The sequence below is a fragment of the Gallinula chloropus genome (genome assembly GCF_964237585.1).
Source record: "Gallinula chloropus genome assembly, chromosome: 1".
Classification (NCBI taxonomy): Eukaryota; Metazoa; Chordata; class Aves; order Gruiformes; family Rallidae; genus Gallinula; species Gallinula chloropus.
Window position 1 is genome coordinate 73,767,145 of NC_140085.1, and position 144,179 is coordinate 73,911,323.

General features: G+C 41.1%; 3 protein-coding genes across 3 annotated transcripts in view; all 3 read left to right on the forward strand.

The window, feature by feature from the left end:
• TTLL1 (TTL family tubulin polyglutamylase complex subunit L1) overlaps positions 1–4,288 on the forward strand; it is a gene marked incomplete at both ends in the record, with an annotated part of 13,974 nt that extends 9,686 nt beyond the window's left edge. Inside the window, 3 exons of the mRNA XM_084265219.1 lie at positions 1,423–1,509; positions 2,640–2,803; positions 4,159–4,288. Of these exons, the coding sequence (XP_084121345.1) occupies positions 1,423–1,509; positions 2,640–2,803; positions 4,159–4,288 (381 nt within the window). The remainder of the gene's footprint in view (positions 1–1,422; positions 1,510–2,639; positions 2,804–4,158) is intronic.
• Positions 4,289–14,179: 9,891 nt separating this feature from the next.
• PACSIN2 (protein kinase C and casein kinase substrate in neurons 2) lies at positions 14,180–78,444 on the forward strand. Its single transcript, XM_084266292.1, has 11 exons — positions 14,180–14,278; positions 49,186–49,296; positions 60,761–60,917; positions 61,630–61,865; positions 62,539–62,694; positions 63,732–63,907; positions 66,085–66,205; positions 68,318–68,442; positions 69,106–69,222; positions 70,192–70,388; positions 77,514–78,444. The coding sequence occupies exons 2-11, from the start codon at positions 49,237–49,239 to the stop codon at positions 77,624–77,626; spliced, it is 1,458 nt and encodes a 485-aa protein (XP_084122418.1). The 5' UTR covers positions 14,180–14,278; positions 49,186–49,236; the 3' UTR covers positions 77,627–78,444.
• An 11,885-nt stretch (positions 78,445–90,329) lies between these two features.
• On the forward strand, positions 90,330–128,689 carry ARFGAP3 (ARF GTPase activating protein 3; the record flags this gene model as incomplete). Its single annotated transcript, XM_084272255.1, has 16 exons — positions 90,330–90,398; positions 96,515–96,633; positions 97,695–97,767; positions 100,613–100,744; positions 103,625–103,708; positions 105,762–105,843; positions 106,226–106,282; positions 108,012–108,058; positions 110,758–110,903; positions 114,160–114,285; positions 114,888–115,010; positions 119,471–119,608; positions 120,894–121,017; positions 122,759–122,849; positions 127,265–127,386; positions 128,490–128,689. The coding sequence occupies 16 exons, from the start codon at positions 90,330–90,332 to the stop codon at positions 128,505–128,507; spliced, it is 1,551 nt and encodes a 516-aa protein (XP_084128381.1). The 3' UTR covers positions 128,508–128,689.
• Between the last annotated feature and the right edge of the window lie 15,490 nt (positions 128,690–144,179).

The following is a 144,179-nucleotide window of genomic DNA, read 5'->3' on the forward strand; positions in this document are numbered from 1 at the left end:
AAGGCTATTAGTTCAGCAGAGTTACATAACTTACTTTCACCTCTTTTATACACAAGTCATGCAGTTATCATGAACTCTTATTTAAAAAGAAAAAGTAGAAACCAGTCCTCTGCTTGGGTGCCTTTGTAGTGTTTGGGCAATATCCCACTGCATTAGAGAGCAGATATTGCTCTGTCACTCAGCTGGGGTAACTGAATAATTAACTGGTGCCACAGACTGTCCTGTTACCAAGTGTGTGGCCCTGTCATGGATTGGTCCTGGCACCACCGTGAGCTGAATCAGCTCATTTGCCCAACTGACAATTACTGTCTTGTTTTACCCATGGGTTAGTATTCTGCCCATGTAAAAAGCTGAATCACCTCTCTGAAGAACCAGATGAACCCCAGAGTCAGCACGAGAAGAGGGACGAGGTCGTGAAGCTAGGATCAGTGGGAGGTGGGGAACTGTAGCTCAGCTTAGCCTCTTCTGTGCAGCCATGTTGGAAACCAGATGTGACAAGGAAAGGGATTCAATCCAAATGTTAGCAGAACCTTAAAAGAGAAGAGAAAAAGTGCTGAGATTTATCTAGCATGAAATGTTTTGGTCCTCTGTCTTTCTGACGATAGCAAATGTAATGAGATGCTTGTTCCTCTTCCCCTCCCTTTCCACTCCCTGAAGAACTGAAAAGCTGTCATTATTACTCAGATGAAAACATCTCACCAGCTTGTTACAAAGGTTTCCTTAAAAGATCTAGTGAGATTTGCATAGAAGAAGAGTCTTGCCATGTATGCTGCAAATGTTTAGCAGATGCAGGGAAACCACTGATTCTTTGGGGCATGTGCATCTAAGCAGAACTTGATCCTAGGTCCCTCTTGGCTTTTGGGATCATAGTTGGCTTGAGTTAATTATAATTTTCTAATTATAACTTTTCTATAATTATAATTATCTAGTAACTGACCTCAAATTTCTGCATAGTTGCAGCAGCATAATAAAATAAATGTGTTTGAATAAGTCTTCTTTTTCTGAAGTTTAAAGAATTCACAATTATGTGAAGCTGTGTTACATAAATTGTAAAACTTCCTGATTTCTCCTGATGCAGGCAGGCTTCGAATATTGTTATTACTTGTGAAAAATATGAAAACACTTTTATTTTCACTCTGGCAACATAATGGAAAATTAGTGTAATATACTACTTGACATTAAGGCAGACATTAATATTGAAATATTTACTTACAACTTGGAAAAAGGCAATATTGAAGTTAGGATTTAGTAAACTTATATTGGATTTAGAACACTTAAACTCTAATAGAAGATTTCATAATGTAATGTAATTCATAATGTAATGTAATTCATAATGCAATTGCATGTGATTTCTACCAAAGTGTGTTATCAAGTTACTGAATTGTTGATTTTAATACATACTGATATCTTTTTTTCTTATAGCCTGTAATGAATAATGATAAGCACTGCTTTGAGTGTTATGGCTATGACATTATCATTGATGACAAGCTGAAACCATGGCTAATTGAGGTAAAGTTATATAAAAAACAGGAAAAACACTTCCTTCTCTTTTCACAGAACAAAACTAAGTAGATTTCAGTGTAGTCTTTCCCCTTTTCAAAAGGTATCTTTTCTTCCTCAGGTAAGTAGATAAAGAAAAGTGTTGAAAAGTACAATAGGCTGTGTGCTTTTGTTTCCTATTTGTTTGGTGGCTTTATTTGTTGGTGGCTTTCTGTTTTGCCTTTTCAATCCAGTGCATCCATACAATTGGACTGCAGAGGCAGAACTGTTAGATACCATATGGTTAGCTGGAAACTTGTCATTGACTTGATGGAGTATAACATCAAACTTTAGTTTTAAATGCTGTCATGGCCTTAATGTTGCAGGTTGAGAGGAAAGATAAGGGGCACACAAAGGATAATTGAGGTATTTGTAAGGTTGGAGTCACACACACACCCCCGCCCAATTTTTCTTTAGCGTATTCACTTTGGATCTGTATGTTCAACATAAGTTTTATCTATCCTTCTTGTGAAAGATCAAAGGTAAATGGACTTTATAAAAATAAAATATTAAACAATCTGTTTATTGTTCTGATACCACTTCTCCATAATAAATGTGGAACACAAGAGCTATGTTAAATGAACCCCAGTTCTAAATAAAGCAAGGTGCGCTGTAGTGCTTTAAATTGAGGGCACGTATGTGTGTCTCCAGCTCACCATTTACCAGGGGAGAACTCAGATAGAGAATGTAAATAAAAGCCATTTACCTGGAAGAAATCCACGGATTCCTGTATGTAACAGCTGTTGAAGTGAACCAGGCAAAGGGTAAGCACTGGAAATTCTGGGGTTTACATCTGTGTAAGCTTAGAAAATAAAACACAAATCTGTGTCTTGCCTGACTAACCCTGGTGAACCTAGTCTCAACAAAAATCTTCAGGCTGACGCTGCAGACACTTAGTGGTTTGGTGCTTTTGTCTTTAAGTAATAAATGAAATGCCCGGTGGGGGGATTCCTTCCCATGTCTGAGGAACTGAAAGATGTGCTTTGAGACGCTCTTAATTTCCCAAATAGTACATATAGTCATATATGCTTTTTTGGAGAACTATATACCACTGAAAAAAATGATGCTGACCCTTTTTTTTTTTCTTTCCCCTTTTTTAGGTTAATGCTTCCCCTTCTCTTACTTCTAGTACTGCTAATGATCGTATCTTGAAGTATAATCTTATAAATGACACACTTAACATTGCTGTGCCTAATGGGGAAATTCCAGACTGTAAATGGAATAAATCTCCACCGAAAGAGGTTCTTGGCAATTATGAAGTCTTGTAAGTTTTATCAGAGTTCTGTGTAAATGTACATATTTTTTAGGCACCTCACTCTTTTAATGCCTAACATAGCCCACAGAGATAAGATGAGCTTCATTCTGATGTGAAAAATGGACACAAAGTACCGCTTCATTTTTTTGGAGCTGCAATAGCAGCACTGGAGGTGGGAGTGCGTTAAAGAAGGGTTGTCTCACCTGGTCTCTAGAGGGAATGTTAGTTGTCTGATAAGCCTCTGCTTGCACCTTTTGAGCTTCCAGCAGCTGGATTTGACAGATGAAGGTGAAGAGAGCGTTTGTCTTAAACGTGTAAAACTTCAGTTGTATTGAGTGTAATATGTCAATGGCATTTAAATACATATAATAGCTTTTTTGATAGAAATTTTCACTCAGCTCCTAGAAACGACACCACTTGACTCCTGTAATTCATGGGTGTAATTATAATGAATTGTTAGATATTTATTAAATTCCCCAATTTGTATTGCAAAGGGAGAAATTGAGGAAACAGGGATATTTATGTTGGAGTGTCTGAAGGATTCATTTACAATTGATAGGTAGAGGAAGACTGATTTAAATACCATTTTGATGATACTCTTTCTTGCATTTTGAGAGAAAATGTTCAGATAGGTTCTCTAGCATTACGTGGTACAATTGTTCAGCATGTCAGGAATGTGATGATGTGCATAGCTGATTCACTAGTTCACACTGATCTTAAATACTCTTTCTATATGCGAGTAGAGATAGTGTAACAAAGTATATATTATGACTGTTGTGCAAAATATTGTAGTGTTATCTTTTGATAATTACACATCTATAGCCAGTTTCTGCTTGGAGTTCGCATAGCAGCTGAGAGGTAAGTTTATACTGAGGTGATCTGAGGCCATAATGGGCTTAGATATTTAAAGAACTACTTGTCGCTGTGGTTAAGTGTTACAAAACGCGTGTCATTGAATGCATTTCATCTAAGCACACTGTTGTTTGACCACCTCATTCTTTGCTTACTTGCTCTCTGATGCAACATTGGAGTGTTTTAACACTGCAGCTAACAATTCTCTAAAGCAATAGCCTAAGACTTCCAATGCCAGCAGCCTGATGCTCCTGCTTAGCCACAGACCCACGCAGAGAGGAGAAATACAGAAGTACATCTGAAATTTCACAACTGTAAAATTTCACAAACTTGGGACTTTAACCAAAGCTGCCAGATGATTTGCTCCAGTGATGCATGTGTAAACCTGTGTGTAGAACAGCTTGTATTACATTTCAGTGCTAGGTATTAAGTAAAACAGAATAGAGAGGACTCGCTCTTGTTTGTGTAGTGAATAGCAGGACGAGGCACTGAACACCTTATCTTCTTTTTAGGTATGATGAAGAGATGGCGCAGGGTGATGGGCCAGATCGTGACTTGCGCGGTCGCCCTGGGCAATCTACTGGGGTGAAAGGAAACCGGGCAAGAGATTCGGGGAAGCCTGTACTAACCACCTGGAAGTGACAACGGACGAAGCAGCTGCGCTCTGGGTAGGATGACAGCGTGAACAAAAATGCTGGTTTTGAACAGATTCCTCCATTCTTCTGCATTGCATGTGGGAAATACTAAAAGAGGACAATACAGGCTTTGAAAAGAAATGAAGCAAACACTCTAAACTCAGAACTGTACTAGACATACACTGACTTGATGATTATTACAATAATATATATATAGTGTGTATATATAATTGTTTTATATATACACACACATATATATTTTGTATGAACTCATAATCTCTCAGTAATGATTAAGAACTTATTAAATAAAAATTCCAGTTCAGAATATGCATTCTGAAAGAAACCCCTTGCTGTTCTGGATAGGATTTATGTCCTATAGTAACCTGTCCCTAAGTCCCTATAAGATATGGGGGGTGGGTTCTGTAAAATGGTGGTAGTAATGAGTGTTAATATTGTCACAATGATGGTTCACATGCTTGCCAGTAAAAGAAGGGTAACTAGAAGAAATAGAATACATGGAGTTGAGGCTGTAGTCACTTAATGCAGCTAGTGATTTATAACCAGTATTAAGAAATTGAAAAGCAACTCTTTATATGCTGAGGGTTTGTTTGTTGTGTTTGGGTTTTTCTTTTCTTATTTCCTTTAAGTGTTTTGAGCTTCTAACTCTTTAAAGAGAGAAAGTTTCATGGACTGAGGGAGTGTTTCAAATGCTCTGTAGATGCATTATTTCACGAGCTATTTATTTTTCTTTCAAGAAAATGCATGTCTGTGGAAACAGACAGAACAATTACATACTGTAATAAATCTCAGTCCTTGAAGCCAATGATAAATTCTTAATTTGCACCAGAATCTCTTTATTTATTTCTGCATGTATATAAGTACAGTATCTATATATTTTTGTATATTATGTGCACGGTAAGAAAAATATTGTTGCACGTGGTAAGCCATTTCTGGTAGCTCTGATAGCAAAAGTTGTGATGATTAGCTACCAAAATGTATAGAGCAAAAGTTAAAAATAGGTATTTCAGTCTTCTAACAGCGCCGCATATAAATAAACTGGTTGGGTTTGTGATTGGCTGTTGCTCCCACTTGCATTTCCACTAGTTATTGGAGGTTATTTATAAATGTCAATGTGGAGCTCTGATTATCTTTATTTCCCTTTCTCCTCCCGCCCCCCTTTTTTTTTTTTTTTTGGATGGTGGGGAATCATGGAGACAAAGGCAGAGGGGGCTGAGAGTTGCACATGTCCATGTAAACGTAACATGCTCTGACCTGGATGCTGCTAGCACAGTGATACTCACCCTCTGCCTGCCACAGCGGGCTACCTGTTTTGCCCTCTGATGTGGCAGGCCACTAAAGCACATACAAAGAAAACTTAACCTCTCCCAAATGTTTTGAGTTTCTTGAACACATAAAGCAGCCCACTTGTACCACAGAAAATGTCAGTCCTTTTCCTGCTTTTGAACGTCCTCCTAGATGAGGGCAGCTGCTTGGAAACTGCTTTTTTGGGGGAGAGTTGGTGCTGATGACTTTGCAGTCTGAATGCAATCTGGCAAGAGCAGTTTGGGCTGGGGAGGGAGGGCAGATATGGGCTGGGCTGACCAATATCCTTACATGTGATCTGGGATTCATCCTTGGAGTAAAGGATGAAATATGTAGACTGAATGAGTCACTCCAAGTGTAATCCTCATCTTGATCAATCTTGGACGTTCCATTAAAATAAAGACCAAGATCCAATTGATTCTCTGGAAATCAGGCCTTAATACAAAAGCATATTCAAGTTGGCTCTTGAAATAAGGCTGAGAAAAGATGATTACTGCATCATAGTAAAGCTCATCTAAATTCCTGGTCTTACAGTTTTGGGGGTTGAAGTTTTATGTTTGGTGTGTTGTTTTGTGGGGTTTTTTTAGTTCCTAAGCGTGAGTCTTGCTTGTATGTTTGAACCATGATGGGTGAGCTACTCTTAACTAGATATGTGGTCAGATATTAAGTATTGTTTTAATGATGTGATATTTAGTGGGCAGATGTTTCCGGCCCCAACTGCCTGTTAGTAGGAAGTATGTGACAGCCTTAGGAACCATGAGGCTGTAGTAAATAGTACTTTGTTGTGTGGCTATATTTCTTATAGACAGACAACACAACAAGGATACTCTGATAGAAGGAAAATTGAGCTTTCTCTCATTTTAGTTTCTGCTGCTTGTGATTAATTTCTTTAGAGCTTGGACAAAGGATGTTGTTGTAGTCTTGTAGTCTATCGTAACAATAGCATTAGCAAGGATGAGTACAACATAATGATTACTCCTTCCCTATATCTTCTTTCCTGTTCCTGTAGCCTACATTAGTGGGATTTCATAGGGAAGAGGTATATGCTAATTCTAGTAAAGATTCAACTTCACACTGTTACTTTTTGAGTATGTAGAAGTCATGACATACTAACTGACCTGTAGTGACTTTCAGTCTCCATCGTGGGAAAGCTTACTGTGAAAGCAAAACCATGCCTGGCTTATTAGGATTTATTGCTGTTGGTGGCTTTGGAGACTTAATCCAGGTAATACTTTTCAGGTGTAATTTCACAATGAATCAAAACAGACAGTACCATCTACATCAGTTCTTCCAAACTTGTTTGGAAGGTGGTACTCTGTGTTGGCGATGGTGGCTTTACAGCTAGGCAGCGAATTGAATCAGGGCTTGCAGAACACAAGAGACACTGACAAGACAGAAAAGGAATAGCACTACCTATAATATTACTAATTAAATATTCTTATTTGTTTGGGGGGTTCTAATGGCTTGGAAAGGGTCAACTCATTTGAGTTCCCACTCTTACGATAATGCATCTCTTCCAGTTCTGACTTCTGAAAAGTTGTCATCGTGTTAAATTGGTAAATGTCTTACTATTGCCTTCAAAGAATGAGAATTTCTGCCCCAATGTGTAGCAGATCTGTTTCATTCATGTATAGTATTTGCAGAGCAGTATTTTATTTGGAAAATAGTTTCATAGAGCTATCAATTTGGAACGATCAAATCCTTCTCTCACCATGGTAATACTGGGAAAGCATATGCCAAACACTTTACTTGAGGCTGAAATATCTCTGTAAAATACCTAGTAAATCATCGTTACTACTACAAAACCAAAACATTAACCTATTACTAAATGGGGGATAAAGGAAGCTCTGATAGGAATATTTTGCCATGTAGTACTTAATCCCATAACTAGCATTTTGATTTCGAATGTGGGTGTCACATTTTACAAGGTTAAATCTCCAACCAGTGTATTGCTAGCAATTTATCCTGCTGACTCAAACATTAATTCAGTCATGCAATGTTCTTCTTTGAAGAGCAAGAAGACCAAGAGACTACAGGTACAGTGACCATCTCTTCTTGATCCCATTCCACTTTATTTCTAAAAACAATGTGCTGGTGATTAGATCCGTCAGGCTGCTTTCTCCTCACTTCCTTGTCCAAAAGGGTTTTTGCAGAGGATGAAGCTTGGAGGCCTCACTATATTTTCACTTCTAATACTTGAAAAGCCTATGTATGTAAAGGGAGTTTTAAGGAACAAAACTGAAATATCATGAAATTCTAGATAACTAAGATTGGCTTTCTGATTATCAGTAAAAAGCCAACTCCCCAAAAAAACTGTAAGCAAACACAAAATACTCCTTTTCTATGAGGAACTTGAGGCCTCATATCCCTAAGTGAAATGTTCTTGAGAAACTCAAAATTAGGAACACCCATTGCTATGTAATATTTATTTTTTCTGTGCAAGACCTGTTGAAAAATACAGTGCTGGTTTGAAGGAATTTAAATCAGGAACGGGTCATGTTCTGCATTAGCTGGAATGAGAGTTCGCTCTGTGCATGACACAGCTTGTCCATAGACTCAGGAGGATGACAAGGGAACAAAAGCAGTTACAGCTAATAGTTGTAAAGGGGACTAATATAGGTGAGGAGGAAGGCAGTATGTGGCTGCTATCGCCCTGTGAGATGCATGTTTGTACATGGCCTTGAATGGTAAAGGTGAAAATGTGGTGAGGAGGAAGAGAAACTGCAAATTAAAACTTTAATTGCCTACTCAGCAATAAAAATCTTAAACCTTTTACTCCTGTGTCCTTAACTAAATCTATTGCTGTAGTAGGACAGAACTAATGGTACTAAGTGGTGTACAAACTGATAACAGCCTGGGGCACACCCTGCTATCAGCTGGAGCTGAAGAATTGACTAAAGGTGTGATGATAACATGTGTTATAAAAGATGTTAAACCTTGTGTGGATGCTCTCATTCAAAGGTAAAGTAGCTTGTTTTTCCAGAGCCTAATTCTCTGAAATATTGAAGACTCCTTAACCTCTGACTTGAGAGAGTTTAAGTGGGTTTAAATCTGAGTGAGTGAAAGCAGACGACCTCTTATTTCTGAGTAACTAACTGTGGCCCTAGGCTAATCATCTTCCAAATGTGTCTAACAGGAGGATAAAGAAACTGTTTTGGCTTTCAGTGGAGCAAAATAAATTAGAACTAACAGTTCTTAAAAGTTCTGACTTAAGCTATTGTAATAACTTGCCAGGCAGAGCTAAAATAAATGTGCCCCTCAGTCCTAAAATACTGTTCTTCATATGCTCAAGTGATCACTGGCATAACGACAGTATTGTATAAAGAATTAAATAGACAAGCTCTGAACAGCTACGGGAATTGTTATAATGACATCAGTGTAGAAGGAGCTTATTGCTAGAGTTGAATAGTGGGGCTTGCTTCCTGGGCACTAACCTTTCTCCCTATTAATTCTTGAAATGGAAGGAATTAATAAGATTCCCAGAGAATAACTTCTTTATATGGCTTTAGGAACTTAATTAGAATAAAAGAAACAGTATTATCCCTAAAGCTACTTTGTTGCTGTTTGCTTTACAATAGAACTTCTGCCTAAAATGTCCCTGTCTTCTGATTCACTTCCTGCTATAAACTTAGCAAAACAATAGACATTTCACAGAAGATATATAGTCCTGCATTTCAGCAGCAGAACATGTCAGGCAGAGCTCATTTATCTGTAGTAAAGGAAGGACTTTGTCATTATAAACTGGTGCTGTTTCTGAAGTAGTTACTGTTCAGTTTTCTTAGGTAGAAGAAACAGGAGGCAACTTAGGTTTTGTGCCTGCTGTATTAAAATAGCTCGCAGGAGCCTTCAGGTCAGTGGGAAGGACTCTGTGCCATCTGGTGCATATATCAAAATGTAACACTGGTGTCCATAGCTAGTTATGCTAACACATAGGGTTCCCTAACAAAACAAAATTATTCCTGTATTCTCTGCAGAAAAAAACTCAACAGGCATAGCTGGGAAAACCTGGCTTTAGCCACAATCCTGTTAAAAATGTATTATTAAGAGGAAATAGGAACATAAATTAGTATCTTGGAAAAACTGATTGTTTTTACTGAATAGTAGGAAGTTGTTTGTGCTACACTGTTGGTTTTTTTCCCACTTTAAGCTGCCATCAAAGCTTAGGCAAGCTTAAAAAAGCCTCTCTGTACTTGAAGCAGTCCCTAGCCAGAACTTTCCCATTCATTATAATGACATAGGGTTATCTTTACCATTGACAGAGTTTTCCATGCCTTAATTATTGTCAAAGTTTGTACTTATTAAAAGCATATCATTCACGTCTTAGATAATCATAGGCAGGTGTGAAATTAAAAAAGCTTGGACTGTGTGAAATACTATCTCCTTGTGTTTCACATTATTTTTGATTAATGAAGGATATTTCAGTCAAGAACATTTTTTATATATAAAAAGCTCTTTCCTAGTGACTGCCGGGCAATGAAATTGTAAAATTCATTGATTTGCATGGAATTAAATTAATATTCTGAATTTCTGTGTCAGTGGTTGGCATATATGATCCCTTTACATGTCCATTCAAAATATGGTTCACGATTTAAATTTAGATTTAAAATGTAGATAGATTTATATAACACTTGGGCTCTCTTAGAACCTTCCAAAGAGAATGCTGAAATGTTATTGCAAGAGTCAACAAACACCAGTGTTGTCACTGAGTGAAGCCAAGAGGCAGCATTTCTTTACAGAGAGAGTATTAGTGCTTAAAAGGACACATGGAATTTCTGAGGACAGCAGAAGACACAAGAAGCATATTTAAAAATAGATTGTGATAAAAATAAAAATAACCGTGGGATACTTATCTAAAATGAGAGAGGATTTTTTTTTTTCTTTTACATTTTTTCCCGAGAAACTTCCTGTCCTGTTCCTAACAGTCTAAATCAAATGCTCACCAGCACGGCTTTGTAGACTGTTGGCCTTTCCTCTAAGAAAAAAGATTGACATATTCCTTCTTAGGATGCCATATTCTGAGTATAACTGAAAACGTTCAGAGGACAACCAAATATTTAGGAAGAAAAAATTAGTTAAATCCAAATTATTAATATGTCAAAGTATAATTCACTATATCAGTAAATTATTTATGGCATCATAATAGTGTCATCATGCTGTGAGGTTGCATGACTGATGATAGATATAATTAGATCATTAATCTCTTTTAATTCATGGCAGGAAAAATGTTGTGTTTGAATATGCATTAACATAATTTACGTTTTATAAATTTTAAAAATAGTGCTTTGTTAACCACAGAGGTATATTTCTCCAAGCAGTTTTTCAAGTGCATATATGTATTTATTCAGTGCATATGGCCTCAAGCCTCTATATATTTATACATACATTAAACTGTGTTACTATAAATACTTAAGTCAAATTAAGCACCAGCATGTCTATTAACCCCAGTGCAGACAAATTCTGCTTTTGCCTATTGTGGTAATTCACAGGAAGATTGATAGCATTGATCCAAAAGGTAGACTAAGATGACTTCAGCAATGTTGCTCCTGAACTGTTTCAAACTATACACTTGGAAAGGGGGCAAAAACTTTACAATCAAATATGTATTTTTAACATTTTGATAGCTGTTTTTGTCTTGCTGTCTTCCAAAGGAGTCTAAGCATTTTTAATCTAAATGTAAAAAGCATAGGAAACAACCAGAAAAGAATATTCAGCAGCTTGAAGATACTGTTCCCTAAAGTGGCGCATCGAGGAACCTCCAAATATTAAATTAAAATGTTAATATAAGTTGTCTTTTGGTGAACTTTATTTTTTCCATTGAAGTCCTGCCTTTACTTTTTATGTTTAAGATGTCATAGCATCTATAAAGATGTTTAAGTGACAAGCTGGAAAACACGATTACTGTTTCTCGAGTTGTTTAAAAATCTGAATCCAGTTGTTAGGAAGAAAAGGGTGTGTTAAGTACACATTTCTGATCGCCCTCCGTTCCCTTGGAAGAACCAGCTCAAGTTCCACATGAAGAGGAATCCCAAAACAACACCATTGCCTTTGCACTGTGACATGAGGGCTAAATTTACTATACCTATATACATTTTTAAAAATGTGTAGTAAGTAAATATATATGCAAATAGTGTAATAAAATATATACACCATATAAACACACATATTTTAATATACATCATATGTATAAAATGCATATAAAATGTACAAGCAGTAGTAAAGCAAAGTCCATGCACGGGAATTGCTGGTTGGAAGAATAAGGCATGACTTTCCTCAGGGTTAAAAGACTGACAGTTTTTGCAACCATGCCAGGAGCCTGAACACACACCTCTCACTCCTTCTACAGTCGTTGCCCCATCCCGGCCTAATATAAGACCTGAGTCCTGAGTTTCACAGGCGGTAGCACTGGATTTGTGCATGGTGATAGTGATTTTTACCCCAAGATGGTATTCAATCAACTCTCTGTGAAATAGCTGGGGGTTTTTTTTGTGTGTCAGACTGCCACAGGCTGCAGGTTGAACTTCTGTCCTCTGCCAAAATGGAATTCCTTTTCATCACAGTATGACCTTAGTTCTAGCAGGGAGCGCTATGATTTACACTGAATTCCTGTTCTGTTTCTTCAATCTTCGAACAAGTTTGAGCATTATTTGACCATACAAAGAGATGAATGACTGTTTTGATGTTGAGGTTGAAGAAAGTCTAAGTGTTCTGGCAGGGAGGATTTCCAGCTTTGACAATGCTCTAGGCGAAACGGAAGCTTGATTCGTGTCCATACAGAAAGAGCTGTATTTACGATTATATATATAACTTGTAATCTCTAAAGAGAGCTGGTTTACGCAAGGCTTGAGGTCATATTTAATGAGACACACTGTATGGAAAACTAAAGCCTATCTATGGTCAGAAGTGAGAGAAGAAACAATAAACATCAAGATTCCTCCTCTCAGATGTGACTTCTGACTTTCAACACAGGAGAGAGAAGGGAGAAATAGTGTTAAATCCTACAAAACTTAGCAACCTGTCCAAATTTTGCAGTAAACTTAATTGCAATTAACTCAAATCAACTTTTAAAGGACATCATTGCTTCAGAAGGTAACATTTACCCCGGTGCCATGGTCTCATAGCTCTACTGAGCTAATCTAAATTCCCAGTGAACTTAAAACTCCTGAAGTTAATGAGTCACACACTTAGTGAAAGAGTACAGGAAGACTCGGCGTCTATGCTGATTATATGCAAACTTGCGTAAGAAACACGGCCAAGAGGAAAGTGCTCCTAGGACTGTTTGGCAGCCTTACCCAATCATCCAGAGCTCTCGCTGTCCTCAAACCAGGCTGTCCTCTGGGACAACGCTGGAGGCAGTTGGTGAGTGATGAGAAGGGCAGATGTGAGGGAAACGCTGAAATTGGTAGAGGAGAAGGCAAAGGCTAAAGGGACGAAATAAGGTTACCGCGGTGGCTGCTGCTGGGGACTTGACATAATCGTCTGTCTAAAGTAAATAAGCCTAAAAGATAGGCAAGGGCGGGAGTAACAGTTCTGCCTGCGATACCGCTCAGGTACCGCGCACGTCCCCGCACGGAGGTTGCACCACATCAGCGTCGCTGTTGTAAAGGTGGCCCCGTCCTTGAGCTACCCGCTCCTGAAAGGCGGCTGACAGACGAGCCCGCGAAGTCCCGCGCTGTCTCCTCCGGCAAAAGGCGGCTTCAGCTGACAGACAGGGGCCAGAAGCGCAATAAATGCAGCACCGGCGTTGCCGCATTGTGCTGTTAGAGGGCACTGCGCTGCGCGGCGGGATCAGAAGGGGAGTTAAAGCCTTCGCCACTGCCGGGCGTTGAAAAGACCCCGTCGCTTTGCAGGATCTACCGGCTCGGACAAACTCCGCTCCGGGAAGCGAAAGCTTCTGCTCCTTCACGGCTGCCTCCCCCCCTCTCCCCCCCCCCCCCCCCCCCAGTGGAAACGGGACATAAGCGTTTATTCACGCCGCAGCTTGCCGGTGTTGCACAGCGTTACCGCCAGCGATTTCCGACCACGTAGATACCTATCTACACCTATATGCACAGCGGCTGCCCTCTCGGCCAGCCCGTCGGGGCGGGCAGGCTGCCCGGCTGGGGCGGGGTGGCCGCGGCTGGCACCACCGAACGTACCCCCGCCGCCCTCTCATGAAGCGCACACAGCTCCTCGCACGCCTATCGCCCCCTGAGCCGGGGGCTCGGCCCGCGGGACCAGCGGGGGGACGGGCCTCGAGCCACCCGGGGGCGGGATAGGTGCTAACGGCCCCCTGCAACCGTTAGGGAGCTCCCGCCGGCCGCGGAGACGCGCGCGCCCCCGCCCAACTCTCGCCCCCGCTGGTACCGTCCACCCAGTACCTTTGCCCCCTCCAGCCATCAACTAGGAAGCGGCGTTAACTGGCAGGCGGGAAGAGCCAATGGGCAGCGGCGAGGCGGGAGTATACCCTTCGCTCTTACCCAATCGAGAGGTGCCTGGGCGTTCGCCAATTGGAGGGGCGGGGGAGGAGGCGGGCGTAGCCGGGCGCGGGGGGTGGCGGCGGCAGTAGTCAGTGCGGCGGGGAGCGGGGTGCAGCGCTGCGGTTTCTCTCTCGGTCCTCCGCGCTCTCTCGCCGTCTCATTAGCCCTTCACACTCCTTCGCCGGCGGGCACAGGGGGCGGCCAGTTCCCGGCTTCAGGTGAGGGCGGCGCCTTGGGCCCTAGCCTCAGGGAGAGGCTTGAGGCGGAGGCCGGGCTTTAGACGCCCGTCGGAGCCTTTGCGGGGTGGCGGGCGGCGGGGGTCCCGCTGGCGGGCGCGGGGAGGGGGGCTTGGTTCTGCCGTCGCGCCTCGCCTCAGCACGGCTGGTGCCCCGCGGCGTGGTCAGGCTTCTCGGGGTGGGGCGGGCGGTGTGCTGTGAAGGCCCCGTTGGGTGCCGGTGGGGCTCTGCGCCCCTGCGGCGCGGCGGTGGTGCGGGGCGGGGAGGAGCGGAGCGGGGACCGGGACGGGAGTGATAGTGCCGAGGCGTCACGGCGAGGCGGAGGGGCAGCGCGCGCCTTGGGGAGGGGGCCAGGGGTGCTTGGGGAAAGGGGGGGTGGGGGGGGGCAGGTCGCAGGCCCGCGAGCCCCGCGGCGGTGCCGGGGCTTCCTCTCGGGCGGGCGCGGGGAAGGTGAAGCTCTCCTTGCAGGGCGCCTGGCGGGGAAGGGCAGGGCTGGGGCTCGCCGGGGATGACGCCACGGGCTTGTGGGGAGGCTCGGTTCCTGTCGGAGGGAAGAGCTCGCTGCTCGGGGAAGTTTAGCGACCCGCTCGGCGGCGACGGCTTTGGTTTTGGGAGGGGAGGAAAAGAGGGCCGAGGAGGGACACCGATGGGTAGCTGGGGTTTCTTTTTATTTCCCTCACGGGTGTGAAATCCCGGCGTCCTGGATGCTGGCAGGTAGCGATGCCGACTCGGTGGGAGGAGGTGTTTCTGCGGGGGAGAGCGAGGTTTTTAAGCGGCTCACGGCCTCCTGAGCGCCGGTAACGACCCAGCCAAGTCAGGCTTCTCGGTCTGCCCATTGCCGCCTTCTCTCTTGGCTTTCCCTTTTTTGGCTTGCGGAAAGAATCACCCCATCTCCCGAAGTCTAACGTACGCGTGAGAGACAGAAGCCTCTTTATGTGTATCGAGGCTACCTGGTTAGAGAGCGACTGGGTGTCCACAGCGCCTGCCTGGCTTGCTGTATCCATCTTTCCCAGCTGCTTGGCCGGCTCTGGTTGTAATGACTCAGAAGCTGATAGACTCAAGTCTTCTGAGGGAGGCTTCGTCCTTTTCCCCCAGCTGTAAGGGAAGCCAGAAGGGTGTGAGTGACGTACGCTGTCCTTTGTAAAGTGAATATTTGGACACGGAATGCAATCTTGCAGTTTTACGTCTTCAGCTTTCTCTGTAGCTGTTCTTGTTTAAGACCGTAGTTTAGTTAGGATGATTTAAAATGACTATGGCACTGCTCATATTTCCTGTACCTGTTTTAGCAAGTTTGATAATTTGTACATGACCTAGACTGGGGTAAAAAAATGAGCTTCACAATGAATTAGACACTTTTGTTTTCTTCTGTTGCACTCCATGACCTCAAAACAGACTGCTTGAACGGGTTACCGTAAGACTGTTTTCTCTTGCTGCAGGGGGGATTTTTTTCCTCCCTCCTAATTTGGATTTAATTCCAGAGTTTGTTCAGCCTTTTGCTAAAGATAGAACCCTTTAACTACTTTGAAAAGGTAAAAACACTTAGCAGCATTACTGTAGTAGTCATAGTGGACTACATTATGTAAGCAACTGACTTTTTCCATTCTGGTGTAACAAAAAGATCATTCTTGTACAGCTTTGATGAGACCAATATAAAAACATTGCTTCATTGCTCCTTTTTTTTTTTGGGGGGGGGGGGGGGGGGGAGAGAAGGGAAGACTTGTATTTCTGCCTAAAGGAAAGAAGTAAGTAAAACAGCTTGCCAGCTGTATTTCAGATGGGCAAAACTGCTTAATTGTGTTTGTAACTGTTGATGTTATTAGCACCAAGGGCTGATGTGCTTGCTGTTTCAGACCTGTACCTGCCTGAAATTATATTTTGTCAAAGTTGCTATGTGCCTTCAAAGATAGTAGATTATGTTCTGCCAATTATGACTGAATCAGCTTGAATAGTAGTGTGTGTGTTAGCGCACAGGGCATGTCTAATTAGCACAACGCAGCATCGTTTTAGAGATCTCTGATCGTACTCTACCCCAGCTAAGGTATGGCAAGCAGGAAGGAGTGCAGATGCTGCTCTGTCCTCAGTAGCATTAACCTTGGCATGGCTGTTCAGTGTTCAAGTACTCCAAACTCCCCTCCGTGCATAGTTTACAGTTCTAGAGTCAGTTTTTCTGGCTCAGGATCTGTGTGCTGTGCAGTGCCATACTCGAATAAACATTAAAAACTGCCCTGGGGGTTAAACTGCATACCACACATCCAAGCAACAGTATCAGCGTTAAAGGGAAGATACAGAGCACAGTTGTAGTTAGTGATGAAATAGTTGGTTGCTAGGCAAAGCTCTTTTTGAGTTACTATCTTTTTTTACTGTATGTTTTTACTCTCATTTTGAAGAGGGTGTGCTGCAAATAGATGCAGTAGTTAATATCAAGCTGACAAATTAGATGGCATTTATGATTGCTGGGCTGTGCTGTTAGCTGTATGTGTCTTTGTCTGGCCTTAGGTGTTCCTAAACTTCTTCTTTTAAACTGTTTATGAGAGAGTCTCTATATTCCACAAGTCCTTTCTGTAACAAAACCAATTTTAGCTTGTAGCATATATTTAATTGTGTTTTTAATACTTTTTTATTCCTTTAGTGTTTGGAATACTACTATAGTAACATGACTTTCTTACTCCACAGTGGTATTTTGAGGAACGTTTTGATCTATGCTTATTTGTAATTAATATTTTCAGAAAATACCTAGAGTATAAATTTTTCTAATTGGTAGATGTCTGCTTTTTTTTTTGTAGTGTCAGGACATATGAATGTTGGTCTGAAAATCAACATTGTCAACCTGTTATTTGTACCATGTGATATATTTTGGCGATTTGCATCAAGCATGAGAAATTTTATTCTCATGGTCTGTTTATATGGTACCCTTCCCTTCTCTAGAGCCAAGTGATCTATGTGCTTTAAGATGTCCTTATGTCAGTTCTGTGCTTCCTTGCTTGTGGCTGAAATGAGCCTAAAGGTTACAGTGACTTGAGTCAGTAGCCTGCAAGCGCAGGATAAGAGATTTCTGCACTTGTCACAGCGATGGCAAGGGATAAAATGTTTTGTGGTGGTGCTCCTTGTCAGGAATTCCCTGTGCTTGTACGAATCCATGGGAGTAATACGGGTTAGCTGAAAGGTAGCTTTCTGCTTCTGGGACAGTCCATGGTTTTCTTGATGTGGGAGTAGCAGGTTGTAGAAAATGTTGCATCCTCTCATGCAGTAAAGCCAGGAGACTGACTGGTAGATGCAGATGGAAGTGTTGGGTTTGTGGGGTTTTGTTTTTCTTGTTTTAGTGGATCTGTTTAAACATGCTCACAAATTAATACATTGGAGTATTGTTCTGTTCGTTCTTGGGATCTCTGCTTTTTAAAAGAAATTGTAAGATTTAATGACTTGTTGCCTGAGACCTGGAATGAAGTCTCTAGTTCTTGAATTGAAGATTAGTCTGAGAGATGAACAACTTTTTTGTAACATAGGATTTAACTTAAGTTCTGCCTTAATCCATAAAGCTTCAAGAAGTGGCATTGTTCCTTTCAACTAAATCTAGTTGCGGGTTTTTGGCTTGACTTAATGTAGCAACGAATTGTTCTCAGGACATGAAAAGGAAGAAAGCAGGAAATAGCAGTGATGTAACTGTACCGACATAAACCAAGCTGAGTGTGTGGTTGAATAGAATGGTGCACTTATTCTGAATGTTACCTGGCCAGTTGGCTCACTGGGCTTGGGAAGAATAACCTGAAGTCAATAGTAAAAAGGCTGTTGTATCCAGGGATGGTTCCCTGTATACAGTTATAGTTGAATCTGTCACAAGACTTGAATGTCATTCGTTTACGTGTTGTCCTGCAAGGTTCCTTGCCTGGGGCCAGGGAACTGTCAAAATTTCTCTAATGGTGTTGATCTGGAATCCACCTTGATGTGTGCTTCTTGGAGTGTGAGTGATTCCGCTCGAGGCGCTGTGAACTGGTGTGCATTGGTAGAGTCCTGTGAATCTTGGTGGACAGGATGTGTCAATATTTGAGAAGGCACCCAGCCCTAATTAGTAAATAGGGATAGAGCTAGCATGGTTATTGTAACGCTGCACAGTAATGAGCTCTGAAGCAAAAAGAAAATGTCTCTAAGGCTCTAAGTGATGTGGTTTGGTTCAACTTTTAGAATATGCAAATATTTAAAAACTGTTTTGGCTTACACAACATGTTGTGTAAATATTTTGACAGCGTTGGAAACCTGCATCTTGCAGTTTGGGTTTTTTTGGGCTGATGCATGTTATTAACCCTTTTTGCTTGTGTTGGACTATGCTAAAGTTAAGGATTAATTGTAAGGCATTTACAGACTGGAAACTTTTAAACAAGCTGCTTTACCTTTTGTCATACACTCCAAACCAGTGAAGGACAAAATAGATTATGATATAATGGCAAAAATAACAAGATTAAGAGCAGTCTGTCAAATCTTATTATTAAATATGTTTCAAACAGTTTTGAAGCCCAAAGGCCTGGATTTTATGTAATCTGCTGACATAAATTTAGAGATGGGACACAGTAGCCGCCCTGAGAATAGGTGCCACGCAGGTTTTAAGTGACAGTGGGCTCAGAGGAGGTCACAAGTATGTGTGTTAAATATCTTCTGCCTGTTGCGATTTATGTATCACGGAATCGTGATATACTTGTAAACTCTTAGCTTTTGACTATAAAGCAGCGGGTTGTTTACTAAAACTGAATGACTGTGGTGCTACTGTAATCTTCATTGTGAAGTATCTTTCTGCAGAAGTGTGATATTCTTTCTGTCTTGCTAATATTATTGTGTCTCTAGCACAAACAGGACTCATAAATCTGATTTTTATCACATACCAACTGGTGTTTGTAACAACAAAAGGTATGTATTGACTGAGCTCTGAAAGGACTAGCAGAGTTCTTGTACGTGGCCTGTCATGCTCTGCTGTCTGAGCATAGCCAAGGGTTCTGTGTTCCAAAACCAACTTACATAGAACTTCTTACTTAGCACAGTAGTGGTAGGAGAATATTGAAATAAGAATTTTATTTGAAAGCAATACCAAATTGTGCAGGAGTGTCGATCTGCTGGAATGCTTCACAGGGGGTTTGGGGCAGGCTGGGCCAGTGGGCCAAGGCAAATTGTATGAGGTTCAACAAGGCTCAGTGCTGGGTCCTTCACTTGGGTCACAACAACCTCAAGCGGTGCTACAGGCTGGGAGAAGAGTGGGTGGAAAGCTGTCAGGAAGAAAAAGACCTGGAGGTGTTGGTCAACAGCTGGCTGAATGTGAGCTGGCAGTGTACCCTGGGTTGTGTCAGAAATGGTGTGGCCAGCAGGTCCAGGGAAGTGATTGTCCTACTGTACTTGGCACTGGTAAGGCTGCACCATGAGTCCTGTGTTCAGTTTTGGGCCCCTCACTACAAAAAAGACATTGAAGTGCTGAAGTGTCCAGAGAAGAGCAATGGAGCTGGTGAAGGGTCTAGAGCACAAGTCTTACGAGGACTGGGGTTGTTTAGGCTGGAGAAAAGGAGGCTGAGGGGAGGCCTTACTGCTCTTACCTGAAAGGAGGTTGTAGCCAGGTGGGCGTTTAGATGAGGTTAGGGTGCCAGGGGACGTTTAGACTGGATGTTAGGAAAAAACATTTACCAAAATGATTGTCAGTGATTGGAACAGGCTGCCCGGGGAAGTGGTTGAGTCACCATCCCTGGAGGTACTTGAAAGACGTGTGGATGTGGTGCTTGGGGACATGGTTTAGCGGTGGACTTGGCAGCACTAGGTTAATGGTTGTATTTTATCATCTTAAAGGTCTCTTCTAACCAAAATGATTCTGTGAATTGGAACTACAAATATGCAGCATCAACTTTTAGGCACACTTCTACAGCCCTTGAATAATGCTTTTTTAAAGCTTTTTCCCCCAAACTCTTCAGATTCTCTCTTTTCCTTAATAGTTACAAATAAAAGCTTAAAAGCTTGCTTTTTTTTTTTGTTATTTATGTGAAATAATCTAACCAATCTAAGTAATGTAATATCTAGTGAACATAGAATTATGCCTCACTTGTAGGAACCACTTGGCTCCTGAACTGCTTGGTTAAGCTCTGGGGTGAATTTAACTGAATGGAGTTATTCCCAAGTTCTTTCTGGGTTGTGGTGATGATTCCATTCCAAAATGTGAGTGCTGTTTCGTGTGTGAGAACTGAAACTGGATAACCATTTCCTTTAAGCAACTTTTCTTTAATTTTCCTGTGTTAGGAGAGAACTTTGTGAGGAATGCTGTCAGTCTTGTGTTGCTCAAATGCAGTGAGAAATAAATCGAGTAATTAGCTACTCCTCTTTTAGAAACTCTTATGCCCCAAGCTGAGATAATTGCCATCTCACTGATTAATTGTATTGGTCCAGTATTATGGCAGCCACTAGTGTTTCTATTGGTTGACACCATGTTAAATGTATTTTATTGCTGTTCTGTTCTGTGTTAGCTGGGTGGTTGTTTTTTGGGGTTTGTTTGCGGTTTTTTTGGCCCAGGGAGCTTTTAGGGCTGTGGGCTGCTCTTACTTTGAGTTGAGGTTTTGGTCTCTTTTGGAAGCTGGTTCAATTGAAAGTATGAACAACCAGCATATACAGATAAAGTATCATCAGCCAATAACTTGTGATTCATAGTGCAACTTCCCAAAGCAATCTTTTGTGCTGTCTTAAGCAAACAGAGCCCTCATGGGAAGAGAAGTGAAACAAGTTGTTTATTGTTACTGTGTCATTGATGGCTTGTGGTGAGTAGTCCCTGGCTGGACACTGGGTGCCCACCAAAGTTGCTATATCACTCTCCTCAACTGGACAGAGAGAAGATGTAACGAAAGGCTCATGGGTCAAGACGCAGACAGGGAGAGATCATTCAGCATTTACTGTCACAGGCAAAACAGACACTTTAGGAAATGAAATTTAATGTATTGCCAGCCAAATAAGTGTTGGATATTGAGAAGTAAAACCAAATCCTAAAAATGTTTGCCCCACCCCTCCATTCTTCCCAAGCTTAACTTCACTCCTGATTTTTCTACCTCCTCTGCCCACAAGAGGCATGGGGAATGATGGTTGCAGTCAGTTCATCACATATTGTCCCTGCTGCTCCTTCTTCCTCACAGGGAGGAGTTCTTTCACTCTTCCCCTGCTCCAATGTAGGGTCCCCCCCAAGGGCAACAGTCCTCCATGAACTTCTCCAACGCAGGCCCTTCTATGGGCTGCAGTTCTTAATGAACTGCTCCAGTGTCAGTCCAGTTCTACAGGGACCTGACTGCTCCAGCATGGATCCCCAGCATGGGTCCTGCCAGCAAACCTGCTCCAGCCTGGGCTCTTCTCATGGCAACAGGTCCTGCCAGGAGCCTGCTACAGTGGGGGCTTCTCATGTGGTCACAGCCTCCTTCAGGTGCCTCCACTTGCTCTGGTCTGGGGTCCTCCATGGGCTGCAGGGGAGGCTGCTTGCCTTCTCCACAGGCTGCAGGGGAATTTCTGTCTTGGTGCCTGAAGCCTCTCCTCTCCCAACTTCATTGACCTTGGTGTCTGCAGAGTTGTTCCTCTCCCATCATCTCACTCCTCCTTTTGGTTGTTAAGGCTGCTATTAGGCTTTTTTCTCCCCCCTTCTTAAATACGTTATCACAGAGGTGCTACTATCATGGGCTTGGCCTTGGCCTGCGGCAGGTCCATCTTGGAGCCAGCTGATGTTGACTCTGTCAGATATGGTGGAAGATTCTAGCAGCTTCCCAGAGAGGCTACCCTGTAGCTCCCTCCTGCCAAACCTTGCCATGTAAACCCAATATGTGGCCTAGCAAATCTGATGGCAGTTGTATTACACCAGAAGTTAGGCCTTTTTGTTTAATACATGCCATGGATGGAGGTTTTTTAAAGGATGGATGTTCCTATTAGTCGCCCAGTTGGCTAATAAATCCTGCTTTCTGAAACAGGGTATTCTGATGTATAGTTAGATAAATATATCTTTCTAGCTGCCTGCCTCATAGCACTTTGTTTACATCCTACAATTAGTTGAGCCCATTCAGCTGAGTATTCCTGAGAATTTGAGAATTCTTCAAACTTGATGCTTGAAATACTAGGTCATCTTTATGAGATAGAAATTAAACTTTGTCTTGGTATAGCCCAATGTGAATTCCAGATCAGCATCTTTAGCTCCTGCTCATTTGAGCAAACAATTCAAGTGGGTTTATCAACATTGCGTTCTGTTACTTACTATTTCCTCAGGCTTTTTCTTAAATAGGCTGTGCAGTAGCTCAGTCATGGTTCCTGATCTTTTTTTGAAGTCAATGATAATAATGGCAAATAGTTTAGCAGTAGCTCAGTGCACACATCCTGCTTTGTAATATTTATTGACTGTATTTTGAGAGCTTAAAATAAATATTGTATCAGACTGAGCTTGTATAATTCTGTACCTAATCCAAATACCTTGGGGTAGCAAGGTGAATGCTGTCTTGAAACTTACGTCCTCAGCATAGTCATTACCACTCAGGATGGTGATAAAAAGAGCATGCTGTTAAGAAGTTGGTTGCATTGATTTTTCTTCTTACCTATGTATTAATAATTATCATCTTGTTATGCTCATGTGGAATCCTATTTGTTCCGTTCTAACTGGCTTGTCTTTCGTAAACTGCCGTGTTGCTTTTGAAATGCTTATGTGACATCAGTTTTTCTTATGGAATTTCCCCGTTATTAGAACTTAAAAGTTCATGACTTAAAGCCTTTCAAATGATATTTTAAGGTTCTCGAACAAAACCTAATTTGGCAATGCTTGTTTGGACTACTGAGCCCTCTTGTTTTCTAATCTGAAGGCTAATAATCGGATCACTCAGATAAAATTATTTGACAGCATTCATAGATCATCTGCCTCTCATTACATAAAAATGTTGATACCTTATGAATGATAGCATTGTTCTTAAGGTTGTTATAATAAGGACAATGGAGGAGTTAAAAATATATTTGAAGTCTATCACTGCAACTATTTCTCTGTTCCTTCTGCTGTCTTTCATTGTGGGTAGCTTTTGTTATGCTTGTTACCATGAACCCCCTTTTCCACTTCAGGTCTAACTATTCCTGTAGCTACTTCGTTTTCTTTTTCTAACCTGGTTTTAGGGACAGCTGTTAAAATCGTCTTGTCTGATTCTCATGTGATAGAATAATACAACTTTATTAGATTGCCAAATCTGAGTCTTCTCAGTTATCCTTCTCTTGACTCACAAGCCTTCTGTTACATCTTCGCTCCTGGGTCCAGTTGAGGAGTGGGAGTGATACAGCTGCTTTGGTGGACGTCTGGCCTCCAGCCAGGGTCACACCACCATGGTGGCATTCTCCTTCACTCTGCAGCTTGCTGCAGAGGAGTTGGTTGCCCTGTGTGGCTTAGTGTGCTTTAGTGGTCTTGAGTAGGCATTGGTTAGAGCCCATATGGTGCGTGAATTATTGGAGGATATTGTGGAATATATGTGGATTGGTAGCATTCTTTAAAGTTAATAATTCAAATGAGTAATGAGTGTTATTGCAGAAGTGTCACCGCTTAACCCTCTCTACCTACATTATAACCACTTACAGACTGTTCAGACATGTGACAGTACAGTTTGTGATGTCAAATGGGCTTGATTTAGGTTCCCAAATGCAAAAATCTAGGTGGTTTTGTGTGCATACCACCTGCACATAAACAATGAAAGTACCTTTTTGCTGTCTCACAGGGTCTCAGACTTTCTGAACAGTGTCTTTTGTGTGGTGTGTGTACTTGCTTATTCCTTTTGTTAGCATAACATAACTTGTTAAACTAGCTCAGAAGCTTGTTGCTACTTCTGCTTGCCGTGATAAGGCAAGTAACTTCAAAACCAGTGACTGTGTTGCTACTATTACAGCATAATCAAGTTCTTTCCCTGGTGCCTGGCAATTTGTTCTTGCTATCTGCTCTGTGTTGGCCCTGTTTATGTGGCTGTACTGTAACCAGTTAATTCCCTTGACCAGCAAAGAACTTCTCTTTTGGCTTAGTAATTTTTCAATGGATAAAGCTTAGCACTTGGCTTCCTGAGTAGAATTGATGGCATAGGGATAGGTTGGGAGGAGTGACTGTGGGCGTGGGAGAAGACCAGATCAATCTTTATCAGTGAAACAAATTCACGTCGTAATAAAGCAACCAAGCTGGGTACTGAGATGAGCAATGCAGTGATTAATTTCCACAAAGTTAACCTGTAAAGTGAATGTTGGATGTGAACAAGTCTTTATATAAGTGCTTTTATAATGCCATGTGTCCCAAAGATGGTTAGGATGTAATAAAGTCAGGAAAATGGAGTGTGTATAAATGCAGCAGTGTTGCTCATCCTCGCAGCTGAAGCTGTGCTGCACGAGGTGCTGAAATACAACTGAGTGAGATTTTACAGTGGCTGCCTGGAGACTCTACGCTTAAACTATTTATAGTGAAGGGAATTGAATATGCACTTATGCTTCTTGATTTTTATTTTTCTAACCAATTTTAAGTGCATGGCTGAATAGGTAATGTTTCAATTGATCTTGAATTTATACATTTAAAGTAAGCTCACTGTTTTTCCTTGAACTTTTGCTTAAAATATTTTAGTGTGAAAGAACTAGAAGACAGAATTTAAATACTTTTCAGAATTGAATAAGTTCAAAGATAAGCTTTTGCCTTTTGACTTCTAAAATATTTTAAAGGAACTTATATGTTTCTAATCTGTAACATATACTATGTAATGCAACGCTGTATTTATAAAAATGAGTGTTAAATAATTTTGACTCCTAGAAGATTATTTATATAAATCTGTTTTAACACTTTATTGCTAAAACAGGTTTTAAAGAACTAGCTTTGAATTCCAACTCAATATTTAATTTGCAAAATTGAGTCAAACTTGTGAAAATAATCAAAGGGGGGGAAGAGCTAGAATGGCCACCTTGATGGGTTTTTTGTTGCTTGTGTGGGTCTTTTCTTTCTACAAGCAAAAGTCTAGGTATACACAGAAACCATTCTAGTTCTCCTATTTCCTAGATTGGAAAAATCACTTCTCTACCTTTATTATGACCTGTTCTGCTTGGTGGGAGTTTTTGAGGTTTTTTATCTGGTTTTTTTGGATCCTCCTGTTACTTTTGTTTTGTGATACTGCCCCATCTGCTTTATTAGCTATTCTCAGCAAATAACAGTTCTACCTAGTATTTTTTTTGAGGAAGGTACACAGATTGGCTAGAAGAGAGTATCTTTCCAAGGAAGCAGGTTGAGCAGTTTTGCAGGCTACTTTGTGCTCTTCCTTGTTTAATTTTTCACTGCACTGGGAGAGGTGAAAGTTCATTCACTGGATGTCATGAATGTGTTGTCTGTTTATTGAGGTGGGACCAAATCTGTTATTTATGTTGCTAAAAACAAATCTGAGGAGATTTGAAACTATATGGATAGTCCTTTAAGGACTTGTAGGCGAACCTTAAAATTGGTTTGAGTTTAAGAAATCTTTTGTCCAAAGTAGCATATAAGCAGCTCCTTCTGCTTTTGCTTGTAGTATCCCTGTATCAGAGAATAATGTGTGAGTCTCGCTTCTATCTAATTACTGTATTTTTAGCACTTGGTTTAGATGAGACTATGACATAGTTTCTGGTGGAATATGAATCCTATGAGTTACATGGGTATCATGAGTAAAATCTGCACTGTGCAGCTTTAATCATTGTCAAGTAAGTAGCAGTTCAGTAATTGATAAATATAAATTCTTGATTTATTTTAGGATTATGCAAGATAGCTTCTTTGCTCTAGACTTTGATCGGCCTAATAAAATGTGAAATAGTGTAACTTTCTCTAGGGATCCAATTAGTTGGGGTTTTTTTACTAGTCCTGTAGAGAAACTGAACCTGTAATTGGAGATCTTTGGATCTTTCTGCCCCTTTTGCCCTCTTCCCTTTTCCTGCAAAACAGGCTAGATAGGAAGTAACTTTACTTCTACACATTAAGTATTGCAGAAACACCTTTCTTTGTGTAATTAAGGAGAAACGCTGCTAAATTTAGCGTGTAATGCTGACCAGTTTATCACTGAACAAAATTACTGGTTCTACAGTATTCTTCAGGGTTTCCTTGCTATGCAATGAGATCTCTTGGAAACACCATAAAAACTGCTAAAGAAAGAAATAGGCTTTGATGCCTACGTGTGCATCTAAGAGTACGTTCATTGCTCTTGTTGTTGTGTATTTTTGGCATTTGTGGGGTTTATTTCATGTTTCATACATATGGGTAAAACACTATTTTTTGAATGAATAATGCTGTACTAGTACATATTTCAGGACTATGAATTGTGAATGATGTTAACTAAACTGAAGGTTATAAAGTTTCTTTGAGACTATTAATATTCAGGGATGTCTAAAGTATTTAATTTGGCTGGAATACTCACTGAAATGTAATTTATTAGATAGGAAAAAATAGCATGAAAAGCTGTTGTACAAATTGGCTCTTAAAAACTGAAGATTTTATAAACATGCTTCTCAATGTGTTTTGAATTTGTCAAGGAAAACCATATCATGTGAATCTTTGAATTAAATTTGAGCTGCTTTCTCTAGTTATGCAGCTATGCTGGCCCATGAGACTCACTGGAATGTGCAAAGAGTGGCATATTGCACCTAGGCATTTACACCAGAATCAGCATGGGTGTTTAAATTTGGAGTGCTGTGAAAGATACCAATCTGGCTTTCGTATCTGCCCTAAACAAGGAAAGAATGCAAGTCATGTTTTTTGTGTGTTTCACCATCACCCAACTTCAAGTGCTTAACTGCTTTATGTGGCTATAAATACCAAAAGGGATGATGGAAATCTAACTACATAAGCTTAAAAAGACATTTTAAAATCTTGTTTCACAGGTGGCTAACTTTCTTTATTAATTTTTTTTTCTGTTTTAAGAAGAAAAAAATTCTTCATCTGGGTGAAAGACAAGTACAAGTAGGGATTTGGCATACATATATCAAACGCATAAAATGAAAATGGAACAGCTTTAAAGTTGTGTCTAGAGCTAGCCTTCAGAAACTTAAACATTGAAGCAAGCAAGAACTTACCTTCTTGAAAATCTATTTAATTTGCTATTTGATTATTTCTGATTTTGTCTGGAACTACAAACTTGATACAGAGTTACTGGTTATCTGTGTTGAAGTGAGTGAATTCAGATGGTAACTTGAAATCCTGAAAATGTTGAATAAATTCTTGGAATATTAATGTTGAAATACCCTAACTAGAAGGCTGCAAAAGATGAGTTTAGAGATTTTTCTGAATTTGCATAAGCTTTCAGCACTGGATTTGTAGTTGGATATCAACCTTGAGACAGAATTTTTACTTCCTATAGTACTAAATTCTGATTGTTTTGTCAGTGATATTAGTGTGCCTTTTTTCTTCCTTTCTACGTATCCTCCTTCTGTTACTTGGTGATGGCTTCCACTGACTCTTGCCTCTCCTAGACACTAGAAAATGAACAGTGGTGTTGCATTGGAGTCTCCATTTCTGGAGATATTCAAGACCCGTCTGGACGCCTATCTGAGTGATATGTCCTAGGGAGCTGCTTTGGCAGGGGGGTTGGACCCGATGATCTCTCGAGGTCCCTTCCAACCCCTACGATTCTGTGATTTTGATTTATGACTCTCAGCTGGAAGCATGTCAGGTTAGTAACACTAATTTTAATAATCATTTTTCCTGGGACTTAGTCAAAGCTGTGACTTGGCACTAAACCTGTTCAAATGGCCTTCTTTGCTGCACTATTTTTAAGTTGAAAAGGCTATCTTTAGAAACTTCCTTACTTGATAAATACTGTAGGGATATAGTTCATCATATGTTCTATATAAGCAACTAGGGAGAATTTAGAGCTCTTCTGGTTTCACATAACACTTCTGTTGCAAATCTAGATTACTCCAGTTAGTACCAGGCATTACTATTTGGAGCTTCAGAATGAAGACCAACAGAAGAGTTTTGCTACTTTTATGAAAAGCACTCAAAGCTGGATACTGTATTTTAACAAAATGTTGGCTAGGCTTAGACTGGTTTGGTGTCATTAGAGTTCTTCAGTTTACATAGAAATAAGAACAATCACGTAAACATTTCTGGAAGAATAGTTGCCTGTCTTGGAAGGAATTTTAGGTGCCAGTGGTAAAAATGCAAGAGACTGCAATATTTTTGGGTTTAGGGCTTTATCTTTTTGGGGCAATATAGTCTGGCATTGGTCATTACTGACATTTTTCACATTCTTGTGACTTGTGTTCCAAACTGTAGTAGCAGATTGCCTGTGCTCTCAGAGCAGCGTAAGCACAAGATCAGATTATTCAATGCTTAGTAATTGTCTGAACATAATAGGAGGTAAGCAAACGCTGGGTGGGAAGGGGGTTAGTAAAGATAACAAACCCCATGCCAATGGATATTACAATAAAACATATTAATATAATAAGAAACAGTTATACCAGTACATAAACAGCCCAGGACAAAGACTATTTCGTTGATTATATGTCTACCAAATGAGTGGGGTTTTTTTGAAACTATTAGCTATTTATGTATTTTCAATTTATGTTATGCAAAATGGACTATAATTGAAAGCCCGTATAATGAAATAAGTACAGATTATTTTTTCTGGTTTGCACCAGAAAAAAATATGATAGTGCTATGAACTCTTTCTTCAGGTATTCGAATTCGTAGTTAAAGGATTAGTTAATGGCTTTGGCTGCAAGATTCAACTGCATAGGCTTCCACTTTAGCATAAGAAAAAAAGAAAAATGGACTGCAGTTGTGTGTGCGTGTATAGGAGGTAAACAAGCAAATGAAATGTAACTGGATGTGAGAATGGTGCTCTTATGACTGTGATCTAGTTCTTTTGGAAGTTGAATGATTGAAGAGGTCTTGTGGATTGATGGATACTGGTTCTAAAGACACCATCACTAGAGCTTTTCAAGATATGACTGGACAGGGTGCTAGACAATCTCATCTAGGTTTCATTTCCCCACAGAGGATTGGACTAGGTCATCTTTGGAGGTCCCTTCCAGCCTGGGTTGTTCTGTGATTCTGTGATCACTGTAAAACAACTGATATTCCACTGAAACAGTTCTTACAGCATCTGATTATTGTAGCAAAGTGGGGCTATTAAACACTCTTTCAAGAACTATTTGACACACAGGGCAGTCCAGCCTCATCAATTCCAAGGACTTGATCTTGTTTTCATGATCCTTCTGACTGTCACTATAATCTTCATTTTTTGCCAATCTAAACTATTGCACTGACTTCCTGTAACATCTAGCATTAGAAATGTGACTCGATCTTTCTGTTGATTTTTCTGGGAGGCTGAAAGGGAAAGGATTTCTTTCCTGTTAAGAACAGTCTGGCAGACTGTCCTCTGTCAGAGTTAACTAGCTTATTGTTCTGTTTGACTTGAGCTAGCAGTGTTTTCCAGTGCTAAAGTGTTACCAGTCAGTGAAGGGATCAATAAACATTAGCTGCTTTTGTTTTCAGATTGGCATTTTGGGTTGGGATTATGGCAACAGGCTTTTTAAATTGTTACTGCAAATGCAAACTAAGTAATAAAACTTTTTCTGTTCGTATGAAACATAGTGTATATTTAAATTCCTTGTGGCAGTTGTGAAGGGAAAAGATAGGCAACTTGTTTGAAGGTGTTAAACAATTTCATTTTCAGTTTCATAAATGGCAAGGTACAGAATTAATGCACATTTTCTAAGGAATCAATCTAAGGTCATTAAGTTCTTGAATAATTTATATAGCACATTCTTTACTAATGCTGGTTTTTCAGATGTAAAATACAATTTAATTTTAAGTGGAATACCCGCTTGGTTTTTTTTTAGTATCTCTGATACATCAAATACACAGAATTTTTGCCTCATTGAAGCAGGTGTTACAAGCAGCTGTACAAGTTCTTTTGGTTCTGAATTTCAAGTTAAACAGAACTACCAGTATTTCTACTTTTACTGTGAGGATAGCCACCTCCCTTACAAAAAGAAACAAACCTTGCTACAGGAGTATAGGGGGAGTGTGTGTGTGTGTGTGTGTGTGTGTGTGTAGCCTTTGGACAGTTGTACGAGAGGTTAATAATACTCAAAGGCAAGAAAAATCTTACAGCTAGACTTGTCTCTTTCATGCTTTTAGTGTTTGGATTGTTGGGGTTTTTTTAAATTATACATATGTCTGAAACACTTTTGCATGTTGTGAAGTAATCTTAGTAAACCAACGTATACATCCCCCAAAGTATTTTTCTTCAATATTTCAAGTATCTTTTATTCTTTTGAGCACTTTGTACCCTTGAGCTTCAGGACTAAGGACATTTGAGTGCTCTTTAAATTCACCTGAGACCTGACTCGATTGTGGAAGGTTACTTGTGATCACGGCTCTTCAGCTATTGAGCTAGCTGCTATTGGAGGGATCCTCTTAGTGTGTTAGAAAAACTTAGGGCCTTCCTAAAAAAACTTACAGTGAATGACTGAGGAGTTACAATGTCTACTGTGTATTGGTAGAGCCCATGTCGGCTTTGTGGGTCTAATTGGGCTATTGTCAATCAAAAGCCTCCTGGATTTGGTATGCTTTGCTGTTTGGGCAGGTCATGGTTTTCTACTGATTTACATTAGGAGCTAAGGGGAGAATGAATGGCTGTCCCTACAGTCAAGCACCTGCATTTGAAGTCATGAAAATAAAAAAATGGTTTGCTGAAACAAGAGGAAGAGGTTTTAGCAGACTTTCTAGATGCAGGCTTATTTTTTCTAATGCTGTTTATATTAGATGATTACATTGAGGATTTAAGGCTTCAGAACCAGAAGTGGAAAATGCCAGTAATGAAGTTTCACAGGTGTTCTCAGCTGAAATGTTCTTGACTTGACCTGTGACATTAAAGAGTTTGATTATGAAAAAGATCGTTATATTTTATTTGTAAAAATGGTAAATAGTATATTCTGTATATAAATTTTAATCACACTTTCTTTGTTGTCTTTGTCCCAGCTTTTTTCCTGCAATTGTTTTAAAATCTTATATGCATCTTTTATTCTTCCCACTGCCATATGGTAAAGATAGTTAAATGTGAAGTTTATTATTCATTGAATAAGCATGTGGCTTTGTTTTCTTATTCTTGGGGAATATTTGGTCAGCAGTGTTAGATTCAGTGACACCTTTAAGGCATTTCTGCATAACTGAAGCTTTCAATTTACAGCTGTTGAACCATTCGATCTTTTTTTTTTCCTTTGCTGCTCAACCTCTTAACCGATGAGCCATATGGAGATAGGGCTCTGTAACTAGTCATATGTAGACAGGTGACTCATTTCAGTAACCACAAACTATTCTAGAACAGTTGCTGTGATATTAGTGTGACGGTGACACAGAGCCCTGCCTTTATCGTGTCACGGTGCAGTTCTGTTTCCACGTCACTGTCCCACATGTCTGCTTGGAAGTAAGCATGGTGATACCATCCTAGCTGTCAGCTCGAATACTGTGTGTTCAAATCTCAGAGGACAAACTCAGTACTCCACAAGGAAATATGGTGCATAATCTGTTCAGACATTCAAGCTGAATTCATAAGCACAAGATCACTAGCTAGTTAGCAAAATTTTAAGTTGGAGGTGGGCCCTGCTAGCACCTTTTATAACACATTGGGAATTTTCAGCAGTCTTAAACATAGCTTTAGGCTAATGGTAGAAAAACTATGTAGTGCTGGGGAGAATTTATTCTCCATTCCTGGCTGGTTTTATATGTGTATATAAGTCAAATATATACACAGTTTATGCAGAAAGTACGTTATAGAAATTTGGCTTAAGCTGTTCCTTTTGAACATGTGCAAGTTTGATATTTTAAGTCCAGTATTGTATTCCATGATACTAACCTTTCCTAGTCTGATTACTTCATGTTACTGTGCGTCATGCAAAAATACCAATTGAATTCTATTTTAATTTAAAATGGAATGTTGCATTTCAATGTAAGGGCTCCAGACTTTCTGGAGTCAAACGTTTTGCAGTTTGTCAGTTTGATTACAACGTGTAGAATGATTTGCAGTAAACTAAATAGCTTATGAAATTTGATCATTTTATTCTGAAGTTATTTGTGTCTGCTCTTCCCAGCTGCTGTGACTTACACTGCTGTTTTATGAATGTAGAGGATACCGACGTATGGATTTAGATTAAGCAAAGAAGATGTATGAATCTGCTTCTTTTTGGGAGACTCATTATGGAACCATTTAAAATGCTGAAGTGTTTTAGCAGTAGTATGCATGATGAACAAGAGTAGTTGTTCACGTACTTACTGAATTACTAGTACTTTGCTTTGACACTTGGATCCACTTTGGATCCTGGACCATGTATATTTGAGAAGTAGACTTTAAATGCTAAAGTTTCTCAGGCTCTAATCTTGAAAGAGCACTAGATTGAACTTTGTATTATTTACCTCTCTATCATTTAATTGTTGCTGAGATGCAGGTTAAAGGCTGCAGTTTAAATGCTCCAGTCAGTGATGGCACAACCTTATTAATTGAAAAAACACAATGGTAATTGCACATGCAAGAACTGGTAGCTTAACAGGGCCTCTTGTCCCAGTTTCCTTGAACTTCAGTCCAATTTACAATCTAGGGTAGATGGCTGACCTACTTGTACTTTAGTCAAGCATTAATTGAAAACAGCATAAAAAGCTTTCCTTTTCCTGAAAAGCGGGAGAAGGGTAGAAAAGACTAGTCTTTCTGAGATTAGTTCACCAAATTAAAGATTCATTTCACATCACTGCATTTGAGGATTCTATCTTTTGAGTAGTTTTTTTGTGATTTGAGAGTAATTTAAGGACAAATAACATGTATCCAGATCTCTGAAAATCATAAAGAAGACTCGGATACCTTGGTGTTGGGTGTGTTTTCCTAAACACTTAATAAGATTAGTGAAACCTTGAGACCTGAAGAAAACCTTCTATCACTGTCTAACCTTGATCTCATATGCCTGTATGAAAGCAGCACCTTGTTCTGTATACTGAAAACTTCAGCTTTTCAGTTTACTTAGAGTTAAAAATAGATGTGTACTGCATGTGACTTCAAAAGAAAAAAGACAAAAGACAAAAAAAACCACACAAAAAGACAGAAAAAGCCCACAAAAAGACAAACCCACCACACACAAAAAACCCTAAACTTACTTCTCAGTTTGTCAAACTATATATACAAGGAAAGCCATAAAATGAGATCTGTGACCTTAATATTTGAGAGTGATATTTCTAGGTAGCTTAGACCAATGACTTTAGTACATGGTAAGGAGACAGTTTATTATGTGTATTAAAAAAAGATTGGGATATTTAATTCTACTAGGTCAGCAGCCCATGTTGTACAGGTTACTGAGTAGTAAGGAAAGGTTTTCTGTCCTTGAAGTAATTACCGTTTCAGGGCCAGAAAATTAAATTGCTTGGAAACATGAAGAGTCCTTGCTAAAGTTTACCTCAGGTTTACTGAACTGAAAATCTGTTTAAGCAGAATTCAAGAGTTTCTTTTTCAGTGGCCATGTTAATGAAGGCAAGTATTAAGCAACCTTTTCCCTGCCTTAGTGCAAGCAAACAATTTAAATGCTCCTTAGCTGGATTCAGTTTGCTTTAAAATCTGAATTAATCTTACTTAATCTGAAATATGAAACACTGTCACATGCTTGTACTGTTACAGTATAGCAGTGGTTTTGAAACGCTTGAACAGATCTTTTATTGTTCCCAAAAGAATAATTGGTTAATTAACTTACTGGAGAGAAAAATAGTGGAAGCTATGTCTGCCTGTTGTTGTTTTCTTTCTACATTTATGAATTGTATGCTACAGTTTGATACATTCCTTGTCAGTTTCAGAAATGACACTGCTGAAGTGATGTATAAAGTTCATCTGACACTGATCAGAGCCTCCCAACTTAAGCAACATTTTGAGCTATCTTCATTAGTGATGGCGTTTTCCCCAAATACTAAACCACCCTTGAATGTGGTTTGAGAATTGAGCAATGCTGCATGGTGACTTGACCTGTTTTTTGTCAGCAGGGCTATGATAGTGAGGGCATAATGACTGCCAAAAGAATTGGTAATAACTGAAACTACTGTTTGAAGTAGAACATAATTGTCGAACTAAGCCAACAATTATGGGGTGGTTATTTAATTTCTGCTTTAGCAAATGTCCTGGGGTACAGTTCTAAGTTACACTGGTCCTTTGAACAAAAGCTGTGCTAGCAAGCCACTTCTGACGTTATAGGATATTTCTCTTGCTGTATGTGTTAAGTAGCTGTCCCAGAAAGCTGGTGGGTTTGTGTAGTAGGGAATAATCCATTTGGCTGTAAGGAGTTCTGAATGGAAACACGATGCCTCTGCACTGCTTTCAATTACGTATGAGTGCATTGTGGTCTGAGAAATGGAGTTATTTTACTAGGGCTTGGAGTCTTTTCCTCTGTCATCCTCAATAACATCTTTCCAAGACACTACATAGGAAGGCCTGCTTTTTCGTTCGTCCTTTCTCTTACTTTCTCCCTGGTAAGGAAGTCATCACTTCCCATTTTCCTTTTTTGATTTTTATTTACATCTCAAAAAAGCGACAGAGGAATTGACTGGTACTTGAGGAGAGCATGAGTTTGTCTGGGTCCACCTGTGCAGCTGGCTTCCTGTGTACCAATCAGTCTTACTAGTTTCTGCCAAGTATTAATCACCTGTATCTCCCCAAGAATAGTAGAAGGTAGAGTATGCTGACATGTTGTGAATGCATGTATTTACAGTATTTACAGTTTCTAACAGTCTTTGGAAATGCACACATCTGTTAGAGACACTCAGGGCTGCTAGATCCAGCTCAAATGAGGTCTCTGAAATGAGGTCTCCTAAAATAAAGGACAGTAGTTGCTTAATGTAACCCTTAGCTTCAGGAAGACTAGCTTGTTTCACCTTTAATTTAAGGGGTTTGACGTGCTTCTATTTAGTGTACATCAGTATTTCATTAATTAATAATTACATACTCATATTTCCTGAGATGGGGAAAATACAGCTTTTGACTGTAAAACTCCAAAAGTGAAATACCGAGGTATTTAAGTGCACTGTTCTCCATCAAAGACAGTAGTATAATTAGAAATACCTTCCTGTAATATGGGCAACCTATGGTCTTTCCTATAGATTACAGTAAACCTGAATAGTCAACTTCACAGCTAAACAGAACCATTAGAAATGTGTGTGAGTGAAAACCTTGTGTTTGGTTTGGGTGCTGCAGTGGAAGGGGGAAAGACCTTAGCTTAAATTGCAATCAGCCCACAGGAAATGAAGTAGTACACTGAGAATTCTGTGAGTGAAATCAGAGGTCAGGCAGAGCTGCGCAGGTACTGTGGCTAGCTGTGCAGTTGTGTGGGGAAAAAACCACAAGTGAATTAAGGCATGGGGGTTTTTTAAGGTATTGTGCAAACAGTGTATTGAATGACTCCCTGAACATCTCTAACAGTTGCTGTTTTCCTGCCAAAAAATTGCTGTGTCGTAGCTGATATGAAAGTATTTTTGGCCAAGTGAATTTGATTACTTTGTAGGAAGAGGGTGTGTTTGATCATGATGAAATAAAGGTTGTGGGCTCAAACGGTCTGCTAAAACATACATCTCTTTTTCTACATCTGTTAATTGTATTACTTCTTATTTATATACTTATGTGGCATCTTCCATTTTCAAGTACAGTGGTGTCCATGTTTTGTGGCACTTGTGTGCCATGGCACCTTTTAGCTTAAAGTTTTGATGTCTGAGGCAGTGCTGCTTGTAATGTTTTATTGTGCTTCCTAATGATATGCGATTTTAGAACAATTGTATAAATGTCACTTTTTCTAGCAGCTACTTTGTTAGTGCAGCTGTAAATGCTGCTTCATGTTTCTCTGCTGGAGAATACATCAGCCCTATTCTTTCACACTGTCCTTATTACACCTTGTAAAATTCTACTTAAAGCATACAGGCTTAAATATTAGTTCAAGTATGTCCCTTAATAATTTGCTAAATTGTTTTTGTTATGTGTATATAATTGTCTGATACCACTAACTGAAGGGTTATTTTATTTTAGCATTTGAGCACTTTAAAGATGCCTTGCTAAGTCAGTGCTACCCGTGTGTAATTAGTAGGATGAAGGCCTTTGGTTTTGTGCCCCCTTCTTGCTTCTTTGAAAGGAACCTAAAGACATATTTATGTCAATTTTATTTATATGGGAAATGTGCCAAAGTATTATGGTTTATTTCACTTTAGGATTCTTTGACAGGACATATAAATTAGTGGGTGATGTCACAGGAATTGCAACAGTGAGGATTAGAAAAGGGTGAACACTTTTAATTTAACTGATGCTTTTCCTGCATTCTAACACTTTGCTCAAACCTAAATAATGGAACCATCTGATTTTTTTTAAAAAACATTCTTCAGTCTTACTAGATAGTCCTGAGTTCTTCAGGTGTTTTTCTGGAAAAATTTACTCAAAACCAATTTTGATGTGCTTTTTTCTGCAGTGAAGAAAATGTTAATGTGTGTTCTTCCTTGGATCAGAAAGACGTGAGACTCCCAAAGAAACAAGTCTTAAAGATTCTTTTAGAGGACAACTACTTAATGTTATACTAGACGGTGTAATACCTAGGTCTTAAGGGTGTAGGTAACGTACAGTTCTTTCCTGGATCTAAAATGCAAGAAGTATGTCTTTGGGGAATTTCTTCTGTAATAAAGTGTTGCAGAGTTTAAGGTCTAAACCACAAGTGTGTTGTGACCACAGAGTCTACTATGAAATTGTACTCTTTGGCGCATCTCAACTGAAATGGGAATAGTTTTCCTTGGTTTACTGTTTGAGGTTAGATTCTGTACCTCATGTCAGTGAAGGATACTACCCATGAGTACTTTTTCCTGTATTTACCTTTGTTGCCTGAAGAATCTGCAGGTCACACTCTGTACTCAACAGGACAGCACCCCCCTCTGAGGTATCGATTAAAGCCAGGATCAGTTAGTCTGTGTGCATTACAACTTAATACACTCTTCATCTTATTCTAAATCAATCTGTTGGGATTCGTTTTTAAAAAAATGGGTCTTAGTCTAATGACAGTACTCTAATTTAAAATTCCATTATTTTTACAATGGAATCTTATGTTTTCAAGATCAGTCAATATAGCAATCAGTCTGAATATTTGGAGAGAGAATTTGGGGAACAGTTGTCTCCAATAGTTATGGATAAATATACAATGAGTTGGTGTTAAGATAGGTATTGTACAACTTCCAGGAGTAAAGACATAATGTTTATGGATTGAGGTTTTTCATGTGATTTAGCAGCTGCTTTTTTTTTTTTTTCTTGTATTAAGGTCACCTTGATTTCAGATGCATTACTAATTTTCTTTCTTCTAGGGATGAATCCTGAAGGAAATGTTTCTAACGATTTCAATAGGGAGAATTAATTTGCCAACACATACTGTTGATCCAGAAAACAAGATACAATTCTGTATATTGTATCAAAACTACTTTAATTGAAGTTACTAACTTTTAGAGTATAGAGTACAAAAAGATGAGGTGTTTTTATCCTCCAGTGGGATGAAATGAAATAGCTGAGCTTTTGGCTCCACCTAATTCCTGTAGAGAGTTCAGTTTTCTCCTAATCTTAATTTAAAAAAACCCTAATAGTAATGCAAGAGTTCAGGAGCCTGTGATGAATACTTCAGCCTAAAACCCAAATGCTAACTAAGAGTTAAATCAGATCCTTTATCAAACAAATTATGTCTGCTTAATACATATAAATTGCATAGCTCCTTTTATGCCATATATGGAGCAAATAAATTATTGAGGGAAATTGTAAAAGAAAATTAAGCTTTTTGGTGGCAAGATGCTCTAGATAAATTTGTTCAGTACCCCTAACAGCAATCTTGCAGGTTAATTTCAGTTCAGCTTGGCATGACCATTTGGGTTTTTTAAAAGAAAATTAAAGCTGACCTCTACATCAGAGGTTTTTCTATCCTTTGAAAACTTGAGCAGGTGCATTAAGAAAGGTACACTTCAATAACATTTTAGCAGACTTGTTTTTGAATTCTTAATTATGGTGGTCTTCTAGTCCTTTTCTGGACGTAAATGCTAATGCTATCGAGTTTTAAAGAAGTTGTTGAAATTAGTTGCTTTCAGTGAGAAGAAACACTTAAGCATTATCACTTCAAAATTCAAATACTAGGCAAGATCATAAAAGCTTATCTTTAATGAGTATCTGTTGGTTTTGGAAGTACTAGGAGCAGAATACATTTCATAGAACATTAATTTTGTATTACATATCCTTCTCATACTTTTAACACATGGCAACTATGTACACACTATCATAATGATTTCATTGCACTTTTCTAGCACTGTGCAGATGTTTGAGTTTGCATGATTTTCAAGTCCGTAAAAGCTAAAATGCTCTCTGACACTGCTTGTTCTAAAGGATCTCTCAAAATGTGAGAATTATATTTTACAATAGATTCTGAGCGGCAGGAAATTATTTGGAAGGTGTTTCAGAGGCTTCAACATTTTGTAGGCAGTCTGTCTGCTTAACTACTTTGCTAACTGTATTTCTTGCGCTGACAACCCCCATTCCTGACATGTCTGCGCTCAGAAGCATATTTGAGGAAACTGGATATTCTCAAAAGATAATCCTCAAATTATCATGCTGTTTCTTTTCATGAAGTAGTAGGGACTGGTTCCTTATTTATGTATCCTTTCTTAATTTAGGATAGTGTTCAAAAATATTACAGGCTCCATTTTTGAAGATGATAAAATAACTGTACTTAACCTTTCCATAGTTTATAAAACTTGTAATGAAAATGTGCCTGTATTGGGGAACCTCTTTTCTGTTCATCTGTGTTCTGGGCTCTGTTTTGGCCTTTGGCGTAGGCCTAACAGAGATGTCTTCCTTCTTAAGGACACAGGAAGTATAATTTTGTATTCAGACAGTATCTCATATTTGAAATTGAGACCTCTTTCAAAAAGTAAAAGAAAACACACAGTGTTTAGTCCAGAGTACATAAAAAATGTGTCATTGTTGAAATGCTTTCCTTTTAGTAACGTGTAAATTCATGGAGCTGTTTTTTAGCAACAAGCATAACATCAATACCAGGTTGGAAACGCAAAAGATGGCTCCTTGCCTTTGGTTAGAACTCCATGTAATCTCTACAGGCATTTTTCTGTCATTTGTATGATGCTTAATACTCCCTAACCTGAAGTTCATTGGCCATTACAGAGAAGAAAGAAGGAGGAGGGGCTCTATTAAATGCTCATAGTGTTAAGTCTGTAGTTTGAAATCTCTCCTGCAGGTTTTACTCAGTGGTAGGCTGCTGGAGTTAAAAATTATTTATCATGAAAAAGAGAAAAAATTTCAGTGACAAAAAGGGTGCAATAATAATTTTGAGAGCTCTGAATTTTATCTTCACAAGTCTGCCTGAATAAAGCTGAAGATAGATGTTTGGATTTTTCTCGGTATGAATCATGATGGCTTAAACTTCTCTAACTTCTCCTTTCCTGACTTTCAAGGCACAGAAGAAATTATCAGAACACTTTCATGGGAGTCAACTTCAGATTGAACCACTTTAACACTGTGTAGGGGTGGTCATTTAAAAAAAATAATCAAACTTTCCTGATTAATTACCACAAAAACATAGTAAACAATGAAATATTTTAATAACTTTGGATAGTTTAAAACTCAAATCTAGTGATGAGGTAGTTTCTGTGCAGATTGGTGTTAGGGATTCACAGTAAAATCTGGCAGTGTTGGCATGCCCTGGTCATATATTTGATTGGCATACAGCAGGAGTATTTGAACAGTGCTATCCAGCTTTGAGCAGTGTGTTGTAAATGAAGGTGCAGGCTGTATCTGCAGAACTGGATTCTTTTTTTCCTGGCATGGTTTATTCTATTTACTAAATCATCGCACATACCTCTGAGAAGTATAATCTGAGCACATTAATTTTAAGTGTATCCAGATACTTGGAAGCTCCTTGCACAGCTGTGTCTCACCTTTATGTCCTTAGCTGCTATAGCTATGCCATTTGAAGTGTGTAGTTTACAGTGTTTATAATTTCCTATGGTCAGGATCCATTTAACTGAAACTTGGAAACCTCTGCGAAGCCTCTGAAGGTGATTGATTAACTCTACTGGTTAAAAGAAAAAAAAAAAAGCACAATTAAAATACCCATTCAGAGACTGACCTACCAGGTAGAGAATAAAAAGATAGTTTTCTCCAAAGTCAGTATTTGGCTATTAAAGGCATTTCCTGGTTAATAGGAAAAATGAAGAGGAAGGCTACACTGTCAGTGTGTAGGAGCTTGTAAGGACAGCTAGGTCTCGAATCTGGGAAAACCCCAGCATGTCTATTAGTAAATTAAGGGGAAGAAGGATAGGACATGAGCTACATCTCTCTGCCATTGCAACTCATGCCTGCAGTAAAGACATGCAGTTCTGAGAGAGATCCCCAGGAGGCTTGAAGGGTTCAGTTCTGTTGTCGCAGAGTATAAAGCCAGATAGAAACAGTGGCTCATAACTTGGGCCTATTTTCTCTTGAGTGTGAGAGTGAGATAATGCTTGTACAGATATGAAATGTAACAAGAGGATAAGAGCCTCACAGTCTTTGGATCATTGACTCGCTCTTCAGAGGTGCATTTCTGTGCTTCATGTCTTATTCAAAGATGATTAACCTTAATTGGTAATTTTGTTTCATTTATTTAATAAAACATTCAAACTGTACTTTATAAAATGTAATTATGAAGATAGCTTTACTTATTTCTTGTATTATGGATTGTGAAACTTAGATGTTGTAAAGTTTCAGTCATGCAATGTTGATGTGCCTGGAGACTTTATTTTGAAATACTGCCTTCTCACTATAGTTGTATGGGTTCTTTGCACGTAGGAAATATCAGGGAAATTTGAACTGCTTTAGCGTGTCTTGAATGGGTGTTACTTGCTTGCATATTCAGGCAGTGTATGCATGCTAATTTCACTGTTAAATGCTGTATGTGTAGTATGCAATAGAAAAACAAACATGAGTATGGACTAATATAATCCAATAGCAAGGAAGTTGTTGGGATCTGAGCAGCCTCGACTTAGGAGGCTTACTGAAGTGGCATTTCGTATTTCTGACTGACTAGGGAGGGGATGTGACCTAGAAGCAATTGCACACATGCAGAAGCCCTTTTACACTGCTGTTCTCTGACTGGGCTGAAGCCAGGCAGCTCCTTTCCCCAGATTGCACCATCATCCCTCATGCCCTGGCAGCTCCCATGCCCTTCCTCAGTGGTTCCTACCAGCTTCTGGCCACCTCTTGCTCCTTTTCCTGCTGCCACACAAGTGTAAGAAATCTCTTGTTACTCTTAGTTATGACTGCTACAGACTAGTAGCTTCTTACTATTTAATGTTACTATGTTATTTGATAACAGCAAAATGTCTAGGTGGCAAAATACTCAGCTATTCAAACTAGAAAATGTCAGAATAAATGTTGCTTCCAGTCTGAGGAACATTCATAATAGGAAATATGCTTATACTGTGTAATGGTGTGTATTTCATAGATTCCTTGCATTGGTTCTTGGGATATAGAGCATACCAAATGGGTTGCTGTCAACTTTTATTAAAAAAATCATTTGTTGTATGGCTCTGCTAACTTTAACACACAAGCTATGAAAGTAATGATTCAGTTTCCTTTTATGGACTTTTTTTCTGGTATTTGATACTGTAATTGTTTTCTTGGCAAAGACTAAGGGGTTTTCTTAAACCTCTGTCAAAGTGGGTGCTATTCTTCGTATTTGATAGACTATCCTGATTTTTATTCTTCAGAGTTACTGATTTGAGACTCTACCTTCAGAAGTCTAAAGTCTGACTTCCCTTAAAAACATGCACTCCTATCTACTGGTTGTGATTAGCTATCCCAGCACTCGTGGTCTGATGCGCTTGTTCCCTACACCCAGGGAGCTAGAATTCCTTAGTGTCACTCTAGGAAAAAAGGTCGCTCTTGTTGACACATTATAGTTACTTATTCATTAATTTATGGAGCTGTCTGTGTCAATAGCTGTGATTCTTAACAGGTTTGAATGCATGATTTCACAATATTTGTAAAAAAGTTATGTCACTTTTTTTCTGCCCATGTATAAAGTAAACAAATTGCAACTCTGAAGAAACTGGCAACTCTTATAGAGCAAGTTCTTTGGGCAGAATAGAAACTGAAGCAATGTCTAAATTGCTTTATTTAACCAGGGAATATGAAATGTATCATATTCATGGTAGCTCCACTCAGTAGCAAACCGCAGTGGTTTGCACAGGACATGTCTGTTTCTGTATAATGAAGTCTCATTTTCTTGCTGGTCTGTTTGGAACAAACCCTTAGCCTTTAGTGAGGAATAAGTAAAAATACTATAGCTGCAAGTTTTTTATGAGCAGCTAATCCAGGTTCAGTGGTGTCTTTCATGTATAACTATTTCGCTCCCCAGTCATGAATCTTGGAATCCTGCTGAGCCAGGAATCTTGGAATCCTGCTGAGCCAGGTCCATAGTGACAAGACTTGTCGCTTAAAAAAAAAGTTTAGAAAGTAATGTGACCAGGTGCTTTTCCCTTCTGGAGGCTTGTAGGCTGGCTGGCTGAACTTGCTCTGTAGTGTCCTTAGAGAAAACACAAGGATGATATCAATGGCCAAAGAGACCATTTGGTTTTCTAAATGTGGATCAATTTGTTTTCCTGTCTCTCATCTTGAGGACAGTTAAAACACAGAGAGGTTATGCAGCCTCCATCCCTGGAGGTTTTCAAGACCTGACTATATAAAGCTCTGAGCAACCTGGGCTGACTCTGCAGGATGATTCTGTCATTCTCTGATTTTTAGATTGTGGGCCAGTTTGTCACTTAGAACCCGCAGTGCTAGTGATTGCCTTGCTTTAAAGCAGCCATGAGAGAATAATTGGAAGAGAGAAGTATTACATCATGTTGGCACTAAGAACTTCTGTCAGTTCTTTCTGTTCTAGAAACTGAAGTTCTGGAAGTAAGGCACAGGAGTCACGTCTCCTGTTTGTCATCTGGATTGTACATATTGGGAAATGATGGTGAGGTCTGAGGACAAGGCTATGTGGTTTTTGCCTTCAGGTTTCAAGTATTTGAAAAAAAGTGCTTTGACTACAGATACAGTAATCTATTCTTCCTCACCATTGGATTCATTAAGCCAGCACTGAGACCTTAATTAGATTTTTTTTTTCTTTTTAATACTTTGTATGTTGAATTATTATGAAGTTTATTTTGATAAGATACTTCATCTTTCAGGGGGATTGTGGAGTCTCCTTCTCTGAAGATACTCAAGACCTGTCTGGACATGTACCTGTGCAATATGTCCTAGGGAAACTGCTTTGGCTTGGGGTTTGGACCTGATGATCTCTCAAGGTCCCTTCCAACCCCTGCAATTTTTGTGATCTTCCAAGTGAGCTCAGAACAAACAGCCCTACCTGTTTCACTGCAAGAGTTCATCAAATAATCTGTTGTTGGGGATAAGATGAAGGGTTTATTCAAACTGCTTTTCCCCTTCCTGTTAGAAAACACCTTAAGAGAAGCTTTGGGATTTGCTGATTAATTTTAGCATCTTCAAAGTCTGCATTTGTTGCGCAGATTTTTGCAAGTTGTGTGTTGTGCTAATCTCTACCACCTGACACAGGAAGAAAAAGGGAGTAAAAAAGCATTTAATAGATGGTGAAATATTTTTCTAAATTGTTTTCAAGGTAACAGAATCACAGCCAATTTCTTGAGAGCAGAGGCAGCATATTCTATTCTGATGTTTTTGTGTGCAGTGCCTGAAGGTCTGCTTACTCAGTATTGGTTAATATTTTCTAAAATCCTCATGTGTTAAGCCTTCTGGATATTTATAGCAATGCTTTTCAAATCGTAGGGCACTAGCACTAGAGAAGAAATTCAAGGTCTTTAGCGTATAGCATTTCTAGAATTTTCCCATAGGTGAAGTTTTAAAAAGTTTAATTTATTTATGGGTTGTGTCGAAGACCCATAAATTCTAACTCAAAAGAATTGCTTAAAAATCACTGTCAAACTCGAGTATTGTTTGTTTGTACATTCTCTGAGCTATTATGTATGTACTATCTAGTATATGGTTACTTTTTTCCAGTTGGATTTCATAGCTTATTTTTAGCCTATATAAATGCTCTTAGCTAATGTGTGCTGGGACTTTTCCATGACAAAAGGCAACAAGGGTTCTGAACTGGTAAGGCTTTCTCTATGCTGCTTCGTCTCTGGTGGTTTATGTGTCCATGGTGACAAAGATGAAAACTTATTTTAAGACCTTTGGACTTGGTGATTAATAAAATATTGAGATTTTGGGTTTTTTAATGGAAATTCCAAAGTTCTTTGGCATAGGGGAAGAAAATATCTTGAGAAGTATGAAAGTTATGAGATTTCCTTTGCGTTGGCCAAGAACATGTTGAGGAAAAGGCACAGCGCATGATCCAGATTTAGTTTCTATTCAGTGAAGATCTTGAATCCATCTTCTGAGGAGAAGAGGCTTATCCCTCTGCCATCTTTAACTTCCTGCTTCCATAACTATTGAATCAATGGCCAGTTTCAGACAAATTTGAGATACACATTTCATATAAAATTTGTGAAAATTGGCAGTTGGATGGAAGAAACCTGAACTGATGTACCTGCTCACCTGTTTGGTGAACTGATTTACTAGTTGTCGTGAAAAGAAGAGTGGCTGAGGGAGCTGGGCTTGTTCATCCTGGAGTAGAGAAGGCTGCAGGGAGACCTCATTCTAAGTACCTGAAGGGAGCGTACAAACAGGAGGGGAATCAACTTTTTAAAAGGGTAGATAATGGCAGGACATGGGGGAATGGATTAAAGATAAAGGAGGGTTCGGATTAGATAATGGGGGAAGCTCTTTACACAGAGAGTGGTGAGGTGCTGGAAGAGGCTGCGCAGAGAAGTGGTGGATGCCCCATCCCTAGAGGTGTTCAAGGCCAGGTTGGAAGGGTCTCTGGGGAACCTTTTGTATATCCAGGCCTGGAAGTTGGTGACCCTGCCTGTGGCAGCAGGGTTGGAATTATATGAGCCTTGGGGTCCCTTCCAACCCAGGCCATTCTATGATTCTGTGTTGGATGGAAACTCATAGGAAACTGTGCTGTTACTTGCTCAGCAAGTAGTTGAGGAACCAGAAAAAGGCAGTGTGTAGGTGCTCTAAGAGTTGGGCCTGATGACATAGAATCAGAAGATAAAGGCTGGAATGGATCAACCTAAATTTTGAGAATATAGGAACTGGGTGTGTGCTCTCTTCTTGTCTATGAAGTTACTCGTTTTGCTGCTTACAGTCTAGCTGACCAAAAAACCTAACTTTGTGAGATGCAGGTGATCACTTGTCTCTTGATTTGATCTAAATTTCCCAGGCTTCATACCAACAGCCTTAGTTGTTCACAGATTTAATTTCTAGAGTGAAATGGAAGACCCTGCAAATGAAAGTGCAATAAACTTTCATTGTGAAACCTCTGCAAATTCACTTGAAGGATGGGAGGACCAAACCCTAACAAAAAATGTGCTAAAGGACTGGCTGCTGTAATAATTCTATTTCATGAGGGTAGCATGACTCATGCTGCTTAATGTTCCTATCTCAATATTCCGTTTATTTTTAAGTAATGCTGTACAAATAGTGTTTTTCTGTGCCAGCTGTTGCTATGACTTCATAATATTTCCCTAAATACGCTTGCTCATACTTTCTCACAGTGTAGTATTTGGCATGTGAAAACCTTAAATTCATCAGAATTTCCTGAGTGCTGATCATTTTCATGCTTTTATGGAAAAAAGAAAGGATAGCTCTGTATTCAGTTTTAGTTGAGGAAGAATAAAAGTATTTGGTTTGGGGTTTGTTGTTTTGTTGGTGTTTGGGTTTTTTAAGGGAAAAAAGGCCCCACAACCTGTTCCCTCAATTAAGAAAATGTTCCTCTGTTTCAACTTTTCCCATTTTCCATGTAGCTTTTCAGAGTAAACTTCCAGCACCAGTATAGTTCAGGCAAATTTGTTAAAATTAAGTGGACGCTGTATTACTTCAGAACACTTTTATTGTCTTTTCCTTTTGTAAGTGGAGGGGAAAAATACTTGTGTGCTTTTGAGGGGTGGGATGGGTGACTTGTTAAAATTTTACTTTGGGTTTATACTTTTGCCTGAGATGCTGAACTCTACCGTTGTCTGCCTGATCTCTTGCAAATGGCAGTAAACACACTGGTTGCAGATCTTGGTGTACTATAGGAAAACAACTATAGAACCCTTCCTGAGAACCTTTGGTACGTGCGTGGCATGCTTGGGTCACGTGCTTGCTTCAGGCCCTTGTTTGGTTGTGTTAGTGCTGCTCACATAGAGAGGGAGGAAAGCAAGAGGCCGTGAGCAGTTAACATAGTCTAGCTGGCAGTGTTTATTGATCTAACAAGTTGACTTTAAACTCTAGGTCTCCCTTTGACCAGATAAAATTACTCCAGAAATTATGGTTACAGATACCACTGCATAACTGTGATTTTGTGGTGAAAACTTGAAACCAAACTCTTAGAAAAAGCCGTTTAATGTCATGTTAGTCTTTTGAGTTTGCCCAACTGATTGCAAGTTTATTGCACTCTTGTTTCATCCTGGTGATGTTTTTGTCTATCTAAGAAAGACTATCAAGTAATATAAACACAAAGGTGATCTCTGCTTACCTTGATGTTTTGTAAGAATTACAAGGGCTAAAATTTACCTGGAAAGAATTCATTTCATGTGTGAATGAGTTTCTCAGCAGCACACTGAGAAACTGATGATTGAATAGTCTTTTAACATGCTTTTCCCTCTTGCTTTAATGAAAGCACAGGTGGAAAAGCAGGTTTTGGAGTTTTTTGGTCTGGTTTTATTTTTGTAATTACTAATAAGTTGAAGATTGTTACACTGAGATGTAAAAATACTTTTGTCTCGATACACTATCTTCCTTTATAGCAGTTGCCATTTCACAGAACCCTTCCTGTATTTTTGACTGTCTTTTCAAAACAAAAATCTAACAATTGATGGCCCTGTTTTCAGTTGTGTATTCAGTGCTAAGGTTATTTAAGCTCTCTGTGTATTGGATGAAAAACTGTTCAAGAGAAACAGCTTGTCTTACCAGCTAGAGCAGTTCTTTGTTCTGTTCGGGCTGCGACTGTCCAAACAACTGTGGTGTTTCAGTAGCTAGTTTTTCTTACAAACAAGCGGTGTGTGCCTATTCTTAGGGCACAGTTATTTTCAGAGCATCCAAGAAATGGGAAGTTAGTGTTGGATTCTCCTTGGCGGTGGAGGCTTTCCACTTGGTTTCTCTGAGCAGTGTGTCATAACCACATGGTTGCAAGGTAGGCCAGGCTTGCAGGTGTTTTCTTCTCTCCCTTTTGAAGTGGCCCCACTGCGTTAAGGGAAGAATATTCATGGGGCAAAAGAGAAGGGGAGCTTCATCCTATAGTCTGCTGATAAAGATATTTATCCCAGCAGGTGTGGTAAAATCTGTTTACCTGCATATAGCCCTGGCAGTAGGTGTAGGCAAACTTGATAGGAGAAAGCTGAACGGGAGAACTTGATGAAGTACCTGTAGAGATTAGGTAGGGATTTGCATATGTGTGTTGTGGGAGGGAGCAGTTTCCTTCATCTCCTACCTCTTGGTCTCCACCCCACAAACTGCAGCTGTGGATGTAAGTGCCTGAATTTTTGCCTCAGTACTGTTTCTGATACTTACTTTAAATGTTAGCTTAAGGTAACCCTATCATTTTTTCCTCAGTATGCTGAGCTTTATAAACAGTCATCTCCTTCATGTTTTCCTTCCATGTAGCTGTGTCAGAATGCCTGAATTGTTGAAGTAACGAGTGACTTTTAGTAAAAAGATGAGAATTTGGAGTTGATATTTTTGCTTAGTTTTCTAAAAGAAAACAATGGAATAGTATGGTAATGTCACAAATAAAATGCAGGAAAACTAGGTGTGGGAGTTTCAACTAACAGGGAAAGTAATCATCAGCTTCAAGGAGACCTTCTGTCATAGAGCCTATAATTTTTACTTGGTGCATGTGCAATGGTAGATATCTGCATCATAACATCATTTATAATCTACCATCCCCTTTAAAATGCACAAGTGGGCTGGCAAGAAGATAACAAGTAGCCCAAGTACTTACTAGCCCCATAAGAGATCTGGTCAGAGATGGTTGAGTGTGGTAACTGAGGCTGTCTGAGTATCATAAACTGTGCTGAGACTTTCAGGAAGATGTCTGGTCTCATGTTCTGTGCTTGATTTATGTAGCTGCAATGCTCTTCACCTGGTTCTTGCTTTACATTCTTGCTGAGGAAGCTCTTGTTTTGATTTGTGGATGCCTTTTAGATTCCAAGTACATGATTTCAGTCTAAAATTTTTGCAGAAATAAAACCTCTTCCCTCTAAAAAGAATATTGATTTATTTTTCTTTACATCAGCAAACATTTTTGGCCTTAAATATTTACAGTGGGTTTCATTATCTACCAGTTTTCCATTGGGAAAGGAATAGGCCGTGGTGCAGGTTGTTGTAGCAGTAGCAAAGGACGGTTGGTTGGCTCCTATGGAATGATTTGAAGCAGAATACTTACCAAGTAAGCATCGCTCTGCCTGATCTTCTGGTTGTAATAGGAAAATTTATGACAAAATAAATTCAAGAGTTTGGTGACATTTGATATAAGATGATGGATTTCTGGACAACAAATGTCATGGTAAGAGCCAACAACTGTGTGCAGTAGAGCAGTGTTCTGTTGCACAATGCGCTTATTTACATGCCCTGAAGGGGTTACCTCTTGTTTTTATCTGAAATAAATATAAAAAGAATTGAAGGATGTTACCTAACCTCATTCTTCTTTTGATAACTGTTTTCCATTATTAATGTTGTTAAATAATTTCTTGTATCTTTTTACAGATTCTGAAGGTGTTTAAGCTCTGAATACTTACAAGATCTTCACGCATAGAAATGTCTGGCTCATATGATGATTCTGTTGGAGTAGAAGTTTCTAGTGATAGCTTCTGGGAGGTAAATGTTTATCACAATGTTTTGATTTTATTTTTTACACTGATTACAGAAAACTTGATTTTTGTACATTTGCAAAATGGGAGAGAGCTGCAGTACATGACACCTTTGGTTATTGTGATCTTCAGAAATAGCCGTCAGGGTAGAAATGACCTTTTAAATTTTGGCCTAGTTCTGTCAAGTGTTTTTAACTGGCACAAGCTTGAGGATCATGCATTTGGATAATGTGTGCAACTCAGACTTGAACCTTTGTTGATTTCTATTGACAAGAGGGATGTGGCTGGGTAGCTTTAAAAATTATCAAGGCAGTTGAATGTCTAAATGACTGTTAAAGGCTACTGTAAGTATATATAAGTTACAAATGTAAGACTGTGTGAATGTACTGCATGTCTCCTGTTTTTATCTAGATAGAAACTTTTTGAGAGGAATTCTTATGCTTATCTCAGTGCAAAAATATACATGAAGATAGTGCATTGTAATATGAGTAATGTGTGCTGCCCCAATCTGAAGAAGGCTTTCAGATGTTATGATGATTTGATTAAGCTTTAAAGAGAGCAAACTTCAGGGAGCAGAAAACATTTTACAAAACCAACAAATTTATTGCAAGAAAAAGAAAGGTTTTGACACAGTTAATACTGACATAACGGGAGGTAAGTACACTATCCAGATGAACTGTATTCAGTAGAACAGATTTCTATCATGTGACTGGGAGCTCTTTTGAGTTTGAACTGTAGCAAACATGAAAATAGTTAAAATATTAACCCCTTCTGTTGTAGCAGTACTCTGTAGAGTGACTGCAGAGAGACTGTAGGACCTCTACTCTGATATGGCAGCTGGATGTGGTCCTGAGCTATCAGGCCAGCTTGGACTGGGGGTTGGACTAGATGATCTCCAGAGGTTTCTTCCAACCTCAATTATTCTGTGGGATTTTTATTTTATGCTGAGGCAACTTTCTGGACAAGCTTCCTTGGTAGAAATGTTTCAAAATAAGGAGGCAGTCCTTATTTGTATGTGTAGGGCATCCTATACTTGGCAGGAGAACATGGTCTGTGGCTGGCTATATAGTACCAAGCTGTTGTCTTCCATTGTGTAATCATGTCTGGAAGTATAAAAGATGAATAAATAAGAAGGGGAACTTTGTAAACTAGTATGATTATGTTTGGACAGATGTGAACTCTGGTAATTAATAGTAAGGGATGATAGTAGGAAATAGCTATTAGCTTAAGCTAAGACCTTTGCAAAGTACAGCTTAAATGTATTTGATGCTAATTATGGGTGGGTTAGAGGTATTGTTTGTGTTTATGCTATTGATGACTTAGATAATTTGTAAATACTATTTCTTAATCTGTTTCTTTGGACTTTTCTATGTATTCCTTCCAAAAGGTCAGAACTGGTCTGTTTCATAAGCAATGAAAAGTAATGTACTACACCAGTGCGTTTATCCTTGGATTAAAAAAAAGTTAGACTTCAGTATTGCAATCAGCTTCTTTCCTTACAGGCTTAATTCTTTTCTCTGCTTTTCTTTTTTGGTGTATAGCCAGAAAACATTGTTATGTTAATGTGGTCAAGAAGAAAAATTTCAGATGAATAATTTATATACTTTTCTGAAACTTCGAGTACATTGGGCTGAAAAAGGATTGTGTTTTGAGAGTTGACATATTGGTATGCAAGTTGCTCAAAGGGGAAAGCTAGCATTTACAATCAGTTAAAAGTAATCCCCAGAACTGAGGATGCAATTCTTGTGGAATGGGTTTGGCTTAATAAAAGTTCTAGAGAACGTGTTCACACTTTCAGGGGGTGAAACACAGATTTAGCTGCAGTAAAAAAATGCATTTCAGTGATAATTCAATGGCTTTGTTACTGAAGTGACTTTAAGGATGTTTGAAGTATTAACAGTTTTTCTGAAAGTAAAATAGGACTTCCAATGCAATTGATTACTATATTAAAAAATAACAATTCCTGGTTTTCTTTGTACTAAGCTTTTGACAGTTTAGCGATATAAAGGGAACACTTCAATGAATTTTGGTGTTTTAAGTATTGAATTATGTAGGCTTTACTATGTGTTTTGCTGTTTCTCTGCTTTGTGCTGAGGAGACAAATGGAGGGTTTGTGGCTACAAAAACCGATTCTTTAAAAAAACCATTAATAGAGATGGTTGGTTTTTGTACTGAGGTAAAGGCTTGTCATTATTTTTAGGCAAGTGACCAAAGGCTTGACATTTCAGTAAGTTAAAGCTATTTGTGTATTTGAGTGAAGCAGGGGAGGCTGTGAAAGTTTTTCAGTTGGTGCTGAAAACACATTTGTGTTGTGGTTTAAAATAAAAAGCAAAACCAAACAAATAAGTTAGAGCCTTAAGAATATATAGCAGGTTATCATAAAGTGTTGTATGTATAGCTGAAAGACTACAGTGGGTATATCTAAATGTTTATGTAACTGGATAATTGAAGAATGTGTGGTATGACATCTCTGGTATTCTGCAGAGTTTGAGCTTTTATGGATTCTGAAATACCTTGAACCAAGCATGAAAAAGAGTGATCTGATATAGATAATTGATTTTATATTGATGCTGAAATATTAACAGGAAGGATTGACATTGCAGTGAATTGTGACCTTCATGCATGCTGTCCTTGGTAAATTTACAGTCTCTGTAGCTTCAGACTTGTTTACAAAGCATTCTTAAGCATGTATATAAACTCCAAATGGAAATAGCTGAGATAATTTAAGCAAGGAAACTGCTGTTTCTTTGCACTTTGCTGCTTATCATAGGGTGACTTCTTACTGGGTGTTAAACTACTCAGAAGACCAATATAGTCGTGGCAATACCCCATTATAATGAGAAATGTGATTAATGTAAAACTTATCTTTTGGTTGACAGCCTTTGTAGTTGTGTGTAGCATCACATGACAGGGAAGGTGGTGCTTTTTCTAAATCCGAACAGTGAACAAAATGATTGGACTAAAGTATAACATGAGGGAAAGTGGTTAAAGCTGTGCTCTACACTGCATTGTAGCCTTGATACAGGATATTTTGAGTAATTGCTTTCATCCAGAAATAGTTTTCCTGTCACCTCTGCGCTCTACGCTTCTTCATTTCTGTTAGGGTAATTGCATTTTGACATGTGTGCCTGATGCTGGCCTGGAATGTATTTTGGTTTGTATGTACTTCTGATTAGGTATGAGTGAACAATTATGGTATCCGGCAGTTTGCTTAGGCCAGGTGATCCCTTGGCAGAATGTACCATTTGACTTTAAAGCATGCCTTTCTAGAGAAGCCTGCAAGAACAGCAAGGCAGGAATTATCCTTCTGATCAAGAGTTAAGAGGTGGGAGGAGGTTTGCTGTTGGTAAAACATAAGCCTAAAGTAAAGGAAAGCCTGTGCAAGTCTTAATAGATTTAACTGAAGAATAACTCTGCAATTTTGTGACATACAGAAAGCAAAAGCAAACCTCAAACTTAATTACCAAACTCTTGTTTAAATACCTCTGGTTTGAGCCATGTTTCCAAACTAAATTTGACAGAATTTTAGTCTGAAACTTGTCCATTTTTTTGTGTGTTCTGAATGAGTTCTTTCTGAAGATTGCAGCTTTGAATATAGTCTTAATCTCTCTCAAAATGGATAACTGCTTTTATCAATGTTTTGTCTGACTTAAGTAGAAAAGATTCAGTGTCTCCAGAATGCTCACCTTAGTACTTTATGCTTCAGATAACAAGTAAAGAACTCTTAGTGAATTTGGAACCTGTATCCTTCCAGCCGAATTGTCGTTTGCACCCTTTCCTTAGAGGTTTTTAAGGTATTTTACACGAATAGGGTTTTTTGTTTGTTTTTAGAGACAGCCTGCAGTTGCTTAAAAGCCACCTTGCTGTTTTCCTGCCACAGCTGAAAGCACTGAATGGATTTAATCTTGGCTATGCACAGAAGAGGCGGTCTGGCAGGGTGAGCTTTTGAGTTTGTTCACTCACACTCCAAAATAGCTCAGATTTATTTACCTTTGGAGTGTGCTGCAAAGCACATCTTTTTCTTGAAAGACATTTAGGAAAGAGTGAGGTGGCTGGGTGTGGGACCTATCTGAAGAACTTACTGTGGAAACTGTTTCTTGCTCACTGTTATCTTTGAAACTAAACCACTTGTATTTCTTGAATGTTGATGTTGAACTAGTAATAAAAACTCAACTTAACAAAATGTTGATAAACTGGCTTCAAAGCTTTTTCCCATTGCTGTTGACAGAAATCTTGTACAAAGTTGTCTTTAGGAAATAAAACACTTTGTTCTTAATTACTCTTCTGGCTCTTAGACTGTTTGCTTTCTTTTGGAGCTGTCGTTGCGTTTGCCTAGGGTTCCTTATCACAGAGATGATTACTAACAGTTTGGCATTTAAAAATGTGATCTATAGTATGTGGCCGCATGGTACTGAATTTAACTGCTTTAAGCGTGTCTGGTTCATTATGCTCAGATTGCCCATGGAGCAATGCAATGCAGGTTACTTTACCTATGATACTATTTTTTTATTAGGCTATTTCAGTGCTCTTCATGGAAACTCAGTTCTGGCATTGAGAGTCAGGCTCAGTGCCTGAAATCCAATACAAATAGGGTTTTTTTTCCTTTAACGGCTCATATTTTATTACTACTCAGATACTGTTATCAGGTTCAGATTTGTGGTTGTGAAATAGTTGTCTTGTTGAAAAGGAACTGGAGAAATTGCTGCTTGGATTTCTGTTCATGTTGACAACACGGTATCAGTCAAAACGTGGATAGGATAAGGCTTAGGCATCTTGTATCAAAACAGCTGGTATAAGTGGAAAATTAGGCTTTCAGAAACATACATCATTCTTTGCATGAAATAGAAATAGCAGCAACTTTCACAATTAAATTAAAGATTTTTATCATTATTTAATTAACCCAAGCTACTACTTAGAAGGGTTTTGTTTTCTATCAGGATGATAAACCCTTTTCAGTAGAACAGATACTTTCCTCTAATTTGTCTGGGTGTTTACCAAATAGAAGTACTTCAGGAGACAGAGTACATGTTCTCCTATAAGCTTGCTTATTTTGCAATGCCTTGCTTTCTAGTAATAAGAGATATTCTGAAAGATATTGCTACAAAATAATGACAGAGGATTTAATCGGTGCTTCAGTTGTAGCAATGCCTTAAATTACTTGAGCAATGGAAGCTTCTTTTTCATTAGTCATCTTTCTAACAAGTCTTTTTGTACTTGGTGTCTGGTTAAGCTCATGACATTCTCCCGGTGCAGAAATTTTCTAAGACAGAGGAATCTTGTTGATATGCTCCAAGAACAAATTCCTTTCTCTCTGTTACTTAGCTGACAGGGGTGGTGTGCTTTGGGTAGTCTTAAGGTTGTTGCTGATAACCTGGAACTGGATGGCAGTACCTTTTCTAAGGGAAAGTGGAAAATTTAGAGCCTGAAGGGCCTTTGTATTTCTTTCTTATCTGTCATATGAACTCTCAGCATTTGCATGACTGCTGTAAATACAACTTGGTTTGTCATAATCATTTGTGCCACTTTCTTGCATCCAAAAATAGACTGTGGCAGAACTGGTTGGTTCTGACATTCCTGTAAAACATGAGAAATGGACAACCCTCTTGACCCTGTTGTACTGAAGTAGTTTTGAAATGCATGTGAAAGAATGTAGTATATTAATAATAAATGGAAGGCTAACTTTTGTGATCTGTTTTTTTAATTAAGCTCCAGCCTTATGCTTACTAATCACCATCATGGTCATAATAAAAGAAAAATGCCTTGAGCAAACTGAGACCAATGCTATTGTTCACTTAAATACCTGCAAAGGCAAGAAAGACGATGAGTAAGCATTCCTAGAGATCAAAGTAGAAGTGTGTTCATATCTTGCTAGGTAAGACATCAAAAGGAAAAGCTACTCTTCCTGTGGAGGTATTTATTTTTAATGAGCGATGTGGCCCTCACAGGCTACATGCTACTTAGACACTAGTTGTGAGGCCTTACGCCCTCTTATTTTCTGCTGGCATCAGCACTACAGAGCCCTTTCTACTTAGTGCAGGAGTGGTTAACTGCCCTGTGAAACCACCTACTCATCCAAAAAAAAAAATTTGTTCTAAACAGCTGCTAAACCAGCAGCTGGCATTAGGCCTGTGAACTTAGGCCTGTGACTGGATTCCTTGGAAGGACAGGACAGGGTCTTCATTTTGAAGTGCTCGGCATATGGCTTGCATTGCATATTAAAGTATTTGTTGAGAGATCCACTAGTAAGAGAAGGTTTTCAATTTATTCAGAAAGGGGAAGTCAATCCTCTGTGTAGTATGGGTGAAATTTGGCCACCATACGCATTCCCCATTCCAAATGCCCAACCCAAAGCAAGGCCCAAACCCAACACTGAATAGCAGAGGCAGCTGTTGTGGGACATCTCCCACAAACTATATTATAAACTGCCTGCACAGTTGGCCTTGGTCCTGCCCATTTGGTATTCCTCATAGCTGTACTTCATGCCTACTGTACTGTCAGCTGCTGTCTATGCGAGTTGTCTGTTGAGGGGGTGTGAGTTGGATGCAGGGAGAAACTTCCAAAACTCACTCTTGACTATTGAAGAGCTCTTCCTATGTTGAGAGATTCCAGTTACTTGACAATTAATGCTTTTTGACGATGAAGCCGACTGTTTTGTGGTGGGGTTTTTTTCCTTTTAAAAAAATACTTGGACTCTGCGATAGTAGATTCTCCTATGTGCTTTTTTTCCAGCTGATGTTGAGCAACATAAAATTCACCATTTGTATTGCCAGGTGTTTGCTTTACTGGCATGCTTGGCTTTTGATTTTGTGGGTTTAAGAGCTTCCTCAGGATTTTTTTTTTTTGCAATCAGTGGTAAATGTATATAAGTGAACTTAGAAAATTCATATACACAGAGCTAGTGTTTGTATTTGGACTGTGTATGTGCTAATTATGCACTTTGCTAATTCTTTTTATTTGCACACCCTCCTCCCTCTCAGTATTATGGATGTTAATTCTGGTTGAAATGTTTGGAAACTTCTTGTTGGATGTAGCTGGAAAGAAATTGTACGCATGGTTAAATGGAATGTCAGAAATAATAGCAAGCATTGTCCCCATATTGGCCATCACTATCTGTGGGTTTGACTATGAGCCTTCAAAGCTCGTTATTTTGTTTCCTGTCTGTGGATATTTGTCCATTAAAAAATCCTATGTTGTGGTGACTTTTCCTTTGAATGGTTCCAGCTCGTAAAGGCTGACTAGTTCTGAATAAGCTCAACAAGCTTGGAAAAAGAGTAGTTATAAAATCTTACTTGAGGCATTTGAAACTGCTGAAATATTTGTGGTTACAATAATTATCATGATATACTAGAATTAAGTGACTCGAGTTTAGTAATAGCTGAACTTTTGCCACTTTCTGGGCCACTAATAAATTAGAATACCAATCTGTTTTATTCAGTGTACCAGAAAAAACTGCTAAGCATGTTTAACTCTCTAGAGGCTTTTATCCTGCTCTATGAATATGCTAAAAATATATGTATGTATATTCTATTACTTGAGGTAAAGAAGCCTAGGTGATTTAAGACTCTCCCTTTGCGTTTAGTGCTGTGAAATTGTAAAATAATGAAGTTGTAAGTTCTTAAATGTTCCACTAAAGATCATATTAATGACAGTGCTTGGCTGCTATTACACTGGTGGTTGCAGAGGAGACATGGCTGGACTGCAAACTATACAGCACTAAATGCCTCATCACAGCATATTTATGTGGCTTTTCTCTGGCTATTTGAGATTTTCTAAATCATCTATTTGACAAAGGATTTGAGGTGATTTTACTGTGTTCGTGCATGAGAAGAAATATCAAAATGAGAAGAAATGTTTTCTTGAATAAGCAAAACAAGGATCTGAAGGCATTTATGATGCCTGTAAGATAAATGGGGCAAAACAGGATCAGCTGGGGCTACTTAGCAGCAAAGGGAAACTGGTGGTTAGCTTAACTTAGAAAAGGGGGAGGTGGTGTGACACAAAACTGTGAATTACAGTTTTCACAGAATTCACTGATTGCATCAAGAAAGTGACCATTGTAGCTGTATTTTGAACAAATAAACTCTTGGTGTTTCCTTTTCAAGTATTTCTGGCAACTGAGGTTAAATAGCAGCTGAATGTGGTATCATGTAATAAAATGTCTCTTTCAGATGGGTAAAGAGTTAATGCTGAAATGAAAGCAGGATAGAGTTTTTAAATCTCTCTCATTTTTCTTGCAACTGTAAGAAAGCTTATAATTTTACAATTTACCTTCCTGAAACAAATGTTCCATTTGTAAGACAGAGAAACTAATAACTTTGTGTTGGTTGTCTGCCACCTGTTTAACAGGGAATAATAGCCCAATGACCTGAATGATCAGAAAGTTTTTCTAACTAACAAAATCAAATGTTCATGGACAGAACAGTGCTAATTGAAGTCTGAAAATTGTAAGACATCATGTAAGTGTGGCTCTGAATGAAACAAAGAAACACTGTACTTTAAAAAAAAATAATAATTTATTTTGTCCAATGGTCAGTTGCTACCAATAAAAGAACATCTTTTTTGTTTTGGCTCAAATACTTCTTGGGAAGGGAGAAGTCTTGTAGCATGTTTGCAGTCTACCTCAAGAACTGGAGAAAATAGTCTTGTCCAAAATGCTGTATTAAGTCATGTTTTCATTTCAAAAATTCAGGGTATCTTTAATGTGCTTATAGGATTTTTTTAGAATTAAATTCTTTAATTTGACTCTTAACTTAGTAGTTCCTTGGCTGCATAAAGACTGGGTTCTTTTCCCTTCACTTGGCTCTGTGGTTTAAAAACCTTGTGCTTTCATACCTCTGAGCCTGTCTCTGTCTCGCACACTGCACATGCCACCTCTCAAAAAAATTTGTTATTGTGGTGTCCATAACTTAAAATGCAGTTTTTAAAGTAAACACTAACAATTAAAAATGTTAAATGTCAAGTTTATAAATTATGTTGTGTGTCATGAAACACAGAAAAATGCTTTATTTCCAAAATTCCAGCATTCCCCATAGACTTAATATTCAAATTTCATGCCCTAACACACTGTAAGCTACAGTTTCATAAATCAAATGAACTTTTTTTTTCCCTTGAAAATATTTTTATTCCAAAGAAAGCTTTTTATATTAGATTGTTGTTTTCTAGTATTGTGGGCCTGGTGGCTGGTTATATAGGTTCCAGACTATGATGCTAGTTCATTCATTCTTCCTGTGGAGAAGGAGGTAGCATGGGTGAGTTATCTTACATCTGCATGCAGCTCTTCAAGGGTTGCCTTATCCAGTAATAGTGAGTGGACCAGAATAGGTGAGGTAAATTAATCTCTGAATACTTGCCTGAGATTTGGCAGCTGCCAGATATTACCATGAGATTAGAATTTGTTCAGACAACACAAAATGAAAGCAATAAAAAAATACCATGAGGCAGCCAGCTCCCATTCAATATTAGTATTTAAAATGCTAATTTAGTAGTGAAAACTTATGAAAGGAAGTGTTCATGCTCAAGACTTAAATCCCATGGCACATAACTGGAGACACAAATTGATGCTAATATAAAGCTTCAGTAGTTGTGCCAAGCTAGCATAACCTGCTTTAACTATCTGCTTGGCTGTGAACCTACAGCTGGAGTAATTTTGAGCAGATGATTTTACCCTTCCATTCCAAAGGTTTTATAAAGTATTCTTTGAGGTACTTAATTTTCTTAATGCTTTGATTTCATATGTATATTATATTTGCTAGAGTACAGTGTTAGTTTGAAACTGCCTGCTTCTCAGTTTCTCCTGAAAAGAAGAGGTTATTTTTCAAACTTTATTCGTAACAGATGAAATCTGTTTGGATGTGGATGGACTGACTATCTTGATTTTTGGTGTCTGCTTCATCATGATGCTGGTAGATTCTTATCTTCACTTATATTGTGACTTACGTTTAAAGGGGTGTGTGTGGGGGTGTGTGTGTGTGTGTGTACTTTTTTATAGAGTTTGGACAACTCAGTGACTGCCAACTGATGGTTTTCCTAGATGCTACCTGAATTTTTTTTGTCTTTTGAAATGAGTCTAGCCAAAACCCAAAAACTATGCACAAATGAATGCTTTCAGGATCCTGTCTAAAGGGATTGGGTTTGTCCTGCCATTGATGGTTTCAATTATTTCCCTCCAGCATTGAGGAGTCCTAACATATGTCTATATTTATCAGCATAGTCACTTATTTTTTCCAGCACGTAATACAACTTGCTTTCCTCTTTTAAGAGTGTTTCCTTATGTACTTCGAGTAGTATGTACATCCACAAGCAGATGGCTTGCATGTATACCTGCTGACAAAATTCTAAATAAATGCAAACCTAAAAGTTGGATTATTTCCTGTATTTAGGGTGTGAATTAGGTATGATTTAGATGTAAAAATTACAAACATGCTTTAGGAATTTGAATGTTTAATCTGCTGCTTGACTGCTAATCTTTATTTTTCAGTCAGGTGGTTAGGGCAGATAAGAAACTGTCTGTGATATTTAATAGACTGTGCAAATTCTGTTAACAGAGTTCTTATGTATTGTTTAATGTTTACAAAAGCCAACCTGAGTGACCTTGAAATCAGTGGAAATATTACACTGAGAGCAGTACCAGGGTTCTGGGTTTTCTTGGGTTTCTTTTCTCCTTCAGTCGTGTAAGTGGGTGATTCCAGGTTGGTGTGTGTGCAAAAATGAAAGGGGAATGTTCATTATATAATGGATTTTCATTAGTAGTGTACATTTTTACCTATGTCATTCTGTAGCCTGTACGTTGAGTAACTATGGGTTTTTTTCTTTAGAATTCACACGTTAATTCTAACTCCATGTCATTGCTGTTGGTGTCTTCTGACGTTAAATTGTACAGCGTCCTTTTGGAAGAGCTGCTGTCTAGTTTATCAGCAGCAAAGCTCAGACGTAACGAGGGCACAGCCAGTCTCTGCTGAATATACAGTGGCTGTGCTTTTTCCACACTGCATCCTGGAAAAGAAACCCACCCTGTTGTTATGTTTGACAGAGGTGTTGCAATACTCCTTTGCATGCCTGAAATTTTTTAATCCTGAAAGATTAAATGCAGCATAAAATTAAGGCATTAGGTATTTAAGCATGAAAGAGTGAATACTGCATTGTGTTTAAATATGTTGATTATCTAAAGCATTATCAAACTATAATAATGCAGAACAGTTGTGATGACTGCCCATAATTACATTGCAGGACTAATAAAATATAATAAAGCTTTCACTTTAAAATTAGTAACATTTTTAACAGGAGAGCTTGTGGCCTTAGCGGTGGTTTTGCAGTTCAGCTTTAAGGTTACTTGAAAAAACTTCATGCTATAATTTATTAACTGTTGCTAGTAGATTATCTTCCTCCTAGGTAACAGTATTTGTGTTAATTAGAGATTTATCTTGTTTTCAGAGCTTTGAAGCAGGAATTGTTGAGTATTTTTCTCTTTATAGGTTGGAAATTACAAGCGGACGGTAAAACGAATCGATGATGGTCACAGACTTTGCAACGATCTTATGAATTGTATTCATGAGCGGGCACGAATAGAGAAGGTCTATGCTCAGCAGCTTACAGAATGGGCAAAAAGGTGGAAACAGCTTGTAGAAAAAGGTAATGCATTCTGATTTTTGTACTCTGAAAACTTTCTCAAATGGAAAAAATGTTTTTGTATATCTTTTGGTAAGTACAAAGTAGGAATGTACTTTTTAGCTTGTAATGGAGTCTGCAAAAGGCTCAGTAGTGTAACAAACAAAAGTCTTGTGATTAAAAACAAAGCCCTGCTCTTTTGCAGGCTTGCTTGTTTTGTACTGCAGCACATGTATCTTGCCTCCAGTGTTAAAGTATCCACATAGATTCAGTTCTAGAGTACTGTCTGGTATCAGGTAACTAATGGTATAAAACACAACTTGAAAAGTGTATCTGAATAATAAGGGAGCAGTGGTTGTGGGGGAAAGACAGAGCTAGGCATTGCTCTAATGGAAGACTAATGTGGTACTACTTGAATATATTCTGAAATGATTTTGTCCTTTCCTAGTTATCCTATGTTGAGAAATTGAAGGCAGTTCAAAGAGGAGCTAATAGGTGGAATATTGAGGGTCACAGTACTGAATGAAGGAGGCCAGACTGAATGAATATTATTTCTTCTAGTGTAAAAAAAAAAAAGTAATAGATTTTTCTGAAGATAAACTGTTCCATTTTCTAGGTTTGCATCAATATTGCTGTTTACAAATGAATATAAGTAAATAGACTCAGGTAGTTTCTTGGCAATATAAGTTCCATGTGGGTGATGGTTATTGAGAATGACACTTTCTGTTGTGTTTAGGCCCACAGTATGGAACAGTAGAAAGGGCTTGGTGTGCTTTTATGTCAGAAGCTGAAAAAGTGAGTGAACTACATCTAGAAGTAAAAGGTTCACTGATGAATGAAGACTTTGAAAAAATCAAGAACTGGCAGAAGGAAGCCTTTCATAAGCAAATGATGGGAGGATTTAAGGAAACCAAAGAAGCAGAAGATGGATTTAGGAAAGCTCAGAAACCCTGGGCAAAAAAGCTGAAAGAGGTACAGCAGTAGATTATATATTAGATATCCTGTGTTACAATATATTAATGTCTCAAATCTCTATAAGGGAGTAAACTCCCTATTCTCTCTGCTGGACCCTCCTTTCTCAAAAAGATCTCTTGCTTTCTGTCCTCTTCTGAAAATAAGTATTTTTCTCTTGGTCTCTTTAATCTTGGTGACTTCAGTGAAAATCTGACAATAGTGGAATGCAAACTATCACTTTAACATTATCTTATTCCATTAATTTGAAAGTTATGACTTGCTCAAATGACTGAGCAGGGGAAAAGTGTGTGTGGAATTTTTTTTTTTTCCTGTAATGTAACAACATTATACTTAAATGACAGGTTTGTAGAAGGGGAACAGGAGAAAATGGACGTGAGGAAAAAATGTTCTATCGGGCACTTTCTGTAAACCTTTTCTTAAGTCTGTTCCACATTTCTCTAAGCTGTGTGAGTGACATTTCTTGTGTGGTGAGAGTTCCAATTAATAAGTACTGCCATTATGATGATTTTTATTTATTCATTGGCTTAAATGAAAAAAAATTAAAGAAAAAGAACAACCTGAACCAAAACCTGACACCTTCTTCGTTGCAACATGATCAGAAGGCTAAAAATGCAGTTGATGGTTGTTGTATGAACTGTGCCAGATGCAAATGCTCAAATCTACTTTGTAGGTGGAAGCTGCAAAGAAAGCATACCATGCAGCCTGCAAAGAGGAGAAACTGGCTATATCCAGAGAAACAAACAGTAAAGCTGATCCAGCGCTAAATCCTGAACAGCTGAAGAAATTGCAAGACAAAGTGGAGAGAAGCAAGCAGGACGTGTTAAAGGTATACTGTGTGCTAAGGTGCTGTTTGTATGCAGTCTTGTTAACCTAGAGCTTGTGTACGTTTAAGCTTTTTTTTTCTTTCAGAACATGACACAGACTGCAGTGCAGCACACTTTCAGTTAGTCCTATACAAAAGCTTATTAGAGTTTTCTGCCATGCATGTGTTCCTGCCAAGTTCTTCCCTGAGGAATCACTAACACGTTGCCTCTATTTCACATAAGTACTCTCAGCAGGGAATGAAGCAGGATAAGGCAGCGAACTTCTAGGACAGTTTTACTTGGTAGTGAATGTTGAGGTATCTTTATTTGAGAGGCTGAGAGATGGGCTCTTAAAACTTGCTGACAGTATCTGGACTTGAATTCATAATCCTTTAAATAAAAGTAAATACTTTTCTGGAAATGCCATTCTGTTGCCTAGTTTGGTTTATCTCTTTAGCAAACTGCTACCAAGAAGCTTTTCTTGTGTGACTTTCTCCAGGGATGTCTCTTCCCTTTGAGAATGCTGTTCCGTGATCTGGAAGGCTGATGTTACATTGGGTGGGATCTTTTTAATTCCTGTCTGTGGACTACTACTGTAAATTAGTCTATAGTCTGAGATTTTCTCTTAACTGCACTCGCAGTGTTTGCAATTCATGTTGCAGGGATGCATACCATGTTTGGGGTTTTGCTTATAACTCTCAGTGGATGATGAAGATAACTGAAGAAGAAGACAGCACTTTGAAAATATTTTGAGGTCTTTTAAATAAGAGACCTGTAACCCAAAAAAGACTGCCTGCTCTGATTTGTTCTCTGGCTCCTTTGGCTTTTATATCTGTAGTATCCCATTAGCAATCACCACTGCTTCTGTTAAAAAGCCAGTGGAGAGGCTTGGAACTTTTTTGTGCTATTTTGTTAGATAAGTCTCATGGTGACCTAATGTAGGTACAGTGGTCAGAAAAAGAGAATGCAGTTTGGCAACTTCTGGTCTAAATATTGGCCGTTGCTACTCTGTAGGGTAGTAATAAAATATGTTGCCAACGGTTTGTTTTTCCTTCCCCAGACAAAAGAAAAGTATGAAAAATCACTGAAAGAATTAGACAATGCTACTCCTCAATATATGGAAAATATGGAGCAGGTATTTGAACAGTGTCAGCAGTTTGAGGAAAAACGCTTACGCTTCTTTCGTGAAGTGTTGCTGGAAGTTCAGAAACACCTCGACTTGTCCAATGCTGCAAGGTAAAACTCTAAGGCTTCAAAATTAATGCTTAATACTTTTAGGTGAAAAGTAGTCCGTGCTTGCAGTAGATCAGATTTGGAATCTGATTTGTTTCTAATGTGTTGCTTCAGTTTGTTTAAATAAAATTGGTTTGCTTTGTCTAAGATCGTATTATCCCTAATATTTGCCAGCTTTATTTAAGAGTGTTAAACGAACCAAAAAATTCTCATTCGCTTTGTATTTTTGTAATCAAATGTGTGCCAATTAGAAATGATTCAGAGCTTAGAGTCAAAAAAATGCTTGATCAGAGATTGGGAAAGGAAGGGCTCGGTGTGTTATGTGTCTTGTGTGTTTATTGGAGAACAAATTAGAATTTCTTAGTGCAAGACAGCATGAACTTTGTAGTTCTATTCTTAAAATATTAGAAGAAATTACTTTAGCTAGGGGATAAATGTTAAAGATCCGTTGGTTGACTGTTGCTGAACTCTCGTACATGTTGACTTCAAAGTCTGCTCTTTATACTGTAAGCAGCACATATAAATCATGTCTTGTACTTTGTTCTTTCTGCCTGGACCCTCCTTGCTACATTCCAGGAAGTCTAAACTTCTGCTAGGGAACTCAAACCAGAGCTCATGCAGCTTGTTTTGTTAGGCCATGGTGCATGTCATCAACCACTACAAGCCATTTTGATACAAAGCCACTTTGGTATGTCAGCAGGGCAGTGGTTATAATGTTGGGGGGTTTTCTCTTGCATTTGAGAAGACAGGCACTGGAATACTTGCAGCAAATGTTGTGACATGAGTGGAATTTTGCATCTGCTTGTAACAGCAAAGTTTCTTGTGTGCTCTGGCTCTTTGGTTGAGAGGAGGAAAGCGTGTTCCTGGCTAGCTGCTCATTTCTGTTCCCTCTTCTGCTAATGACCAAAGTGTTACCGTATTCCAGCCAGTGGAATTAAGGAGCTGTTCAAGGTAACACAGCACAGGAAGAATCTTGACTTGGTTTTAACCTTGATCAGTGTTCCAAATTGGCTGGCTATGCAGTCACACAAATGTTATTGCTGGCATAAGCAAAAGCGGTAATACAGGAGCAAGAACAAATACAGAGCAAATCATAGGTAAGGGCACAATTACCTATATTAATTTCATTGTCACTTTGAGTTGCTTCAAAGTTCTTTTGAACTGCTGTGGAAAACATATTCTATTTCCTTGGAAAGCAAAAAGATAGGGTTGTTGCCCATTTGAATTGAGTTAAATTGGGTTGAAATAAACTACAGATCCAAAATAAATTTTTAATAGTTGATTTAAAGGGCAAGGTTGCGGGAAGGTTACAGAAGATAAGCATGTGAAGAGTCAATGATTTCCTTTTAAGATACTTAAGAGGTTCAGGAGTGGCATCTTATGGTACATTAATAAGATGTAAATGAAGAAAATAACTATTAGGGCAAAGAAATTGTAGTTGTTTATCTATTTCCTTATCCCTACCTCTTTGAATACACAGAGATAAAACATGTAGAGTAAAACCCAAAAGGAAGTCCAATTTTTAACCTTAAGACTCATAATGCTCAGCTGCACAGTCTAGAAAATAGCCCTGCCCTGTTTTCTACAGATGGGGATAATAAACCTCCAGTTTATTGTTAATTTAACTGATAGCTAGTGAGTCATTCAAAAACTATTTATCCCCTTTTTCAAAATACATGCCTTTCTATTGCTTAAATCCATTCAAAGACCCACTGACGTGGGGAAAACCACACTGCATATATGTTAAAGCAGTCAAGTAATATATAGAAATTAAGAAACTTAAAAGCATATTTTTGAGAAAGTTTGACTCATCGACAATGTAGCATTAACAAATTCTAATTTTAAATTTTATGTGACTTGGTCTGGAAGGGATTCCCAAATTTCTCTCTAGCTTGAATACGGAGTAGCATTTCTGTGTCTCATGTTTTAAGCCTTGTGGCTGTTGGGTTAAGAGCTCTTTATACTCCATATTGCACCATATTGGCCTTTTTTGTTTAAAACAATTGTATTTATAGTCATAGTCTGTAGGGCAAATATAATGTGTACATGGCCTAGGATCAGGGGATCAGTCGTATCTCTTTGTGGTCTTTGAAATACTGTTGGGGTTTTTTTAATCTGACTAGGGGATTTGCCATGTTTCTAAACGTTTCACTGAATTTAAAGACAAATACATTTTGCAGTTACAAAAACATCTACCGTGAACTGGAACAGAACATCAAAACAGCAGATGCTGTTGAAGACTTGCGGTGGTTTAGAGCTAATCAGGGTCCAGGGATGTCAATGAACTGGCCTCAGTTTGAGGTAAGATCAAAGTACTTAAAAACCCATATTTGTTTAATCTAATGTCTTTTGCTCTTGCTTTTTATCATACTCCTTTCTGATGTAACTTAAATTCATGCTTTTAGCAGTGATATTTTTTGTCTATTTTGTTTTTAAAGGTCATAGTAGTTTTCTAGTTTTGTTTTCTTAATCTCTATTGGATTCTCTTTATCTCCCAGCTTTTGGAGATGATTATATCAGGCACTTATTTAAATAAAAAAGGGCTAAACCAGAAAACTTTAGTGACTTGTTTTTTAAGCTAAAGTTATTACTGAATTCACTAATTAGTAAGCCATGGTTTACTTGGTACATCTCTGACACCTGTTTATGTTATCCTGTGTATTTTACTTCTCCCCTTTGGTGTCAGACTTCAGTTTCAATCTTGTTGCTGCTGGCAGGTAATTATAGTGTAGGTAGCAAAGACTTTGAAATTTTCAGTTCAAACTTCTTCAGTCAGTCCTGAAATTTGGTATTTGTAAGTGTCAACTACGCTTTTTTCAACAGTGTTACATTAAAGATGCTCCAGCTTTAAACAGTTGGTAATTTTATTGCTGAATGACAACTTCAAAAGAAAGGAGATTTTTTTAAGCAGTGTTCTGCTAACAGAGCCTACAAAAAACAAGTATCAGTGTAGATCAAGCTACCAGAATATCAAATAGCTGGATTTGGCCTGGTTTTGATCAGAGTAATGGATTTAGTTGAAATAATTTCTAGGCATTAAATTAATGGAGTGGAACATCAACACCGGAGTGTTCACTGTTCCCTTACTAACCATAAATGAAAATATCACTTATTTTTAAAATACTGTGTAACTTTTAATTAGAAGGTTTGATGAAGAAAACTCGTAGTATCGCTGCATTTCTTTGCCTGAAACGCTGATCTAAAGTTACTTCTCTGTGTGGAAATAACCATCCTTTTTCATAAGCATTATAATTAACAGCTTAAATACTACTCTTGTTGTTCTTCTAATTAAGTTTTTTCTCATTTGCATGCTACAAGGATGACGTAAGTAAAAAAAAAAAAAAAGTCATGATCAAATGAATATGAAATTGCATTGTAAACTGCAGATATGCTTAGGTCAGTGGTCTTTAATCTGTGGTAACTTAGAAATCCTGTATGTTATTTCTACAAAGTTAAAATAACGAGGCATCTGTGAAAGCTTGGCCAGAAGTTACTTAAGACTGTGCTACACACAAACCATAGTAACTCCAAATATTCAGATCCTGTTAAAACTACTTCTCAAATGCTATCTTCTGTATAGCAAGTTACCTCCTGGCTCTCTTGTTTTACCCCTCACGCTTCTGAGATGGAACATGTCTCAGTGTAGGATATTTGCTTGTGTCCAGTTTGTTCTCCGTTAGTTCCTGCTTTACATTAATACGCAGTTCAGTTAGACTCCGAGTAGGTCTCGTTGTGCCTGTGTATCTGCTTTCTCAAACATCTGAATTAGTTGAAAACATCAAGGAGAGGATACTTTACAAATGGCATCGTGACTCTTGTCAACAGCTGTGTTGATTTGAGCCTTAACTCTTGTGGATGGCTTTTAAGGACAATAAATTTCATTAAATATAAAGCAAAGAATCTCAAAGACTCGAGTCTTAGGGACAGGAGAAGTGGTATAGAATGAATTTTAAAATGAGCTTCTCCCTAGGTCATTCTTGGAGCACTTCTTGAGAAATAAGCCCTGTTTTAGATTAGATTATAATACGTATTTTAATAAAATGTGAAGTTTACCTTTTAAAGCCAGATGTCTTGGCAGTATTTGAAACAGTGAGCCCTCTCAGTACAACGTTTAAAGAGCTGCACTAGCCAAGTCCTTTGATTTCTGCAGTTGTCTGCCAGATGTCTGGTGTTTTAAATCAAGGTGTTCAGAATGCAAAGCGGGGAAGTACGTGTGACCTTGGGAATTAGTGAGTAGCACAGATACCTGTTTGCACTGCTAGGGTAGGAACTAGATGAGAACTGTAACTGAAACAGAGTAACTTACTATTACTTACACTGTTGTATGAATAGATGTGTATACTGTAACTGTGAATATTAAATGTGATAATTCTTGAATTAAATTTCTCAATCACATTTTGCATTCATTGATAGGAGTGGTCTGCAGATCTGAATCGCACTCTCAGTAGAAGAGAAAAGAAGAAGGCTTCTGATGGAGTGACTCTGACTGGTATTAATCAAACAGGAGATCAAGTTTCACAGCCTAACAAACATAGCAGGTATTTTTATTTTTTTTTATGCCTAAAAAGCATAAAAAGGCTACCTGGAAAAGACTTTCTTCAAGTACAGTAAAGCGCTACAGGATCAAAAAGTCACTGTCCAACCAAACGTTAATTTATCTGGAGCGTTTCTAGTGATGTGTTTCTGAAGCTTACAAAATATTTTAGGAATTGTTCTCTTGCCATTGGGAATCAAACCAAACTTCATGAGAAACTGAATTTTCTGTAGCTAATCTGGTAGCTAGTCTGCTGCTGTCTTCCTATCTCTAGAAATGACAATTATGCCTTGAGACTTTAGCTTGCAAAATGTCTAGTTGCTTCGGAATTCTGGATTCAGTTAATACAAAACTGTTAACATCAGCTGCTTCAGAAAGGGATGAAACTGGTCGGAAAAATTGCACTGCCTTTCACTGCAGGCAGTAAAAAAAATAAGGTTCACAAAGGACATGATAATTCTGGAGGATTGTGACACCAAGCTTTTGGGTGTTACACTACATTTGATATAAGTTTGGGGTTTTGGTTGGTTGGTTGCTTTTGCTTGTTTTGGTGGTTGTGTTTTTTCTTGAAGGGGTCTGCTAAGAAACTGCTTAGTGGGACACCAATGACAGTGTTCTGCTCTTAAGCAGATAGGGTCACCATAATGCTCTTTCTTTTCCAAATTAGCAGTCTTAGTGTCCAGAGTAACACAGTGCAGTCAGTACAATCAAGTTACAATCCCTTTGAAGATGAAGAAGATACTGGGAGTACTGTCAGTGAAAAGGAGGACAATAAGATCAAAAAGTTGGTGAAATGTTGTTTTTTTAATTGTTTTCACACTTGCACTTTCTCTATCCAGGTTTTTCTATTTTTGGTTTCTGTAACACTGTGCCAGTCAGTGCATGTCTAAGCGGTTATGTGAGCAACACTGTAACCTAACTTGTCTTTCCTAACAGATGCCATATATCTGTTGCCTTGATCTCTGGCTTGAAACTACAGGGGTTATCGGCAGTTGCTAACAGAACTGCTGCTGCTTTTACCCTTCCTTTACCAGTCCTGTAAGATGTTGAACCTGGTGCCTTTTCCTAGTGAAACTGCTTCTGGAGCTGTACTGCTCTGTGTGTTCTTGCTGAATAAATCTGCTTTTATGATTGCTTTCTTTTTTGTTTAGGACCTTCTCAAACAGCTGCCTGTTACTTCAGTACGCACACTAGGGGGGTCGTAGCACTCTCTTAAATGGCATGTGCATGCTCCACAGTGAACTTTTCTTTAAACAATTGAGTTGTTGCAGTATAATAAAGCTCCTTTGTTGGTGGATTGCAACATACAAAAAGTGTCGGAACCTATTGTAGAGATGCACAGGGGTTTGGGAGGAAGGTTCTGCAAAACAGCTTGAATGTCTTATCCTAAACCAGATAATTCCTCATATCTACTACCAGCATACCTTTTACCTTTCTAGAGGAAATAATCCCATGCATTATATATATTTCTTCATAGAGACGTTTCTGGAATTTTTTGGGAGCTTGTCTTTGATACCTTTTTTTTTCTTTTGCCTTTTTCCAACTTTGTAAATGTTTTGCAAGAATGCTTTTTGTTTGTTTGTTTTGAATGAGGCATTGTCAGCTAAAGATAGGTGAGAAGATACCAGAAATAATATTTTAGAGCTGAGCATTAGAGCAAAGTTTTAAGTGTTCTTAGGGGAACTGGTATCTTAGTGGTATTTCTGGTTGTTTATTTTTAAAAGCAGAAAAGAATTTTAAACTTTGTTTTCAGTGTTAGCAGCTATGAGAAAAACCAAAGCTACCCTACGGATTGGTCTGATGAAGAGTCCAACAATCCCTTCTCCTCTACTGATGCAAACGGAGACACTAATCCATTTGATGAAGACTCCTCTCCTGCAATGGAGGTGAGAGTACGTGCACTCTATGACTATGAGGGCCAAGAGCAAGATGAACTCAGCTTTAAAGCTGGTAAGTTTACTGCATTCACTTAAAATATTTATCAAAAGGAGAAAGCGGGGAGAGGAGTCTTTTTTTCTTCAGTTCTTACTTTCTGAAATCACCTGTTTCTCTGAATGTACAACTTCCCTTACAGGATTCTGTCTCTCTCACACCCACATCCACCCCCTGATAGCATTTCTTGGTACCCCCTGTTTGGAAGCATTGACTTCTCATCAGTTTGGAATGTGTTGGGATGCATCTGTTTAGGGTATTCCTAAACAAAATGAGCTGCAGAGCTGATAATCCGATCTCCTCTCTCTCTTAGTTGGTGACAGTAACAGCTGCTGCTCTTAGCTGTGTAGAAATGCCAAGCCCACAGGTTGTCATCTTTCAAAGGATAATACTAGAGCAACTAATCTTAAAACAGTATCTAATCAACTGCTAGCTTTTTTTTGTTGTTTGAACTGGACACATCCCTCTCTTGCCCTCCAACTTCCTACAGTGCTAACTCTTAAAGATTGAGAATTCAGATGTAGACAGATTTTTTTTTCCCCCTTTCTCTTTCCATGCCCCTTCATGTTAAGCACCGTACCCTTTACCTGTTTTTTCCATCCTGCATTATGCTAGGATGCTGCATGCTTCCCCTCTTAGGTTGTCATATTTCCCTTGAGCCACAAACTGTTCCTTTTTTACCTTGCTGCTGTGGGAGTTGGGAGAACAGAAAAGAGGCAGTTGAATTGACAGGAGAGACCCGTGCCACGGTATGTTTCCACACGTACGAAGTTTGCACAGGGGCACGATGGCTGCACGCCGTGGATGCTGCTGTCTCCAGTTTGTCTGGGCTGAATCTACCAGCCATAGGGGCTGAGCAAGTGCCTGGGCTGTTTACTCAGCCCGGGGGTAGGCGATGTAGTTTTCCATAACCCGGCCAGCCCGGAGGCAGCACCCTCTAGTGATGAAAAGGGAAATCTACACCCTGTCCCCTGCCTGTCAAGCTCCAGTTTCAGACAATTGTTCTACTGTCTCGACCAGAATTGTACACGAAAGGTTTTAGCAGCTAGGAGTTCCAGAACAAGATGGCATCAGTAGTTTAGAGAAAGCACACAGAACTTCAGTTTGTTAGAACGAGATGGGCGATCTTCTTGATCTTGTCTCTTTTTTCCTGTTTGGTGGTCACTTACTCCCTTCTCCTGTAATGACTGACCTAATTGTAGATGAAAAAACAGGACTCCAGTGTTGAAGGAAAGTTCAGGACTTTTGGCTCTACTTATGTTTCAACTGAGGTTTGTAAGCTGTGTACTACTAGACCATCTACAATAGGTCTCAGATGGGTATTATAATTTGTAAGTTAATATAGTAAACAAGTTAATGGAGTGGCTAACCAAAGAGCTGCTAGACTTCCATTCTGCTTATGGAGAATGGTGGTGCTCAGAACAGTGTATTTCTAAAGTGTTTTTTAAAATGGCCCAAGACTTAGGTGGTGGTTCTCCTACCTTTCACTTGCTTCTCTCCTTTTTTTTTTCATAGACTCACAGACTGGTTTGGATTGGAAGGGATCTAAAAACCCATCTAGTTCCCACCCCCTGCCATGGGCAGGGACATCCTCCACTAGACCAGTCTGCCCAAAGCCCCATCCAGCCTGGCCTTGAGCACTGCCAGGGAGGAGCAGCCACAGCTTCTGTGGGCAACCTGTGCCAGGGCCTCACTGCCCGCACAGGGAAGAATTTGTTCATAATATCCAGTTGAAATTTGCCCTCCTTTAAGTCGAAGGACACTACCCCATGTCCTGTCACTCCATGCCCTTGTAAACAGTCTCTCTCCAGCTTTTTTGTAGGCCCCCTTTATGTACCAGAAGGCTACAATAAGGTCTCCCTGGAGCCTTCTCCAGGCTTAACAAGCCCACCTCTCTCAGCCTGCCTTCATAGGAGGGGTCTCCAGCCCCACCTCTCCAGCCTGTCAGTGTCCCTCTGGATGGCATCCCTTCCCTGCAGCATGTTGACTGTACCACACAGCTTGGTGTTGTCAACAGATTTGCTGAGCGTGTGCTCAATCCCACTGTCCAAGTTGCTGACAAAGATGAACAGTGCTGGTGCCAGTACCAACCCCTGAGAAACACCACTTGTGACTGATCTCCATTTGGATGTTGAGCCATTGACTACAGCTCTTGAGTGTGACCATCCAGCCAATTCCTTATCCACTGACCAGTCGGTCCATCCATCAAATCCATGTGCTCCAATTTAGAGACAAGGGTGTTGTGCAGGACAGTGTCACATACTTTGCAAAAGCCCAGGTAGATGTACTGTACTTCTTCCCTTATCCACCAGGGCTGTAACCCCATTGTAAGCCACCAGATTTGTTCGGCATGATTTACCCTTAGTGAAGCCATGTTGGCTGTCACTGGTCACCTTCTTAATTTCTGTGTGCCAGAGCATAGTATTCAGGAGGATCTGCTCTATGATCTTGCCAGGCAGAGAGGTGAGCCTGTCTGGCTTAGAGTTTCCTGGGTCTTCCTTTTTTGGTTTTTAAAAATGGTGGTTGTGTTTCCCCTTTTTCCAGTCAGTGGGAACTTCACAGCACTGCCAGGACTTCTCAAATAGGATGGAGAGTGCCTTTGGAACTTCACCTGCCAGTTCCCTCAGGACCCACAGATACACCTCATCAGGTCCCATAGAAAGCAGTGTAGGTGGGAGGGACCTGGAGGTCCTGGTGGACAGCAGGATGACCATGAGCCAGCAATGTCCCCTTGTGGCTAAGAAGGCCAATGGGGTGTATTGGAAGGGGTGTGGTTAGTAGGTTGAGAGGTCCTTCTTCCCTTCCACTCTGCCCTGGTGAGATGGCACCTGGAATATTTTGTGCAGTTCTGGGCCTCTCAGTTCAAGGAGGACAGAGAACTACTTGAAAGAGCCCAGCACAGGGCCACCAAGGGGATTAAGGGAGTGGAACACCTTCCTCATGAGGAAAGGCTGAGGGAGCTGGGCTCCCTAGCTTGGAGAAGAGGAGACTAAGGTGTGACCTTTTCAACATTTATAAATATGTAAAGGGTGAGAGTCAGGAGGACAGAGCCAGGCTCTTCTCAGTGATGGCCATCAATGGGACAAGGGGCAGCAGGTACAAGCTGGAGCACAGGAAGTTCCATGTGAATATAAGGAGAAACTTTTTCACTGTGAGGGTGACAGAGCACTGGAACAGACTGCCCAGAGAGGTTGTGGAGTCTCCTTCTCTGGAGACATTCAAAACCTGCCTGGAGGAGTTCCTGTGTGATTTAATCTAGGTGATCCTGCTCTGGCAGGGGGGTTGGATTAGATGATTTTTCGAAGTCCCTTCCAACTCCTAATGTTCTGTGATTCTGTGAGTTGTGTACTTCCATGTTCCTTAGCTGGTCTCAAACCTCATCTCCTCCTACAGTGGGTAGTTCTTCATTCTCCCAGTCCCTGTCTTTTGTCTTCTGTGACTCAGGCGGTGTGGCTAGAGCACTTCTTTGTAAAGGCTGAGGTGAAAAATTCATTGACTACTTAAGCCTTCTCTGTGTCCTGGGTAAGCAGGTCTTTTGTTTCCTTCTAGAGGAAACCCACATTTCATCTTCCTTTTATTGCTGATGTACCTATAGAAGCTTTTCTTGTTGCCCTCGGTGTTCTTGGGCCTCTCTTCCCTCCAAGGCACTGTCGCACGTTACTGTACCAAGCAGATCACTGAAGAGGCCAAATCTCCTCTCCTGAAGTCCAGGGTAAGGAGTTTGCTATACGCCCTCCTCGCTACCCTGGGGACCTCGAGCTCCACCATTTCATTGCCACCTCAGATAAAGTGGTCCTGGAGCTTTGCATTCCACAACAGCCCCTCCATGTTGGTGAGAAAAAGGTCAAGTGTGGCACTTCTCCTTGTTGGCCTTTCTATCACTTGGAAAAGGAAGTTGTTATTGATGCAGTCGACTTCCTGGATTACTTGTGCCCTGCTGTGTTGTCCATCCAACAGACATCAGGAAGGTCAAAGTCCCTAATGAAGATCAGGGCTTGTGAATGTGAAACTATCCCTGCCTGTCTATAGAAGGCTTCATTTGCTCAGGTGTCCTGTAGCAGACCTCCACTGTTGTGCCCTTGTCCCTGTGCTCCTTTTAATCCTGACCCATAAACTTTTGGTCAGCTCTTCATCCATCCCCAGACAGAGCTCCATGCACTCCAGCTGATCACTGATAAAGTGACACTTCTTCCTCACCTCCCCTGCCTGTCCTTCCTAAAGAGCATGTATATTCCCATTCCAACCCTCCAGCCCTAGGAGCCATGCCACCACATCCCTACGATGCCAATAAGGTCATAGCCCTGCAGGCATGTGCACGTCTCTAACTCCTTGTTTATTCCCCATGCTACGTGTGTTTGCATCAAGGCATTTCAGTTGATGTAGTAGTAGCAAAACTTTGTATATCTGACTGAGTCTCTTTCTAAACAAGCATAGCAGGGTTCCAGAGAGGAGGAATGAGTTGGCTTGTCCATTAACTTTTCTGAGTTGTGCCCTGACAGAAGGACAGTAGTAACAAAACATTTAGAGCTTTCTCTGGAATGCACAGAAACTAAAGTTATTCTTCATTCTGTAGGCTTTTAACTGCTGCTTTTTTCTTAGCAGGGGATGTCAGTGTGCTAATCCTCTTGAAATATATGTACTGTGCCTGTGGAGCAACAGGGTGGCATTCCAGGGGCTTAAAGTCATGAGCCTTTCAGTGGCAAAACTATGCAATGTTTATAGGCACAGATATAATGGTTAAATACATTCTGTGCTTCAGTACCAGCTGTGTGACTTGCAGTAAACTGTTTGAAGCAAGTGGCTCTCAGTGTGAGGTCTGTAGAAGTAAAGTACAGGAAATATCAACTGTAAGAGATGTATGTGGCCTTAACTTTAAAAAATGGCTTCATACCTTTGAAGGAAGAGCATTAGAGTACTTTCTGACATAAAATTTTATGACTGCATCAGTTGTAGGGAAGGGGTCGATTGCATGCTAGGCTGCAGTCAAACTTACTTAGGTTTTAGGCAGAAATATTGGTGTGACCAGGGTTACGCTGAACTTACAAAAGACTAAGGAAAAAAGAATCCCCAGGTCCTGCAGGAGCCAACTTACAATGCTCTCACTCCTATGTAGGCTATGCCTGGACTCCAAAGCAGCTGTCAGCAAAGGATTAATGCATTTTAGGGATGTGTTTAAATATATGCAGATACTCTCAGATGGGATTTCCTTGGCTGCTCAAAGAATTTGCCTACAAAGCTTTTGTGATCACTTCTGGGTACATGCTGTAGTATATATGCTCTGTAAAAAAAAATAAACGTACTTTAATATATGAAGCTCCTTTTTATTAGTGGAATGCTTTATACATCTGTTTCTTTTTCTTGGCAAACAACTGTGGGAGGCTTCCAAAGAGGAAGAATAACTTTGTTTATTCGTACCTTATGAAAGTTTTATAATCATGTAACAGGATGGGATGCAACCATCTACCATATGTCTAGCTCACCGTACTGTCTCTGCCATGGCTGAGAATAAATTTAATCTACAGCAACTGTAGACCATGCAATGTTGTGAGAATATGTTGCTGTATATGCTATCTCTAGCACAGTTGTTAGAGACTGTCTCCTCTGTAAGTGTTTGTGCAGATGACACTTATGTGGTGATATTTTCATACCTATCCAAGATCAGAGTTTCCAAATCCTAGCTGTTAATACCAATGCAGCTGCATTCAGGCTTACTCTTAAGGCAGTGTGGCTTTGATAGTAATTGTTTTAACACTTCATAGAAGTGGCAGGAAAGCTTGAAACTGTACCCTTTCATCCTGCAGTGCTAGAAATCATGGGGAAAAATTTGCAAACTGTCTCCAAGCTAGGCACAGTCCATAGTGCCAAACATTTGTTCATAACATTCTTATTAGTTGTCAGGTAAACTTAAAAACTAAGGGAGATGAGGTGTTCACATTTTTTGGTGAAGAGCTATAGCAGATGCATCTATAACGATTTAATACAAAGCGTGTCCATTTCTACCAAATAATTGATACTCCCCAGGTTAGCTTTTACTCTCCTAAAAGATACCAAGACTGTATATTTATAGCCATTTGGGACTGTATTAAGTGGATAGTATCTTCACCATGTATTTCCTATTGCTAACTAAGAGGAAACAGAAATCAGTTTTATCTAGGGTGGTAACTTGACACAAATGGGTTGTACGTGAGGAAATGTTACTGAGACTGAGGTGGACGTTCATGTGCTTACACGCAGCATCCCGGAGTCTGGAGGCTCTGCAATGCCAAAGTATTTCCTGAGGATGTAGGAGGTTAGATGTAAATGATAGAACGGGGTTATGTTACAGTTCACGTATGTCTGAATGGATAATCAGTGTCAGTTGTGTAACATACCAAGCAAATGCTTAGTTATTTTTTTCCTGGAGCTACAACATCAGCTTCCAGCACTATAAAGCTAGGTCACAAAAGTGAAAGTCAAATCCTAATTTTTGTATTTCTTAAAGATGAGTACAAGAGAGCAAGAGACCTAACAGTGAGAGGTGTAAGATTCTTTTACATCTTTCTGTATGACAGCTCAGTAGTGGGATACTGAAAATCTGCAAGCATAATTCAAGAGAATTATGTCTTCAGAGAATTATGCCTGCTATGTCTTCATGTTTGTAGCGTTTTCCTCTTTATGTGTTGCACAGACTCTTAGAGTATGTATTCATAGCAAGCCTAATGAAATGTTTATCTCACTTGCACTGACATTTTGTTGGCTCAAAACGTAGGATGATTTTGCTTGTTTGCTGTTGTACTATCCACAACTATCTTTGTTCTCACCCTTTAGATACAAGGGAGTATTTGGTCTTAGAGTGAAATAACACTGTTAATCACTGTGTTCTTTATTGTGCTTTAAAACAATGCTATGACCTTTTTGAAATGCCTTCAGTGCAATGTTTTAGTTTCAAAGTAATTTGCTGCTTCCTGTTTCCTTGAAATTGGGTGCCTTTCATCCCGTATATAAATCTCTTAAGTGGTATTCCTAGTACCAAAAGCATGAACAGCACAGAAGGGGTCCAGAGTGGGCAGGGGAAGAAAAGCAAGTGTGTAGATAACTGATAACAAGCTGTCACCTTTTCAGTAACAACAGGAAGTTAAATGACAGTGTTCCTTCTTTTTGCAGGTGACGAGTTAACTAAAATGGAGAATGAAGACGAGCAGGGTTGGTGCAAAGGCCGTCTGGACAATGGACAAGTTGGTTTATATCCAGCAAACTATGTAGAACCAATCCAGTGACAGAGGACAAAGTTAAAGAAGTGCTGCAAAAGCTCTGTAGGCTTGTACAGTATATATTTAAAGTGAGAGGAAGGTGAATGATGTATAGAGTGTATATATTTTAATGCAAGGGTGAGAGCTTGATACTGAATCATGGTGATTTAAAAGGTTGAACTAAATTTGACATTGTTTTCACAACTTGTGCAAAGGAAATGGGTTAGGTTGAAAAAATAGTATGATAGGAAAAATACCCTTCGAGCTTTTTCTTCCCACGAGGTCTGGTATTGTGACTCCTAAACATTTTTGCATTTTTTATGCTTGTGCCTCATCCTACCCCAGGTATGTGGCTTACGCTCACTTTTGTTTAATCAGTTATTTTAAGTGACCTTCAGTAACTTGCAACTTGAATTTTAAAGATTATTATAGTTAATTTTCTATTTGTTCTTAGCGATGTCTGAAAGATGCAGTATTTTTTTATTTAAGTGCTATGTAGTTAAGCACCTTTTTATATGCTTGGATTTATCAATTAATCCTTAAATTATGACATAGATTTAGTCTCCAGTTGACTGAATGAAAATCCTTTCCATGTTGTAGTAATCTTTCTATGTTGTCAGCATGGCTTGAAGTTGTAGAACAAATACTACGATAAACAAATATCTGTTACAGAAGGTTATTTGTAGCAGGAATATTTGCGATTGTCATGGGTTGGGATTCTATTATGAATTCTGTTTATGCGGTTTGATACTTAAATGAAGAGTTTTCCATGTGTATCTTAAATGGCACTCTGCAGAGAGAGAAATTACACATAAGCCCCAGAAAAGTAGCGATCTCCAGCACACGCTTGCGGGGGGTGGGAGGGAGGGGAAATGTCCTTTAAACTGCTCATGATTTTTAGGTGATTTGAAATGTTGAATCTGTGAAGACTTAATTTTTTGAACAGAGAAGACTGTAAAATAGACTAAATGCTTTTTATTAAGAGCCTATCTATGTTGTGTATATGTACATATAATTTGATATTCCAAAATATAAAGAGCATGGCTGTTAGCTATCAAAGCCTTTTGATGTCAATAAGATTTAGACTGTTTCTAAGAGTTTAAATTATAGGTATATTTAAATCTGCTTTCCTGCCATATCCATTACTGTACCATAGACAAAGTATTCTGTGACTAGGTTTTTGGAGGTACAGTAAATACACTAACATTATTCAAAAATCAGTATTTGTGGGTAAATTTGTGGATCAGAACTAAACTAGCTTTAGTCCTTATATGGATTATTGTAGCAGAACACTGTAAAATCTACATTTGTTTGCAGTTACAACTCAGTCATCTGTAATCGTGTCAAAACAGTGTGCATTTGTGACATTGAAAACTGGGTTGTAAAATTACAGCCGATTTGTGTTTGTAAAGAAAAAACCCTTAAGTATCAGGTAAGTAGATATGCTATGTTAAGAAGCTACGCTGTAATGAAGCTAACAAATCTATTTTGAGGTAATTATAAAACACTGTTGGTAGTCTTGGACTTTGTTTGCTTTTTGAGCTTTTAGATATATTTAGTCATTTTCAATGAATCCAAGTGTACAAGCTAAGAAAGTGGATTTATGTATGTGTCTGTCAAGGAAAATCTATCAACTTAATTGTTCATCCACAAGACAGTTACTAAATTTGTCAGGAATTACTGGCTTGGGTCTCTGTATTGTAAAAATATTTTAGAAAACAATAAAATCTGTTAATCTCTTAAGTTCACAGAATGCACCTCTTACTATTTCAGCGTATGTGGGAATAGTCTCACGAAGCAAATCATCTGCACCTTTCATTGCAGTTCAAGGTGACAAAGTCTGCGGTGTCTAAAGGAGCCATAAAGAGGAGTAGGACATTAGTGACGTGCTGCTGGTAACAAAAAAGGGGAGGTGCACAGAGCCTCTTGGCAAGGCATTCCAGCAAAATGTTGGTGGAAGAATATGAGAGCGTGTCTCTGACTGGTATGCGAACTGTGCTGTGGTAGCTCGGGTATTTCTTATACAGCATCTGAATCTTTTCAGATGTCGTGAGAGCTTTCTTGTTGACTGGCAGTGGTTAATGTAGTAGTGCTTGTGATGGCTAGCTGAAGGTTTTCTCCTGTCTCCCCCCCACCAATACTGCAGCCTTCAATCTAAATCAAGTGCTAGGGGTTTTATGCTGCGTGTCCCATTTGGTGAAGGCACATTAGAATGGGTGGAAGGGACCACCGTATATTCCAGTGTCCTATTTAATGGGCAGTCAACTCTGCATTCATACCAGGTCCTTCAGGCTTTTGAGCTGGTCTGGAAAACTGTCAAAGACTGATTTAATAACCTCTCTGTTCAAAACTGTTGCAATGCTTAATTGTAATTTTCTCCCCATTTTATTTAGGGTTAGAACCTGCTTTATTGCAGTTTATGACCATTGCGTGTAGTTCTGCTGTGCCTGGGTGAAGTCTGGCTCTGTCCCTCAGCCTCTCCTCACAGAGCAAGTGCTCCATTTCCCTGGTGTCCCTCCACTGCACTTGCTCAGCATTACCAGGATCTTGTACTGGGTGCAGGTGGGAAGAGTGTCCAAAGCAGGACAGTCTTCCATCATACTGAGTAGCAGAAGCTAATGGCAACATTATCAAACCTTTGATATACTTCATTATTTTTTAAATAAGTTGTTTGACTGCTAGTATAAACAATAGGCCAGTTTAAGTGCTCAAAACTCTTATTATATACTTCATTTCAATGAGAACTTTGGTAAGTAGGCTTGGATTTGGTCAAATCAACCTGAGAATAAAACTAGTAAGTTTCAATAGACAGCTGTTTGCCTTGTACAGTTGAGAATTTTGCTTTAAAATAATTATCTAGTATATAGAGTTTGAATATATTCATAATAGCCAAGTTTAGAATGAGAATGCAAGGGACTTGTGGCTGGATTTGGTAGCCCACCCAGAGGACCTCAAAGCAGGTCCTGTTAGAGCGGGTTGTTGAAGGGGGTTGTTCAACTGAGTCTGGAACATCTCCCAAGGATGAAGTCTGCCATCTCTCTGAGCAACCTGCTTTAATGGCTCATTGCTTTCACAGTGAGGATTTTTTTCCTTACATGTATGATAATTTATTATGTTTCTTCTTGCTCTTCTCTTGTTGCCTTTAAGAGTTGGGCACAGTCTTCTCTACACTTCTATTAGGTAGCTTCAGGCTGCTGGCCACACTCTTGCTAATAATCTGGTGTGCTCTGTGCTGCCTTTGTTGCAAGGACATGCTGCTGATACATGCTGTTTGCTCAGATCCCCAGCTTTTTTTCTGCAGAGCTGCTTTTTATCCTGTCAGCATCTAGCCTGTGCTGCTGAGGTGGTGTAATTCTACACAGGTACAAGCCACTGCATTTGCCTTTGGTGTTCATGAGGTTCCCATCAGCCTGTTTCTCCAGAACTGAGCTCCTTATGAGCAACCGCCCTCTATAATCTCTCTTAATTTGTTATCATCTGCAGGCTTGTTGAGTGTGTTCAGTCCTGCCATCCAGGTGTTAAAGACATTAAGTCACATTAGTCCTTGTATCAATCCCTAAGGATGTCAGCTTGGTTTTGTATGCTCAAGCACAACCATTTGAGCCTGATAGTCCAGACAATCTTCTATCCAGTCCACTTAGTTGCCAGCTTGGCTGTAAAGGTACTAAGGACAGCTGTGTCGAAAGCCTTGCCTCCAGCTCAGTAAAAGTGAGGAAGTCGTGAAGCCTGTTGAGCAACAGTAGAGAAATTCTCCTTTTAAGTTTATCCTGGGTTTAAGCAGCTATGCTTCACTTTCACAGGATTAAATTTACAAGGTATAAAAGGAGACTATGACGCTCAGAACGTAATTTCTCCCCATCCTGTCCCTTCTGTTTCCTTTAAAATTCTGAAGGGAAATAGTATACTTCAAAACTTACTACTGTATATTTGCACTGATGGAGCTGCCTGCACACTGCTGTAACCTTCAGCATGTTTGAAACTAAAACAGCATGAAAATACTTGCCACTTGCATAGTATCCCTTGGATGCTTTAAAAACATACAGTGCCTTGTTCCAGAAAAACTGTTCACTTTTTAATCTGGATATTTGTGGTGATGACTTAACAAATCAGGTGCTTTGCCTTTTGTAGTGCAATACTGGTATTTATTTCTAGTAACGTATAGCGCTGAGGAATTTGCCTAGCTAAAATAGAATAACAAGAGAGTCTTTTTCAGGAAAATAACAGGCTGTTGTATTGGTGAAGGTGCAGAAGTTAGCAGTTCCTGATGCACAGTCCAAAGTAGTATTCAAGTTCCTCTTAACTTTTTGCTTCTGAGGCTGAGAGCTTGACAGCAGAACTTTGAACTCATACAGATGCCAACAGCAAAGCTGCAGCCTTGGGATAATAAACCAATCCATTGCCATAATCTCTTGTTGTCTGTGAAGTTCGTTTGGTGTCCTAAAACTGCTCTGACCGTGTGTGAACTAATTTTCTTATGTAGTCTTTCCTCCAATTAAGTCTTTATTATTACACTTGCAAAGTAAAAGGTAGACTTCATTATTGGAGATAAACAGAAATACTGAGGCTTCTAGTAGGAAATAAAGAGTAGACAATAAATGAGATAGATTTGGATTAATCTAATAAAATTTGGCAATTTTTTTTAAATAACCTGTGTTAGCTATATATTACTGTAAAAGAAGAGAAAAGGGAGAAAATAGAGAATGGTGTGCTGGAGGTGGGATATCCAGCAGCAATTACTCCTTTTCTGGAGCTGCAGCTGGTTTAAAAAATAACTTTAAGGTTATATAAACAGCCTTAATCTTTCTCCAGCCTTTCTGGTTTGGCAGAAAGTTGTCTGTTCACCTTTCAAGAAGAGGGAGTTTGCTAATTGTAGTGGAAAACATACCTAGTGGACAATTTGAAGAGCTGCAGATTCTTCCCTGAAATGAGAGAATACAAGATAACTCTGCCTTTATTGGAGTATTTTGCTTCCTCACTTTGACATTTATGGTTTAGTTCAAACAATTTCAGAACCTTAGAAGGGTCGTGTGGCAATTACTGCAGTAGACATGTTTGGCACCTTGCAGTTTATGGGATCATGTTCAGTATTCAGAGATTCATAGTGGTTGGAAGGGACCTCTAGGGATCATCTAGTCCAACCCCCTGATAGAGTAGGGTCACCTAGAGCACATTGGACAGGATTGCATCCAGCTGGGTCTTGACTCTCTCCAGAGTCACCACAGCTTCTCTGGGTGCCTGTCTCAGGGCTCTCTCACCCTCACAGTAAAGTTTTTTTTCTCATATGGAGATGGAACTTCCTGTATGTGTCATTATCAGCTTGCTTTACTTACTTCTGTTAGAAATTCAGATTCCTGTGTGAGACTATATTAATCCTTTAGCAGAAAATTTCCAAAATACTTGCTGTGCTGCTTGAACCTTACAATTGGGGAAGTACTGACATGTGTCAGAAGGTTTTACTGAGCACCTGTCTGCATTTAGAAGGTGTAACCCTTTCTCTAACTACAGTAGGTCAGGTGAGTATGTAGTGAGTGCCTTGGGAAGGAGTGTAGGCACAGGGCAATGCATGGTGTGATATGTCAGCAAGATTAGTTTTTGGCTTTCAGTGATCTGTGTCTTTGGTCTTGTGGTGTAAGAAAAACATAGTTATTTCCTCATTACTTTGAAAATTCAGTTCACTGCTTTGGCAACAACTGAGGACCATATTGTTCATAAAGATCTAAAAGTAATTCAGAGAAGAGAACCTGTGATCACTTCCAGAAAAGTTTTGTAGTAGTAATGTTTCTTTACTTAGCAGTAGCTAGTTCTGACCCTATTAGAGAAGTTCACGCTGTGTTTTTATTTTGCATTTGACTTTGAAATTCCCTTGTTGCTTTATCTGGGCAATCTGTACTGTACAAGATCCTTTTGCAGCTGTGTTCCACTTCTGTGATCAGAAGTAATTTAATATCAATAAACTGCCACCTTTTTACTCACCCTTTTTGTAGACAAATACTCAAATCTGCAGGTCCCACCGTGAATCCCTCTGGGGGTCACATTGGTAACGTGCCACTTTTTATTACTGTAGTCAATTTCCTTTATTTTGTGGCAATTTACTTTGGGTTTTATGACACACATTAGCATGAACTTCTTGAAAATCCAGGTGTGGTGGTTTGACTCCGGCCAGAGCCCACCAAAGCCACTTTATCTCTGCCATTTTCAACTGGACATGGGAGAGAATATATATTGAGAGGCTCAGGAATGGAGATAAGGACAGGGAGAGATCATTCTGCAATCATTGTCACGAGCAAAACAGACTCGACACAGAATAAAGGAAAGAAAACTATTTTATTACCCTGCACTGCACACCCAGTGACACCAGGGTCAGGTAATAAGAAGTGTGACCAGATCTTAAAGCACCTCCCACCACCCATCCCTTCTTAACAGACCTCAGTCATGATTTTGCTCCCTTCTTCCCACCCCATTGTGGCATGGGGAGGGGCAGGGAATGGGAGTTTTGGTCAGCTCCTCACGAGTTCTCTTCCTCCTTAGCTGGGGGGGGGCATTCCTCACACCTTCCCCTGCTGCACCATGGGGTCCCACCCACGGGAGACAGTCCTTCATGAACTTCTCCAAGGTAGGTCCTTTCCCATGGGGATTCAGCTCTTCACCAGCTGCCCCAGCGTGGGTCACTGCTATGGGGTGCAATCATATACAATGTGTCTCAGGCCCAGCCTGGTCCTCCGTGGAGTTACAAGCCTCTTGTCTCCAGCAAACCTGCTCCAGTATGGATCTCTCCCTCTCTCACTCATCCCTGTGTCTCTGTCTCTCCCTCTCTCTGTGGGCTGCAGGTGTTGGCAGGAGCTTGCTCCAATGTGGGTCACAGAATCTCCTGTATGTTTCCACCTACTCTAGCGTGGGGTGGGTTACAGGTGGGGTCTTGTCCTTTTCTGTGGGCTGTGGGGGGACACATGTTCACCATGGGTTTCTCCATGGGCTCCATGGTATCTTTCTCTCCAGCACCTGGGGCACCTCCTCCCCCCTTTTACTGACCTTGGTGCCTGCAGAGTTTCTTACATCTTCTCACTCCCTCCTCTGGGGGCAAAAAGCAGCTGCTTGTGGGTTTTTTAGTCATGTTAGATGTGATTCCCAGAGGCGCTGTGACCGTTGCTGAGGGGGTTGGTCTTGGTCAGCAATGACTCCAGCCTCGAGCCAGCTGGTGTTTGCTGTGTGGGGCCTGCAGAGAGCTTCTGTCTGTTTCTTGCAGAAGCCACCCCTGCAGCCCTCCTCCTCCACCAGCATCCAGCCATGCAAAACTACACCACCAAGTCACTTGCTACCCATCTAGATCACCTTTCTGTATGACCCATGAAATTCCTCACCCTGTGAGGTAAACAACCATCAAGTACTATGACAGATATTTCTTGAACCCCTATGGAGAAAGCTCTGATGTTTGATTGCCCCGGCACAGGTGAAACACTTTCATGTAGCAAATGTAGCATCCCATTGCAAAACCCACCTAATTCTCACTGACTTTGTGTGTCCCTTGTATTGCTGATACAAGCAGGCTTACCTAAGCACAACTGAGTATTGAGTGTGTAGAGGGGTTGTCTGTAAATTACAGTATAGTAACTCTTCGGCTTTGCACTGGGCTATGTTGAGATGTACATCGTGTTTAGGAGCATAAAGCTCCAAGTACAACTTCATCTGTATGAAGTGGTTGTGTTTCTTGATATCAGTACAAACAATGCATTAGTACTAAGTAAAAACATGCTGTTGATGTGTTTGACTGGTTTCAACTGGGTTTTAATGTAGTTACTTCATTTCAGTATTGTGGGAGCAGGCATTTGGATGCTTGATGCTTCTCTTCTAGAGGAGAGATTTTCTGTATGGGTTATTTGGAATGATACATGTCTGGGACTGTCTTTTCAGAATGTCATTTGCAGAGGGAGCCTGTCCCAAAACAAGCTACAATTGTGATTAAGATAACATACTTTCATGAAGCATAAGAAGTTGTGAATGGTGACATTTTATTCAGTGTGACCAAATTTTCCAAAGGACATCAAGTACAATTCATATGTATCCTCTGGCTCTAAGGAAACCTTCAGCACTGGGAGGCTAATGAAGATCTAGCTAGCATGACCTGGTACTATATGTATATTCTGTCATTTCTCAGCAGCAGTGGGAGGAAAAAGCAAAGAATGGGGCTTCATACTAACTGCAGAACAGCACTACTAGAATTTTACAGAACTATAAAAGCTTTGAAGGTTGGGAATGGCAGCAAAATATTTTAGAGCTGTGAGGCAGTGGGTAGCCACTCAACCTGTAATTCCACACGACTCCACGCAGATGCAAGTGCCTATCTCTGGTTATCAAATCAAAGTCCTAGAGGAACAGACAGTTCTGGAGAGATCATCATTATCTATCTTTGTATTCATATGTCCTGGTGGGACTATCTGGCAAGACCTAGAAGCCTGAGACTTTTGGTGTTGCATTTGGATAGGTGAAAGCACTGGGACAGATTGCTTTGCCTATGGCGTATCACTTTATACAGAGCAGCTCTGGCGCCCAAAATTGGGAGTCAATAAAATAGTATAGGGAGGACCAATCTTGCTTTAGGCCTGCCTGGGTGGGCAGAGAAGGGGATATTAGTACAGAATTATTCAAGAAGGGGGCTGAAGGCATCTGAAGTCCAACCTCCTGCTGAAAGTGGAGTCAAAGCTGAACTAGAAGCAGTTTGCTGAGGGCTTTGGTTGGGTCCTGAAAAACCTCCAAGGACAGAGATCTCAGTTGCTCTGGGAAAACTGTTCCATTGTTTGATTTTCCTCATCCTGAAATCTTACTCATATGAAACTGGAATTGTATTTTGGAGTGTTAATAAGAGCCTTTGGATTTTGATTTGTTAAATAGCAACACCCAGTGCTGCACCCTAGCATGCCAGCAGTGACTTGCTCTGCAGTTGCACCTGCTGAGGGGCCTTGTAATACAGCCCTCCTAGGGAATTCTGCACTTGGCAGGCATTTGTTTCTGATTGTCCTCCTCTGTGTTACACCTTTGTAAGACCAATTGACACAGAAGCCAGCTTTGAACCATTCTGTGTGCACTGGGAATAGAAGGACGTGTATTCTGAACATTCTTGGAAACCAGGATCAAGAAGTGATGCTATTACAGTGAGGTATAACTGGGGAAGCAGCAGTCGTGACCCGCTTCCCCAGCAGTGCTGCTGTTCTCTCTCTGTCCCTCCCCTCCTTCTGCAATCCGCTCCAGCTGCAAACTTGCTGAACAGGAGGCCCACCTATTCTTTGGAAACATTCATCACCTTTGGGGGCTTATTCTGATGGTTTCCATTGTTTAGACTCCTGCTTGCTTCTCCCCTGGGACTGGGCAAGTTCACCATTAGGGGCAGAATTGGACACGGCAGATGCTATTTCCAAAATATCTTTAATGAACCAACATTCCTTCTCACGGACAGAGAAAATGGCAGCATGGTATGCAGTGGATAACAGGGCCATGGAGGAATCTGTGCTCCTTGGGCAGTTTTTGGTCAAGGTGAAAACCTTCTGAGGATTGAGGACATAAGGAATGTCAGACCAGGGGAGTCGGGCTTACTCGCAGTGCTGGTCTGCTACTGGGTTTAGGCAAGGACCAGTGATGCACACAACAGCTGCTTGCTGAAGTAGGGGATGGTAGAGTGCCTAGTCAAGCTACAGGCGTTCTAGAAGGTAAGTTTGGGGGGTTTTTTATTTATTTATGCAATGTGTAGAGCAGCCAGTGAAGTATGAGCGCTGCCTTTTCCATGACAGATAGACCAGTCCATTCCTTCCTTCCACTCTTACCTCTGTAGCAGGCAGCCGGTATTACCATTCTCCCAGAGCCTAGAGGCTGCTCTAAGATTACCACCAGGACCTGCTTCCCTCCCTCAGGCTCGTAAGCATGTGCTAAATGCTTTTCTTCCACCTTGTCTAGAACACATCTCCTAACAGTCAGCTGAGCTTGCAGTCTGCAACTGGAATCTCTCTGGTGTGCACGTCCACATAGTTGAATTTCAAAGTACGGCCTCAGGACAGAGGTGCTGTGTGAGACCCAGTAGGGGCCATGCAGCGTGCTGCTGAATACTACCAAGGGCTGCTTCCTGGTTGGAGGCCTGTCAGCTGTGTGTGCAAGGTACCTCTAAACCGCTAACAGGGTTTTTTTGACATCCCACCTCAAGGGGGGTCCAGAGCATCCCAAACTAGGAGGCCAGTGCAAGGCAGAAGAGCTAGTACCCCTGTGGTGCTAGCTTGTGCTTCCCAAAGATGCGCTTTGGGTCTCCTATGCTGCTGCAGTGGGCAGGAGCTATCTGGCTCTGTGTGCCTTTGTGTGAGGACACAGCTGGGGAAAGTATGGGATGATAAAGGTCTTCCCTTTCTAGGATCTCACCAGACAGATCAATCTTCAGGATGACCTTGTTATCTGATGTTTATTGTTCCACTCAACTGGCAAAGTTGTGCTCCTGCTTACCCCCCCACCCTTCCCCCCACCTGCCTGCCCCCCCCCCCCCCCCATCATAATAGTCCTCACAGAGGTGACATAATGGACTCTTTCTCCTTTGGGGAAATTTGGCAACTCTTTCTCCCCATAATCCCTGTGCAGTTAGATGGGATTTAGCAAGTAACTCTGGAGGGAAGCACCCTGCAGGGAGCACCAACAACCACATTGACAATGTTCTCCTGCCACGTAAACTTACCTGGTAAGGGGAGGTTTCTTCCTAGGCATCCTTGATCCAGGTGCTTCTGGAGGGGGAGGCGATTTTATTTGTTGGTATGAAATAAGCAATAACTGATGCCTCTGCAGGTTCAGATGTTTTAAGTCTCACCCCCATGTCACTTAGCTATATGTGTACAGATGGATTTTTGGACAGCTATCCTGTACTTTTACCAGGCCCCCTTACCTGTGATAGTGCCAGACTGAACAAAGTTAATCTGGAGTAACAAGATTGCTGGTCAGCTGCCAGCAAATGTCCATGCTCCAAAAATAAAATGCTCCAGCTTCTAGCTGCCTGTCAGGATAGCTAGTGACTGACTCCTGGTGATCTGAGAGGCATGAGAGGGTTTTGACAGGCCTGTTGCAGTGCTGAGGGCACAGCAAATGGCACGTGTTCCAGCAGAAATCCCTGGGCAGCACTCAAGACTCTCTTTACGGTGTCACTGCCTCATCCAGTGTGGCCAGAACTGAGGAAGTAATGGGTCTTATCACCCTGAATGACTTTGCCACTGACCAGTAAGAACGGGGGTTGTTAACTTCTATGGGAGGTGGTGAACCTCTTGTACCTGAGGCATGAAAGTGATACAAGCCTGAGTCCAAGGGGCCGAAACTACATTTTCATGCAAAGCCTTGAACGCTTTGGATCTTGGATAACTTAGTCTGTGGCCCTGTTTTTAACAGAAGGTTGGAGCAGAGAATCTCCAGGGGTACCTTTTAAACTAGATTTTTATGGAAGAAAATGACAGAATTATAGAAATTGGTCTTAAATCTGCTAGTTCCACATAGACTGATAAGACTGCATAGTTATCTCTGTCAGAAGAGTAAGGGAGAAGGGGATACAGGCTGGTGAGCCTTGAATTGTCTCTGATGGATGTCTCTGATGTCCTAAGATGCCATGCTCTGGAGGTTGTGTTACGGGTTGTCTTACTGCTCTGCCACGTTCTGTAGAACTCTGCGCTGTTGTGCGAGGGCACCTCGGTACCTTTAGCTCCGTGCTGGCCATGGGGGACCTGGAGGGGCTCCCCCAGGACCGCAGCAGCATCCTGGCCCCTGCCATTCAGCAAAAGGAAAGGGTTCATTAGTCTGGGATCTCTGCCTTTGCTGAGCTTAATCTCCCAAGTAACAACCGTCCTGTGACAGAAGCTCTCTGCGTGCAATGCCATTGGGCACCGGCAGTGTGGTTCAGGTACTCCAGGTTTTTGAAGCAGAGATGCCAGCAAGTTACACAATTCCCCATTATATTCCCATCCCTCCCTTTCCTGGTCCGAGAGAGGCTTTATGAGTTCAGGATAACGATGGGAGCATGCTGCTTTCAGAGGCAGCTAAACCCTGACGTCTCTTCCTCGAGCCTCCTGCGGCCCCAGCTCTGTACTTCAGCGCGAGTGGAGAGCGGGAACCGGAGCTCTCGGTAAAGGGGGAGCAGAGTGCCTGTCCCTTCAGCGGCGCGGCACTGTGCTCTGGCACCTGCCCTGAGGGGCAGGGGGCCGCTTCCTATTCCCCGCCCGGCCCCAGGAGAAGGTGCCAGGTGCTGGGCTTCTTTCGCCCTGTTTCTGCCCCCCCCCCACCGCCGAGGAAGAGAGCCCGGCGCGGCGCGTCCCATCGTCTCCCCTCCGCCGCCCAAACCCCCTCACGGGCAAACCCCCACCTCCCCCAGCCGACCGCCTCGCACCCCCCCTCCCTTCCCTCTCCAGCCACACGCCCCCGACTCCGGCGCTCGCCTCCCCGCCCCTTCCCGGTGACGGTGAGCGAGCCTGACGGGAGGCGCTGACGCAGCGGAGCCGCTCGTCTCCAGGGCAACCGGGAGGCAGCGGGCGGGAGAGCGGCGTCCCCCCGCGCCACGCCGGCGGCCGCAGGCCGCGCCCCGCCGAGTTCAGGGCGCGCGCGCTGCGTGGCCACCTCCCGGGCGGGGCGGGGCGGAGCGGAGCGTCCCGCGGCGGCGTGGGGCGTCCCGGCGGGTGCGAGCGGGCGGTGGCAGCTCCTCTCCTTCGCTCCCCACCTGCCGCCCGGCGCTATGTGCGAGCCCAGCAAGCAGGATATTGCCGCCATCTTCAAGCGACTCCGCTCCGTCCCCACCAACAAGGTAAGGGGTGCCGGCCCGCGGCTGGGCTGGGCTGGCGGGGGAAGGGGGGGGAGGCCGGGGGGGAGGCAGCGGCTGCGCTCCGCCGTTGTGACACGTCGCACTGCCGGCGGGGAGGGGGAGTGCCCGCGGCCCGCCACGCCCCGCCGAGCCCCCGCGTCCCGGCCCGGCTGCCGGGGGGGGACCCCGTGAAAGGAGAGCGGGGCAGGGCAGGTCGCCGGCGGCGGCGGCAGCCGGGAGCGGCCGTCCCGAAAGCGGGGAAGCTCAGCCTGCCATCTGGCCGGCCCTCCGCCGGCGGGGTCCGCTGGGGCGTTTTGGGCGAAGCCTTTAATTAGGGAAGCGCGGCTCTTCCCGGGTGCTTGCTGTCCGAGGGCCGCTGGAAGCGAAAACCGAAACGGGAGTCCCGGAGCAGTGACAGCACAGCGGCGGTCGTGGTTTTTCTTCCGTGCGTTCTTTCTATTTTATTTAATAAAACGCTGGCACGGCAGCAGCTCCGTGTTCTCCCTTCGCCTTGGACTCGTCCAGGGATTTCGCGTTGTCGGCGTCGGGAAGGGGCCCCGGTCGGTTCCTCAGTGCCCGTCCCGTACGGGGAGGTGTGCGGTGGCTGGCGGTGCCCTGGGACAGGCGGCTCGGGCTGCCGGCTGACATGGCAGAGCCGCCGTCAGCAGCGGCGTGCCCCCGCGCCGCCTCTCAGCCCTGCGCTGGCAGCGCGGTACACGCTGGGGCTGCCTGTGGAAAACACACCAAGGAACACCCAGGCTTCCGTTTCTGGGAACGTGAGCCTGGGGGGTCTGTCTTCGGCCCTGAACTGACTTCCACGCTTGAACGCAAATCGTTGAGACTGGACGGGCCGTGGGCGCCCATCTGGTTCCTCAGAAAGCACAGCTCTCATCTGAGCACTCGCCAGCCAGTTCCAAGCACAAGCACTCCTAAAACTCGCTTTTGGGACGAGGTGAAAAGGTAGTCGAGAAGTCCAAGTCACAACAGAGAGACCTCCTGAAATCCACTTGTTCCCATGTTTAAGACATTGTTCCGTAATGCCATTACGATGCTTTCTCTGCGTTGGAATCACAACAGAAGCAGAAGGCGCTGCACAGAGCAGGTGAGGATGTCAAACCTGAGGACAGAGTGCCTGGAACAGCTCTGAACTCATCATTACCATGCTAGACTTAGTAAGGTGTTTGTGGTGCCCACGCTTGCTCAGGCATATCTGTTGGTCCTTGCAGTCGTGTTAGGTGCTGCGTAGAGATTTCGTGCCGATGTTGACAAAGTAGTATGGGTACAGTGTGTGCTGCCATCCAGACCAGGTCAGTTTGAAAGAAGTAGCTCAGGTGCAGAGAATTCATATCAACACTGCAATGAAGCCCGGTCTTGGTGACCTGTAAAGATGGAGAGGAAGAAGGGCTGGGAAACGTCAACTGCTTAGATCTCACCGGTCTCCCGTGCCCATGTATCAGACAGGTCATCTTAAGTAGTTGTTGCTGTCATCGATTTATCCTCTCATGTTTGACTACATCTGGTTTCCTTTCTCTTGTGGTGTTCTCCCGTAGCCTGCTCCTTTTGTTTCTAGGGGGTTTCTGCTTGGAAAGACATAGGACATAGGAAAGTAAATATTGGCAAGGTTCCGTATTAAAAGCTTAGTGATGCGCTTTAACTGTTTACGTATAGAGTTTGGGAAGAACTGTTACTCTTCAGTGCACCAGCTGGGCTTACTGACTGCTTCCTATAAGCACACGTACACATTTACACTGCGCTAGGCACTCTGAGGTAATTCTTAGAGCACACAGATTTAGGAAAATCATTCTCATTTAAATAGACATGCAGTTTAATTTGTGGAATTTAGTGTGTTTAAACTGATATTTGACTGATTGTCTTGAAATAAACATCTGTAATTTGATCTTAGTTTTCGTTGTAGGGCATGAGAAGAAAGCTTTGTTTCAGTTCTCGGTGTGTCTCTGGATATTGCGTCATGCAGAGCTGCCTGATGACATTTAACAAGCATGTTACCGTTACTCAGTAGGATGTATTTTGTACATGTAAAAATACTCATAGTCCTTAAACTACCTGGTATTGTTAACATGAGCGTGTGTAAAGCTTGCACCTTGAGGCTGGGCTGTGCAGTCTCCTTTAATCTGGAGTCACCTATTCTGCCAAAATAGTGGCTTTTCATTCCCCTCTTGTTTTTTTTCTGGAGCCGCTGCTGACAGTCACATATCTGCTTGGACACCCAGACCGAGGATCTGAACTGGCTGAAAACTTAAGCCTGTGTGTTGTAGTGGTTTATCAGTTGTTCAGCGTTGTTGTTGCAGTGTGTGTCTTGGGTGTGGTTTGTCTGTCTGTTAGGGGGTGTGTGCGCCCCAGAGTAGAGTGCAGTTAGTATATCATATCTCGCTAAAGGCATTTTATGTCCGTGACACTTCCGAAACAGGCAGTCCTGTCGTCTTCATGTGGCAAACACACCTGTTCCCTTCCTTATACTGGCATTCCAGGTCACGCAGCTGTGATGTGAGTTGGCCCTACCTTTGCTCTGAGGCAGAGCAGCGCAGTGCTGGTTTCCAGTAGGAATCGTAATCACGGGTGTGATTATTTTTGCTGATGTTAGAGGAGGAGGAGAGCGTATCTGGGTATGATGGCTGGCAACTAAGAGAATAGCTGCTTGGATTTAGGTCACTTTCAACCAAGTGGCTTTAAACTAAAAGAAGGTAGATTTAGATTAGCTATAAGGACGAAATTCTTCACCATGAAGGTGGTAAGGCGCTGGCACAGGCTGCCTAGAGAAGCTGTGGCTGCCCCCTTCCTGGCAGTGTTCAAGGCCAGGCTGGATGGGGCTTTGGGCAGCCTGGGCTAGTGGAGGGTGTCCCTGCCCATGGCAGGGGGTTGGAACTGGGTGGGCTTTGAGGTTCTTTCCAACCCAAACCAGTCTGTGAGTCTGTGACTTAGGAAACTACATCCCGAGTTCTAGCTGTTGTAGTGCTGATGTGGCTGCTTGGTAGCTGTGTAGGCTAGGAAAGGCAAGTACAGGGAGATGCTGGAACACCCTGTGGGGGTAGCCCGGCTGCTTGGGAGGTTGGAAGTGTCCACGTAACCATGACCTCAGAGATATACAAGCTTGATGAACCTGCTCACCTCTTCTGAAGTGCCTAAGCTTGCGTTTCTGTAGGCTATATATTATTACATTTCCATATGCAACAGCAGCATGTGATCTGTATTTATTTATTAACATAGGTATCTTGTGCAAGGTGGATGTTTTGTCATTTAATGACCGCTAGCTGTGGATTATGCCCAAATCTTTGCATTTGCTCTGGTACAAACATCTCAATCAGGGCTTTGCTGTTGTGTTTTTTTAAAGTGACTGTTACTGAGTCTACACTGTCCTGAAATGCTTTAACTCAAAATAAGCAAAAAGATTACAAGTGTACTTTAAAAGCAATAGACTATTTAAGCATATCCCTCAAATTGATTTTTTAATAATTATTTTGATAACATGCAGAAAATAACACTTCATCTGTTTTTAAACTCAAAACAATTTCATGGGGTGGTTCTGAAATTGCTTTTCATTTTTTTCCCCCTAATTCCTGTTAAAATTCATGCGGTGGGAAGCACTTCACAAACTCGGAAAGCTAAGCAAAATCGGTCTAAACATGCTTCTATTTCTGTTGCATAGCATGACGGAAATGGCAGTTCTTACACTACTTTCACAAGAAAATCAGGTATTTCTACTTGAATCACAGTCCTAAAAGCTGCGGGTTGTATGCATATGAATAATTTTTGCAGGGGTCTGGTAAATAGCTGTGCTAAGAGCCCTGCGTGAGTGAAGATGCTGAGCTATTCTGCTCTGTGGCAGCTACCTTCCAAGGTGATGCAACTGACTTTGAAGATACCGAAATTAAGAAGTGCTTGTAATTGTACCGGGGAAGGGAGGAGAATCTTTAGGGATGTTTATAACCGACCTTTTCAAACCAGGGGATTTTTAATTTATGTTTTTTAACCACCCAGTGATACTCAAGATTCTTGTTTCCCATTTGTGCTCCAGGGAATTTCCACGAGCCTTCAGACCATAGGTCTGCTTTGCTCTCCTGCACTAGAAGTGAGACCACAGCTGTTCTGCTGGCTTTGGTTTGAAGCAGAACCTTCTCCTGTTTTCTTGTCCCCATCCGCCTTTCGGCCTTGTAAGACAAAAGCCTGAAAGTACCCAGTTTCAAATGAAGACGAGGCTCGTGTTGGTTTTTTAAAGGAACTGCTTTGAAGAATGGAGGAAGTTGGGAAAAAGATAAGGAGTTCCACCTGTGGAGGCAGTGTGGTTTCTTGCAGTATGGCATATGTGAAGAGTTTATCCTTCTTTTTCCCTAACTCCCTGCCTATCATTTTTCCCACCTGCGCGCGTTTCAGGGCCTCCCCCTACCCCTCCTTTTGTCACTCCTGCTTAGCTCTCTTCTTCTTCCTGCTCTGGGTCTGTGAATGACCCCATTTCCACATACAGTAGTGGGATACGTAAATGGCTTTAATAAACATTTAAGTCTCTTTTGAGAGGGAAAGAGGGGACACGCAGGAGCTGTGACCCCCGTGCTTCATGTTTGCCTTACCTGTCCTTAGCCTAACTGAAGCTCCGAATCAAAATGCCCTTATGTCAGAAGAGCTAATGCTGGATCTGCTGGTGAATTTTGCTTGTGCCTGATAAATTTGGACTGTGCAAGCTTAAACAGACCTACATGTAAAGTGAGTTTAGCCTCAAAACATGTGTACTTTAATTTGGGTGGACGACAGGTGAGCTGACCTGAGTGCAAACCCATGTCTTGTTTGTTTGACTGGGTACGTGCATAAAAATAGTGGCAAAAGTCTCTATTTAGGTGGATAAATGGAGTTTACAGCCAGGAGACTACTTAACCTTTTATTTTTCCAGCCTGATGAGGGTGTGCCATGTGTCCCTGCTGACTTGGAAGCAGTGTTTGGTTGTTTTTTTTCTTTCTGTGTATAGCTAGAACTTGGTATCTGAGGACGCCTTAGATGTATAGGATATTAAAGGATAAAGTTGCAGGATGAAACTCTGTTGATTTGGGTGTAAAAGCTTTTGTCTCTGCGGAGTTATTTCTTAGATGCCGCTGAGTATGGCTATAGATGGATGCTTTTACTGTAGAAAAGCTTCTTTTCAGCCTTTGTAAATCCCACTAAAAAAGCATTGATCAGATAATGAAGTGCTTTCTTACAGGAACAGACATAAACACGTGGTATTAACTAGGCATAGCTGTTTCTGTTTAAGCTTCTGCTCTTCCTTGCATTTGAGAATTGATTTGTATCAGATACATTGCTTTTATTTTTGTATTTTTGTTCTCACTTTCCTTGACCAAAGAAGCACAAAATTCAGAATAACTGAAACGGGACTTGAAAGCCATGGTCCACAGGGCTGCAGAATATATGAGTTGTAGACATAGATACTTCCCCTGGTTTTGACTGGATGTTAAAGAATCTCACGAGGTGGCAGAAGATAAGAAATTGTTGTTTATGCAGTAGTTGTGGGCATGTTTGCTTTTTAACCAGTTTGTTGTGTGTAGAGAAAAGGTCGATGTAGCAGTGCACATGATACATCATACCAATAGTCCTGTCTGGCAGAGAGCGCTTGGCGAAGAAGAGGCTCGCTCTAAGGGCCAAGGGTTCTATAGAGGAAAGTAGATAATGATGTCATTAGTGCTGCTGATAGCTGCAGTCACATGTGCCTTCTGAGGGAAAGGTAGGCTCGGCAGTAGATCAGGAAGAGAGCCCGCCCTTGGGAAAACATTTCTGACGCGCTTCCGTGGTTCAGCAGTGCTGGATATACTGTGTTAGATGGCCATTCGGACAAGTGACCTGGGTTCTCTGACCCCCTTTCTCAGCCTGGGGCCCCTCTGTACGCTGGTTGTGGTTGGAAGCCCAGAAGCCACGTTGTCCTCTCTCTAGGGCAGAGACTCCTGAGCGTGGGCGGATCACGTAACTCCTCTTGATGTTCATAAAATTAGGACAATGTGAAGTTGCTGGGTAAGCAGATGCCGTAAGGGTGAATTGTTTGATTGCTGCAAGGGTTCTATTGCACAACTCTAAGCGATGGTTATGGTCCAGTATTGTTACTGATCTGTCTTTTCTTTAAGGTATGTTTTGACTGTGGAGCAAAGAACCCAAGCTGGGCAAGCATAACATACGGAGTTTTTCTCTGTATTGATTGTTCGGGGACCCATCGATCGCTGGGTGTTCACTTGAGTTTCATTCGGTAAGTAGTCTGTATATTTTTATAGTAAAAATTGTGTCTTTTAATGGTTTTGCTTGTTCAGATACCTGCTCAGAGAGAAAAAACACCCCACAGTCTTCTCTCAGCCGGTGATTCAGACCTTTTTAATGTCTCTATTGGCTTTGATGTACCTGGTAGCTGCTTGGGAATGAGATAAATAGGTAGGGTTCAGCAGGATTTGTACCCTGCACCCATTCCTGTGCTCTACTTTTTGTGTTAGTAGTGCACATTTGTTGGCAGGTCTGTTTCTACGTCAAAGATTATGAAAAAGAAGAATGGAATGAGCACGTTGAAGGGTTTTGACATGCCTCCAAATCAAGATTGAGGCAAATATTACTTTATTATCCTAAGCAGTATTACAGTGGATTGATCATGAAGATAACCTGACTCCCAGCAAGCCAGTTCTGAGAGCCAACTAGCATTTTGCCAGCACTGCTTCCTGCAGATGTTCATGATGTTGCCTCCTGAGTGTTGGTACTGGGGTAGCATAAAGGGCTACCCGCTTTGGTAGCTGTTCAGCTCAGTCCATCAATTGGTACGGTACATATGCACCCCAAGCTTGTCACATTTTGGGTGAATATCCTGACTGGTGCCCTGTGGGCATTTTTTGGCCTAATAAATATTCTTCATACTCACTCACTGAGCCCCAATTTTTCTTGTGATATGAAATCTGAATTGTCAGTTTGTCCATTGCATGTGATTATCATCTGCTCTTCACAGAGTTCAAACGGGATTCCTAAAAATGTATCTTACTGTTGTTTTTTAAAAGGGAGAACCTCTCAGCCAGGGGGTACTTTTTTTCTCCCCCCCCCCCCCCCCTCCCCAATCTTTTACATTTGAAAAACTGTGTCAGTTCTACATGGCTTTATTAATTTGCTTTGCATGTTCTGTGGTGTCACAGATATTTTTTTCTATAATTGTTTTTTCACTTTGGAAAAAAAATTAAAAAGGAGAGAGAGAAACACTTTACCAAAAAAAAAAGAGAGATGTTAAAGATTTTAAATGGTTTTGGACATAACTTTTAAATGTTTCCTTCTGTTTAGATCTACAGAACTGGATTCCAATTGGTCTTGGTTTCAGCTGAGATGCATGCAAGTTGGAGGAAATGCAAATGCTGTATGTACTCCTGAGTATTTGCTTTGCACATTGAAACTGGTTAGGCTTAGAAGCCATTGTCTGTCCTTAGTGGCTTACATGTTGGGATATTTCTTTTCTAGTCTGTTTATCTGCTTTTCCCTCCCACCCCCACGCTCCCACCCCCCGGCCTCTTGTTTTTAAGTATTCATTTGAATGCTGATTTCATCCTCCATATTTCTTGCAACTTTTCTGTATCACTAAAAAGGCCGGATCAGAGTCCTTGTCAGTACTTGTCTAATTTAATGGTGAAGCATTGACAGCTGCTGAAAGATGCCTTTCCAACAGCTTGTAGTCTTAGCTTAGGGGCATCTTCCTGTGACTGTGTTCCCTTTTATGGTTTATGAAAATGAAAATATCATGTTAAAAATCATGTCGTGGTCAGAAGTCACACTGAAGTCAAGATCTGACTTCCTATCCCTGAGGTACACTGTGAGAGAGGAAATAGCCCTGCTTTGGTTTGGGCCAACTCATACTGGCTGTTACTTTCTGCTCAATCCTTTGTGTACTTACAAATAAGTTCTGTTACACAGAGTTTTTGTGAAGTGAAGCTATGTTGGCTGCCCTATTGTTCTCAATCTCCTTTTCAAAAGAGGATGTTTTCTTTTGTCAGCTCTTTCAGAACCTTGACTGTTTTCCCAGGCTCTTTCCAAAGATTGACCACCGATAACTGAGGTTGCTTCCCAAAGTTGACCTACACAGTCTGAGAACAGGCAACTTCTTCCCTAAGTGATTTCTACTTCTAATTCCCTGAATGCTTAAACTTTATCTGTCTTCATTTGTGCTTTGTTCTTAATGTTTTTTCTTAAAGAGAAACATAAGCCAAGCTTGCTTTCCATAGGCTTTTTCTTAACAATTTTCTTAACCTGCTATCCTTAAGTCTAACACTTAAGTATTCTGCTGGGTTTTTTTTTTTTTCTTTTTCTTTTCCTATTTCCATACAAAAATATTCAATTCAGGGTTGGCATTAATTATCTTCCACTTCTGCATTTTTCAGTGAACTCTTTTTCTTTGAATTAGGCATTCAGCAGATCACTGTGTCTGGCTTACACATCCAACCGGCTGCAAGGTGTCTTGTCCTTCTTTTTCTTCTGCTTATCCCTTCTAAGTTACACCTTTCTGTATTACCACCACTGTTATGAATTTGCTCATTGAGTTTCAGTTATGCTGCTTAGTACAGAAAAGTCACAGTTTTGACTAAGCAGAAGTGAGAGCTTTTCCATGAAAAGTATTTTCCTTTCTTAGCCAAAAGCTTAAAATCTTTGGTTAAACTATATAAACTTTGCCATGCAAACTGTGTTTCAGGCAGCTGGAAGGAAGAGATGGCAGAGTTTGAAAGGCACTTGAGTTAGAAAGCATGCTACCAGAAGAATAACAGTAAACATTTATCAATTAATTTTATGGGTTTTTGTCTTTCTGCTTGCCTGTCACTGTTTCCTATCATACATTGTACTGAGAGACGTTACATACCCATGGCCACCCCTCAAATACCTCACATCCACAATGGCCTGTTTTGGATTCCCTAGGAAGATTAATACTTTAAAGTATTAATACTTTAAAGACCAGTTTAGTAAACTGTCTGGACATTTTAAAAAGTAAAATTAACATCCTTCTAATTGCATTAAAAAAAAAGCAGACTCTTTGATCCAGTTAAATGCCAGTTTCTATTTTTACTAACCACTTCTTAGAAGCAATGTTGGACTAACATTAATCATTTGTATTCTGTAATTGTCTGATGATGCTGAATCTTGGATAACAGCAGTCCTGAGCTTCATAACTATGTATCAGATTACTAGAATACCTGAAGTTCCTTTTTGGTTTCAGAATAAATCTCTACTCTGATTGGAATTAGGGGTTAGAATAAAGCAACCCTCTGAATATCAAGTTCATCATGCAAAAATGCACTTTTTTCTCCCAATTTCTGTGTTGTTTACAGCTTTTTCTCTTGTAATCACAGTTGTTCGCTGGCATTATCTCTCCCCTGCATAGTTCTTGCTTGGTTTTTATATGAAGTCTGCTACTTGTATACTAGATTTATGCTTTGCGGTTGCAGCATGTGAGGTCACAACTGTAGGCTATCTAGACATGCTGATCCTATCCTAAACTTGTTCATTATGTTTTACAATAGTAGTCTGACATGTTCTTCCACAAAGAGTGTATGGTATGATTTGCTAGTTTGCAATTCTAGGTACTGAGAAATTGTTTTTTGTAAATCTTTCAAACAACTTGTGGAACTCTGATATAAAGGTATTGATTTGCTTTTCAGTTAAGATCCCAGAGTTTTAAAATTATGTTTTTTATAAATTATGTAAACATATAAATATGTATAGGTACATATATCTGTGCATACACATAGCCTTCTTTTGAAGGCAGACCGTTTTTATACAGTCTTTTTGATGCTCTTGAACATACATTGTTCTCTCTAGCATGCTAGAGATGAAGGCGAGTGATGCCTTTTAAAGCATCAGGAATGCCCTTTGAAGCACAGGCATTGGCAATCAATTTTACCTCTTCCTTTCCACACTTTATTTCAAAACTAGGATTCTTTGTATGTGATGACAGTCTTGCATTTGTATATGCTTTTAAAACATCCCACTGATGTATTGGGGGTGGCTGGGAGGGGGTCTGTTGTTTTATTTATATGTAAAGAGGTTGCCAGGGTGGAGTTCTCTTTTTATTATGGAGATTTACACAGACTTCATAACTTAAAAGATTAGTGTTAGGTAGAGGAGCAGAGTATTTTCCTGCATTGTGATACCTTTTTATGTTCAGTGGCACTAGTTTTTGAACCTGTTTCTCACAGCATTTTCTGTGTTCTGCTTCACAGTCAGCTTTTTTCCACCAACACGGGTGCACAACAAATGACACCAACGCGAAGTATAACAGTCGCGCTGCTCAGCTTTACAAGGAGAAGATTAAATCTCTTGCCACGCAGGCAACAAGAAAGCACGGTACTGATGTGAGTAGTCTGTGTCCTGTCCTGTAAAAATATCAGAAAACCCTTATCTTCTGTCATTTTTAACTAAGTTTCTAATTGGAAATGCAAAAGATTGCCTGTCTTCCGGGAGTGCCGATACACGTTGCAGTTGAGTGGGCAAAGCTGGGGACGAAGTGGTTTGTAGTTGTTTTTGTTTGGAAAAAGAATGATGAGATAGAGCTCAATTGGGTATTTCAGGATCATTTCTGGGGTATTCAAAACATTGATTTTAACATTTGCAGTAACTCATAGGACTTCCAGGCAGAAACTTCAGCTGTTCTTCAAAATGGAAACTTCTTTATCTGCAGATGTGCTCTAGATTATATTTGTGGTACTGCCTAACAAAAATGTCAGCACTGCTCCATGAACTGTGTAGTGGATTCATTTTTGCTTATCTGGAACTGAGATATTATTGAGAAGTAAAACTGTAGAAGTCCTAAGAGGATTAACTACAAAATATTTGTGATTTAACTGGGATTGAACAGGTACATGTGTGCTTTTGCATCTTTCCCTACAAAAACAGTAGTTCAAAAATGAACAAGTGGGATGTATCCAGAATTTGCTGCTCTCCACTGAAAATGGTGAAACAGTTCATGCATGGTGTCAGAACATTGTTAGGTTGCTGGCAGGAAGAAGTTATCGGAGAAGAATGCAGAATTAGTTTGCTGAGGTGTTAAAATAAATTTGACATCAGTTCTCTTCTGCATACAAAGAAAGCATGTTTTGGATGTTTAATTCAGCTTGTTAAAGCCTGTGGCTGATTCATTTGAAGTTGATCAGATGAGTGGGAATGAAAAGAAAAGCAAGAAAGCTTGGGGGTTTTCCTAATCTATGCATCAAATAGCATGAGATTGAAGGGATTGTAATAGTTCTGTATTATAAATGTTACAGAAAATACAATTCACTAACTTCAGAGAATATTTCTTTGATTTACTAAGCAGTTTAGGAATGAAATGTTCAGGTGAACATAATATACCATGTGCATTTCAGTTGATGGGAAGTTCCCCAAATAACACTTTGGGGAACGGTGACTATCTTGCTTCAATTACAGATTCCATCCAATTATTTCATATTAACTATGCATTTATTTTAAAATTTTCATAAATATATATTTAAAATTATGTGCTACAGGTGTGATTATGTGCTATCTAAATTGCTTAGGTAGGTTATTCAGATAATTAGATGTAATACCTGCCATCCCTCCCCATCACATTTTTAAGCACTTGTTCTCTAACTCCCTGATGGATATGTGTTGAATGATGAAGTAAGCTTGTTACACGTTCAGTAACCTTTTTGTCAGCAACCATTATTTTTGGGCATGTGTCTTTTGCCTGTAGTAGTAAGAACCGTGAGAAATGGTCTGCCTGTGAGTAACCTTGGAGTGCAGATCACAGGTTATGGTCCTGTCCTGCACAAAGCTAAGAATGATCTGTGTCACTGTGGGCCCTCCAGCCTGCCCTGGGGTCAGGCACTGCTCAGAGCTGTTAGCATCTCACAAAACTCTGCTTTAACTGTAGCAGAGATTTTGGGACTTGCAGACAAAGTTGGACAACTCACCTGAGTACCAAATAAAACTGATACCGCCCTGAAAACTTCTCAGTGACTGCCAGTGTTACATTTTCAGGTTTGGGTTTTTTTCCCTTTGGGCAAAATAATAGTACTGGAGAGAAAATACTCTGTATGAGAATATGCGAAAAATTACTTATTATAAAGCTCTAGTGATACTAAATATTGATGGTGTTACAGCACAAACTTTGTACTAAGTTTTATTGTTTTAAGAAGAAAATGGGTAATGTGAAGGAACATAGAAACACAGAATGTGTAAGGTTGGAAGGGAACATTAAAGGTCATCTAGTCCAACCTGCTGCAGTAAGCTGGGACATCTTCACTAGATCAGATTGCTCAGAGCCCCATCAAGCCTGACCTTGAATATCTCCAGGGCTGGGGCCTCCACTACATCTCTGGGTGACCTGTTTCAGTGATCTACCACCCTCATATTGAAGAATTTTTTCTGAATATCCAACCTAAATCTCCCCTTTTCTAGTTTAAAACCATTACCCCTCCTCCTATAGCTACATGCCCTCATGTATTCCTCAGCTTTCCTGTAAGCACCTTTCAGGTACTGGAAGGCCACTATAAAGTCCCCCCAGAGCCTTTTCCAAGCTGAACAAGCCTGACTCTCTTAGCCTGTCTTCATAGGTGAGGTACTGCAGCTCTTTTGTCATTTTTGTGGCCCTCCTCCATGGATCTATGCTCCCATAGATCTATGCCCTTGTTGTGTTGAGGGCTCCAAAGCTGGACACAGCACTCCAGGTGAGGTCACACCAGAGCAGAGTCAAGGGTCAGAATCACCTGTCTTGATCTTTTAATGCAACTCAGGGTGCAGTTGGCCTTCTGGACCACAGATGCACATTGGTGGCTCATGTCCAGCTTCTCATGGATGAGTACTCCCAAGTCCGTTTCCTCAGGGCTGCTTTCCAGCACAACAGCTCCTAATCTGTATGGATATCGAGGTTATCCCAACCCAGGTGCAGGACTTTGCACTTGGCTTTGTTGAACTGCATGAGATTCACCTGGGCCCACTTTTCCAGCTTGTCCAGGTCCCTCTGGATAGCATTCCATCTCTCTGTATGGCATCCCGTTCCTCTGGCACGTTAATCTCACCACCCAGCTTGGTATCGTCAGCGAATGTGCTGAGGGTGCACTCAATCCCACTGTTAATAGCATTGAGAAAGTTATTAAACAGCACTGCTCCCAGTACAGACCATTGAGGAACACCACTTGTCACTGTCTTCCACCTGGACATCGAGCCATATATTCATGCAGTTGCCCTGTAAAATTCTTTCTCTCTTTTAATTCTAGCTGTGGACAGATGGATGTGGAATGCCACCCGTGTCACCTCAAAACAAAGAGGAGGACTTTTTTGCATCCCATGTTTCTCCCAAGGTATAGATTACATCTGTTTAATTCTTGCTAGCTTTCTAAATGCTTAGGTTATCTGTGTGCTCTATGATGAAGATTAAACCCCGAAAGAAAACCTTGCAGAGGAAGGGTAGGTCAGTGAGTTACAATTTATTTGCTTTCCCTTCTGTGGGTCTCAGAATTCTTCCTGGATCTGAACCACTTTCTAATGGGATAATTTAGAATGACCCAAATAGTAGCTAAATGTAGAATGAAACTACTTTTGTAGGCGTACAATTCCACTTGGACTCTTGGTTCCTTACTTTGAAGTGCTCTGATTTAAATATGCAGTGTGGTAACTTTGCTTTTTAATCAATAAAGTTCTTCAAACATTTGTTAAGCAGAAGCTTTCTTTCTCCAGAATACTACTACTTTGAAAATGGTAAAATAACTTTTTGGAGGCTATTGCTACTGTTGGTTATTTATTTGATCCTACCTCTTGAAGGTGATAAATGCGTTTACTTCACAGATGAATGTGTCAGAGACTCTCCTGAGTCTGATATTTGGAAAATACATCAGCGGTTGCTCCTAGCTGGCTTAGAGCAATTAAGTTACCACTATACCTAGTATTCCTAAATACTGCAACACTACTACATGCTGTATTCTAGTGTAGCTGCAGTCTGTGACCACCTAAAGCACAAGTTAAGATCGCGAGGCTTATTTTGGGATAGAGATACCCTTTCTAGGGTATACAGAATGCTTAAGAGTGAAAAAAGCTGTAATGTAAATGAAAAAAAAAAAAAAGAATAATTTCCCATTTGGCTATCCAGTTATAACATATCAAAATGTAACTTTTTTGCTGCATTTGTGAGGTTTCAGAAATGGTGCATTTTAACAGGAAATTCAGCCTGTTTTTTATGTAGTTGTTTTATTTTAGGAAACTTCTACTGCAGCCAGTGTTCGAATATCTTATAAAAATACATTTGACACAGTGAAAACATAAAACCAACTTTGAGGCAGTTTTACCTTTTACAGCCTGGCAGCATTGCTTCGTCACTCAGGAATTCTCATTGCAAAGACCAAAATACCAGTTGCTGTGAATTCTAGCCTAGTGTCTTCATCAGAAGATCATTTCTTCTGATAGTAGAAAAAATAGATGGAGTGTTTCTGTTTGCAAAAAGCTACATGAGAGAATGCATGCAGTTGAGTGGGAAAAGCATAAAGTGAGACAAACTAAAGAGAAAAAAGTTTAAGCAGAGAAGTGTTGTAAATATTCTTGTGGTTGAGGACAAGAGGCAGGAGCTTATACAAACCCTCTTTAAGAGAATGTATGGGTAGGATAAAGTAAACTTTATGGGTAGATGCAAAGGCAGGAGGTTAGAGACAAGTGGTCTGTGTACCCCAGGGCAAGAGATTATTTGGGTATGGATGATCTGAGAGAGATAGCAGGGAGTCTTGAGATAGAGGTTTTAGAGAAGACTAAGCACAAACCAACAGTACCATAGCACTGGTGGGGGAGATAATATGGAGCCCATATTGTGGTGATCAGATTAGGAACCTGCTCTTTGAGGAGGATGTGCCTGAGGGAAGTGGGGAGGACTCACCAGGAAGACTCAGGAGGGCTGCTCACAATCTTAATTTAAGTGTTAGAAGATTGGAAGTGCAAGAGCTTAGTGTGGGGAGAAGGCTTGGTGATTATATGTAGCTAAATGATCCAGATTTCCTGTACTGTATTACTGTTATGAGTAAAGACAGTCAATAGCCAGCATACATTAAAGAAAGCTGAAGCACAATTAAAATGTATATTATTTTGTTTGGATGGTAATCATACAGAAATTCTTGAGGGGGAAGTACAGGTTCACGGGCATGGTTTGAAATCAGCTCACTTTTATTAAAAGTAGGCATTTCTTGTAACTTTCATAGCTGCCCTTCTTAGAACAGGTTTTAGACCCAGAAGCATAGTCATAAGAATCCAGTATTAACGATTCAGTGATGCTTAGGCAGTCTTTCAGCTCAGTGCTTATATTTATCTGCCATACGATGTGTGCACTTTTGATTTTGGTAATTTTTTTTTTGGTAATTTTTTTCCAAGGCAAAGAATACAGAGTGGGTGTTATCAGAGCCAGAGCCAGTTTCCCTGCAGCAGAAAACTTCAGAAAATATTCCAGAATGCCATGAAGGTATGACTGATTCTTTGCTTACAAGAAGCTGCATTTTTCTGGTTGTCTGTTTAGGCTCTTTTTATCCTACTTTAGTAGTTAAATAACCTAACCATGGTAATAACACAATAATTTTCAGAGAAAGACTTTCTAGAAGCATTATGCTAGAATGTGTTGGCCTGCATGTTCCTTTATTAATGTGTAAGAGAAATCCAAATTAAAATTTGATTCAGAAGATGCCAGATGAATCTTTGGGTACCTACTGCTCTTTTGGTAACTGGTAAAGCCATGATAGAAATTATACATTACAGTGCATGTCTCAAAAAGTATCCTGAGTTTTGATATTTTAAGCATACTAAAGAGCCTTCTGATATTCTTACTCTTGTTTTTCATTTTCTTTTAGGACCAGAACATGGACCAAGTGTTGATTGCCTAAGTACATCGCCAAAAGCTGCATTAGGTAATGAGTGTAACCAGCAGAAGGTAGCAGCCAGAACAGAGCACTTAAATAGATATTTGTACAGAGAATGTATGACTGGGAAGAGATGTGGAGTTCTTACTTAGTAGTATCAGTGTCTGTGAGTTAGTTGAAACATCTGAATTTGTGTTACAACTTCTGTTAAACAGTGTACTGGTCCCAAGAAATTAATTACAGTCAATTACAGCTTTTATCTATCTTATCTTAGCTGACCTGATGAATTTAGATGCTTCAGGTATCACACCTAATAAATTAATGTTTTACACCTCCTGTTGGAGTGCAGGTCCACATCCTGTTAGGATGAACTTCTGCATTTCAAGCACCCAGTTGGAATAGGGCATCGTCCTGTGGTTAATGGCCTGTTTATGTTAAGTAAAACCATCTTGCACTAGCAGGTCTGTCTTTCTATCTAGAGGTAGTTTTTGCTCCTTTATCAGAAAACTGAACATAAGAATTTAGACTGGAAAAATCTTTTATTTGGAATACAATACCTTCAAAGCCCAGAGTCTTAATTTACTTAGCACCAAAGGCTCTGTCATGCTATAAATAAGTTTAAAAAGTTGAGGCAAATAGAATAAAATATATCAGTGATGTATCATTTTGAGGATCGTCCTGTATGAGTAGATTTCTGAGAATAAAGAGTATTGGTTCTCAATAGCATGGGGTAGTAAAGAAGTGGTGGCTGGCACTAACTCAGTAGTTCAGGAAGGTATGGTCATCTTCACTGGTTTTATATTCACTTGGTTGGGTTTGGGGTTTTTTTGTTTGGCTTTGGTTTGTGGTTTTTTGGGAGCTGGAGACTAAGGAAAAATAGTTAACTGCATACACTTCCTGGCTTTCTCATTTGTATGTTTAGCACATTCTCTTAAAACAAGTGGTTTTATTGTTTGTTTTGGACATCAAAAGTTCTAACTGAACATGAAGAATCCCTGTTCTGTATCTGCCTGTTTCCAACTAAACTGCAGCTCAGTCCAGGTATTTTTGTGTGTCCGAGTATTCAATAGTTGTTGCTAATTGAGAACATTTGATTGAGGTAGATTTACCCTGGCTCAGGGTAGCTGTCAAGAAGGCAAAATACAGTGCCTCACAGAATGTGGGGAGTCCTATTAAGGTCTCATTAAAAGTATCAGGATTAGGAGCCGTGTCAGACTTCACACAGAGCACAATGTAGGTTCATTTCAGTGTTTCAAGATGTAATGCAAAGCTTTAAGGCTGGAATCTTCAAACTGTATATATAAAGCTAGACTCCATATGCTGTACTTAAGCAATTGAACAGAGCTGTTTAATCTAGTGATACAAGTGTGTTGTCACTTCTGATAATGCTTATGGTTTTGTTTATGATGATACAGGCATGTTTTATCTGTATCATTTGTTTTAAGCACAGCTGGTACCTTTCTATCCAGGAAAGGTACAGGCTCAGGTGGACCTCTAGTCTGATGCAGAGTAGCAAGTCCTGCATTCTTGTTCTCTTTGCATTTAGAAGAGATACCACATCCCCAATCAGAGGCAGTTTCCCACATTTTCTTGCAGATATTCACAGCTCCATTCCCTGTATTTAGTATCTCAGACTCTTAGTTTAGAAAGTGTAATACTTCAAGGCATTAAAATAAATCCCCAAAACTATTTTTGGGATTGATATTGTGGAAATTAGCTTCTGGATTCTGGAGTTAATAAAATTGTATGACAACTAATATACATTTAATCCTTGCAGAGAACACTACCTTCATAAAAAAGAAGCCAAATCAAGCTAAGAAGGGGGTAAGTGTATATAAATAATGCATAACTGTATTTTAGATCTTTGGAAATACATAGATTGGAATATGGAAGTGTACCATGTAAGTTAGCACTGAACAGTACTTGTATCGGTAACAATTTGTGAAGCTAAAATGGAATTGAAAACTTTCTATATCAAAACATCCAGTGGTCTGCTTGAAAATGGATTGTTGTTAAAGTGAATTTGTCTAACAAGTTACTGTTTTATGTAGTAAAGTGTATCAGGTCTGTGGGTTGTTTTCTGACCTCAGGTAATTTCTAAGTCTGTTAATATATTTATAGCTCACTGAATTGTCTAGACTTCCACATGAGTATTTTCTTAATGCTATTTAGACCTGAACAGCAGGTGGTATTTTTTAAAAAAAACTAGTAAAATAAAACTGTCAAAGTATATATTGATGCCAAGGTCTATATCCCACTTCACTTACAACCATTGTCCTGCAGCTCCAGTGAAGCCCTGTAGCCTTTTTTCTCACTTGCCAATATTGGGTTGCTGGGCTTCTTCAGTCTTTCACCCAAGTTAGTTGGCACTGAGACGTTTTTGTAGCAAGTCCTGAAAGCAGAGGGAGTTCCAGTAGCACTTTTGAGTGGCTAAACATGCATGTGTGGCACAATCTGTTAGTACAAGGTGAGATTAAGACATGCAAACTGTTTCTGGAGCAGTCATCTCAGCACCACGCAGCAGTATAGTATTTCATTGTATTTATAGATACATAGTTATAATCATAGAACCATAGTATATAATCATAATAATTATAGTATATAATCATAGAACCGTAGATTCTCCTGAGTTGGAAGGGACCCATAAGGATCGTCAAGTCCAAATCCCAGCTCCACACGGGGCCAGCCAAATCAGAGCATGGGACTGAGGGCATTGTCCAGGCACTTCTTGAACTCAGCAAAGCTCAGTGCTGTGACCACTTCTCTAGGGAGCCTGTGCCAGTACCCAACCACACTCTCAGTAAAGAACCTCTTCCTAATATCCAACCTAAACCTCCCCTGTTGCAGCTTCATGCCGTTCCCTTAGGTTCTATCACTGGTCACCAAAGAGAGATCAGTGCCTGCCCCTTTGCTCCCCCTCATCAGGAAGCCATCGACTGCCATGAGGTCTTACCTCAGTCTCCTTTTCTCCAGGCTGAACAAACCAAAGAACTTCAGCCTCTCCTCATAAGTCTTCCCCTCCAGACCCATCACCATCCCTGTTGCCCTCCTCTGGACACTCTCCAATAGTTTTGTGTCCTTCTTGTCCTGCGTCACCCATAACTGCACACAGCACTCGAGGTGAGGCTGCACCAATGCAGTGTAGAGCAGGACAGTCCCCTCCCTGGACCAGCTGGCAGTGCCATGCTTGATGCACCCCAGGATATGGGTGGCCCTCCCAGCTGCCTGGACACACTGCTGGCTCATGTTTAACTTGATGTTGATCAAGACCCCCAAATCCCTCTCAGCATGGCTGGCCTCCAGCATCTGATCCCCCAGTCTGGATGTGCAGCCAGTGCACATCGGAGTGGATGAATTTAGATTGAAACCTGTTACCTCTTGCTCCCACTAGAGGCCCCTAATACACAAGAGGAATTTCTTACTCAGAGTGGTAAATGCAGGCGCGGTCCCTAACAGTGAGAACACAACTGTGTTCTCTGGTGCATGGAGTTTGTGAGCTGTGGTGTCAGAGCCTAAAACTGTATGTATGTAGGCCAGAGCTTTTACATGAAAACTCTACAGTGTTAAAAGGTGAAGATAAACATATTCTGAAAATTCATATTGCTGCAGTGTTGCAGATGAGGAATTGGCATATGGGAAGCTCAGTACAGCTGTTTGAACGCTGTGCCACAGTCTGAATCAGCAGCATCGCGCCTATTCATGTCACTACTATTAAATGTTTTTTTAATCTTTGATACTCAGAATGAAATCCATGGATCCCTGTTTTGAAGTAATATGAAATATAGAGAGAATTATTTTAAAAGAATGAGTGCAGACTGGAACCTGTCAGCTGATGTGTTTATCTGAAAAAAAGTTTACAGTGTTGTGTCACATGCGGAGGTTAATCGTGCGTACACACATAGATATAAAACTCTAGGTATATTGCTCTCCTACTATAAATACAGATAGATACACACATGGATATAAAACTCTATAGATATATTGCTCTCCTATTATAAATCACTAAATACCTATGTACTTGTTTATTAAAAATACAAATAAATCAGTACTTAAGATAATACACTACCACTAGCCAGGGAGAGCTAATTCAAGAATCTTTGCCACTTCTAAATACAAATTGTGAATTAAGTGAATGAGCAGCAAATGGTTCCATTACAACAAATGTTATCATGCTACTCCTACGCAACAAAATCACTATTGAGAAACTAAAGTTGTACTATGTATTATAATATTGATTTGAACGTGCCAACCTCTGACCAATTCTAACTAAAATAATCTCATTACTCTGTGATACTTGATTGCAGAACTAACTAAACTTGTAAGTGTTCGTGGCAGCAGCATATAGAGAGTCAAACCAAGAAAAGCAAACCAACTTTCTCTGCTCCAAATTTTCATTGATGTTTGAATCTGCTCCCGAACAGAGTATAGTGTTTGCTGTTGCTTTCAAAGTTGACTGTTACATCAGTTGAGGTGATTGTCTCAGTTATAATGTTGGGGCTTTTGGGTTTTTTTTGTTTTTCAAGCTCGGTGCCAAAAAAGGTGGCTTGGGGGCACAAAAAGTGAGCAGCCAAAGCTTTAGCGAGATTGAAAAACAAGCACAAGCTGTAGATAAAATGAAGGAACAAGAAGATCTTCATAGCAGTAAGAAAACCGAGAGGGAAGAGCCACTGTAAGTATGAATTACACAATGGTAAAACCCGTAGTCTAATTTGATGTTAATGAAGTAATTGCCAACATTTAGAATCATAGAATGTGTAAGGTTGGAAGGGACCTTTAAAGTTCATCTAGTCCAACACCCCCTGCAGTGAGGAGGGACATCTTCACTGCATCAGGTTGTTGTGGTTTTACCTGGCAGGCAGTAAAACAACCAGGCAGCTGTTTGCTCACTCCCTGCCACACCCCTCCAGTGGGATTTCAGGGAGAATTGGGAAAAAATACTAAAATTCATAGGTTGAGAAAATAGGCCAGAAAGGGAAGTTAGTAATGATAACAGCAGCAACAGTGATGATGGTGGTGAAACAAGTGATGTGTAGCACAATCGTTCACCAGCAGCTAAGCGACACTTAGTGAGCTCCCTAACTGTAGTCATGCCCCTGGCCAGCCTCTCCCAAGTTATATCTACTGAGCATGACATCATATGGTATGGACTATTCCTTTGGCTGGTTTGGATCAGCTGTCCTGGCCATGTCCCCTCCCAGCTTCCTGTGCACCCCCAGCCTCCCCGCTGGCGGGGCAGTGTGAGAAGCTGAAAAATCCTTGACTTGGTGTAAACATTGCCTAGCAACAACCAAAACATCCGTCTGTTGGCAAGGTGAGTCGCATCCTGAATCCAAACCACTGTATCAGCTACTAGGAAAAAATGTTAACTCTACTCCGGCCAAAATCCGGACAATATTATAAATGGTACCAGAGATCAGCTCATGCAAATGAAACTTCAGTTCTTCCTTTAAAGAAACCCAAAATCTCAAATGTAGATTGTGGGCCAAATAGTAATTCCCCTGTTGCTGGGAGGGGGGGAGGTTGGCCACTAAGTACAGGTTTCAACAGTTAACGACATACTTTAGAAATACCTCAATGCTATCTTTAAAAATAACCTGTTATTTTTCTTTAACACAGAAAATGAGACATTCTCCTGATATGTATGAATAAAAAGTGAAATAAGTCTAAAATGTGGTAAATTTAAGTATTGCCACAAGACTCTTGCCTCTTGAACTTTCTTCACCCCATGCTAGTTACATAGTTTATTTTGTTTTGGAGTGGTGAATTGGATAGTATTTAAAACAGGCTTTCTAAGAGCATAAGGAACACACACATACTCAGCTTTATTTGTACTTAGTGGGTAAGAGTTTCTACATTGAAGGCAGGGGGTAGTTTAAGTATGGCTAGAATTGCATGTTCAAGTCTCAGGTGTTTTATACAGGAACTGCCTTCATTTTCACCAGAAACCTTTGAATATTTTCTCTGAGGCCTTGAATCGTAGTCCATCTTACTAAAGATTCATCCCTGAAGCTCAGAGGATGCTGCTCCTGGTTCCTTGCACTACATTTCTCTGGTGCATGCTTTGGGTTTTTAATGTTTTGGTAGTTGTCATCAAAAGTAGATTATTAAGGAGTGGGTTAACGTAGACTATTACTCCTGTAAATCTTCTTAAGTGCTAGAGCACAGCATTTATATAACCTGTTGAGAAATTTTGGGAATCACTGCATAATTACAGGATCACTTGGAGGTCACAGTAGCAAGATTTTTGACCTATAATCTTCTCCCTAATCCTTTTTCTCACTTTTATGTAGCCTCTGCAGAAATGGGTATTTTCTGTGCATCAAAACTATTAATCACAAGTAGATAATTAATTTTTCCTGAAGTATTTTTACCACAAGGTCATGCTTCTCAGTGACTCCCAAAATCTACCAGTAGAGTGACTTGGAAGAGCAATTTCCTAAATAACAGGAAAAATGATTGGTCATTATTATTTGTTATTATTCTTTAATGATACTATCTTTACTGATAGAATTGAGTTTGGAAGAAAGTCCCAAATTGTGATTTGGCTTTTGTGTCAGAGATGTATAATATTGTATAGATTCCAGGTAACCTTTTAGTATAGTATAACTTCACTGCAACCTTTCAGCAGTGGCCAGAACCCCTCTAAAAATATCTGCAAACACAAGGGGTGCACATACGCTTCAGATTATGAGTCTGATCCCAGCTGAGGCAAGATAACTGTTTCTCCTGAGATCAACTTTTAGGATTATTAACTCTAGATGGCAGTGTATACCAAAATTAAGGGACAGAGAATACTTCTAAAATTGCCTTTGCTTCCAACTAATTGATGTGGTGGTTTTAATTTTAAAACTTGAGTAATGAGCTTTAGTAAATTTATTCAGTGTGGGTTTGTTATGTGGCAGGATTGGAAGTGATGCTTTTGTGCTCTACTACTTAGAAGGAGAAAGAGTCCTGAAACGTAAAACTAAAAGGTGACTTTATAATTGGTACACAGTTTCTTTACTTGCTGACAAGAAAATATCTGGAGTTATTTGTAAAAAAAATGATGAGTATCTCTAGTTGGTTTAATCCACAGCAAGTAAGATGTTTGATGTTCATAAAATAGATTTCATAAGATGGACTGCTAATGTTTCTACTTAAAGCGCTGGATAGGTTTTATCAGTAGCAGTTTGAAATTGAATTTTAGAGAGCATTTTTGGTTTTCTGTGTAAACAGTTGGTCCTAAACTGTAAGAATTGATTTTAAATGACCCTGAACATACTCTGTGCTTTCAACATAATTTTTTCTAATTTTATTGGTTTCAAAAGTCATTCCACAGATGCATCCTGGTTTGTATCTGACTTTTTATAAGCATCTGAACGTAAGACATAGTGATTTTTTAGTTCTGGCTCCAAGTCCTCTAAAAGGCCCAGTCAAAGGATACTAAGATTGAGATCACAGAATCACAAGGTTGGAAAAGACCTTTCAGATCATCAAGTCCAACCGTTCCCATCCTATGCTAAACCATATCCCTAAGTACATAATCTCTGGTGAGAAAACATTATTAGTATTATATCATGAGTGCCAGAGTTGGATAATTTTGACAGTTATCAGGCATCAAATAGAATAAGGACTGTGGAGGAAAGACTTTTTCAGGTTGACTTAAAGGTGATGCAAAGCTGTGTCCTGAACTTTAGCAGTAGCATGTTTCACGTTAGTTTTGAAAAAGACAACCTGCTCATACACAGACTGGGATGCCATTTAGACAGTCTTCTCTGCTGGCTTTCTTCTGTGCTTGTAGTTGGAATTTAATCCAATTAAATAATGATTTTCAGTAAACACAGAACATACAAGATACAGCGCTACAACTTATATTGTTAATTTTCTGTCAGTATCATTGGATTGGGCGTTCAGTGGTTGTATGTTACCTGTATGTTTTGTTCTAGCGTATCATCTTTACGGTTGGCCTACAGAGATCTTGATATTAAAGCGAAAGAAGAAAAATTAAATCTGTCTGGTAAGAAGAAAAATGAATTGGAGAGACTTGGCATGGGATTTGGTAGCAACAGAAGGTATGTGAAGTTCTATAAACTGTATTTAAAATACTCTGACTTCATGCAGTTATCGTTCATTCTACTTAGGAAGTGAAAATAGATTCTGAAATATCTTTATGGAAACTTGAATAATATCATCAAAGAATCTAGTATTTGTCAGGGGGAAGGGGCAAGATTTCTTCTGATAGATTTAAGTTCTAACCTGCCAGAGAGGTGTTTACCTAAACTTTAGGATGTCCATAGGGTGTGTGCCTTCACTAGCTCACTGTGAGGGTGGAAGCCAGGATGCTTTCACCGAACAGTGCCATCCTAAGTACAGTCTGTCTTTTAGAAGCCAAAGCTGTGAAAATGTCACATTGCTATTTTCCAGTTGTTGGAATGGTCTGTGTGTTCAGAAGTCCTGTCACTGCTTTGGAGAACTACAGTTGAGTTTTCCAGGGCTTTTTTTTTTTTTTTTTCTTCTTCTCCTTTTAAATTTCTCATTTCTTCTTAATATTTAATACAGCTTGGGCTTTATCAGCAAGATTCAGAAACTGGATTTGGGATTTCATTTCTTGTCTTTTTTTTTAGGGTATGAGCTTTGTCATCTCATTATATACTTATTTTCTTCCTGTCCCTAGTGGCATTTCTCATTCAGTCACCTCAGATATGCAAACAATAGAGCAGGAATCACCTGCGATTGCAAAGCCGAAGAAAAAGTACACTGATGATGTAGAAGACTCGTATTTCTCTTCCAGTTCAAGGTAATGTATAAGCTTTGTATTTTGAGTGGGGGTAGAAGTATATGCAAGTTACATTTTCAAATATAAACTGTATAAAGTTAAGATCATAACAGAAGGCAACTGAACACATCTACATACCTGGGATATTTTCAGGAGACATCTGAATCAGAACATTTGTGAAATAGTTGAACTCATTGACACATGAACTGGTTTAATAATTTGTGATCAAATCAGAGTTGGATAATGAGAAATAAAACCAAATCTTAAAACACCTCCCCCAACCCCTCTCTTCTTCCTGGCCCTCCGAATTCTCTACCTCCTCTCCCAAGCAGCACAAGGGGATGGGGAATGGGAGTTGTGGTCTGTTCATCACACCTTGTCCCTACCTCCTCGGGGGAAGGACTCCTCACACTCTTCCCCTGCTCCAGCATGGGGTCCCTCTCACCAGAGACAGTCCTCCAACATGAGTCATTCTTACAGGGTGCAGTTATTCATGATCTCTCCAGCATAGGACCCTTAGACAGGGTGCAGACCTTCAGGACCAGACTGCTCCAGTGTGGGTCTCCCACAGGGTCACAAGTCCTGCCAGCAAACCTTCTCCAGCCTGGGCTCTTCTCTCCATGGGGCCACAGCTCCTGCCAGGAGCCTGCTCCAGCACAGTCCTCCCACGGGGTGACAGCCTCCTTTTGGTATCCACCTGCATTGGCATGGTATCTTCCATGTGCTACAAGTGGATATCTGTTCCTCCATGGACCTCCGTGGGCTGGAAGGGCCTGCCTCACCATGGTCTTCTCCAGGGGCTGCAGAGGAATCTGCTCTGGCACCTGGAGCACCTCCACCCCTTCTTCACTGACCTTGATGTCTACAGAGCTGTTCCTCTCACATATTCCTAGCATCACAGAAAGTTTTGGATTAGAAGGGAACTCAAAGCCCATCTAGTTCCAATCCCCTGCCATGGGCAGGAGCACACTACATTAGACCAGGTTGCCCAAAGCCCCCTCCAGCATGTTGACTGCACCACACGTTTTGGTGTTGTCAATAAATCTGCTGAGGGTGTGTTCAATCCCACTGTCCAAGTTGCTGACAAAGATGTTGAACAGTGCTGGTGCCAGTACCAACCCCTGAGAAACACCACATGTGACTGATCTCCATTTGGATGTTGAGCCATTGCCCACAGCTTTTCTGAGTGTGACCATCCAGCCAATTCCTTACCCACTGACTGGTCCATCCCTCAAACCCATGTTGTGTGGGACAGTGTCAAATGCAGGTCTAAGTAGGCGACATCTGTCACTCTTCCCTTGTCCACCAGCGCTCTAACCACATCACGGAAGGTCACGAAATTTGTTTGGCATGATTTGCCTTTAGTGAAGCCAATCACCTCCTTATTTTCCTTATTTTCCATATGCCTGACCATAGTATCCAGGAGGATCTGCTCTATGTCTTGCCAGGCAAAGGTGGGACTGATTGGTTATATTTCCCCAGGTCTTCCTTTTCCCCTTTTTAGAAATGGTGGTTATGTTTCCCCTTTTCCAGTCAGTGCAAACTTCCACGACTTCTCAAATATGATGGAGAGTGGCTTAGCCATGTCATTCACCAGTTCCCTCAGGACCTGTGCATGGACTTAATCACCTTCAGCTTCCTTAGGTGGTCTTGAACCTGGTGTTCTCCTACAGTGGGTGGTTCTTCATTCTCCCAGCCTTTGTCTTCTGTGACTTGGGTGGTGTGGCTACAGCAGTTATTGGTGAAGACTATGACAAAAATATCTGTTGAGTACCTCCGCCATCTCTATGTCCTGGGTAACCCAGATCTCATTCCTTTCTCCAACTGCAATTGCTGATTTTCCCCCCCTTCTTAACTATGCTACCTCAGTGATGCCACCACTGTCACTGATGGGCTGAGCCTTGGCCAGCGGTGGGTCTGTCTTGGAGTAGGCTGGCATTGGCTCTGTTGGACATGGGGGAAACTTGTGGTGGCTTCTCACAGAAGCCACCCCTGTAGCCCCCTGCCACCAGCCTCTCCATGCAACTGTCTTCAGTTTCAAATTAAACAACTGTCAAAGCCTGATCCTGGGTATCCTACAGCTGTATCAGTCTTTTAACTGCATGCATGCCACGTGCCTAAAGTTAAATCTTTTTGAGGAGGTGTGTGTTGGATGTGTTGTGTAGATGTCTGCAGTCTTATTTGATAGAATTTTATGTATTTGAACATAAAGTGTAACAAAAAAAAAGGAATGAGGATTCCTTTTTGCTCAGAGTATGAATGCAATGCAAATTATAAAATACCACTGTTGGGAGGGAGAAGAGAAATAATTAGTCTACAGGGTCTTAATGGCAATGAAGCTGCTGTTTCTGGACTGATAGACAGAATGTTGCTTTTATAAGCCGCCTTTGTTGGCTTGGTGCCAGGGAAACATGAGCAGTGGTACCTCATCGCCTGCAGACAGGCAGATAAAAACACAAAGGCTTTTGTGTCGTTACTTGGCAGTGTAATCGCTGGTGGCAGAGAGGCCAGTGTGGTACCAAGTAAACTGGTGGCAGCCTTGTGACATAGAACATACCATTTCAACGCTCCTCTGTTTGTTTCTTGAAAAGAACTGTTTCTGCTCTCAAATTATTCATAAGCTTACTAGCAGGCAAAGGATGAATTATGGAAGAGGCTTTTTTTATGTGTCTTTGTTTAGTAATTAGAAGATAAACTGTAACTTAGCTGTCCCTGCTCTTGTTCATCTAGTTATAGCAGTAGTAGAAGCTAACTGGAGTTGATATAAACTCATTCTCTTTTAAAGAAAGTATAAAGTCAGATTATTGCACTTTGTAAGGTGGTAGTTGTCCCTTACTCCAAGCTGGGACTTTGAAAAAAAGGTCATTGTAATACCATCTTATGATGCTGGATATTAGACTGCTGATAAGTATCTGTAATCCAAGCAAGCTAAAAGTCTCAAGGTTTAGATATATAAATGAAGCCGCTCAAAATTTTTTTAGTTGATTTTTTCTTTTTGCTGAAATCAATAAAATCTCTATTAATGTAACAATGTAAAATTTTTATTTTCTATTAAATGCAGGTTTTCTTTCCCCCTCCTTCCCACCCAAGTACTAAAAAAGTATTTTGCAAAGTTCGGAAAAAATCTGAAAGGGAAGGGTGGAGGAAATAAGTCATTTTATTCAAATCAGCTTAGTTTTGATGGCCATTGTTGAAGGTGTCACATTTCTCATAAACAGCAGAAACATTGTCTTGACTTTATAACACAAACATGGGGAACATTGTTTAAAGAGTGCTTTTCACAGAATACAGGTGCAGACTTTAACATCCTGTGCTTGTTCTTTGAATGACTGTGTTCTTCTAGCCTCTTGTCGTTTTGATCATCTTACTCCTTTTCCTGGTCATATCCAAACTTTAGGACAGTCTATTTAACCACAAAGGGAAAATCTTAATCTTTGGTATTTTAATAGTGGTTTTCTTCAAGTATTTTCCACATATGTTTAGGTATGTGTAGATAATCAAACAGGGAATTACCAAGATAACATTCCACAAGAACTGACAAACATGCTTCAATTTTTTCCTTTTCTTTCTGTTTGTGTTTTCCCTGCGGTTTTGATATGCAAGAGAAGATTGTCTCACTAAATTAAAACTAACTTCCTATAAACTTGCTTATAAGAAATATGTTCTTTAGAACTGCTTTAATGAAACATGTCACACAACTCAGAGAAACTTTAATATTTGTATTTTAAAAATACCCCAAACCAGAGACAAGGGCTTTCCTTGCTGTTCTCAACTATGTTTGTTGATGACTCTGAAAAAAGGAGGTGCATAGCTCAGAGACTGACGACTTGTCTGGCACTGTGAAATTTGCCACTGTTGGCCCCCTCATTAGGAGAATTTTGCCCCATGTGGAACCACAGCACAACTGGATGCCATGGGTTGGTTAGGGTGCTCTTGGATCTCTGCAGAGTTCGAAGTGCCTTCAGAGGTGTGGAAGCTTCTGTTCCTAGCTGGCGTCTTTAACATGGAGTGCCAAGAGCAGCAGGCCTTTCCGAGCAGACTACCTTGTAGGGGTGTCACGGTGCCTTGCTCACAGGGCCCACCCTGAAGCTTTGTTAGGGTTGCTCTTAAACCAGGCAGGTATCTTGGCAATATTCTTCCCAGTGCTTTGCCCGACACTAAAGATGATGTAACACTTCCAAGTAATGAGAACTTGGTATGTTTTGGTGGGACTGTGTCTTTCAGGCAGTCTCATGACCATATCCAGCCTAAAGGAAGGTCAGACTTTGTAGTCAGTTAAATACGTGTATAAAAACTTCAAAAATCCATTGAATTCAACTGGATAAAGCTTCTAACCCATTTTATGAAATCCAGATTATTCACCAACAGCTGTCATTGCCTTGAAAATTTACTTGCTAGTGAACACTTATTATAGCTCTATTTATCTAACAGTATAAAGTTCCCACTTTTTCAATTCTTTTTTTTTTCTTCTTTTATTTTAGGTACTATGATTCTTCAGATTTGAGGAGCAGCACTTTCTCTAAATGGGATGACAATTCAGATTCCTTTTGGAAGAAAGAAAACAATAGTAGAGATGTTGATATAATGTTAACTTCAAAAAGTACAGGATTTTCAGACAGGTATACCAAGAAAAACCTAACGAATTTGTGTACAGAAAGTCCAAGCTTGTGAATACGATTTGAGTCCTGGTATTAATCACAGAATCACAGAATTACAAGGTTGGAAAAGACCTTTAAGATCATCAAGTCCAACCATTCCTGTCCTATGCTAAACCTATGCTATTAGTAGTGGGCTGTGCTTTTTTCAGGTAGAGGGAGAACTTTGCAGCCAAGGAACTTCCTGGCTGAATTTCTTTTGTAAGGTGGGTTTCCCATTCACGTTCTAAGCACTGTCTGTTTTGTTCAGTGCTGCACACTATATATACTGCAGGTAATTTCCAGAGTGTTTCAGCAAAAAAAAAAGTAGTAGACAAAAGATGTGGAGAGAAACTCAAATATTTGCATTGTGCTGAGAGCATACTTGCTGTACTTGCTCTGTTTATTACCTAACGATCCAAAGAGAACCCAGCTACCAAAGGAATGGAACTGTAGGGTACTCAGCTTTCAGGGTGAAGGTGTTGAAGATGTTTGCAAACAACGGGGCTAATTGTTGTTATGATTAAAACTTAATGTTATTTCTTCATTGAAAACTCTGGGTTTTATCTTTGTAGTCAAGTGAAAAATGTTTGTGTGCTCAGTTGTTTTCTCTTTTTCTTCTTCTTACAAAAAACTGTATTTTTCATTGCTGTTTTTTAAACACAAGCATCATGTGTTGTTTCCTAGAGTGCCCAGTGATGCACATCACAGAAAATGCCACATTTGAGTACATTTTTAAACTTTTTTACTTTTTAAATTTTTTTTTTTCCTTTTTTCCTTCTTTTTGCCTTTTTTTATGTACTTTTTTTTTTAGGACAAGTGTTGAGTATGTATGTTGGAGGTGAAAGTCAGTGACAGTTCAAGGAATGCCAAATCTTTTTGTACTATTATGTTTAAATCTGAATTTCACTGATCTTGTGTTTTGGGGTTTTTTTTTAGGTTTTGTAGAAATATTCTCTCCTTGCTGACATATTTCAAAAGCAAGCCAAAATGGAACTCTGACAATAAAGACACCACACTAATGAATTGGAAATTGTTCACCATCTCATAGAATCGTCACTGAAATTTTATTTGCTGCTATATCCATTTAGTTTTCAGGATTTCTTTATCCTCAGTTGATACTGATTTAATGTTTATTTTAAAAAAATCTATATAGTATTATAATTTTAGGCTTCACAGAGCAAAAATGGTGCTTCTTGTTTGATTTATTGCGTTGTGCTGTGATTTAAATAAAAGTTATGATCTCTAATGGAATTTATTTATCTTCTAGGCCTGCATCTCGTCGTAAGCCTGAATATGAACCATCTTTAAACACAGATGAGGCACAAAAAAAATTTGGCAATGTAAAAGCAATTTCATCAGACATGTACTTTGGAAGGCAAGATAGTGCTGATGTAAGTGGCAAGCAGTGATAACTGCTTTTCAGTATTAAAATAATCTTTGGCTATAAACATGGTGCTCTTCTGTAAAGAGAAGGCAATGAATAGTTAAAGTTGGTAGAGTTAATAAGCTTATAGAATTATGTCCACTTGAGCGTTTGTTTGATAGACCTGTACAAGTCTCTGATAGCTCCCAGCTCCTGTGGCAAGTAAGACCTTACCTCCAACATCATTCCTCTCTGATGAAAGTGGTAGACTGTGATTCAGCAGTCTTTAATTTTGACAGAATCATAGAATCACCTGGGTTGGAAGAGACCCTTCAGATCACGAAGTCCAACCATAGCCTAACCCTGACTAGCCCACCTCTAGATCATGTCCTTCAGGACTTCATCTATACACCTTTTAAATACCTTCAGGGGTGGTGACCTCACCACCTGCCTGGGCAGCCTGTTCCAATGCTTGACAGCCCTTTCAGTAAAGAAATTCTTCCTGATATCTAGCCTCAATCTCTCTTGGTGCAATTTTAAGCCATTGCCTCTACTCCTGTCACTTGTCACCTGAGAGGAGACCAACCCCGACGTCTCTACAACCTCCTTTAACGTACTTGTAGAGAGTGATAAGGTCTCCCCTCAGCCTCCTTTATTAAAGACTAAAAGGCCCCAGGTCCCTCAGCCTCATAGGATTTGTGCTACAGACCCTTCACCCGCTTCATTGCCCTTCTCTGGAGGCACTCCAGCATCTCAACATGCTTCCTGTAGTGAGGGGCTCAAAGCTGAACACAGTATTCAAGATGTGGCCTCACCAGCGTTAAGTATAACAGAACTATCACTTCCCTACTCCTGCTGGCCACACCGTTTCTGATACAGGCCAGGATGCCATTTGCCTTCTTGGCCACCTGGGCATACTGCTGGCTGACGTTCAGCTGGCTGTCGACCAACACCCCCAGGTCCTTCTCCAGGGAGGTCTCCAGCCACTCTGCCCCAAGCCTGTAGCACTGCCTGGGGTTGCTGTGACCAAAGTGTAGGACAGGATGCTGGGTGAAGTCTTACTTCTTCTGTTCTCAGTACCTAAACTGACGCTAACCAACAGTTGTTAAAAGAGCTGTCCCCTCTGTATTTGTTATGTGGAAACATCATTGCTGTTGTAAGGTTGAGCAAGCAGATAGGAAGTTCAACAAATCACATGTAATTGAATCAGCCTGGAGATGAAAACCGGATTAATGTTGTGTTGCACTTCGGAGGTGAAGCATAATTTCAAAACAGCAGGTTTTAGTGAAAAAATGTAAAAAATACAATGTAAAAAATATAATATGTATTATCATTCCCAAGGAACTCAGAAAAAGGTTGAATTACAAGCATCATGCAAACAGATGACAGTTAACATAACTTTTTCCTTATCCTACCCAACCACTGTATTTGACATATTTTAGTTGTTGTTTTTAATGATTGTGTGGTACATTCTCCTCTGCCTTTTCAGTGATCCTCTTTTTTTAGGGTAGCTGATAACTGAGTAGGTGTCTTGGTATTGCAGTGCTAAATGTCACTCTTTGATTAGCTCAGAAATGAGTTGAGATGATGACAAACTCACACTGTGTAAGTCATGTGAAAACTACTACGTGGAAACAGCTTTCTCGAGTGAACAACTTCACCTGGATTTGTGTGGTCTAAAACTGTATCTCTGGTCTCATGAATTATCTGACACAACCTCAAATGACAGCATGCTGTTACAGTACTTCTTCTTCTCAATTCTTTCCTAGTATGAAGCAAGGGCTCGACTAGAAAGACTGTCTGGAAGCTCCTCTATAAGTTCGGCTGACTTGTTTGAAGCTGAGAAAAAACAACCAGCAGGTACATATTGAACAGCGTGAGGAACTGTAGTGGGAAACACTCCGGTACTCTGCTGATAGTTCCACTACCAGCTAGCTCTTGCTGTATTCTATAAGAAGTGTGCAGAGTGCATTGGTATTGCTGGGACATTAAACAAGCATAAGAGGTGTAGCCATGACTTACACCAAGATTTACTGTCTTTTTTCTGTGACTTGGTACAACTAATTGACCACATCATAATAACTGATTATGAAAACACCTAAATTGACTACATCTAAATTGACAACACCTAAATTGACTATCAGTTCTTTTGATAAGCTAACACAAGTAACTTACAGCTGTCATAATAATATTGACTCTAAGACTTGGAATTCCCATGCAATCTGTTGCATGGCATATACATTCATTGGGGCACCTGCTTCTAACACTGGTCTTGCCAAATTATGAAGGAAATTCTGCAGTTGCTTTGTCTGTTTAAAAGGTTTGTTGGAACACCTTACACTGGAGAGTGTGTAATTAATCAAATTAGAAAGTGAAGAAGTGTTAGGTTAGATTGACTGAAAAGTAGCTCCTTAGGCTATTGGAAATCTCAGACATTTACTTGCCAGCACCCTTTTTGGATAGTGTAATAATGTGAAATAGAAAAGGTAAGAAATACTAGAGCATTTTATTGACCTGATCAGTTGGGTTTCTTTCTGTAACTTGTAAAGCAGTGGAAAAAAAAGAAATGTTGAAGGACTTGCAATTTGTGAGTAATTATATAAATAGGCTGGAAAAGCAAACAGTATGCAGCATCTGATTTTATTTTGGAAAAGTAGGAAGAAAAAAAAAGGAAAAAGGCATGTGATTTCAGCTTCAAGCCCCTGCAAGCAACTTTTAAATACACTGGCTACTAGAGAAATAGCTCCTGTTACCAGTTACTTAAACTGGATCAATTGAACTGTTTATAAAAAAGAAAAAGGGAAGGAGACAAAGCAGAAGTCACACTAAGTTACTTTACCCACTTGAAAGAGGGTTTGAAACATAGTGTGATTAAAAAAGATGATGGAACAGAAGCAAAGAAACATTTTTTCTTTCTGTATTTGTAAATTACAGTGTTTTCAATAACACATGTGATTGTGATTGCAAATACTATTTTCTTATCTAGCAGTTATTGAATAGTACTTTGTTTGCCCCTTTTAACTTTCTTGCATAGAAATTATTCTCTATAGAATTTTTTTCCTTTAATTTCTGTGGTTGGGGGGTTTACACAGTAATGGATAAGATAATGAACTAGGAAAAGGTGTGTGTATATATATATAAGTTAAAGATGGGGCAAATTGTGATAAACATATATGCCTGTATATTGCATGTGAATGTGCCTTTCTGTGGACACATACATTATATCATGCAAACTATGGTTACATGAGTTGTGCACACAGGACTGATTATTCCTTGTTGACCACTTGGAAAGGTTCGTGGGTCTTGTGGGGGAAAGCAGAGGTTCCTTCCTAATAATGGGAAGTACAATACCTGCCTGCAGTGTGGGGTTAGGGACTCTTTGTGGCTGGTATGTAACTCAACAGTAAATTTGTATTACAAAGACTAAACTTCTGCTAAATTTTGTGGGTTGTTAACTGCTCTAAAACTATAGGAAAAAACACACCAGGAATTACTAGTTTGTATATTATAAATTCACATTATGTTCAGTTGAGAGAATCTTCCTTTCCAGTGTGTTTTCCTGTTGTTTCCCCCCACTTCCAAAGACTATTTTTTGACAGCCGCCCTTCTCGGTGAAACGTTAAGTGTACTGATGGCTCCTCTGGTGTTGAGTTACTGCCAAGGCCATCCTTAGCTCCATAAAATAAAGGTTATCAGGAGACCGGAGGCTGGCAGCAAGAGCACTGCTGTAATTCTGGGGTCCCTGCCAGTGTAGAATGTCCTTTGAATCTCAAGTTGTTTTCATAAGCGCTGCTGAGATTGGAGAGGGCAGCAGTTGTGGGGTGCTTGCTTTTCTGCAGAGCGCTGCGGGAGCTACGTAGCAAAAAGAGGGGGCTGCCAGCAAGCACTGTTACTTTGTGTGCTTTCAGACCTGCTGCTTGCCAAACCTGGCGTGTCAGCTGCCTGACTCGTAGGTGCTGCTTGTGAAGGAAATCAGAGGAAAAGGCTACAACTCGGTGGTTGTATTTTTGTTTTGTCGGTGCTGACTGTATTGAAGGGGTATGGTTAGTAGGATGAGAGAGGTCCTTTTCCCCCTCTGCTCTGCCCTGGTGAGACTGCACCTGGAATATTGTGTCTAGTTCTGGGCCCCTCAGTTCAAGAAGGACATAGAACTCCTTGAAGAGCCCAGCACAGGGCCACCAAGGTGATGGAGTGGAACACCTTCCTTATGAGGAGGGGCTGCGGGAGCTGGGGCTCTTTAACCTGGGGAAGAGGAGACTGAGGAGTGACCTTATTAATGATTATAAATATGTAAAGAGTGAGAGTCAGGAGGATGGAGCCAGGCTCTTCTCAGTGATGGCAGCAATAGGACAAGGGGCAGTGGGTGCAGCTGGAGCAGAGGAAGCTCCCTGGGAGTGTAAGGAGGAATTTTTTCACTGGGAGGGTGATGGAGCCCTGGGACAGGCTGCCCAGAGAGGCTTTGGAGTCTCCTGTGGAGATACTCAAACCCTGCCTGGATGCATTCCTGTGTGATTTAGTCTAGCTGATCCTGCTCTGGCAGGGGGGTTGGACTAGATGATCTTTGGAGGTCGCTTCCAGCTCTTAATGTTCTGTGATTCTGTGATTCTTTACAAGAAGCCTTTCAGGCACTCCATATGTAAGCAGGAAAACATGGGAAAATTCATGTGGCTGAGAAGCAGTTAGAGCTTTTCTCAGGTTGTTTATATCTGCAGGTTTTATTTCCATGACTTCGATACCAAAATGCTGAAGCACTTGTGGAGCAGATCGTAAGGAAGTCAGAATTACAGCTCAGAAATAGGGCTGTCCCAGTGACAGTGAGTGTTTGCAAGTGCCTGTAATCAGGTGTGCCCCTGCATTGTAGAAACAGCTACTCACCGGCTTTAAGGATGGGGTGTGAAGCTCACCGCATGACTATGAATCTGCCACTGCCACCCAGCCACTTAGTTTAGTCAAATCAAGTTACCTACAGTATTGTGTACCTTGGCCTGCTAATGAAGCAGATGCCTTTCAGTTCCCATGAAACGTAGAGCTAGAGGTTCTCTCTCTTTTCCACCCCTCTTCAAAAAGAAAGACAACAAGGAGAAGAAAGGGATGCCGGGGTGTAGCCACGCTCTGCGTGCCACTGCTGGCCCTGCAAGCCTGCAGCTGGGTCATCCTCTCCAAGGTTCAGTAACTGCTCACAACTTAACAGTTGTGTCCCCAGTGGTCATGACTATAGGGTTACGTGCCTAAGTTAAGGCTACAGATTGCAGTCTCTGTTTTGAAAATGGTCTGGTTGGGTGTGCTTCCTCTCATCAGCCCCATTTAATCCTGACATCATTGTTCTGTGATGCTGTTTTACTGCTGTTTGTGCCTCCTACAGTATCAGGTATTTAATATTAAGGCGTGACAGCAATTCTTTTTACAAATGACTGGGTGATTGTAATTGTTAGCTTATTAATACTTATCATGAAGTTAGTTTTGAAACTAGGGTAGATTTATATTGATATTAAGAAGAAATTTTTCCCTATGCAGGCAGCGAGGCCCTGGCACAGGTTTGCCTGAGAAACTGTGGCTGCCTCCTCCCTGGCAGTGCTCAAGGCCAGGTTGGATGGGGCTTTAGGCAACCTGGTCTAGTGGAGGGTGTCCCTGCCCATTGGCAGGGGGCTGGAGCTGGATGGGTCTTTGAGGTCCCTTCCAACCCAAACCCCATTTTATGTTCTGTGATCTTTTATTTCTGTCTTCTTTAGGTCTACACTTTTCATAACAGCACCAGAGCTCACACGTACTGGCAGAACTCTACTGGCTTTAAGAAAGCCTGGATTGCCAGCTTTGTGTTGGAGTTTTATAGTGAACTTCTTTCTTTTCTCTTTACTATAATTTCTATAGAACTTTGCAAGCTTTGGGTGTGGTGACACAGGCGCTGTGTGTGCATATACAGCACGCAAAGCATACCTGTGCATGCACACAAATAGGGCTTGGCACTTCAGTCACCGCTGAAGTTCTTCAAGTTAAAAGATAATAACAGCTGTTTAGGATTCTGCTACCCAAACATTCAGTGCTCAGCTGGGAGTACGAAGCCCACAGGTTGATGCTCTGAGTGGAAAGGTGACCAACTGAAGAAATGAAGAGGAAGATGCACTTATGAAATTTGACATCTATGCCTAACATTCTTTACAGTGTTGACCAGACATTCATATTTAGTTCTTCCAGCATGTTGAGTTTTGGGGGAAAAAAAAGTCTGCTTTTAATGTAAAATTCTGATTTTTTCTTGTGTGTGTGTGTTCCCCTTTTAGGAAGCTACAATATTACAAATGTCTTGCCTTCAGCTCCAGATATAGCTCAGTTCAAACAAGGAGTGAAATCAGTGGCTGGAAAACTTTCTGTACTTGCCAATGGGGTCATGACATCTATACAGGTTAGTAAAAATATCACAATGTATTAAACACCAGTTGAAGTCTTTTTGTAGGGATTTAGTGTCATGGATCCTGCCATTGAATCGTTTGTAGGTAAGAGAAGAGAAGGGATTTGGTTTTGAGCTTCGTAGGCCTCTCATGATAGTCAATAGATCTTTATCTTTTAAAAAATAAATCTGTAGCTGATAGCTCACCTTCCTTGGAATATATTTTTTGTCTTTCCCCTTAATATAGTTTATTTCTTTTTTTACAATTGAAACAAGAACTCCATCATGGAATTTACTTGCTGTTGCTTTACTTTACAAGCAGTAGTAGTTCATAACTCAGCATGGAATAATAGTTCATTTGGAAGGGACCTACAGCAGTCACCTAGCCCAGCTCCTGTATTGGGTCTTTCATTGCTTTGACAGTAAAGAACTGGCCATGGTGGTTTAGCCCCAGCCGTCAGCTAAGCACCATCAACCACTTGCTCACACCCCCCGTCCTGGTGGGATGGGGAGGAAGAAAAATGGTAAAACTCGTTGGTGGGACTAAGGACAGTTTACTCAGACAGCCAAGGGATGTCACAGAGGAAAATAACAACAACACAAAAGAACATGCAAAGCAGGTGATTGACAGGGCAATTTGCTTACTGCCCGGTACCCAGTGCCCAGCCCATCCCCAAGCAGCAATCCCTCCTCCCCAGCTAGCTTCCCCCTTATATACCAAGCATGACATCATATGCTAGGGAATATTCTTTGGCTAGTTTGGATCAGCTGTCAGCTATGTCCCATCCCAGCCTCTTGTGAAAACTAACTATCCCAGCTGAAAAGCAGGACACAAAACTGGAAGCTTGGCCTCAGTAGGGTACAGCACACTTTGTGCTCCAGCTAGTTTGCATTTCCTGTACCAGGTCAGTGGGAGCTCCTGGATTTGAAAATCCGGCTACTTATCCTGGAGTTTATTAACCGTGAACTCCAGTTCTTGGAAACACTAGTTGAAGTGTTTTATTTAAGTCTTTAAGAATGAAACTTACTCTTTGCTTTCTAAATGTAAGTAAAACTAATTTCTTTCAGTGGAAAACATGCTCATGTCTGCCTGTGTGTGTTTGTTTTTGTTTTCCTAGGATCGATACGGTTCATAAGGACTTTTGTATCGACATAGTTAACTACACTAGAGAAGGATTTCTCTTCAGATCTACAAGTAATCACACTGCTGATTTGAATGAAGGTTGCCTTAAGACTGTTGATGTTTTTAATCGTTCCAGCATATTTGTTTACTTGTGCAGCTTTCTGGCTCAGCCTCTTCTTACCGCTGTTTCATCTTTACACAGCAGAAATCTTGTAGCAACCTGTTACATTGCATATGCTTTTTTATTTTCCTTTCCCCTTTACAGTCTTGTATTTCTTAATGACCTTCACGTTAGATGATGGAAGTTTATTTTATTACTGTTTTTTGGCTGTGAGGCAGGAAGGAGAAAGAAGGATGACCACAAACATTGGAAGTGAGGCTCCCTCCTGTGACTCACCAGACATAACTTGTCTTCTGGCTGTAGAGAAGAAAAATGTAAATTAAGCATATGCTGAGGTGGGTGTAGTGGACTGTAGCAAAATATAGAATTAAGTTAAACCTGCACTTATCAGGAGGTAGAAGCTGTTGCAGACATAAATTGATGTGCATTAAAATGATGGGGGAGTTAGTGTTTTTGAAATAATATTCCTGCTAGAAAATTGTATGCTTAGATGTGAGATATGGAGAAGACAAGATGCATGGTATATTGAATAGTGGTTTTTATCTTTTTACTCCTAGTTTTGAAAGTTACAAAAAGTTGCAATATAGAATCCTTAAGTGCTTTTAAAAAATTTGTATTGTGTACAAATTCACACAAAGAAACAAATCATTGTGGTTTAACCCGTCAGGCAGCTAAGACAACCACACCACTGGTCGCTCACTCTCCCCTTGCCCCACTGTGGGATGGGGGAAGAGAATTGAAAAGGAAAAAAATAAAAAGAAAGGTAAAATTTGTGGGTTGAGATCACGACAGTTTAAGAGAACACAGAAGATAGACAGTAATGGTAATGATAAAAAAACACACAAAACAAGTGATGCACAGCACAATTGCTCACCAGCCAAAGCCGATGCTCAGCTAGTTCTGGAGCCACCCCACCTCCCAGCCAAGACCCCAGTTATATACAGGACATGACATCATACGGTATGGGCTATGCCTTTGGCCAGTTTGGGTCACCTGACCTGGCCATGTCCCCTCCCAGCTTCCTGGGTGCCCTCCACCTTCTCCTCAGCAGGGCAGTGTGAGAAGCTGAAAAGTCCTTGACTTTAGCAACAACTAAAACATTGGCGTGTTATCAACGTTATTGTCATCCTACAGCCAAACCACAGCATTAAGCTGGCTACTAGAAGGAAAGTTAACTCCATCTCAGCTGATACCAGGACAAAATTACAACATATAGACCAGTTAATTCTTGTTAAAAATGTTTAGAACAATCCTAGTGTTTTGATAAATTATGAAATACTGAATGAGGACATGTAGTGGGGCTGTGTTTTAGACAGCCTAGAATTCACTGTTGATGACATCCTGTATAAAAATGATTATGACCTTGAAGAAAAAAACCTCACAACCAAGAATGAGCTCAAGCTAATTCCATTCTGTAACTTGATTTCCTAATTCAAATTTGTAAACTGCTGATATCTAATAAAAACAATTGATATAAACTCATGTTTAAATTCAATTTCTGTGTGCAGGCACCAGTCTCCAGCTTTCAAAATACTGCAGCTACCTGTAGTCTGTCTGTACAGTGATCTGGTAAAATTAGCCTTTCATTTCAGGGAGTGAACTAGCTTCCTCATTAAATTGTAACAGTGATTTAGAAATCAAAACAGTAAGGCTGTGGTAGAAAAATAAGCTGCAGTATTGAGCTACTGTGTTGAAATACGGTTAACATAGTATGGCTGTGTTTGCTTTTCAATTTCTGCCTGCCTCATAGCTAACTCTCAGTTCTGGTATTTCTCTCTCATCACTGTGGTGTTCAGATTTATTAATCTAAAAAATATTTTTCTCTTTTTGGGAGTAGTACACTTAGCTGTAGAGCTTTACAGTAAAGAACTTGCTTTCCCCCCCCCTCTCCCCAACATGTTACTGGTCAGGGCTTGCCTTCTTTTTCTCTAATTACAGGCAATGATTCTCAGTTTTCAAACTATTCTTTCAGTTACAGTAGTAAATTTATTACAAGAAATAAGTGGTCTGATTTTCAGAATTGTACCAACAGCACCCAGTGCCTCGCAGGAGACCCGCTCCTCTGATGACCAGGCTGCATATTTAGACACCTGTGTATGGGTGCAGTTGCTTTAAATTAAGGCAGTGCAGTATAACAAAAAGGAGTTCTGCCCCTTCTCGTGGTTTCTCCTGCATAATAATGTGAGATCACCTACACCAAAATAATTGTGTGTATTTTTAAAGCATCCCTGCAATACAGTGGAACCGCTCACAGATGGAAAAAGATGAAAAATGGGTGTTTTCAGAACAAAATAAGTTGTTCTCGGAGGAGGCAATTATGGGGTTATTTTAAATACCGCAAAATAGGTGCAACACTCTAGATGTATAAGCTCTTTCCTCTTTGCAGTCCAAAGGTTACACCACAAAGCTGCCTTAGAGGTGAACAACAAACCTGGTGTTGGTCACCAGCTGCATTTTACTGCGGTTCTTCTCCCTTTAGTCCTCTCTTACTGCACTTGACAGCAGCAGCAACTGTGAGCCATTCCAGTTAAACGTTCCACTTCTTAAAGTCCAGTAGAATCATAGAATCACAGACTGGTCTGGGTTGGAAGGGACCCCAAGGATATAGAGTTCCAACCCCCCTGCCACAGGCGGGGCTGCCAACCTCTGGGCCTGGATCTACACAAGGTTGCCCAGGGCACCATTCAACCTGGCGTTGAACACCTCCAGGGATGGGGCATTCACCACCTCTCTGGGCGGCCTGTTCCAGCACCTCACCACTCTCTCTGTAAAGAACTTTCCCTAATACCTAATCTAAACCTTCCCTCCTTTAGCTTTAATCCATTCTCCCTTGCTCTGCCATTGATTATTGATGCATCATCCAGTAAGGATAATGCATATAAGGGAGGAGAAAAGGCATTATTTATTATTTATTTAAACCCCCCCCCTCCCTGGCAGTGTTCAAGGCCAGGCTGGATGGAGCTTTGGGCAGCCTGGTCTGGTGAAGATATCCCTGCCCATGGCAGGGGGGTTAGAAGTAGTAGATGGGCTTTGAGGTCCCTTCCAACCCAAACCAGTCTGTGCCAATTCCATAATACTTTGTATTTCAGAGAGTTTATTTTTATAGGTTAAATTGAAAGGGTTAGAAAAATGTTTAAAATTGTTACAACACCAGAACCAGCGGTCATTGGATGCAGAACCATGTGCTCTTCTTCCCTGAGTGAACAGTGAAGGGCAGAGAGGGGAATCTTCTCACCATCTCTTTCTCCTGCTTCTTACAAAATGGGAAACGCTCAATGCTGTTCATTTCAGTTTGCTGCACATCAGTTTTTCCCTCTGCTGGGAGAAGTAATTCCAGAGCTGTTACGATGATGAGTTAAGCTTTTTGGTTTAGAAGGACTTTTGCAGGGCAACAGTGAGCTGAAGGACTCCATGGCGTAGGAGTCTGTTATTGTTGCTTTCACTGTGTGCATTTTAGCACTGCTCTTGTCCTGCTCTTGAGTCCAAGAAGTCTATCTGTTGTTGGAAATCAAGGGTGAAGCTGAAGACCACCTAAAATGTTGTGTGCTGGATTGGGTTTTGAGGGACTCCTACGCACATTAGCTTTTTTTGTATATCTGTGCATATGAGACTGGGTTCTTCTTGATCAGTAATGGTCAAATCAGTGTCCTACAGACCTGGAGGTAGCTGAGGCAGAACAAAGCAGAAAAGTTGCAGTCATCCTCTGTTCTGCTCACAAGAAGCTGCTCACAACTTCAGGGATGAACATCAGCGCTGCTTGTGTCTTCTTGCAAGATCAGCTGCAACAGACAGAATATGTTACTTCCAATTTTAGTGCTTTTGATTTAAATTTGCTCTTAGCATCTATTTTTTAAAACCTTCAAAGGAAGATTAGCTGCGTGGTCTCCCACATGGAGCACTATGATCTTACGGTTCTTTTTTAATTTTGGTACCTGTGGCACTTTTCCTTCCCTTTCCACAGTAAACAATGTTGCTTTCTTCCCAAGAAGATGTGCAACAGAGAAGCACAGCCCCACTGGAGCAGTCCAGAGCACCTTGTGGTGCATGGAGGGTAAGTAGAGGGTCCTGTCTGTCCTGTTGGCAAACTGTGAGAGCAGTTTGGCCTCTGGTTTGCACGCCTCTGAAGGTGCACTCTTTCTTCAGGAACCTCCCTGTTTGCAGAGGAAAACACCTCCACCTTCAGCTTGGCTCACAGCTCCATAATGCAACTCTGCAACACTTATTTCTTCATTTGTAGCTTTGGATTTTGCCTGGTTAGTCTGACCTTGCTGTTTTCTTCAGTTGTTTTCTTCAGGTTTTGCTCTTAAAGGTGACTATTTCTGCATCCCAGCTAACAGCAGTTCCAATCAATTGCCATTAGTCTTAGCAGACCTCGCCTGATCACACCAGAAGATGTGGGTCTCTTGCAGTGCTGTGTCATCAGTCGTGAACATGTGGGCACCTGAAGTATCTACAGCTGGGCATCTGGGTCAGGCTGCTGCATGTTGAGCGACAGGGACATCTACTCCCCACCATTTGTACTGAAGCTCTGTATGCTTACAGCAAGGCCTCCTGCATCTTCTCCTCACTGGGACATTAGTATGGAAGAGCTGTGGCTTTCCTCAGTGAACTGGGGAGAAAATAATTCTGTTGTTGAGAGGCTGGTTTCAGAAGGCACGCAGCCCAAGTGTCTGTGAGACAGGGTGCACCTGATATGAGTATGAAGGGGGCAGGTTTGGTGATGGGAATATGGGGATGTTCCATCCCAACACTGCAGGATCCTATAGCATGAGAACAGAGAATTCTGCAGTCTGAAGCTTGTAAGCCAAATGCTTTATTGGTTCACCAACTCATAAGCCAATCAATATAAACCAGCAGTTATATCTCCATTTATAAATTGATGCCATTTTCTCTTGATTTCTGTTACTGTAATGATTAAGGGGACAGAATCCTCAGGGCAATGAACATAGTGCAGGGGAGGATTGCTAGCAGAACAGCATGATCCGAAAGGAGAGAGAGAGAGATCAATAGGTATTCCAGAATTAAATTACACTGATGACTCTGTTGCCATTCTGTCACTTGCCCCCACCTGGTGCTTCAGAGGTTTGGTGTGAAGAGAAGGAAGGTGCTGATGCAAAATGTTGCAAAGAGAAGCTCCTTTGTCGTGGTCTGAAAGTGATAAAATGAGGGACAAAACAAAAATGATAAATGAGGAAGAAACCAGAGAGTGACAGTGTTTACTCAGAGAAAAATCTTTGTTTGGATTTCAGCAAGACTTCTGATACTGTCTCACAGTATCTTGCTATACAAACATCCATCATACAACTAGATAAAGCCATAATGTGTTGGGTAGGCAATTGGCTGATGGGTTGGGCCCAGAAGGTGATAGTAAATGGGGTTACATCAGACTGGCAGCCAGTCACTAGTGGGGCTCCCCAGGGCTACTTTTCAGGCCCAGTTCTTTTTATCATTTTCATAAATGGCCTGGTCACAGGACTAGAGGGTGTCTTAAGTAAATTTGCAGGTGACACCAAATTGGGAGGAGCTGTTGACTCCACTGAGGGTGGAGAAGCCTAGCAGAGGGACCTGGACAGCTTATTGTGCTGGGCAGTCATCAACAGCACGAAGTTTAACAAGGGCAAGTGCCAGATTCTGCACCTGGGAAGGAGCAGCCCTGGCTGCACATCCAGACTGAGGGATCAGATGCTGGAGGCCAGCCATGCTGAGAGGGATCTGGGGGTCTTGATCAACATCAAGTTAAACATGAGCCAGCAGTGTGTCCAGGCAGCTGGGAGGGCCAACTATATCCTGGGGAGCATCAAGCATGGCACTGCCAGACGATCCAGGGAGGGGACTGTCCCCCGCTACTCTGCGCTGGTGCAGCCTCACCTCGAGTGCTGTGTGCAGTTATGGGTGACACAGGACAAGAGGGACACAAAACTATTGGAGAGTGTCCAGAGGAGGGCAACAGGGATGGTGATGGGTCTGGAGGGGAAGCCTTATGAGGAGAGGCTGAAATCCCTTGGTTTGTTCAGCCTGAAGAAGAGGAGGCTGAGGTAAGACCTCATGGCAGTTGATGGCTTCCTGATGAGGGGAAGCAAAGGGGCAGGCACTTGTTGGTGATCAGTGACAGAACCCGAGGGAATGGTATGAAGCTGCAACAGGGGAGGTTTAGGTTGGGTATTAGGAAGAGGTTCTTTACTGAGAAGGTTGTCAGGCGCTGGCACAGGCTTCCCAGAGAGGTGGTCACAGCACTGAGCTTTGCTGAGTTCAAGAAGCGTCAGGACGATGCCCTCAGTCCCATGCTCTGACTCGTCAGACTGTGCAGAGCCAGGAGTTGGACTCGATGATCCTTATGGGTCCCTTCCAGCTCAGGAGATTCTATGGTTCTGTGACGCTGATTTGTTACCCAAACACACTCATCCCCCACACTGTGCAATCTCTGAGCAGCGGCTCCGTTGAAAGGCAGCTGGTGAAGCTCACAGAGCTTGAGCATGAGGTGATGCTTTTAGCTCTGTGCAGGAATCCCTTTTAAAAGCTGATGTCTACATCAGCTGGATTTCTGAAGTCCAGTAGGCAGCCATTGAAGAGGCACACACTTTCTTTTTCAGCTTTCTCATGACATTTATATGCATTTCTGCATTCCTTCCTGGTAATATATTATGCTCTTATAATGTTCCCTGACAGCTCCTTCCTGTTTATATCCGAAGGACGTGGCGCAGTGATAATTCATGATGATTGCAATTACACAAGTGAGCAGTCCTGGGAGATCCAGCAGCGTTCCTGGGATGCTTTAGAAACACATAATTCTCAAGGAGCTTGACCAATTGGAAGTTAACGAGCTGTATTGTATTTGTAACAGGCTGGACTGCAAATATTTTGCAACCCATGTTTGCAGCTCCTTGTTTTCACTGCCTGAAGATGACTGTTGTGGCTAAATGCCACCCTTTTCTGTCTCGGATTCAAGAGCATCAGAAAATAAAGGAAAATTAAAGCTGTAGGTGAATTTGCTTGCTAGCATCTTGATTAACACCCATCATCTGTCAAAGAGGAATGCATTTTTAATACCTGATTGCAAGAGGGAATAATGGCCATGGAACCGAAAGCCTTACTCTAAGGTAAGGCAGATGCTGCTGCTTGCATAACAGTAATCTAATGATGGATTTAACAGGGTTCTTTCCTGGCACGTGCCCCTTTCCTGCTCCTGGGCTAGGCTTCATCACCCTCTTTCCCTGCCCTCCTGTTGAAGGTCAGAACAAGGTGGGTAAGAAAACCAAAGTGAGAGGCAGCACAGGTTCAGGGATGGGTTTGGTTCAGGTGTGGGGGGGTTTAACCCAGCCAGCAGCTAAAACAGCCATGTAACTGCTCGCTCGCTCTCCCCCTGCCCCACTGTGGGATGGGGAGAGAACTGAAAATGGAGAAAAAGTAAAGCTTGTGGTCTGAGATAAAGGAAGTTTAATAGAATACAAAAGGAAGGCAATATGCTAATAGTAATAGGAGTAGAACATACAAAATAAGTGATGCACAGCACAACTGCTCACCAGCCACTAGTTCCTCAGCTGCCTGTCTGCCAGCCAACACCCAGTTACACACAGAATGTGACATGATATGGTATGGAACATCCCTTTGGCCAATTTGGGTCAACTATCCTGGCCGTGTCCCATCCCAGCTTCCTGGGTGCCCTCAGCCTTCTTGTCAGCAGGACAGTGTGAGAAGCTGCAATGTCCCTGACTGCTCAGCAACAACTAAAACATCCGTGTTATTGTCATCCTACAGCCAAACCACAGCGCTGTAGGAAGAAAATGAACTCTGCCACAGCTGACCCCAGGATGGGGTGCTTTGCAGATCATTTGGGTGACCAGTTCTTCAGAACCATGTAGCTGCAGTGAAGGGTGGTGGTCTGAGAGGACTACCATTGGTGTGGGGCAGGTAAATTGAAGTCATGCCTGTGTTCAGTGGGAGTTTTCCCAAACATTTGGGAGTCGATCCTTCACAAGGAGGTTGAAGCCACAGCAACCTGGCTTCAGCCCCAGGGGAATGCTCATCAAGGCTGGGTTTTACTTAGGAGAAAGATTTCTTCCTCTGTTCCTCAGTCTGACTGAATTGAGAAGTAAATAATTTCCTGTTGTCTGATTCTGCTTAACACCAAATTGCCTGAGTTTTTAAAAGAAGCTTTTGTTTGTCCCCCTGGTTTTTGCTGTCTGTGAAACCCTTTGCTAAATTCAGTGAGGAGGAAAGACGACCATTGGCACCCCCCCAGCTATTTTAGTTTCTTTACAAACTCAGGCCAGCTTTGCTCTGACCTGTATCTTAAAGGTGCTTCACAGGCTCACCTGGCAGCTGTTTTGGACCTGGAGACAAAGTGCCGTCATGTCTGAGGGAAATTTGCTGATGTCCCAACCTGCAAGCTCTGCTCATCATCAGGGGTGACTACACTGTGGGTATTCAAGGAGCAACATCCAGTTGTCCAGAGGATCAAAGGAAACCTGCACATCACTGTCCCCCTTCTATAAATGCAACTGAAAATAAGATTTCTCTGTGCCAAGTCTTTAGGGTGACATGACAACAGCTCCAGCTCACCTCTGGAGAGCAGTGCTGAAGGTAAGCAACACTACTGTTACCTCTTCAGGGAATGCCAGAAGAAGAATTTAGGCAGGCCATCACAGTGTTCCCAAACCCTCAAATGCCTTCACCTCTCCCTGAAATGTGAAGGAAACCCGTGACTTTGGATGCAAAGGGGCAAAATTAAGATGCATGAACAACACTAAAGTGAATCCAAATATCCTGCTCTTGGGGAAGGAAAAAGTGTGTCTATGTGTTTATACTGAAAACACTGCTTTTCTGTGAGAGAAGTCACTTCCAAAGGGAAAATGTAGGGAGGGGAAGAGGATTTGGGTACTTCTGGATAAAATAATATTAAAATTCTTTTTATTGAGTTCAAGGCCCTAAATTATATAATCATAGATTATGTAAGGTTGGAAGGGACCTTTAGAGGTCATGTAGTCCAACCCCCCTGCAGTAAGCAGGGACATCTTCACTAGATCAGGTTGCTCAGAGCCCCATCAAGCCTGACCTTGAATATGTCCAGGGATGGGGCCTCCACTACCTTCCTGGGCAACCTCTTTCAGTGATCCACCACCCTCATATTGAATAACTTTTTCCTAATATCCAACCTAAATCTCCCCTTTTCTAGTTTAAAACCATCATCCCTCATCCTATTGCTACATCCCCTCATGAACAGTTCTTCTCCAGCTTTCTTACTGGCACCTTTCAGGTACTGGAAGGCCACTTTAAGATCCTCCCTGGAGCCTTCTCTTCTCCAAGCTGAACAACCCCAACTCTCTCAGCCTAAGTCCTTCAGCCCCATCTTGGTAGTTCCCAACTGGAAGCAGAGATATATGTTATGGAGCATGGGAGGGGTGCTCATTTGCAGGGGGAAGCAGAAGAAGGGCCACTGCATGGTAGAAGATGGTTCTGCTTTTCATCACCTCCAGAGTTTGGGGTGGTGGTGTGCCATCTGGTTTTCTTCTTACAGCTAAGAAGATTTTCAAACTTTCATCTTAGATAATCTGGCCTGTGTTGTAGTTTAGAGGTATGAACTGCTGAGATCATGGTCATTTTAAGTGCTAAGTCAATTGCCAAAATAATTCTTTACATCATAGCGCTGCTACCTACATCCACAGTGTAATAGAAAACTGCCTTTATTTTTTTAAAAGTTATTTGGTGGGTATTTTCTGAATTTCACTGTGTAATATGAAGGTGTTAAAGCTTTATGAAGGTGTTTGCCCCAAGTCTGGGAAACAGTCAAATCTTAATTTTCTCTTGCTAAAGTAGGATTTGAGGTTAAAAATGTGTTATACACATGAACTATGCAAGTTCGTGAAGCTCATGAAATGCAACCAGTCAGCTCCGATGAATGAACTGAAAAACAAAGGAGACAAAATACATCAACACATAGATTTAGCATGCAAATAGCTAGGATGTTTCTTTTGCTTTATGATTTCTGAGAGGTTATCCATTAAATTGGGGAAAACGGATTTAAAAATCCATAAAAGCAAATCTTGCTTGATTTTATCTCCCTCCCTTCCCCCCAAGGTGCACCTTAATTTGTTTGTCATCTGACTGGCACTTCTTCCAAATGAGTGCAGGGCAGTTCAGCTGGCTGAGACTGGGCAATACTTGATTAAAAGGTGTGTGTGATAGCTTATCTGGTCTCTGCCTTCCCACTTTGGCTTGGTGAATATCTCGTCCTCCTGTGCAGTATTTCTGCTCCCTGAAGGACTCCTCTGTCACCATGTAGCAGTGCCAGCATCTGCCTTGTGCTCCTTCCCTGGGATGGGAGCAAGTTCTGTGAAGCCTCTCTTGTTTCAGGGGTTTTTTTGGCAGCTGTTTGTTTACTAAATGCGAGTCCCCAGAAGTGACAGCCGTGCTGGCAGAGCCACCAGTGGGAGGGGGCTGTGCTGCTGAGGGTGGCTCGGGATGTTCCGGGCTGCCAGCGCTGGAGGGAAGGAAATTGCTCCTAGAAAGAAGCTCCTCATCCTCCCTGCGCCTGGCTGGGGTGATGCCAGGGCTGTCAGTCACAGGAGCCTCCCAGGGGAGATTTTTAGCTTGATGCCAGGTGATGGGAGGACCTTGCAGGTAAAGACAAGAAACTTTGTGCTCTGGCAGTCATTCTGGCAGCTGTGATGTGACTGGAAACCCAGGACAGGGCATCACGGCAGGGAAGGACCAATAGCTCACTGGTCCTGGCCTGGGAAACACAGAAGATGGGCTGAGAGTCTCTGGGTTTGAACCAATTTCTGCCAGAATTGCTGAAGGCATGGCTGAGCAGAAACCCAGGAAGGGGGAAGGTGGGCAGAAACCAGTGGTGGGCACCAACCCACCAGCAGAAGGTCCGGAAAGAGCATCACAGGCAAAAACCAGCTTCCACAACCTTCCCTGCTCATCCTTGCTACTTTACAACCTCTTTACCCTCCCTAACAGGACAGCATTATGTCCTGTGTCCCTCAGAAATTTTACCTTCTCTGTCATGTTTACTTGCATTGCCTTCTCCTCCTCTCCATCCACTTTTTTTCTTGCCTAGCGCTGTCTGTGCTCATCTCTCAGCCATCATGTTTTCCAGTGAGGCAACACTCATTTTTTTAGCCTCTGACCTTCTGTTCTCAGCGCTTCTATCACGCATCTTTTTCTGTTTTGTTTCTTTCCCCTCAAGTGATTTGCCTTGCAGCTATTTTTAGCACTATGAAGCCAGCCCTGTAAGGCAATTTCGGTTCTGTGCTCAATTTCTCTTCATTTTCTGAGGCCTAATAGACAAGCGCTGTCTCCACAGTGGCAGCCCTGAGGCCTCCAGCACGTACCAGCCATAGTGACTTGCCCTCCTCCTCCCCATTCCTGAAGTTAAAGCAATGTGCTCCTGTCACTCATGTGGCCAGTGTGGATTGAGATCCCAGCTAGTGCCTCATATGGTGGCACGGATGTAGGCGAGAGCTGATGCAGAACACCCCTCCTCCCTCATCTATGCCCTTTGCTGGTTGTTTTGATGTTACAGCACTCGTCCTGCTGACAGCAACTCAGATTTATGGTCCCAGGTGGCCAGTTAGGGGATGGCTTGGAGACCTCTTGGATACCATGGCTGCAGGACTGGGCATTGCCATTGGGGTTTGATTTGAGATCAACGCCTCAGGTCAGTGTCTGAGGTCCCTTCAAAGCTGGGGTCTGGGCCCATGGGCACAGCTGGCTGGCGAGCCGTGGGGCATTTGCATTTGGTCAGTGTTGTCTGGGCCTCCTCCCGCCGCGACACTGCTGCCCCAAGCCCTGCTACCCAAGCTCCTTCGTTTCCTCCTGCACCACCATTAACTTGTGCTGCTCTGCTGCTTCCACGAGGAACTAACAACAGAGTTGTATGGGGTGCCTGGCACCAACCTCGTTCCAGCCACGGTGACACTGAGCGCGGGGCTGTGCGCAGCCAGGCCATCCCCATGCTCCCCAAACTGCTGCTCGGCCACACCCCACGTCCCCCCCAAATCAGCCCCTCTCTGCTTCTCCTTGCTTCCTCTAGCCACGGTTCTCCTACCCTGCTGGTAATTGCTGTTATGGTTGTGCACTGGTGCTCGCTTCTGTCCGAGGCCTCCTGAGCTTTGTTTTATGGCTGCTGTGATACGCAGGCAGGGAGCCATGCCATTAAACCTGAAAGCTTTCTTGGCCGAGCGGGACGGGGAAGAAATTTGTTCCACCTCAGGATCTCATTAAAACAATAGTGGTTTCTGGAAGCTGTTACAAACCCAGCCTGCAGGCTGCAAATGCAAATAGACCGCGCCTGCTCCAAACCTGACTGGACAGGGAGGCAGGAGAGGAGACACACCCAAGGCCTGAGGAAACCTGGAGCGGGCAGAAATGTGAAGTAAAGTGTAATTTAAGTGCATAACTGATATGTAACTGCGGAACCGAGACACAGCCGCTGGCCTGAGCAAATGCAGCTAACAGGGGAGAGAGCTGATGCAAGGAATCAACAGCGTATTCACAGCAGCTTTTTGCCTCATCTCAAAAGTTACCCTCTCTGGCTTTTTTCTCTTTTTTCCTATGTTTTCTAAGCATCCTTGGGGGTGGACTCGATGATCTTTTGAGGTCCCTTCCAGTCCCTTCCAACCCTTATGATTCTGTGAGCCACGGAAATGTAGGTTGTTACCTTCACCTCCCCTTTCTCTCTGTTACAGCTGTGGCACTCCACCTTTCGCAGGATCCGGCGGCGGGGTGGATCTGTGAGCAGCGGGTTTCTGCAGCCTGGGAGGTGGATCTGTGCAGCAGTGAAGGCAGCCAAGCATGCAGGAGTGAGGAACTGCTCCTCTTTGCCAGGCAAAATGAACGGGCCTGGGCTGCAGCCTGGTTTTCTTCATTTCTGGCTCCTGCGCTGCTCTAGATTAATGCGCTTTTTGTTCTTCCCAAAGGAAAACGTTGGTACCGAGTCCAGACACCTTGGGCAGTGAGAAAACACCATCTGCTCTGACTCATCCCCTGGACACACCACTGTGTCTCCATCGATGAGGGAGGAAAAGCTACCTCATTAATTGCTGAGAGTCAACGTGACGCCGTGAGTGTGTGGGAGAAGAGCCGCAGCCCCTACTGCCCCCATCACAGCAGACGTGCGGCACAGAGTGAGGTCCCCAGGGTGTAGGAGAAGGCCTTGTCTAGTGAGAGGACACACAGAGGTGGTTTAACTCCAGCTAGAGCCTTTCCTATGGCAGAGTTAATACCAGAAATACTGAGGGAAGGGAGGAGGAGTTTCCCAAAACCTTAGCATTCAAGCAAAAATGGTGCATCATTTTGGGGAAGTATCAAAAGTGTGATGTAAATATGAGCAGGTACAGGCTCTTGTAGAGACAGGTGGGTCCATCGTGCAGAGCTGTGTGAGTAATTCCCTTTTTAATTAGTTTTGAAAAAAAATCGAGAAGAAAAAAATTGTTCTGGCTCAAAGCAATTAAAAATATCAGGTGAAAAACCAACAAGTACATAAATTGGTTTAGATCAGACTAAATACCCTGTTCAGCCTGAGAGGCAATGCTTGCTTTCAAGTCTGAGACCTTTCAGTTGAAGGACATCGTAGAGCCACTTAAATGCAACCAACCAACCAAACAAAAAATCCCCAGCCAGGGTGAAGTCCTCTTTTCTCTGACCCTTTTTCTTTTATTTTCCCATTTGTTTTTTTTGGCATGAATAGCCAGGAATCCACAAAATGTTTTCCTGGCATCAAATCGGCACTTTGTGCTGGAAAAAGCTGCTGCTGGGTTTGGTGGGGGGGGGGGGGGGGTGGAGTTGTTGTTGTTTTCTGGGTGGTGGGGTTTTTTTCACTGGCCTTTCCCTCACTACGTGTGCAGGTAAGTTACAGCCTGTTTCCCAAACTGCTTCCCATCTTTGTCTTCCACTGGTACTGGAGAGGAGACACCCTGTCACTGGGGATGAGCTGGGAAAAGGGGAGGTCCGTAACCCCAGTAAGTAGGGGGAGAACCCAGTATCCCCACATAGAAACATGGAACTGTAGCTAAAAACACCCGGCCTGGGCTCCCATGATGGGTTTCTACCTGCTTGGGTCAGGATGGAAACCCCACCATCCTGGTCAAAAAAACCTTTTACTTAACGAAAACAGAGCCTCAGTTATGGGGGGGGGGGGGGGGGGGGGGGAAGAGAGAGGGAGAAAAGAAATACTTGGGATGCCTCAGCCATGCTCTTGGCAGCTGACAGAGAGGGGAAGCTTCTGTCCTGTGTCTGCGGCAGAGGGGCTGCTGTGGGTGAAGCAGTGGAGCAGGAGGAGGAGGAAGGACATGATGCTGAGGTGTGACTGGTAGTAGGTGCCACAGCCTGCAGCCCCAAAGGTACCCTGGTGAGAGTGGGTCTGGTTTTCCCCGGTCAGAGCAGCTGGACTAACTGGAAATTCCCCTACCCCACCCCCACCCTCCACCCCGGATGCTTCTTGTGGAACTGAGCCACAGATTTAGCAATTTTCTCAGAAGCAGATAAATAAAATCATAGAATCATAGAATGTGTAGGGTTGGAAGGGACCTTCAGAGGTCCAAACCCCCTGCAGTAAGCAGGGACATCTTTACAACATCAGACTGCTCAGAGCCCCATCAAGCCTGACTTTGAATATCTCCAGGGATGGAGCCTCTGCTACCTCTCTGGGCAACATGTTCCAGTGATCTACCACCCTCATATTGAAGAATTTCTTCCTAATAGCCAACCTAAATCTCCCCTTTTCTGGTTTAAAACCATTAACCCTCGTCCTATTGCTACGTCCCCTCGTGAACAGTTCTTCCCCAGCTTTCCTGTAAGCACCTTTCAGGTACTGGAAGGCCACTAGAAAGTCCCCCCCAGAGCCTTTTCCAAGCTGAGGAAGCCCAACTCTCTCAGCCTGTCTTCCTAGGTGAGGTACTGCAGCTCTTTGATCATTTTTGTGGCCCTCCTCTGGACGTGCTCCAACAGTTCATGTCCTTGTGTTGAGGGGTCTAAGGCTGGACACAGTATTTCAGGTGAGGTCTCACCTCTCTTAGGTTTGCTTTCTGGGCTGCAGATGCACATTGATGGCTCATTCCTGCACATGTATCAGCATGGCTGCTAGGAGGATCAGTTCCATGATCTTCCCAGGCAGAGAGGTGAGGCTGACAGGTTGGTAGTTCCCAGGGTCCTTCTTCCTACTCTTTCTTTCCTCTCTTCCAGCCACTAGGGACTTCACCTGGCTGCCACGACTTTCAAAATACCATGGAGAGTGGCTTGGCAACTACATCAGCCAATTCCTTCAGGGCTCTGAGATGCATCTCCATCTAGTCCCAGAGCTGGTGTGAGCCTGGGTGCCCAAACACGTCTGCAGCCTTGAAGGTTGTCTTGGCAGGAACCACGAGAACGGCACCGGCTCCCTGTGCCAAGGGGCAGCCAGTCCCTGAGTGCACACCTACACGTGCCCTGGAACATTAAAGCCAGCCCTTACTGACACCACTCAACAGCATGTGCACTTTCTTCTTGCTTTCAGCTCAGGCCAAATGGTGTCCACAGCCCACCCAGCTGAGTCAGTAGCACTGGGGATGTAAATACCCCGCT

Bases quoted from the DNA above. Each gene is read 5' to 3' on its own strand.
- PACSIN2 (XM_084266292.1), top strand. From the start codon at position 49,237: ATGTCTGGCTCATATGATGATTCTGTTGGAGTAGAAGTTTCTAGTGAT. The intron at 60,918-61,629 runs GTAATGCATTCT...TGTTGTGTTTAG, and splicing joins GAAACAGCTTGTAGAAAAAG to GCCCACAGTATGGAACAGTA. The intron at 70,389-77,513 runs GTAAGTTTACTG...TTCTTTTTGCAG, and splicing joins TGAACTCAGCTTTAAAGCTG to GTGACGAGTTAACTAAAATG.